The 144,179-nt window shown below is 40.0% G+C and overlaps 4 protein-coding genes across 7 annotated transcripts in view; 3 read left to right on the top strand and 1 right to left on the bottom strand.

The window, feature by feature from the left end:
* LOC106539221 (cytochrome P450 2K1-like) overlaps positions 1-13,707 on the top strand; it is a 14,050-nt gene extending 343 nt beyond the window's left edge. The window contains exons 2-11 of one of the 3 annotated variants that reach the window (XM_087716775.1): positions 994-1,005; positions 1,484-1,585; positions 3,383-3,545; positions 4,615-4,764; positions 6,022-6,182; positions 6,443-6,616; positions 9,358-9,502; positions 11,377-11,561; positions 12,289-12,430; positions 13,523-13,707. In XM_087716775.1, the coding sequence (XP_087572901.1) occupies positions 994-1,005; positions 1,484-1,585; positions 3,383-3,545; positions 4,615-4,764; positions 6,022-6,182; positions 6,443-6,616; positions 9,358-9,502; positions 11,377-11,561; positions 12,289-12,430; positions 13,523-13,707 (1,419 nt within the window). Of the gene's footprint in view, positions 1-993; positions 1,006-1,402; positions 1,627-3,348; positions 3,546-4,614; positions 4,765-6,021; positions 6,183-6,442; positions 6,617-9,357; positions 9,503-11,376; positions 11,562-12,288; positions 12,431-13,522 lie in introns of those variants that run through there. The other 2 variants (XM_087716777.1, XM_087716776.1) reach the window with 2 other exon arrangements.
* A 12,212-nt stretch (positions 13,708-25,919) lies between these two features.
* Positions 25,920-40,962, top strand: LOC148045618 (cytochrome P450 2K1-like). The gene is made up of 9 exons (XM_087716752.1): positions 25,920-26,206; positions 28,006-28,168; positions 29,964-30,113; positions 30,910-31,070; positions 31,341-31,514; positions 34,443-34,587; positions 37,383-37,567; positions 39,831-39,972; positions 40,162-40,962. The coding sequence occupies exons 1-9, from the start codon at positions 26,024-26,026 to the stop codon at positions 40,344-40,346; spliced, it is 1,488 nt and encodes a 495-aa protein (XP_087572878.1). The 5' UTR covers positions 25,920-26,023; the 3' UTR covers positions 40,347-40,962.
* A 22,415-nt stretch (positions 40,963-63,377) lies between these two features.
* Positions 63,378-143,685, bottom strand: LOC148045616 (cytochrome P450 2K1-like). 2 transcript variants are annotated; one of them, XM_087716779.1, is made up of 11 exons: positions 143,635-143,685; positions 133,100-133,113; positions 91,787-91,886; positions 90,308-90,470; positions 87,670-87,819; positions 78,864-79,024; positions 78,119-78,292; positions 71,012-71,156; positions 70,301-70,485; positions 64,911-65,052; positions 63,378-63,594 (listed from the first exon to the last, which is right to left on the bottom strand). In XM_087716779.1, the coding sequence occupies exons 1-11, from the start codon at positions 143,668-143,670 to the stop codon at positions 63,410-63,412; spliced, it is 1,455 nt and encodes a 484-aa protein (XP_087572905.1). In that variant the 5' UTR covers positions 143,671-143,685; the 3' UTR covers positions 63,378-63,409. The 2 variants fall into 2 exon arrangements, with proteins under 2 accessions (XP_087572905.1, XP_087572904.1); XM_087716778.1 differs by lacking the exons at positions 133,100-133,113; positions 143,635-143,685 and having other exon boundaries at positions 91,787-91,969.
* Positions 97,213-107,377, top strand: LOC148045617 (cytochrome P450 2K1-like). Its single transcript, XM_087715253.1, has 7 exons — positions 97,213-97,258; positions 98,571-98,731; positions 99,002-99,175; positions 101,917-102,061; positions 103,953-104,137; positions 106,404-106,545; positions 106,730-107,377. The coding sequence occupies exons 1-7, from the start codon at positions 97,213-97,215 to the stop codon at positions 106,912-106,914; spliced, it is 1,038 nt and encodes a 345-aa protein (XP_087571379.1). The 3' UTR covers positions 106,915-107,377.
* Positions 143,686-144,179: the final 494 nt, after the last annotated feature.

Genomic DNA, 144,179 nt, shown 5'->3' with positions numbered 1-144,179 from the left:
ATTAACTTGATGTTTGCATTTGTTATATATACTGGAAGGATTATACAAACAAAATATTTGTTAATAGGATTTACAGTTTTCTAATTATTTATCTGAAACTTGAACAGGAGGTTAAAATTGCTATAATTATGTAGAGGAAGGAAAATGTAAAAATCTTACATTGATATCTATATTAATATAATAATCTGTAGGTTAACATATTTTAATAAAGTATAATCTTAGTGAAATGCTCATTGTTCAAAAACTTCCAATATATTTCCTGCTCCAGAGAATTTGTCCAAAACAGCTGAATGAAAAAGAATTTTGAGCCTTACTCACAGGAATTTAACAGCTTAAATATGACAAGATTCACAGTATTAAAAGATTGGAAATATCCCCCCTCCCCCTGCCAAGGATTTGCAGCCTGCATTAAAATTTTGAAGTTTTACAAAAGTGTATGAAATATTTGTAAAAAGTAAATAAATAACAACTGTCAGTGTTTTTAAAATACTGTAACTGCGTGAGTTTTTGCACTAGATTCCTTTAAATTATGATATATTCTATCATTTATAAAATAAATTAAAAGCTATTGTATTTATATAGAAGCAGATAAGGTTGTCGCTATTATGCACATTAATCTATCACATTTTAGACTGGTAAAATGAGAGAATATGTGATAAATGTTGTCATCACAGAGTGCATTAAAAAATCCTTTGTCCATTGATAATATCAGTTCATTACTGAACATGTAAAGAAGTCTAAAGTTCCCATTTCTATAGCATAAGACATTTGTAAATAGAATTGCAGGGAAAGAATGTGTAGGAAACATAATGTTTCAAGACAGAAGCAAATATATTGATAAAGTACTCCATGTCTTTTTTAATTAAGTCCCTGTTTTTGTTGTACGCAAGTAGCTAATTCTTCCAAACCATTTTGATTGGGAGATCTGTCCTGTCCTTTAGAATTAAACAAATACGCTAGGAATCTTCAGTATGAATGAAAGATAGGAGAGAGGGTTCTGCAGCAGCTGAGGAAAAAAACATGCCACATCAAGTCCAGCATAAATGATTAATAATGTAATGAAAATGTGGTACTTGAAGAACAACTCTGTAGCTTGGAAGTCAGACTTTCCCTGATGTCACCCCGGAGGTGATGGTATCAGTCTCTTCCTGTCACCTTAGGAAAGATTACAAAGCACCACCCACAATGTACGGTAAACTATGAAATATATAACCAATTCCTAGGGAGGAGATAGTAAACCAAAGCAAGGTTCAAAGTGATTTACCATAAGGGACAGTTTGATGATTTTGTAGAAACAGTAGCTGAGTTTCTGCTTAGTGCAATAGTTTAAAATTCATGTTTGTATCATTTCAGTTTGCAGATTTCATTCTAATTGTTAGGTAAAAACTGCTTCTGAAAGGAAATGGTTTGGATTTTACTTATTTTATATTTATTAGTATTCATTCTTGCAGTTTTATTCCTTTTCAAAATGGGTACTTTCCAGAAAAACAGCTCCCCAACCCTTCCACCTGGACCCAGGACTATACCCATTTTGGGAAATCTGCACATAATGGATTTCAAGAGGCCTTATAAGACAATGATAAAGGTAAACCTGACGATTAACAACTATGGATGTTCTTTGCCAAAGTGTATTAATGCTGATATAAATGTTTAATGTTTATTTATCAGGTTAAGCAGTTAACTGGAATAAGCTTGATATGCTCCTTGTTGGCTCTAAGGAGTCTATGGAAGTCTATAAAAATCACATTAACTTGATGTTTGCATTTGTTATATATACTGGAAGGATTATACAAAAAATATTTGTTAATAGAATGTACATTTTTCTAATTATTTATCTGGAACTTGAACAGGTAGTTAAAATTGCCTATGACTATGTAGAGGAAGGAAAATGTAAAAATCTTACATTGACATCTGTATTAATATAATAATCTGTAGGTTAATATATTTTAATAAAATATAATTTTAGTGAAATGCCCATTGTTCAAAAACTTCCAATTTATTTCCTACTCCAGAGAATTTGTCCAAAACAGCTGAATGAAAAAAATATAATTTTGAACCTTACTCAAAGGATTTTAATTCCAGTTTAAATATGACAAGGTTCAAAGAATTAAAAGATTGGAAATATCTACCCTCCCCCTGCAAAGGATTTGCAGCCTGCATTAAAATGTTGAAGTTTTTACAAAAGTGCATGAAATATTTGTAAAAAATAAATAACAACTGTCAATATTTTTAAAATACTGTAAGTGCGTGAGCTTTTGCACTAGATTCCTTCAAATTCTGATATATTATATTGTTTATAAAATCAGTTGAAAGCTGTTGCATTTCTATAGAGGCAGATAAGGTTGTCGCTATTATGCACATTAATATATTACATTTTAGACTGGTAAAATGAGAGAATATGTGATAAATGGTGTCATCACAGAGTGCATTAAAAAATCCTTTGTCCATTAATAATATCAATTCATTACTGAACATGTAAAGAAGTCTAAAGTTCCATTTCTACAGCATAAACAGAGACATTTGTAAATAGGATTAGAGGAAAGGAATGTGTAGGAAACATAACGTTTCAAGACAGAAGCAAATATATTGATAAAGTACTCCATGTCTTTTTTAATTAAGTCCCTGTTTTTGTTGTACGCAAGTAGCTAATTCTTCCAAACCATTCTGATTGGGAGAACCCTATCAGATCTGTCTCGTCCTTTAGAATTAAACCAATACGCTAGCAACCTTCAGTATCAAAGAAAGATAGCAGAGAGGGTTCTGCAGTAGCTGAGAAAAATAACATGCCACATCAAGTCCAGCATAAATGATTAATAATGTAATGAAAATGTGGTACTTGAAGAACAACTCTGTAGCTTGGAAGTCAGACTTTCCCTGATGTCACCCCGGAGGTGATGGTATCAGTCTCTTCCTGTCACCTTAGGAAAGATTACAAAGCACTGGAAATTCCTGATTTAGACTCAGGATGGATTTGGGAATAACTGCTGGCATTTTATTTTCTAGGCATTTCTTAAAACTGTTTCATTTTCTTGAGGGGTTAGTGCTTGTGCACTGCTGAGAGTTCAACGTGCCATGTTGTGTGTGGTAGATCTAGAATGGTGCTGCATGGAGGGTTAGAAATTAATATATCAGAAATTGTTACCATCCTGCATAGCTAACTTCTTTAAAATTTCCAAAATGTGACCAAATTCTGTCATGAGTATCCAATGGACAGTAGTATTTGTATGCTTGTTAAAAATAGTATAATAACTTATACCACAAAAGAAAGAAAGAAATTACTTTAACCTTGAATTTTTGAGACATGATTTGTAGCATAATTTTCCTTACATGAGACTAATTGTTGATCAGAACTGTCATTCATTTTTCGTCTGCTGAATTCCAGTTGTCAAAAGAATATGGTCCCATTTTCCGTCTTCAAATGGGATGCCAGGAAATGGTGGTGCTGACTGGCTATGAGACAGTCAAAGAGGCTTTAGTCAACCAGGCAAAGGCATTTGCAGAGAGAGCTGTTGTCCCCATTTTTGAGGACTATGCAAAGGGGTTTGGTAAGTTGTTTATTCTGGATTTCAATTGACACTCCTAGCAAAACTTTAATCAATATTATCTACAACTCACTCAGAAATATGATGAAAATATGATGGTAATAAGTGGTAGTAAACAATAGTATAAAAAACCAGTGCATGCACTGAAATTTCTTCCATGAAACTAAAAGTAATGCCCAAGAGAGCCTTATCTTAATGAGATGACAGCAACTAGTGGTGTTTGATCTTTGCAGCTGTCCCCCCCACCTCTCTCCTTCCCTCTCTCTAACTCCCTGTGTGTCTCGTGGTTTGTTTAACAACCATGTCACATAGCAACCTTTTCACCACAACTATTTGCAGTTGCAAAACAAGGATTACATGTAGAATGTTTCACCTGAAGTTTTCATAGAGGGTAACATCAGAGAACTTGGACAGCTTCTGGAAATCACAACAGATTGACTTGACTTAACCCCTCAGCGCGAACAGAGGCATACAGAAAACAAAAGATATGGCAATTTTTTATTTATTAAATGCAATGGCCACCCATCTTACTACAGAATAACTCTGTGAGGAGTAATTGTACTAATCCAATCCAAGAATCCAATCCTTGAACATGTTTGTTTTACTTGTTTGCAAATTTGGGGTGCAGGAAACCCTAGTATCGTGCATTTATGGCTCTTCATTTGCCCCAAATTAGGGTACTGAGAATTTGTACAGTCACATCAGTAGTAAATGTTGGAATTAGCTGGTCCACTGTCTAAGGAAGGAAGTGGAGCAGGGGAATGTTCTCCCAGAGTTCCATTTGGATTTTCTCTTATTTCTCCATGCAAGAGACACCAGGTGTATTTTTAGATGCTGAACTGCAATCCTTACTCATGATAGGCAGCTTAAACTCTAAACTTCACACTTAGGCAACCACGTGATGAGAGCATGAATATTGCATTTGCTGTGCTAGAAGAAATAAATGCTTTCCATACCCCTCAACTTTTATACTCTTCAGACATATGCATTATAATGGTGGAATTTTCCTGGTTCAAACTGATCTTCGACATGAACTCTTATTTCTAATTTGACCTCTTCTTTACCTCTCCAGGTGTTATTTTTGCTCATGGTGAGAACTGGAGACAGATGCGGCAATTTTCAATAGCTGCATTGCGGGATTATGGGATGGGTAAGAGGATTGTTGAAGACAAAATCAGTGAAGAGTGCAGTGTCTTGATAAAAACATATGCGACTTATGAAGGTGAGTTGATATTCTATCCTACAGACTTACCTGTTATCTTTCAAGGCAATCTATGTATAGAAGATGTAGAGGAACCTTTTCAGAAAAATATGCCAATAACTTTTATTTATGAGGAATTGTTATACTAAATTAACTATTAAAGTTTACAGAAGGATACATTCTTTTCAATATGAGCACTGCTTTTGTATATAAAAAGGTGTTAGGAATTGGACTTACTTGTTCCTTCAGGCTTTTAGTCAGTGATATTCATGTTACCCAATTAAGCAGAATAAGTTAAAAACTTAAGTCATGGGTCCTCAAACTATGGTCCATGGGCCACATGCGGCCTGCCAAAGCCATTAATCTGGCATGCGTAGGACCATGAGGCTGCCCCACCCACCCTTTGGCCGAGCGCAAGACTTACCTTTGGGAGCCCCGTGGGCTGGAACTGAAAGGTAAGACCAACAATTTTGGCCTGCAGAGACATTCTGGGGGTTGGGGGTGAAAAACAGGGTGCACAGGAGCCCCAGAATTCATTAAATTCACCAAAACCATTTTGGAGTCAGCAATATTTCCATATGTTGTTTGGAAATATATGATCATCATCTACTTTAGGAATTAGGTAGTGGAAACTGCATTAAGAAAGAGTGACAAAATAGTGGATGCAAAATCTGAGAGGTATATCAAAGTTAACCTATCAAAATTCCTGTACATCCTTTATAAGTCTAGTGTCTATTAGTTCTGTTGACAATTTCAACTTATTCTTATGGCCCAGCATTCTCTGTTTCGGATTACAGGGCTCTCTGTTAACACACTTTTGTAATGATGGGTGGGAAGTTAGGTCCTTAAAACATCTTATTGTAACAGTTTACATTTTTTTCAAGTAACAGCAGAAACAAATTGTAGATAAAAGTTAGATTCCTCTCAAATGGGAAGAACTGAGATTGAACACAGGGACTAGAATGCTGTTGCCCCATTTTACCTGTCATCAGAAATGTAACTGCTTCTCACTCCAAATGATGCTTGACTCTAGTACTACATTAGTGTGTAATTACTTCTGGTTTTTAAAGGATGGTTCACAGAATTATTCTTTGACTTTGCTGACAGTAAATTTTAGCTCATAAACCCGTGTTTTCTTGCTATCCTTCTATGCAGAGTGTAGTTTCTATGATAAATGCTATTTATAAGCAATTTTATCCCCAATCTTAAGGTCATGAAGAACAGGTTTAATTCTGGGATTCTTTCACAATTCTGTTTTAATTTATTGCTCATGACCAGGAAAACCATTTGACCCAGCAAGAATTTTGAAAGCTGCAGTTGCCAATATCATAGTTTCTTTTTTACTTGGCAAGAGATTTGAATATGAAGATGCTACACTGCTAAGATTACTGGAATTAGTTGAAGAAAATTTACACGTTTTGGGAACCCCTTCGGTGTTGGTAATGTAATCTTTCATATGAAATAAATTTCAACCCTATAGTTTATTAAGGTTTAATTTGTGAGATTTGGTTCTTAATTAATTAGAAAACTTGATTTATCATACCACATATTTCATAGTTGTTGATAATGATGATGATTTTGAAGACTATGGAACAAACCTATTTGGATAAAAATACTTTGAGATGTCTACCATAAAATATATTCATAGTATTCCACTCTGTTAATTTGCTACTTCTCTTATTATTCTATACTGTTTCAGATATATAATGTGTTTCCCAAGTTGGGATTCCTTTTGGATGGTCCTAAAAAAATAATGAAAAACCGAAAAGAGTATCATGAGTTCATACAGGCCACATTCCTTGAAAATCTCAAAGAGTTTGATGAAAATAATCAGAGGACATTTATTGATGCATTTCTTGTTCGGCAGAAAAAGGTAATAAAGCATTTCAAGTATGCAAGGAATTGTAGCGGATGTTTTTTCTTTCACATGTTTTAAAAATATTCTGGCTGGTACAACAATACATGCAGCTGGGGAAAATCCTTGCTTTAGAAATGTCCAGGAAAACAGTTTCCTGGAGTGAAAGCAAGGCTTGAGTATAGTTTGGAATTTGTGTAATCTCATTCTCAGGTTCTGTAGGGATATAAACTTGAAACAAAAATAATAAAAATTAATAACCTACACCAACCAAGACACTATTAAACAGCTAAGGCTGGTTAAAAAGGTGATCATGTTTTAAAAAAATTGAAACAACATTAAAGACCCCCTCCAAGATATAAGATTTCTCATTCTTTGGTAGCTCCACCTCTTCCTGAATTCTTGAAAGGTTTCTCTTAGCAAGACTTCTTGCAGCATTCTTGATGGCCAACAGATTCATTCCTTGTGTTATATCTTTATTCCTTGCATAACTGTTAAAGCTACTACAATAACTAGAATTTTCCCCTGTAAAAAGTAACACTTTTGTTGTTTTTTTAGCAGTTGAGTGAAGCTATCACATCCGGGTCTCGCTTAACAGCCACTTTTCTCAATGTCTAATTATGGTCATTAGTCAAGGATTACCTTTAGTACGAAAATCCATGGAAAAGTGAAGGTGAGCTCTGAAATCTGAAATGTTTCTTCTTCATGTGACTTAAAATTAGATCACTCTTCATGAAAGAAAGCATTGACTAAGCATTGAGAAGAAGTGATAGAGAGAGGTGGGGAAAGTTAATCACAATTTTTCTCCATACTCATTCCTGGTTCTTCCAATTGTCACCATTCACTGAAAATCAACGTGCAACAGTTACTCAGTCTATGCGCTTCCATACACAGCCATGGTAGAAGGATGTCCTGAGTTCATGTATTCTGATATATATTTCTGCTCTTTCTGTGGCAATTAATCCTAATTTTAATACCCCTGCATACATTGATAAATGCCAATCTACAAGATCAAGCTGTCTTCATTTAGATCAAGTTCCTTTCCCATTTTCTCTTAAATTCCAAAACAGGAAACATTTAAATTTTTCTTTATTTCAATTCATTTAGTAATTCATAGTCTTTACCATATGTTTCTCATTATCACAAGTTTTAAGAAATGCCTACAAAATAAAAATGCCATAAACAGATGTGTCCATAAACCCTAGTATCCATCATCTTTTTGGTCTATCAAGATCTTGGCATAATTCTTTCTGGCAGGATATAAGTGTTAAGGCTCCCTGCTAATCATAGAACACAAAACCTGCCATTCATTTTAGCCAGCATGCCCCAAACACAACCAAAGGTCAGTTTTGCTGCATACAGGATCTAAAAATATAATCTCCGATTTAAAATTTACTTTGCAAGCCACTCCACTATAGTCTGCAACTCAATACAGATAATCCTAGATTTATGACAACAATTCAGCCTGGAATTTCTGTTAACGAGCAATGGTTGTAAAGCACAACCGAATTGCTTAGTGATGGAAATCCATGCATTTCCAATTGCCATTGTTAACTGAACTGCAATGGTTGTTAGTAGAGGACTTCTTCACAACTGCCTAGGGCTTCCTACAACCAAAACCAGGGGAGAAACCAACAGGAAGTTGCCATCCCAGGAGTGATTGCTGCCAGATGGGGAGAGACTGAGGGTGTCCATGGGATTGTGAGGTGCTCAAGGTTGCAAGGGAGGGGGCAGTCGAGGCTTGGGAAGGAGTGTGGTGTTGTGCAGAGGGGCAAGTGGAGAGACTTACCCCAGAAAATCCCTGCTGCCCCCCCTATCTTTATGGAGGAAACAGCAAGGAAGTTTGCAAAAGGCACACACGTAATCACAGTCACTGAACTATAGTAAGTGCTAGATGGCTGCCAACACCCAAAGCAGGATCATGTAATTGTGGGAACTCCAAGAATTGGTTGCAACACAATTTGATTCCTATCATTTTAACTTGAAATGCTGTTGCAAGGAATGGTCATAAGTTAAAGGCTATTTGAAGAAGGTATATACGTGACATATTCAGGATGCTTATATTTCGCTTTTGTTTGTTTAATAAGGCTTTCTATAAGCAGAAATCTCGAGTCTAGATTTAATCATGCTCAATAAATTGCTGTAAATATATTGATAGCATTTCCCCCCTCATTATAAATAATAATCCTTACAAATAAGCAACACACTGTCCTCCAGTTTTTGTGAAATAAAACTCTCACAGTCATCTGACAAGAGGTGATATTCAGCCAGTTCGCACCAGTTTGCCTGAAGCTGTGGCAGACATTTTGCACAGTCTGGCAAATTGATAACAATGGCCATCTGGGCACACCCCCAAACCAGTCTCCCTGCCGCTGGTCACTCCGCTCGCCCAGTCTCCGCTGGCTTGTGCCACCTCTTTGCATACTGGCTCTCAAAGAGGCTGGCAGCTGGCCGCAGGCCACTGAAAAGTCCTCCAACTGGTGAAAAAGCAGCTGCCCTCACAACCATCTTCTTCTCGCATTCCCGTCCCATTGCCTTGCAAGACTTGGTCACTATTAATATATAGTTTGATAGCCCACTGTAGATATTCATCCTAATATTTATTACAGATAAGCTAAACACAGTTCCAGTTTTTGTGAACTACAACTCTTGCAATCTCCTGATACTGGAAATTTGGAGGCCACTGTAACATCTGTTCATGTATGTAGATTATAGGCATACATTGAATGTCCTTGATATCTTTTCTTTATACTCTTCAGGAGAATAAGAAGTCAACAAATAGCTATTTCCATAAGGATAATCTTATAAGTGTTGTGGATAACCTATTTATTGCCGGCATGGATACAACTTCAAACACTTTGTACTGGACCTTACTCCTAATGATGAAGTATCCAGAGGTTCAAAGTAAGCAGTTTTTATTTGATTGATTTTCAATACAAGTATAAAATTACCTGCCAAATAACATGGGGGATGAGATGTGGTGGCTCAGTAGCTAAGACTCTGAGCTTGTCAATCAGAAACGTCGGCAGTTGAGTGGTTCAAATTCCGATCACCCCGCAATGGAGTGAGCTCCGGTTACTTGTCCCAGCTTCTGCCAACCCAGCAGTCTGAAAGCATGTAAAAATACCAGTAGAAAAATAGGAACCACCTTTGGTGGGAAGGTAACAGTGTCCCGTGCATCTTTGGTGTTTAGTTATGCTGGCCACATGACAATGGAGATGTCTTCAGAGAGCGCCGGCTCTTCGACTTTGAAGCAGAGATGAGCACCTCCCCCTAGAGTCAGAAACAACTAGCACACATGTGCAGGGGGAACCTTTACCTTTCTAACATGGGGGGGGGGGCAGAATAAGAAGCAAGAATGAGTTGCCCCATCTATTTATATTTGATGGAGAGTGATTATAAGATGTCACCATATGAAGGGTTCACACATATACTTTCAGGGATTTCTGGAAGATGTATCAGTCACAGAATGTGTGTCATGCTCCTATCACCTCTCATTATTGCTGAATATGAGCTAAGACTGAAGAGAGCTAAGACTTCAATATTTAAAAAACGACTTAGATGAGGGACTACAAGAGGAACTTACCAAATTTGCAGACAATGCTAAGCTGGCCAGAATAGCGAACATCCTAGAAGATAGGCTCAAGCTCCAGATGGATCTTGAACACTGGGCCCTATCTAACAATATGAAATTCAATGTAGAGGAAAGTAAAGTCCTACACTTAGGTAAGAAAAATCAAAATATACGCATATAAACTTGCTGAAACCAGGCTTAATTGCAGTCACTGTGAAAGAGATCTTGCAATGTTTGTGGACAATGAGCTAAATATGAGCCAGCAGTGTGCAGTGGCAGCCAAAAAGTCAAATCTATCCTAAATTAACAGAAGGATACAATCAAGATCAAGTGAGGGACTAATACCACTCTATAAAACCTAGTAAGATCAAACCTAGAGTACTGCATCCAGTTTTGGACACCACGCTATAAAAAAGATGTTGAGACTCTAGAAAAAGTGCAGAGGAGAGAAATCAGGATGATTTCTCATATGACTAAAACATATGAAGAACGGTTACGGGAACTGGGCATGGCTAGTCTAGTGAAGAGAAGGACCAGGGGAAACATGACAGCAGTCTTCCAATATTTGAGGGGCTGACACAGAGAGAGGAGAGGGTCCAGCTATATTTCAAAGCACCTGAAGGCCAGACAATGAATAGTGGATGGAAACTGACCAAGGAGAGATTCAACCTAGAAATAAGGGGGAACTTTCTGACAGTGAGAACAATCAACCAATGGAACAGCTTACCTTCGGAAGTCATGGGAGCTTCATCACTTGAGACTTTCAAGAAGAGATTGGTCTACCATTTGTCAGAAATTGTGTAGACTCTCCTGTTTGATCAGGGGGTTGGACTAGATGACCTATAAGGTCCCTTCCAACTCTGTTTATCTGTAATCAGAGTTTTCTGCTAAGATTTATACATTTCAAGAAGGACAAAATTCCCTTAATTGATTCCTTATATCTCAATAATCATTTCATAATCTCTATACCTTAAAATATAAATAATTAATATAAATAAGTGTTTTTCTGCACAGGCATAATCATAGAATAAGATATATGGTGAATAAAAGGGAAAAAAGTACCGAAATAAAAATTACAAGCATAGATCACAAATGATTATCTTCAGATCTGTACTATAAATGTACTTTGGAATTTTTGCATAAATTCCCATTTAAAGCAAAATTTAAATTATGGAATCATCATGATGTGATTCTATTCTCCCAGGGAAGGTCCAAGAAGAAATTGCAAAAGAGATCGGGATTCGTCAGCCAAGGACAGAAGACCGATTCAAAATGCCTTACACCAATGCTGTAATTCATGAAGTTCAAAGGTTTGCTGACATTGCTCCATCCAATGTGCCACATGCAACAACCATGGACGTAACTTTCAAAGGCTTCTTCATCCCCAAGGTGGTCAATCTAAAATCACTGCATTGTACAAGATCGAATCTATCATGCATGATGTGGTAAAAGAGTCAGTCCTTAAATGAATGGAATGGGCTGAAACAAGTTGATCTACAGTATAGAACTATAAGGCCACATAGAGCGTTCTCCCTTTAGAAAAACACTCATACATGCATCTCTCAAAGTTCCAATGGCAAATGTCTTCCTTTGGCATCTGGAATTCTAAACTGCCCCCACTCTTGATTTATGAAAGATGCTTTCTTCTCTTGTTTTATTCTTTTATTTCTACCTCATCTTGGTTTATTGCTTGCTTTATTCCCTCCTTGTCTACCTGCATATAAGCAAACAGGAACCAACCTGAAATCCATAATCTATGGGAATGATATTACATGATCTGTTGTTTAGTCTCGTTAGTCCTCTTTTTCAGCATGATAAAATACAGCTTAAGAGGTATTTAGAATTGGTTCAATGGACAATCTATTAATTTGCTTCATGTTTCAATTTTTTGAACCTGTCTGTTTTTCATGCCCAGTAATTAATTCAGTATGCATCTTTGCAATACCATTTTTAAATCATAATTGTATTTGGGCGGGGAGGGAGGGATTGGATGTTGCTCCAGGCCAAATATCTACTTCTCAATAAACAATTTACAAAACAACTGTAATAATTTCTATAGCCATGTATTAAATTTACATACTCATTTTCATATAGTTCTTTTTTTTTTAATTTTTAGGGAACATACATATTTCCATTGCTGGGCTCTGTGCTCCATGATGAATCCCAGTGGGAGAAACCTCATGAATTCTATCCTGAGCATTTTCTTGACTCTGAAGGAAATTTTGTGAAGAGAGATGCTTTCATGCCTTTCTCTGCAGGTGAGATTCTCTGATGTCATAGATTATGTTCCATAAAGGCAACTTTTAACACCTTGTTTGAAAAGAAAACAACTGATAAAAGCTTGATCTCAGAGACCTTATTTTGACAAAGTTTGCTCCTCGTGGACAACATGTGTGGCCAGGCTCATTGGGGATCTAATATATTGATTCCAGAATCTGCCTGGGAAATCATCAACCCTATGCATGAGTTACTGCTACACTGACCTCATCATCTCTGCTTTTTGCAGTCTAGGATGAATCTTGTCTTTCAGCCTTCATGGCTGACAGGGCCTTCAGATGGACACAGATTTGGGGTATTTTTAGCTTTACCCCTTTATTAACTTTTCTTAAGCTTTTATTGTTATAGCAAGGTCGCAGAGCATAAAATACAATAAAGGAAAATAAAAAAATATGATAAAAAGAGTGTTAGAGAAAAGGAAATTGGATTAAAATCCAACTAGGGCTACAATTAAACCAGGAATGTCAAATTCAAGGCCCACAGGCAGGATCTGGCCCATGGGGTCCCTAGATGTAGCATGTGGAGCTGGCCTGGAAACAGCAAAGGACCTGCCCGCAGTGCTTCTCCTACTGAAAATGGAGCTTGTGTTGTGCGTGCATGCAGCCCTCACCCCACCCCATTTGTGCCAGCAAAACAGAGCTCAGGGGTATGCATGTACTACAATGAAATCTTCATTCGCATCCTTTTCAAGAAGTCTTTCTCTAGTGTTTCTCAGTCCAAGAAATAAATTATTTCCAAAGAGAAGAGAATTAGATAAGCAGGTGGGATGTTCACGAGGAACTAATGAAATGTGATACTGAGATACTTAAAAGAGGCCATTGCTCCATTTGTTGTGATTTATTTTCCTTCTTTTTTGACATTATTTTCACATTCAGAACATCTGCTGTCATCTAGTACTCAGTCCATCTCTATTCCATTATTGAATTTTAACTTCTTTCCATCTCTATGAACATTGTTTTTCAGTGCGCTGATCTCTCCATAGCCATAGGACATTGGAAAAACACGTGAAATAGTTTTTTTTTTTTAAAAAAACCAATAAACTCTTTGTTTTTGCCATCTATGCTTTCTTCCAGGTCGAAGAATGTGTGCAGGTGAGAACCTGGCCAAAATGGTGCTCTTCCTCTTCTTTACCAGCTTCCTGCAAAGATTTACCTTCCATCCACCCCCAGGAACATCTAAAGAGGGCCTGGATCTCACCCCCATTTTTGGACTTACTGCCTCTCCCATGCCTTTCAAAACCTGTGCTATTTTGCGTTGATCTGAGAGAAACAATAATAACAAGCTGTTGTTTTTTATGCTTTGAAATGGCCTTTTTTTTTTTTTTTTTTGACATAGAGGCAATATCTGGCAATCTGATGCCATATGGTCCAGTTTTTAGAAGTTGTTTAATGGCTAAATTCAGTAGTGGGATTTAAAATTTTTTTACCACCATTTCTGTGGGTGTGGCTTGGTGGGCATGGCAGGGGAAGGATGCTGTAAAAACTCCATTTCCACCCCACTCCAGGGGAAGGATACTGTAAAATCTCCATTCTCTCCCCACTTCAGGGGAAGGATACTGTAAAATCTTCATTCCCTCCCCACTCCAGGGGAAATGTCAGCCTCTGTTTTGCTGCTTGCTTTTTGGCTGCCATTGAAACGGGGAGGGAGGGCATGGTATTTGGGCGAGGGAAATAATCTGTACAGGAGTATTGTTAATTGGGAGTTGTTCTCACCATCGTCTGCGCATGTGGCAAGGAGGGGAGTTTCCCGCCAAGGCCAACTGTCCAGCATACCAACCTGATGATGATTTTTGAAGATGTCTCCCACCTGACAGCTGTGGAGATATTGGATTGGACTATGGACTGGAGTTACCAGGGGGAGGGGAATGGATCATGTATTGATATCTAATGCTTTTGCGTGCTTTTGCTCAGATCCAGCTTTGCTTAGCTTCTATTTACTTATAATCAGTAAAAGTACTCTTAATTCTGCAAAATGGAGTTGAGTGGTTTCTTTCTTGATTACTAAGTGAAGCAACAACTGACAGGAAGGTTACTGCAAAATCCACATTTCCTTCTGATAAGCTGGGATTCGGGAGGCAGAGAATAGATGGAGGAGGGCCAGTCAGAAGTGGCATTTACCAGTTCTCCAGAACTGGTCAGAATCTGCTGAATAACACCTCTGGCTAAATTGTATAAAAGAAAAGAAATGTATTAAAAATTTATCTTGCTGAAATCAATTAAATAAACCGTGTTATTTTTTTATTTTGTTAATTAAAAAGTGTTGATAGGGGATATATATATAACCAGGCCAATATTTTTATTGTTGCCTTTATTAAAATGCTACATACATACATACATACATACATACTTATTTATTTATTTAGTGTCACAACCCCTGGCATGCCCCAATTATGGGAGGAAGCTAATTGCTTCCATTATCTGTCAATCGGCTCATCACAAGAGTCCATCACGACAGAAACCCAATATTTTTACTGTTGCCTTTGTTATATTTGTGTTATATTTGTGCTGATAAATAAATAAAGGGAGACTAGTATAGATCTATTTCAAGCTATTTAGCTCTCATCAGCTAGCCATACCCTTACTGGGATTCGAACCTGTGCTGTATTGCATCTCGTCTGCCTAAGATGCAATACAGCACAGGTTCGAATCCCAGGAAGGGTATGGCTAGCTGACGAGAGCTAAATAGCTTGAAATAGATCTATACTAGTCTCCCTTTATTTATTTATCAGCACAAATATAACGTATGTATGTATGTATGTATGTATGTATGTATGTATGTATGTATGTATGTAATGTTCAAGGAGGGGAAGACAATAAGCTTGTTTAGAACTGCTGTAAAGAGGATTGGAATTTGCTTGTTTTTTCTAATTTCTGCTTTTCTTTCCTGCACTTTTTCTTTCATATTTTAAATTTTGTTTAACTTTCTGTTTTTGTATTTTATCAATAAGCGGTCTCTCAAATACCTAGGATTTACAGTATGCCATGTAAGGTTTATAGGTCACAACCAGCCCCTGAAATCACAAGCATAAACAAACTGGTAACCAGTTCTACTGGTGGAGGAATGATGTCACATAGGCATATGAATGCATGTCCGACACTGCCCACATTGCCACATTCTGAACCAGTTAATAGTTCCAAGTTGCTTTCAAAAGCAATCATTTGCAAAGCATAGGGCATTGGAAGACTAGAGAAAGAATGGTATCAATTTTCTTTCAAGGATGCAAAGTACCTACAAAAACCCAAACAGCTAAGATCTTTGTAAATAGACTTTTATGACCGAAATGACCAAAAAAAGAAAAGGAGGTGGTCCCTTCTACACACTTTCTTGGAATACTGTTCTTCCTAGCATTTTTCCTGCAGGGAAGGAAGAGAGGGAAAAGGGGAAGGGCGGGAGGGAGGGAGGGCGGAAGGAATGAAGGAAAAGTTTTTCCTTAGCATGTATAAAGGGAACAAAAAGAACCCAATTGTAGCTGTGTATAGAAATGTACATACAGTAAATAACCTCTACTTTTGTGTCAACCCTATCCAAATGCCAAGGTAGGAACCAATTTAGATGAGGAATTTCAATTGTATGCCAGTTCTTATCCACAGTACGTATATCAGCTCTCCCATACAGATAGTCCTTCAGTGCCACAAGAAGAAACAAAGTTTGTCTCAGAAATCTTTGTGGCCCAAATAAAATATTGTGCAGAAAACGTAAAATATTCCTCTTTTCCTGCTCAAAAAGACATGAAAAATCTTTGTCACTATGTGAAAACATTGGCTAAATAATTATTTATATAATGACTCAAGAAGGCAGATCTCTTTTCTTCTTTGGATCTGATCTTGATTAGTTCAATTCTATTTGCAGAATTACTTAACTGAATGATGAAACGTTTACCATCAAGGCTCTCTAAAATATTCATACCATCTGTCGGAAAAAATTAATTGTTGAAAAATTCAAATAAGTTTAAACTTGTTTGCAAAGGCTTTGCAGATCCTGCCCATACATAGGCAAATTCAGGTCAAATTAATGGGGAGGAGAGAAAAAACAAGGGAAAAGAGGGAGGTCCCCTCTTATATAGGACATGCTGATGATTTGGTAGAAAGAATAGATGGGCTATGACTGATTCAGAGATTTTAATTTTATTACTATTTCTTTTTGCAATTATATTTCTTTTGAAAAAGGGCAGCCCCTGGATGTCTATGGAAATTCTTAGTCATTCAGGTCATGATTGTCCCAAAGGTGCTTTTTCAAGAGGCAACTGGACTTTCTGGTAAAGTTAACCAGAAAGTTAACAGTTACCTCTTGAAAAAGCACCTTTGGGATGAAAGTTTCTGGAGTAACAGCTCCCACAACGTCCCTCCATGACCCAGGATTACACCCATTTTAGGAAATCTAGACATGATGGATCTGAAGAAGCCTTACAGAACAATGATAGAGGTAAAGCCTGGTGGTTAAGAAGGATGAATATTATGTGCCAAAATTGGTTGGGATGAGACAAAATGTTAGTAACTTGGTCAGGAAAGTTTCATGTGTTCCTTGATGGTTTTTCAATGTCTATGGACATATTTAAAAAGTGAGATTTACCAGATATCTAAATATATTCTTCTTGAGTAGGGGGAGATTATATATATATATCCTGGATGCATTATGCCCAGAAAATCTTATTTGCTAATACGGTATGAACAATTGCATGAACAATTTTATAATTGTTCATGCAGATTTGCAGAGCTGGTTCAAAATCCTAATAAGTCTATGTGGATATATAAATACTGTTAAGCTGATTGACTTTATATATGTGTTCAGAGACACTCTTATATTAAAACAATTTCTGCAGGGAACAACATTCTATAAAAGGTTTGCTTACAGCTCTTTAAAGAAGTAGACTAATTTTCCTGATTTTCAGATTCATTTATAAGAATACATTTTAATTTCTTTCCTTAAGGAATTCCCATGATTGCCTTCATAAATTGCAAGAGGCATAATAGGAATGTTTCTGTGTGATCCTTTCCACAACTGGGCAGAGTCTTTTATGGCTAAAATTCAACTGTACATCTGGCACTAAAAGCTGCAAGACAGCATTGCAAAATGCTGGAATATAATTATATCTCTTGTGCAAAAATAGCAGTGTCGTAATATGCCATAAAGAAAGAAGAAGAAGAAGAAGAAGAAGAAGAAGAAGAAGAAGAAGAAGAAGAAGAAGAAGAAGAAGAAGAAGAAGAGGAGGAGGAGGAGGAGGAGGAGGAGGAGGAGGAGGAGGAGGAGGAGGAGGAGGAGGAGGGGAGGAGGGGGAGAAGAAGAAGAAGAAGAAGAAACATGATCTCAAACTTGCAAAAATTAGATGTGATAGTTTAAATAAAATTCTGCACATGATCCATTATTAATTATTGATCCAAATAGTCTGTGGTTTTTTATCTGCTGAATTCCAGTGGTCAAAAGAATAGGTTCTCATTTTCTACATCAAACTGAGATTCCAGGAAATGGTGGTGCTGACTGGCTATGAGACAGTCAAAGAGGCTCTAGTGAATCAGTCTGAAACATTTGCAGAGAGAGCCTTTTAGAGGAATTTGCAAAGGGCGTTGGTGAGTCATTTTATCTGGATCAGGGTAACAAATATTTCAGATTTGTGATCAGTATTATACAGGACATGAAATTTTCATCTGAAATTTTCCTGGGCAATAACATCAGAGGACTGAGAGAGCTTCTGCCAATCCAAACAGGACAGAGAAACAATATCTGTTGTGTTACTTTGAGTTGATCTGATTACCTACGAATTTCTCCGTATTCTTCTCCTCAATTGAACCTAAAAGTTCAACCGGACGTTCTCCAGCTGGACAGATGAGGGGGCTGTGAGCTCTGAACTCTGACTGACAAACCAATTCCGAGATCCTTTTTGGATCAGAACCCCCCGGGGGGGTTAAGAAGGGGCAGCATTTCATCAGACCCAGAGGGAGGTCCATTGTGGGTCAGAGATTTGTTCTCTGAATCAGAGTTGGGGCAGCAGCATGGCAACTTGGCTGCACAAGAAGCTGGCTTCCAGCCAAAGCAACTGAGCAGGAGTGTGCAGGACGAGATGAAAGCCTGGTAAGAAGATCTAATTAACACACAGTCATAAATCAGAACTTGGAAAAGGCAAAGAACCTTGAGAGTATAAATAATATAGTATATTTATTTATATACTAAATATATAAATTAATGGACAGATCTGGATTTTGGCAAAAAAAAAAGAAAGAAAGAAAGAAAGAAGGGGGGAAATGGAGGGTTGATTCACTAGCCAATAAGAGCCGCTTGATTGAAACAATTCGGGCAGAAAAGGAGAAAGTAGAGAAGTGACAAACCCACTCAAATACAAACTCTACATTTGTTCTGGATTTGGAAAGATTGTGTTTTTTAAAAGAGACTAGGAGGTTGAAATCGAAACCAAAACATATCAAGGAGATTTGCTCCATTCAAATTTCTTCTAACTAACATATCTTAAGCAACTCCAATTAATGAGAGGTGAATGTAATAAAGGAAAAAATCAAGAAAAAAGCACTATTTTTCTCACTGATAACCTAATCTTGCCTGTGTGGCGGATGGAATGTGAAACTTTGAGCAGGAAGATTTAATTAACCAACTGCCATAAATCAGAACTTGTAAAAGCAAGAGGCAAAGAGAAACATACCTGAGTTTGTCTGTATACAAGTTTGTTCCAATTAATGTACTTTGAACAACTATAACCAACGAGAGGTGGAGGTAACAAGGGAAAAATATAATAAAATCTAGAACTGGGAAAAAGAAGGGGTTTTTTTCTTTGTAAAAGATCAAGATGGCTCCCACCTTTCTTCCTCTCCACACAGCTAAACTAGCTAAATTTAAGGTGGACCAGAACTCTGAAATAACTAACTAACTGTATAACTAACTGTAACTTTGGAACTGGACATTATGGAAAAGTGGGAATTTGAAAAACTACGTGAAATTATAAAAAAATATGCATAAATCATTAAAATTATAGAATTTTGAACTCAGAGAAGCAGGAACTGAAGGAAGAACTAAAGGAAGAAGGGGGGATAATGAAGGGGTAGACATGGTGGAAAATAAAAAGCAGACAAAAACACTTCATTGAGTTTGACAGTGGTATAGGGAAAATTGAAAAGTGGGGATGTGTCTCAACAAAAGGAAATAAAAAGCAGACAAAATATCTTACTGAGGTTGATGTTGACAGTGGCATAGGGAAACTGAAGAGGGGGGTTATGTCCCAACAAAGGAAAATACAAAAGATTTCACTGGGTTTGACAGTGGCTTGGGGAAAATAGAAGAAGTCATGGACACGTATAGAACTCCTAAGATGATGAACAAAGTGAGATGTGTACCACTTGTTATTCTATATAGTAGATTAAGGGAGTTGTAATGGACATTGAACAGTAAGGATTGTTATTGAAAGACAATTAAGGGTAACCTAAGCCAAGATATGGAAACTGATAATTTGCACAGCCTGTTCTTAGTCTCCACAGCAAGTGGCTGGTCTGTGTAAGGAAGCATGGGTTGTTTTCTCCCAAAGCCCCATTTAGATCATCTCTTGGCAAGAGGCACCTGGGTATTTTTGTTAGGTTGATTGTTTGTTTTTCATATTTGAACTGCTGACCTCCTATGAGGAAGGACAGTGTACAACAAAAATGTAAGTATAAAACAGCATATAAAAAATTAGGAAATGTAGAATTTAAAAGGAGGCAAGGGAAATTACAATATGTTAAAAATAGTTAAAAGGCAAAAGGAGAGTTCTCAGTTTGCCAACCAACTTTACATATTTGACTGCAATTCTTCTTCATCATAAGCCTCATTTGTTTATCTTTTCTTAGCTGCCAGTTTTAATTAACTTTCAGTTCTTATTAAGCAGTTGCTCAGGGCATATCCACTGGTTTTTCAGTTCTCTTGGAAAGAGATGAATAAATGTTCATCACACATCACATAAAAACAAACTACTTTCCACAACTTTTGTTTGTAATTGTCTATGAATTCTGGAAATAACTTCAAAAGAGGTTTATGCACTATAATGGTGGAAGTTTTGTGATACAAACTTGACTTCTTGTTTTTACCCCTTTATTTCAGATTTTATTTTTGCTCATGGTAAAAACTGGAAAGTGATAATTCACATTATCCACATTAACGGACTATGGAATGGGCAAGAGGACTATTGAAGACAAAACTATTGAGGAGTGCAGTGTCTTGACAAAAACAGTTAAGACTTATGCAGGTGAGTTGTCATTTCCTCCTAATGTTCTACTGGATATTTTTCAGAACAAATGTAGAATGTGAAATAACTTTAACAGATTATTTCAAATGAATACGGAGTGCTTCTCTTCAACAATCTTAAACTCATCAACTTTTTTTCCCTACAAATCTGTCCACTATATACTGAACAGCATCTTTCCTGATTTATTTATTTGTATCATGCTTTTCATATTTTTACAAACAACTCCACTTATAAAATATACCTCCCTCCTCCTATTTTCAGCACAACAGCCTGTGAGATGAGTTGGGCTGAGAAAGGGTGACTGGCTCAAGGTCAGGCAGTTGGCTTTCATGGTTAAGACCGGACTTGAACTCATGGTCTCCTGCTTTCTAGTCTATGTCTAAACCACCAGACCAAATTGGCTCAATATATGTGGTTCATTGCATAGTCAACCAGATGTTGAGACTGGGTTTGGCTTTTTTATCCACCTATTACCGTATATACTCGAGTATAGGCCGACCCGAATATAAGCCGAGGCACCTAATTTTACCACAAAAAACTGGAAAAGTTATTGACTCAAGTGTAAGCCTAGGGTGGAAAATGCAGCAGCTACCGGTAAATTTCAAAAATAAAAATAGATACCAATAATGTTTTTGAATATTTATTTCAAAGAAAAACAGTAAACTAGCGGTGTATTCAATGAAATACTTCACTCACCTCATGATGCTGATGTCCCGCTGTGATGATGATGTCCCGTGCAGCCGCGGGTGCGATGTCCCGCCTCCTATGACACACAGCACAGTGATTCCTATCATTGGATCACTGTACCAGAGGAGGTGGGACATCGCTATGTGGCTGCTTGCCATAACAAGGAGGAGGTGGGACATCGTTGCAGAGCGGCAGGAGGGGGAGGAAGGGGAATCGTAAGACAGCCCTGCATTACATTAGAACGTGAGGAGGGGGGATGGTGCGGTGCGCGCTGCGCGGCAAACTGACACAGAGGGAGGGGAAACTCACAGGGGCACCGGGCCATTCACGAGTGTCACCCAGCGGCATGGCCCCGCCCCTTTTTCTCCTCCATTTCGGGCAAATTTTTCACTGACTCGAGTATAAGCCGAGGCGGCTTTTTTCAGCCCAAAAAGTGGGCTGAAAAACTAGGCTTATACTTGAGTATATACAGTAAGTCATTTCCAAACACCTGGGGTAGGCAGATGTTGATGTTTGTTTGTGCTAGAAGTATTGTCACAGGATATAAGCTGTTCCAATTATAATTTATTATGTCTTACTAATCTAGGTGAAACATTAATATATTTTGCTAGTCCATGTGTCATATGCTAAATAAATGAATAAAAAGCTGCTTGGGTAAAGTTACCTTTTGCAACTGACTAATGGTGAATTTATCAATGCTGATGGTGTTCTAGTGGTGCGCCAATTATTTTGCGATTGCACCCAAGGTACCTACCATTATTGGTACTACTCAGGGGTGGGTTTCAACCGGTTCGCGGCGGTCCCTGCAAACCGGTTGGTCGGCGAACCCGGAAGTAAGTAACTTCCGGGAATGGCGGAGGGCCCGCCCGCCCGCCCGCAGTCCTTACCCGGTTTTGATGAGTTCTGCGCTTCCACACATGCGCAGGACGCATACAGCGCCTGTGCGACCCTCCAGGAGAAGCTGGAGCGTCGCCCAGACGCTAGTACGCATGCGTGCACCGCGCGCGTGCACGAGGACGCCGCCGGCCCCGTTCCAACCGAACTGGTTGGAACGGGGCGAGAAACCCACCCCTGGTACTACTGGTACCTTCGCTTTCTTTTACCATACTCGTTCTTTTCCTATTTGCAGGTCTTTGTATTTTGTTATCTTCTCTAGTTCCTTCTAATCTGCTAACCTCAGGTGCTGCCACATCCACTATGCACACTTTTTTGTCTTTCTTATCAACCATTGTTAAGCCTGGCATGTTGGGCAGCTGGTACTGTCTGTTTGAATTCTAAAGTTGCAGAGCACTTTAGTTCCTTTATTTTCTATTATTTTCTCTATTTTTATGGTCCCCACCAGTTCTTGCTTGCAAGCAAATAGTATTTCTTGAGAATCTTCCAATGCACTGTTGTTGCTTAAGGGCCATTTATGATTATCCACAATGCATCACCACTCTTTAGTGGCCATCTCTATGCAAATGGCCAATAAGCCACTAATTCAGATACTGGGGGTTTTGTTTGAGTAGCAGAACATCTTAGAAAATTTACTTTATGTCAGAGTGATACAAACAAAAAGGAATTACATCTCAGAAAATTGTGTGACAGAAGTAACACATCAAGCAAAAAATGGGGGGAAATTCTATACTTCTTTCTCAGATGATTGGACAAAAATGGAAAATTATCTAAAATTGTGTGAAAATATCAGCTGAATAATTATTCAAGGAGGTAGGTCACTGTTGCTCTTTGGATCCAGTGTACCAATCAATCAATCAATCAATTAATCAGAATAGAGCTGGAGGTCTTCTAGTCCAACCTCCTGCTCAAGCAGGGGATCTGATACCATTTCAAACAACTGGCTGATAATGAAGTACCTACAACTTCTGAAGGCAAGCTGTTCCACTGGTTAATTGTTCTCACTATTAGAAGTTTGTCTTTAATTCCAGGCTGCTTCTCTCCTTGATCAGTTTATATCCATTCTTTCTTGTTCTGCCTTCTGATGCTTTTGAAAATAAGTCCCACCCCCTCTTATTTTGTGGCAGCCCTTCAAGTAGTGATAGCACTACTGGAACAATGCTATCATATTACCCCTAGTCCTTCTTTTCTCTAGACTGGCCATACCCAATTCCTGCAACTGTTTTATATGTTTTTCTTTCCAGGCCCTTAATCATCTTAGTTGCTCTTTGCACTTTTTTCAAAGTCTGAACAACTTTTTTGTAAAAACCAGGGATGGTTTTTACTTACCTTCCCTACCAGTTTGCAAATGTGCACACACACAGGCTCACTTTGTTCGACGCCTCCCCCCAATCCACTCATGCACCCAGCCTTCTGTGCATTCACTTTGTTCAAAAAATGTCCCTAAATAGGATGACATAGAGCCAGGGCAGGTGGGCAAGTCCATCCGCAAACTGGTCCAAACTGGCTGAATACCACCTCTGGTGATGATCAAAACAGGATGCAGTATTCCAGTTATGATCTTACTAAGGATTTATGAAGTGGTACTAATACTTCATGTGATTTTGATTCTATGCCTCTGTTTATACAACCAAGGATTATACAACCAAGATTGCGATGTTTCATTCATTGTGTGTTACCCTCAATGCTTCCTTCATCACATCTGTTAGGCTTCACATTTGAAGACTCTTGAAACGGATTATTTCAAAAGGAACCTTTAATCAAGCAGGATGGAAACCATTAGAGGCAAAGCAGCATCTGAAACCCTTTAGGCAATGCAAGTGGGATTAAACTGATAATGACCCCTCCTCTTTGTCCGAATGCAGATTCTGACCAATACACAAGTGTGAAGATGTTTCCTTAACTCTTCTGCCCTGAAATTTGAATAAAATACACGTTCCCATGGCTATCTCTAGTTAGACATTAAAGTAAGATATCCCACATGGCTACCATAAACATCCCTCCAGAGATGTTGGGACCTTTAATCTCCTGATGACAGGAAACCAGTTGTAAAGTCATAAAACTCAGTTGTTACAGGTACAGCTAGTGATCTAACTCCAAGGCCCCCCTCCTCCCAATTGAATGGCAGTATCACTTTTAGGGATCTGACACTCAGCGGGAAAGCTTGGTTTTCTAAATAATTCAACCCCCAATTTGTTACCTCAATCTGAGTTGGCAGAAGACTCCCTAACATCACCTGGCTACATTCAAATTTTCATTGCAGATAAAAATGAAGCTTCACAAAAAAAAATGCTATGCAGTGGAATCAGAAAGTATTCCAAACTTTACATTTGTGGAGGGGAGCAAATGTGCTCCCCTTTCCATTTGTTTTTATCTGTAAGATGGCTAGAATATATTTTTGATAGACAGACTATTACCTTCAATCAATTAGATTAGCTTTAAAATGAAAATAATGCCTCTTTTAGCAATAGAATAGCACTTAGACTTATCTACCACTTCTTATGCTTTTACAGCCCCCTCTAAGCGATTTACAGAGTCAACATATTCCCCGCAACAATCTGGGTCCTCATTATGCCCACCTCGGAAGGATGGAAGGATGAGTCAACCTTGAACCTGGTGAGATTTGATCTGCGAACTGCTGGCAGACAGTGATCAGCAGAAGTAGACTGCTGTACTGCATTCTATCCCATAGTACTAGAAAAGAAAGTTAGAAATCCAAGTTATTCCTAAGGGGCAGCAAAACCAACCTGTTAGATCGGCAGTATGAAGAAACAGAGGCGTCTGAGGTAACAGTAACCATTTATTGTAACAAGAACGTATAGCAACAGTAACCGTAAGTAGACCGGATAGCCTCCGGAGTTGTGCAGCCTTTTATACTCGGCTGTCAAACTGTTTGACCAATCGCCTCGCGTATGACAGCCCGGCAACCGGCAGGCGCGTCTGATTGGCTGAGACGCGCCTGGCGGCTGCCGAGATCTCATTCATAAGTGTGAGGACTTACGAGGCTATTCAACACAACCCACATAATTGACCCCCATCTAGAATATTTTCTGAGGCTTACTGAAGATATAGATAAGATGGACACAAGGAGTTATATTGCTTCTATGTGCATGCTTGAATAATTTAATTCTCTAGAAGGGCTATTTATGATAATGCACAAGAAACAGCAGAACATCTAAGAAAACCCCATTATATCAGAGTAATCCAGCAAATGAAATTCCATCGCAGAAGACTGTGTGACAGAAGTAATGAATCAAGCAGAAAATAGAAAAAAGTCCCCACTTCCTTCTCAGTTGATTGGGCAGAAATGGGAAATTATCTATAATTGTGTGAAAATACCAGCCGAATAATTACTCAAGGAGATAAGTCATTGTTGCTCTTTGGATCTAGCACATTAATGGACTAAATGATTCCATTTTTTGGTTCCTAATCTGAAATGTTGTTGACAAACAAAAGGATTTCATAATCCAATCTTTAAAAAGTGTTTCAAGTATTGGATTGCTGTGCATTTCAAATAAGCTTAAATCTGTTTTGCAATTAAAAATAAGCACCACCCACACTGTATGGTAAAACAATCAAATGTATATCAAATTTCTAGGGAGGAGTTAGAAAACCAAGTCAAAGTTCAAAGTGATTTATCATAAAGAGGCAGTTTCATGATTCTGTAGAAACAGTAGCTGAGTTTCTGCTTAGTGCAATGTTTTAAAATACATGTTTGTATCATTTCAGTTTACAGATTTCATTCTACTTGTTACATGAAAACGGCTTCTGAAAGGAAATGGCTTGGGTTTTACTTATTTTATTATTAGTAGTATTCATTCTTGCAGTTTTATTCCTTTTCAAAATGGGTACTTTCCAGAAAAACAGCTCCCCAACCCTTCCACCTGGACCCAGGACTATACCCATTTTGGGAAATCTGCACATAATGGATTTCAAGAGGCCTTATAAGACAATGATAAAGGTAAACCTGACGATTAACAACTATGGATGTTCTTTGCCAAAGTGTATTAATGCCGATATAAATGTTTAATGTTTATTTATCAGGTTAAGCAGTTAACTGGAATAAGCTTGATATGTTCCTTGTTGGCTCTAAGGAATCTATGGAAGTCTATAAAAATCACATTAACTTGATGTTTGCATTTGTTATATATACTGGAAGGATTATACAAAAAAATTTGTTAATAGAATGTACATTTTTCTAATTATTTATCTGAAACTTGAACAGGTAGTTAAAATTGCCTATGACTATGTAGAGGAAGGAAAATGTATAAATCTTACATTGACATCTGTATTAATATAATAATCTGTAGGTTAATATATTTTAATAAAATATAATTTTAGTGAAATGCCCATTGTTCAAAAACTTCCAATTTATTTCCTACTCCAGAGAATTTGTCCAAAACAGCTGAATGAAAAAATATAATTTTGAACCTTACTCAAAGGATTTTAATTCCAGTTTAAATATGACAAGGTTCAAAGAATTAAAAGATTGGAAATATCTACCCTCCCCCTGCAAAGGATTTGCAGCCTGCATTAAAATGTTGAAGTTTTTATAAAAGTGTATGAAATATTTGTAAAAAATAAATAACAACTGTCAGTATTTTTAAAATACTGTAAGTGTGTGAGCTTTTGCACTAGATTCCTTCAAATTCTGATATATTATATTGTTTATAAAATCAGTTGAAAGCTGTTGCATTTCTATAGAGGCAGATAAGGTTGTCGCTATTATGCACATTAATATATCACATTTTAGACTGGTAAAATGAGAGAATATGTGATAAATGGTGTCATCACAGAGTGCATTAAAAAAATCCTTTGTCCATTGATAATATCAATTCATTACTGAACATGTAAAGAAGTCTAAAGTTCCCATTTCTACAGCATAAACAGAGACATTTGTAAATAGGATTAGAGGAAAGGAATGTGTAGGAAACATAACGTTTCAAGACAGAAGCAAATATATTGATAAAGTACTCCATGTCTTTTTTAATTAAGTCCCTGTTTTTGTTGTACGCAAGTAGCTAATTCTTCCAAACCATTCTGATTGGGAGAACTCTATCCGATCTGTCTCGTCCTTTAGAATTAAACAAATACGCTAGCAACCTTCAGTATCAAAGAAAGATAGCAGAGAGGGTTCTGCAGTAGCTGAGAAAAATAACATGCCACATCAAGTCCAGCATAAACGATTAATAATGTAGTGATAATGTGATACTTGAAGAGCAACTGTAGCTTGGAAGTCAGACATTCCCTGCTTTTGGAGGTGATGGTGTCAGTCTCTTCCTGTCATCTTAGGAAACATTACAAAGCACTGGAAATTGCTGATTTAGACTCAGGATGGATTTGGGAATAACTGCTTGCATTTTATTTTCTAGGCATTTCTTAAAACTGTTTCATTTTCTTGAGGGGTTAGTGCTTGTGCACTGCTGAGAATTCAATGTGCCATGTTGTGTGTGGTAGATCTAGAATGGTGCTGCATGGAGGGTTAGAAATTAATACATCAGAAATTGTTACCATTAAAAATGTTCTTCCTGCATAGCTAACTTCTTTCCAAAACGTGACCATATTCTGTCATGAGTATCCAACGGACAGTAGTACTTTTCTGCATGTTAAAAAAAATAGTATAATAACTTCTACCACAAAAGAAAGAAAGAAATTACTTCAACCTTGAATTTTTGAGACATGATTTGTAACAGAATTTTCCTTACATGAGACTAATTGTTGATCAGAACTGTCATTCGTTTTTCATCTGCTGAATTCCAGTTGTCAAAAGAATATGGTCCCATTTTCCGTCTTCAAATGGGATGCCAGGAAATGGTGGTGCTGACTGGCTATGAGATGGTCAAAGAGGCTTTGGTGAACCAGGCAAAGGCATTTGCAGAGAGGCCCATTGTCCCCATTTTTGAGGATTATACAAAGGGCTTTGGTAAGTTATTTCATTCTGGATTGTAGTTGACCATCCTTGCAAAAATCTAATCAATATTATGTATATGTGATCCTCATTTAGCAATTGCCTCAGATAGTGGCTATTTGCTAATGTAACGATAATAAATAGTAGGTAATAAGTGGTAGTAAACAGTAGTATAAAAATCCATTTTCAACCAGTGCATGCACCCAAATTTCTTCCACCAAACTAAGAGTAATTCCCAAGATAACTATAACCAGTTGTGTTTGATCTTTGCAGCTCTCCCTCCCTCCATTCTCTCCTTCTCCCTCTCTCACTCCCTGTATGTCTCATGTTTGTTTATCAACCATATCACATAACAACTTGTGGATTACATGTGGAATGTTTCACCTAAAGTTTTCATAGAGGGTAACATCAGAGAACTTGGACAGCTTCTGGAAATCACAATAGATTGACTTGACTTAATCCCTCAGTGCGAACAGAGGCATCCAGAGAACAAAAGACATGGCATTTTTTATTTATTAAATGTAATGGCCACCCAACTTACTACAGGATAACTCCATAAGGAATAATTGTACTAATCCAAGAATCCAATCCTTGAACATATTTGTTTTACTTGTTTGCAAATTTGGGGTACAGGAAATCCTAGTATTGTGCATCCATTATTCTTCATTAGCCCCAAATTATGGTACCTGACAATTTGCACAGCCAAGTCAGTAGTAATTGTTGGAATTAGCCGGTCCACTGTCTAAGGAAGGAAGTGGAGGGGGGAGTGTTCTCCCAGAGTTCCATTTGTATTTCCTCCTATTTCTCCTTGCAAGAGACACCAGATATATTTTTATATGCTGAACTGCAATCCTTACTCATGATAGGCAGCTTAAACTTTAAACTTCACACTTAGGCAACCATGTGATGAGAGCATGAATACTGCATTTGCTGTGCTAGAAGTAAATAAATGCTTTACATACCCCTCAATTTTTATACTCTTCAGACATATGCATTATAATGGTGGAATTTTCCTGGTTCAAATTGATCTTCAACTTGAACTCTTATATCTAATTTTATCTTTGCAGCTCTCTCTCTCCTCCATCCACTCTCCTTCTCCCTCTTTCACTCCCTGTATGTCTCATGTTTGTTTATCAACTATGTCACATAGCAACCTTTTCACAACAACTATTTGCAGTTGGTAAACAAGGATTACATGTAGAATGTTTCACCTGAGGTTTTCATAGAGGGTAACATCAGAGAACTTGGACAGCCTCTGGAAATCACAACAGATTGTACTTGATTTAATCCCTCAGTGTGAACAGAGGCATTTAGAGAAAAAAAGATAATGAATTTTTTTGTGTATTAAATGTAATGGCCACCCATCTTACTACAGGATACCTCTGTAAGGAATAATTGTACTAATCCAAAAGTCCAAACCTTGAACATGTTTGTTTTACTTGTTTTCAAATTTGGGGTGCAGGAAATCCCAGTATCGTGCATTTATGGTTCTTCATTTGCCCCAAATTAGGGTACGAGAATTTGCACAGCCAAATCAGTAGTAGATGTCGGAATTAGCTGGTCCACTCTCGAAGGAAGGCACAGCAATCCTTACTCATCATAGGCAGCTTAAACTTTAAACTTCACACGTAGGCAACTACCTGGTGAGAGCATGAACTCTCATCTGCTATACTAGAAATAAATGCTTTCCATAACCCTCAATTTTTATACTCTTCAGACATATGCATTATAATGGTGGAATTTTCCTGGTTCAAACTGATCTTCGACATGAACTCTTATTTCTAATTTGACCACTTCATTACCTCTCCAGGTGTTATTTTTGCTCATGGTGAGAACTGGAGACAGATGCGGCAATTTTCAATAGCTGCATTGCGGGATTATGGGATGGGTAAGAGGATTGTTGAAGATAAAATCAGTGAAGAGTGCAGTGTCTTGATAAAAACATATGAGGTTTATGAAGGTGAGTTGGTATTCCATCCTACAGATTTACCTGTTATCTTTCAAGGCAATCTATGTATAGAAGTTGTAGAGGAACCTTTTCAGAAAAATATGCCAATAACTTTTATTTATGAGGAATTGTTATACTAAATTAACAATTGAAGTTTACAGAAGGATACATTCTTTTCAATATGAGCACTGCTTTTGAAAATGAAAAAGTGTTGGAATTGGACTTACTTGTTCCTTCAGGCTTTTAGTCAGTGATATTCATGTGTCTATTAGTTCTGTTGACAATTTCAACTTATTCTTATGGCCCAGCATTCTCTGTTTTGGATTACAGGACTCTCTGTTAACTCACTTTTGTAATGATGGGTGGGAAGTTAGGTCCTTAAAACATCTTATTGTAACAATTTAAATTTTTTCAAGGAATACAATCATTTTAAATAAAAGCAGAAACAAATTGTAGATAAAAGTTAGATTCCTCTCAAATGGGAAGAGCTGGGATTGAACACAGGGACTAGAATGCTGCTGCTCCATTTTACCTGTCATCAGAAATGCTTCTCACTCCAAATGATGCTTGTCTCTAGTACTACATTAATGTGTAATTACTTCTGGTTTTTAAAGGATGGATCACAGAATTATTCTTTGACTTTGCTGACAGTAAATTTTAGCTCATAAACCTGTGTTCTCTTGCTATCTTCTATGCAGAGTGTAGTTTCTATGATAAGCAATTTTATCCCCAATCTTAAGGTCATGAAGAACAGGTTTAATTCTGGGATTCTTTCACAATTCTGTTTTAATTTATTGCTCATGACCAGGAAAACCATTTGACCCAGCAAGAATTTTGAAAGCTGCAGCTGCCAATATCATAGTTTCTTTTTTACTTGGCAAGAGATTTGAATATGAAGATGCTACACTGCTAAGACTACTGGAATTAGTTGAAGAAAGTTTACACCTTGTAGGAACCCCTTCGGTGTTGGTAATGTAATCTTTCATATGAAATAAACTTCAACCCTACAGTTTATTAAGGTTTAATTTGTGAGATTTGGTTCTTAATTAATTAGAAAACTTGATTTATCATATATTTAGCACCCACATATTTCATAGTTGTTGATAATGATGATGATTTTGAAGACTATGGAACAAACCTATTTGGATAAAAATGCTTTGAGATGTCTACCATAAAATATATTCATAGTATTCCACTCTGTTAATTTGCTATCTCTCTTATTATTCTGTACTGTTTCAGATATATAATGTGTTTCCCAAGTTGGGATTCCTTTTGGATGGTCCCAAAAAAATAATGAAAAACCGAAAAGAGTTCCATGAGTTCATACAGGCCACATTCCTTGAAAATCTCAAGGAGTTTGATGAAAATAATCAGAGGACATTTATTGATGCATTTCTTGTTCGGCAGAAAAAGGTAATAAAGCATTTCAAGTATGCAAGGAATTGTAGCGGATGTTTTTTCTTTCACATGTTTTAAAAATATTCTGGCTGGTACAACAATACATGAAAATCCTTGCTTTAGAAATGTCCAGGAAAACAGTTCCCTGGAGTGAAAGCAAGGCTTGAGTATAGTTTGGAATTTGTGTAATCTCATTCTCAGGTTCTGTGGGGATATAAACTTGAAACAAAAATAATAAAAATTGATAACCTCCACCAACCAAGATACTATTAAACAGCTAAGGCTGGTTAAAAAAGTGATCATGTTTAAAACTTTATGAAACAACATTCAAGAGCTCCTCCAAGATATAAGATTTTGCATTATTTGACAGCTCCACCTCTTTCTGAATTCTTGAGAGGTGGCTCTCAGCAAGAATTCTTGCAGCATCCTTGATTGCCAACAGTGTTGGCCATCAAGCATTGTGTTATATATTTATTCCTTGCATAACTATTAAAGTTACTACAATGCAATTCTAACTGGAATTTTTCCCTGTAAAAAGCAATACTTTTGTTGTTTTTTTAGCAGTTGAGTGAAGCAGTCACATGTGGGTTTTACTAAACAATCACTTTCTCAATGTCCAATTGTGGTCATTCGTTGAGGATTACCCATAGTACCACGTCTACTGTCTCTCATGGAGGGATAACTCCAGTAGGGAAACGGTCAGGTGGGCCCTTGGGAAGCAACCCTTTTATCTTTATTTATAAACATTGGAATATTAATTATTGTGATATGGGTTGGGATATGTGGTGAATGCTCTTCCTATTGGTCCAGAAACTCATCAGTGCAGGAGAAGAGGAAAGCATTCTCCCTTTTTTTAGAAATTGCAGTCTAAGGAAATCCATGGAAAAGTGAAGATAAGCTCTGAAATCTGAAGTCTTTCTTCTTCGTGTTAGCTAAAATAAAATCAGTCTTCATGAAAGAAAGCATTGACCAAGCATGTATTGAGAAGAATTGACAGAGAGAGGTGGGGAAAGTTAATCACAATTTTTCTCCATACTCATTCCTGGTTCTTCCATTGTCGCCATTCACTGAAAATCAACGTGCAACAGTCACTCAGCCTATGTACTTCCACACACAGCCAAAGCAGAAGGATGTCCTGACTTCATGTATTCTGACATACATTTCTGCAATTTCTGTCTTCATTTAAATCGAGTTCCTTTCCCATTTTCTCTTAAATTCCAAAACAGGAAACATTTTAATTTTTCTTTATTTCAATTCATTTAGTAATTCATGGTCTTTACCATATGTTTCTCATTAACACGAGTTTTAAGAAATGCCTAGAAAATAAAATGCCATAAACAGATGTGTCCATAAACTCTAATATCCATCATCTTTTTGGTCAATCAAGATCTTGGCATAATTCTTTCTGGCAGGATATGAGTGTTAAGGCTCCCTGCTAATCATAGAACACAAAACCTGCCATTCATTTTAGCCAGCATGCCACAAACACAACCAAAGGTCAGTTTTGCTCCATACAGGATCTAAAAATATAATCTCCGATTTAAAGTTTACTTTGCGAGCCACTCCACTATAGTCTGCAACTCAATACAGATAATCCTTGATTTATGACAACAATTCAGCCTGGAATTTCTGTTACTGAGCAATGGTTGTAAAGCACAACCGAATTGCTTAGTGATGGAAATCCCTGTATTGCCAACTGCCATTGTTAACTGAATTGCAAAGGTTGTTAGTAGAGGACTTCTTCACAACTGCCTAGGGCTTCCCACAACCAAACCCAGGGGAGAAACCAACAGGAAGTTGCAATCCCAAGAGTGATTGCTGCCAGATGGGGAGAGACTGAGGGTGTGCGTGGGATTTTGAGGTGCTCAAGGTTGCAAGGGAGGGGGCAGTCGAGGCTTGGGAAGGAGTGTGGTGTTGGGCAGAGAGGCAAGTGGAGAGACTTACCCCAGAAAATCCCTGCTGGCTCCCCCTTATCTTTATGGAGGAAACAGCAAGGAAGATTGCAAAAGGCACACACGTAATCACAGTCACTGAACTACAGTAAGTGCTAGATAGCTGCCAAGCACTCAAAGCAGGATCATGTAATTGTGGGAACTCCAAGAATTAGTTGCAAAGAGGTTGCACAATTTGTTTCCTATCATTTGCTGTTGCAAGGAATGGTCATGAGTTAAAGGCTATTTGTGGGAGGTACATGCATGACATATTCAGGATGCTTATATTTCGCTTTTGTTTGTTTAATAAGGCTTTCTATAAGCAAAAATCTCAAGTCTAGATTTAATCTTGCTCAATAAATTGCTGTAAATATATTGATAGCCTTTCCCCCCTCATTATAAATAATAATCCTTACAAATAAGCAACACACTGTCCTCCAGTTTTTGTGAAATAAAACTCTCACAGTCTTCTGACAAGAGGTGATATTCAGCCAGTTTCCACCAGTTCCCCTGAACCGGTGGCAGACATTTTGCACAGTCTGGTGAATTGGTAACAATGGCCAGCTGGACACACCCCCAAACCAGTCTTCCTGTCACTGGTCACCCTGCCTGCCCAGTCTCCGCTGGTTTGCGCCACCTCTTTGCATACTGGCTCTCAAAGAGGCTGGCGGCTGGCTGCAGGCCACTGAAAAGTCCTCCAGTCAGCGAAAAAGGGTCTGCCGTCACCACCATCTGGTGGTGGAATTCGCATCCCATTGCCTTGCAAGTCCAAGCGGACTTATTATTCTGCTTGGACCTGGTCACTATTAATATATAGTTTGATAGCCCACTGTAGATATTAACCTTAATATTTATTACAGATAAGCAAAACACAGTTCTCCAGTTTTTGTGAACTACAACTCTTGCAATCTCCCGACACTGGAAATTTGGAGGCCACTGTAACATCTGTTCATGTATGTAGATTATAGGCATACATTGAATGTCCTTGATATCTTTTCTTTATACTCTTCAGGAGAATAAGAAGTCAACAAATAGCTATTTCCATAATGATAATCTTATAGGTGTTGTGGATAACCTATTTATTGCTGGCATGGATACAACTTCAAACACTTTGTACTGGACTTTACTCCTAATGATGAAGTATCCAGAGGTTCAGAGTAAGCAGTTTTTATTTGACTGATTTTCAATACAAGTATAAAATTACCTGCCAAATAACATGGGGGATGGGATGTGGTGGCTCAGTAGCTAAGACGCTGAGCTTGTCAATCAGAAAGGTCAGCTGTTCAGTGATTCAAATTCCTATTGCCCCACAATGGAATGAGCTCCTGTTACTTGCCCCAGATTCTGCCAACCCAGCAGTTTGAAAGCATGTAAAAATGCAAGTAGAAAAATAGGAACCACATTTGGTGGGAAGGTAACAGTGTTCCACGTGCCTTCGGTGTTTAGTTATGCTGGCCACATGACCAGGGAGACATCTTCAGACAGCACTGGCTCTTCGACTTTGAAACAGAGACAAGCACCTCCCCCTAGAGTTGGGAACAACTAGCACACATGTGCAAGGGGAACCTTTACCTTTCAGGGATTTCTGGAAGATGTATCAGTCATAGAATGTGTGTTATGCTCCTATCACCTCTCATTACTGCTGAATATTAGCTAAAACTGAAGAGAGCTAAGACTTCAATATCTTCAAAAACGACTTAGATGCGGGAATACAAGGGGAACTTACCAAATTTGCAGATGATACTAAGCTGGCAGGAATAGCCAACACTCTAGAAGATAGGCTCAAGATCCAGATGGATCTTGACAGACTTGAACACTGGGCCCTATCAGTGATGTGTGGTGAAGTTTATGGCTGGTGAGGCAGTCCTCTCCCCCGACACCCCACTGTCTAAAGCACTTTCTCTCTTTCTCCCGCCTGAGCTCTGACAGGTGGGCGAAAGAAAGCGGCAGCCCTCCAGGTCAGGCGGGAGAGCTGGCGGGCTGCCGCTTTCTTTTGCCTGGCTACCACTTTCTTTTGCCCACCTCTGTGTCCGCAGCTGCCGCGGACATAGGGGCAGGCAAAAGAAAGCAGCAGCCCACTGGCCCACCTGAGCTGCCCGTCTCTGGGCAAAAGAAAGTGGCAGCCCGCCAGCAGAGGTGGGTAAAAGACTCGCCTCTGCTGGTGGGCTTCCGTGGACACAGAGAAAGAAAGCTGGTGGGCTGCCCTCCCTGCCTCTCTTACCCCCTTCCCTCTCTTCACATCCCTCTCTTGTTTGTGAAGAAACAAACACACACACACACACACACACACACACACACACAAAGTTGCACCAGGAGGATTAATTTTGAATTCCTCTCTCTCCCTCCAACCCACATACCTTTTCCAGCTGTTTCACAGAAGATTTCAATTCTGCTCTTGCCTGCCATCATGAAAATGTAAAAATGTAAAAGGAAAAAGGCAAGAGCAGCTGAGGTTAGGCTGGGCTAGTTGCTGCCAGAGTCACCAATGGATGACTCTGCTTAACTGTTTAAAAAAGCCTCTAAAAACGCCCTCTACAGGAGGAGGCAAGAGAACCAAGTGCCTCATCTACATAAGGATTTTTTTGGCTTTTAACCCTTGCTTAACTCTGCTTGAGTGATCATAAAGTCAGACTAGATGAGGTACGTGGTTCTCCTGCCTCCTCCTGTAGAGGGCACTTTTTTAGAGGCTTTTTTAAACAGTTAAGCACTAAGCAGAGTCATCCACTGTGACTCTGGCAGCAACTAGCTCAGCCTTTTTCCTTTTACATTTTTTTTTCTTTTCATGATGACAGTGGTGAGGCTCTGCCTCCCCTGCCTCCCCTGACTGCATGTCACTAGGTCCTATCTAACAAAATGAAATTCAATGTAGAGGAAAGTAAAGTCCTACACTTAGGTAAGAAAAATCAAAATATACGCATATAAACTGGGTGAAAGCAGGCTTAATAGCAGTGACTGTGAAAGAGTTCTTGCAATGTTTCTGGACAAGGAGCTAAATATGAGCCAGCAGTGTGCAGTGGCAGCCAATAAGTCAAATCTATCCTAAATTGCATTAACAGAAGGATACAATCAAGATCAAGTGAGGGACTAATACTACTCTATAAACCCTAGTAAGATCAAACCTAGAGTACTGCATCCAGTTTTGGTCACCACACTATAAAAAAGATGTTGACACCCTAGAAAAAGTACAGGGGAGAGAAACCAGGATGATTTCTCATATGACTAAAACATATGAAGAACGGTTACAGGAACTGGGCATGACTAGTCTAGTGAAGAAAAGGACCAGGGGAGACATGACAGCCATCTTCCAATATTTGTGGGGCTGCCACATAGAGAGGAGGGGGTCCAGCTATATTTCAAAGCACCTGAAGGCCAGACAATGAATAGTGGATGGAAACTGACCAAGGAGAGAGAGATTCAACCTAGAAATAAGGAGGAACTTTCTGACAGTGAGAACAATCAACCAATGGAACAGCTTACCTTCGGAAGTCATGGGAGCTTCATCACTTGAGACTTTCAAGAAGAGATTGGTCTACCATTTGTCAGAAATTGTGTAGGCTCTCCTGTTTGATCAGGGGGTTGGACTAGATGACCTATAAGGTTTCTTCCAACTCTGTTTATCTGTAATCAGTTTTTTCTGCTAAGATTTATACATTCCAAGCACAATATTCCCTTAATTGATTTCTTATATCTCAATAATCATTTCATAATCTCTATACCTTAAAATATAAATAATCAATATAAATAAGACTTTTTCTGCACGGGCATAGTCATACAATAAGATATATGGTGAATAAAAGGGAAAAATAGTACCGAAAGAAAAATTACAAGCATAGATCACAAATGATTATCTTCAGATCTGTACTATAAATGTACTTTGTAATTTTTGCATAAACTCCCATTTAAAGCAAAATGGAAATTATGGAATCATCGTGATGTGATTCTACTTTCCCAGGGAAGGTCCAAGAAGAAATCACAAAAGAGATTGGGGTTCGTCAGCCAAGGACAGAAGACCGATTCAAAATGCCTTACACCAATGCTGTAATTCACGAAGTTCAAAGGTTTGCTGATATTGTTCCAACCAATTTGCCCCATGCAACCACCATGGACATAACTTTCAAAGGCTTCTTCATCCCCAAGGTGATTGCTGTGAAATAATCCCATCGTTAATGTTTCAATCTTAATTTATGACCTTAATTGAGCTCAAAATTTCAATCATAAATCATGATGGATATAAAGTGGGTCACCATGTGCCCACTTTATATACCCAATATTATGAACTTTTTTGTGGCACTCATTAAGCAAACATTGGGATCATAAAGTGAACACTGTGGTCATTAAGTGAGCCCTGTATTCACTGTAGCACTTTTTAGCCAGCAACAAAAAGTAAATATTGGTTTCTAGCAAAAACATAAATTGCAGTCATATGATATGGGAGGCTGCAAACAACAATAAATGTGGGCTGATTTCCAAAATATAGCTATGTGATCATACTGACCATACTGGGTAGGAAGTCCAGGACATTGGAACTTCACATCTATTGTTTTTCAGGATCTGTTGTAGGTAGCTGATAATCTATTTGCTTGTTTTTTTCCTTAAACCTTCTTGAACTAGTATTTCTCCATCATTCAATCAGAATTGAAGAAGTTTTGTAGCAAAACAAGAAAGTTCAGTTGCTTTTCAAAAGAAAGCACCTTCGGGACTCTGTCAAAGCAATTAACCTAATCAGGGCAAATTATCATTGCTTTTATTTGATAGAAGAATTTGGCACTGAAAGATTCTTGCAGACAAAAGAATGGAAATTCAAGAGGATATACTCTCTTTCACAAAGACATAAATCCTTTTCAAGATTTCATCTCATATGAATTTCCAAGGGCCAAAAAGATAGATTATGTGGACCTTTTCTATTAATTCAACAGTTAAAACAAAAGCATTTTTTTAGATGGAGACTAATTGAAGCAATACTTCAAAACAAATAGATTGGGGAGTACCATAAAAAACCCCGAAATGAGGCTTTTGGATAAAAAATATGGAGGTGAAGATTGTTACAACAGCAAGGGTATAGCTGGGGGTATTTTGTTCACTACAATTCACAAGAAAAATGCACAGTAGATTAGAAGAAAAATGTTAAAAGGATGAATTACAGAAAACCCCAACAGACTCCATTACCGGTATTTTACATCAAATTAAGTTTTTATAACAACTATCTATGTTCAACTGTGAGAGAAATAGCAACTAAATAAAAATATGTGAAGCAGAAAAATTCTGAGTTTTCTAAAAAGTCAGAAAACTGTTGGTTTATAAAAAGAAAGCAGAAAGAAAACTCTATTAAGGATACAGGATGACAACACAACTTTGATAGATAAGGTTAGCATAAATAAATGCTTTCATGATTTTATTTACACTTACATGAAAGGCAAGAAGAATTATTGGCAAATATTGATGAATACCTAAAGAAATAGGATTTACAAAAACTCACATAAGCTCAGAAACAAATAATGAACAGTCCCATAATAATAACCTTCCAAGCATTGGAGGCTATAAAGAAAATTTAAAAAGTCCAGGCACCAGAGCCAAAAGGACTATGGTATTTCTATCACAATTTATGTTTTGAAGATCAATTCTTATTGCCATTAAAGAATTTGATGAATTTGCCTTATTACCAAAGGAAGAATAAGATTTAACTTCAGATCTTATGGCATTTTATTCATGATGATATATGTGGATTCCTACATAGAGGACAACTAAGGGACAATATAAGAACTGTTTGGATATAACGGAGTATGCCTAATACCAAATAAGAAACAAGTAGCTGTGATCCTTTTGGATGCTGAGAAAGCCTTTGATAATTTGAACTGGGATTTTATCTTCAGAGTTGTGGAAGATATGGCCTTTCGGGATAATTCTCTTGGAGGGATTAAATCTATTTATACATGCCAGAAAGCACATATTACTAGTTTTGATAATACAGGAATACCAGAATAGTACAGAACATCTAATGAAGAAACTGAAGCATTTGGGCATATTAGCTGGTTTTAAAATTAATCAAAAGAAGACAAAGATGTTCACAATAAAATAGAATAAAGGATAAAAAAGGAGAGACTAAGATTAAATATCTAGGGGTCACACTGATCAATAGGAATTGCATGTTGTTTTAGAAAATATATTAAAATATGGAATGATGTTACAAAAGACAGTGAGAGGGAATAAATTACTGTCATTATTGGGTAGACTTTTGATTATTCAGATGAATGTCTTTTTCAGGATGTTATTTTTATTTGAGACTATAATGTTGTTGTCAATTGTTTTACCTTTAAAACAATGGCATAAATTTCATTGTAATAATTTCTACATTAATGTGTTCAATGAAAAATTCTCCTCTTTATATAATTTCAATGTTTAGGGCATGTACATTGTTCCATTGCTGACCTCTGTGCTCCATGATGAATCCCAGTGGGAGAAACCTCATGAATTCTATCCTGAGCATTTTCTTGACTCTGAAGGAAAATTTGTGAAGAGGGATGCATTCATGCCTTTCTCTGCAGGTAACATCACTCTGTATATGTGAAAAGCTGGAAAGAATTTCAGTGGAACAGAATAGTTAGGAAGATTTTTTTTTTAAGATTATAATCATTCCTTTGAGGCAATGCAACTATGGAAAGCCATGTAAAATAATTTAAGAAGCCAAAAAAAAAAAAAAAACAACCCTTTTTGCCATCGATGCTTTCTTCCAGGTCAGAGATTATGTGCTGGTGAGGACCTTGCCAAAATGGAGCTCTTCCTTTTCTTTACCAACCTCCTCCAGAGATTTACCTTCCAGCCGCCTTCAGGAACATCTAAAGATGATCTGGACCTGACTCCTGTTCTTGGACTTACGACCCCTCCCGTGCCTTACAAGACCTGTGCTGTTTTATCCTGATCTGACAGAAAAAAACCTCATAATAAGCTGTTTTCTCAGGTTTTAAATAGCTTTACTATGACAGAAAATCAAAATCTGACAACCTGATGCCATATTACATTATATTCGTTACATTTATTTTATTGGAATTCCACCTGTATTATTTTTGCAAATAAGGAAGTTGTCCTACCTTTATTTTCCCAAAGCTCTTTGGGTTAAGAAGGGAGACTGACAAGCTAGAACTCTCAGTCTCCTGGTGATTAGCCCAAAGTCACACAGCTGGAATTCATTGCTAAAGTTGGACCTGAATTCACAATCTCCTGTTTTCTGGGCTGGTGTCTTAACCACTGGACCAAGCTATCTATTGTTTAGGTTTCACGTGTTGCCCAAAAGATGAATAGCAATAATTTATAGACATATGCAATATTGGTTCTGATAGGGAAGAACAGCGGGAAATCATGAAAAGCAAAGTGCTTTGAATCATTATTACTGATTTTTTCTTTTGGGGCCATTTGTTTCCTTTGGCTTTTACTATTTTCTCTCCTTTCTGTTTCTGTTTAGAAATTTTTGTTTCTTTTACTTTGAGTATTTTAATTAGTTTTTTAAACAGCAATCTCATTTTTTTGTTTTTTTGCAATAGTCCTAATTGTAAATTTATATATTTGCTTTATAACCTATTTGTCATTTCTACTATTTCTTCAACAACCAATAAAATAATATTTTACATCAGCCATGGGGCCTTCAGCAACAGCTCTGTCAGATTCCAACTAATGCATCCATCACAAATTGAATTCTGAGGAAATCAGGGTATGGTGGGGGAGGGGCTCTTCCCAAAATCAATGACACAGTGCGGAATGCAGCATGAACTAACATCTCTTTGCCCAACAGGGCATGCAGAGTACAACTAAAATTGCTCTGTCCATGCGCAGAAGCAAAAAACAAGATGGCAGCTCCTGTGGCGCTGCTGTGAGAGCTGGTTTGGGGTGTGACAGGCCTGGGTTGCTGCTGGTTCCAGCAACCCAGGCCGCCAAGTGACTACTGGTTCGCGAAGACGTCTTAGCCATTAAGCCACAGGCTCTGATCCGTTATCAGCTGAGCCAGGGAGAAAGGTATATATTTAAATTACAACCCCTGGTATGCCGCAATTATGGGAGGAAGCTAACTGCTTCCATTTTCTGTCAATTGGCTCGTCACAAGAATCCATCATGGACTCTTAATGGCTAAGACGTCTATCTAATATGTAATATAGCCCAGGTTCAAATCCCAGTAAGGGTATGGCTAGCTGATGACAGCTAAATAGCTTGAAATAGATCTATACTAGTCTCCCTTTATTTATTTATCAGCACAAATAAAAAAACACAAATATAACAAAGGCAACAGTAAAAATATTGGGTTTCTGTCGTGATGGACTCTTGTGACGAGCCGATTGACAGAGAATGGAAGCAGTTAGCTTCCTCCCATAATTGAGGCGTACCAGGGGTTGTGGCTTTATATATATATATATATATATATATATATATATGTATGTGTGTGTGTGTGTGTGTGTGTGTGTGTGTGTGTGTGTGTGTGTGTGTGTGTGTTGTGTGTTGTGTGTGTATGTGTGTGCCTGTGTGTGCCTGTGTCTATGTGTGTGTCTGTGTGTGCATATGTGTGCGCGTGCGCGCATGTGTCAGTGACGTGCGGTGAGGATTATGGTTGGTGAGGCAAGGGCGCAGCAGCAGCAAGAAGCAACGTCCTGTGTCCAACAGGCCAGGTGTCTTGCATTTATGGCAGACATAAACATGAGACGCCTGTCAGACACAGTGGTGAGAACGTCCCTGCCGCTGCTGCGCTCCGCTGCCTCGCCCCCCCGGCCTTCTCCGACCCCACCGCTATGTACGACAGGCCAGGCGTCTCGCGTTTATGGCGGACATAAATGTGAGATGCCTGGCCTGTTGGACACAGTGGCGAGAATGTCACTGCCACTGCCATGCTCCACCGCCTCGCCCCCCCCTCCTCCGACCCCATCACTGTGTCCGACAGGCCAGGCATCTCGTGTTTATGGCGGACATAAATGTGAGATGCCTGGCCTGTTGGACACAGTGGCGAGAATGTCACTGCCACTGCCACGCTCCACCGCCTCGGCCCCCCCTCCTCCGACCCCATCACTGTGTCCGACAGGCCAGGCATCTCGCGTTTATGGCAGACATAAATGCGAGATGCCTGGCCTGTCAGACACAGCGGCGAGAACATCCCTGCCACTGCTGCGCTCTGCTGCCTCAACCCCCCACCTCCTCTGACCCCAACGCTGTGTCCGACAGGCCAGGCACCTCGCATTTATGTGTGTGTGTGTGTGTGTATGCGTGTGTTTCTTCACAGCAGTGGGGTTAGTGAGGCGGCGGACAAGGTGGCAGAGCGCGGCAGCAGCAGGGACATTCTCGCAGCTGTGTCCAACAGGCCAGGCATCTCGCGTTTATGTCTGCCATAAACACGAGACACCTGGCCTGTTGGACACAGCGGTGGGGAGAGAGGAGGCGGGGGGCGTGGCAGCAGCTGGCAAAGAAAGGGGAGAGGAGGAGGAGGAGGAAAGGGAGAGGGGAGCAGGACAAGGCTCCCAGTGGGGGAGAGAGAGCTGCCCCTCTCTTCTCAAACTCTCTCTCAAATTGAGAGAGAGTTTGTTTGAGTGAAGTGAAGAAAGAAACACATGCACACACACACGCACACACACAAACACACAAATTCCTCACAATAAAAAATTACAAATTAAATTACAATAATTTTGAATTCCCCCCCCCCTCCGTCCAATCCACATACCTTTTCCAGCTGTGGATTTCAACTCTCTTCTTGTCCGCCCGCCATGATGAAAATGTAAAAAATTAAATAAAAAGGCAACTTAGGCACGATTTGCTGCTGCCAGATCAGGAGGCAGAGAACCACGTACCTCCTATGCATAAGGAATTTTTTGCCTTTTAACCCTTGCTTAACTCTGAGCAAGGGTTAAAAGACGAAAATTCCTTATGCAAAGGAGGCCTGTAGTTCTCTCGCCTCCCCCTGCAGTTAGCACTAAGCAGACTCAGAGTCATCCACTGTGACTCTGGAGTCTGGCAGCAACTACCTTAGCCTTTTTCCTTTTAATTATTCTTTTCTTTTCCTCATGACACTGGTGAGGCCCCACCTCCCCTGCCTCCCCTGACTGCACGTCCCTGGTATGTGTATGTGTTTGTGTGTGTGTGTGGGGGGGGGGGGCTTAAGTCTATCTCCACTTTCCTGAGCAAAACTGGTGGGGTATCTAAACATGGTGTTATGACTCTAGTTAGTGCAATCTTGCAATTCAGATGTGTCTCATTGCCTTCTTTACAGCCATGGGTTGTGACTACCTTGCCCTCATCCAAACTAGAAGATATTTTGCTTTTTAACATTTATATTACTCCTCTTAATAAGAACAATCTGGTAAAGAGTATTTTGGAGCACATAAAAAGAATGATCCGTAGTGGTTTGACAAACATTCCACAGCTGCAATTATAATCTGTGGGGATTTAAATACTAGGATGGGACCAAATGATTCTACATTATTTCACCAATTTAAGATCCATTATGAGGAGAGTATATTAGAGGAACCCTTGTGCTTTAGACAATTTAAAGACCTAAAAGCTAACTGAACTTGTCTATATGCAAGACAGGTGACTGCACATCTGAACCCATGTATCCTTAACGGTTCCCTAGTTACAGTTAGGTTATTTGCATTATCCAGTATTTGTAAAGTTGAAAACGTAGGCTGATAATTTTATACACCCAATTGTGTCTCTTGTTTTATTTTAATATCCTCTGTGTAATTAGTATATTTTGACTTACTAAATGATGATTCTTCTTTAATGATTGGTCAAGAATCTCTTTAATAACAGATACTAGCTCAGAATTACGTATCCTCATAGCGCCCTCTAGTAGTCAGACTATTATTTATTTATTTATTTATTTATTTATTTATTTATTTATTTATTTATTTATTTATTCCTGGCCAATCAGAGTCCTTAAAATCAGCAGATTTCAACCACCCACAACAATATATTAAAGAGCAGCTAATTATTTTAAAAGTAGTAGATTAAAGCCACAAATTTATCCTTATATTTCAAAAGAAAGAATGTTCCATGTTTCCTTATTTTGACTACCTGTAGCAATCTTCTCCCTGTGGTTTAATAGTAGAGAAGAAGTCTCAGAAATGGCATGCCAAGCTTCAAAAAAGAGTAGTAATCTGTAACTATGGAGAGCCTCTTTTAGCTTGTAAAGGTAATAGTCTCATAAATTGTTTAAGAAATGAAGGTCATGGCTTATTATTCATTTGAAAAATAAATTCAAAAATGGCTTTTTTAGCCAACAATGACATGATTTCGAGCCCTCCCAGCTTCAGCCCACCAGTTGTTCTGGAAGCTCATCTTCTAAAACTGTTTGCAGGCTGTTGCTGTTATCCGAGGATATTTGAGGGATGATTCTGGGACTTTCCTTAACTTCAGAGAGACAAGAAGACAAAACGAAGCATGTTCCTTTTGTTGTTGTGTTGAAAAAAACATCCAGAGAGAGGAGATTCTCTGGGTGTGTGAGACTGTCATGGTAGCCAATGATGGGAGTGGCAACCAGAGCTGGAAGAGCTTGAGGACAAGGAGAATCTGACCATGCTGACCTGCTGATGAAGCAAATGATGACATTTGAACCCCATGCCGTGGCTGCCACCTGCGAGTCCTGGCGGACCCCAGATCAGGAACATGGAGGATGGGTGTCAGCACTGGAAATATAATGATTATTACAACTATAATCAATCACAGAAAGGAAACAACTGAAATCTGGCTAAGAACAGAGTAAATTACTGAATGATTTTTACTCTCCCCTTTGTTGAAGACACCACTATTGGTTGGCTTCACAGAAGCCAAACAAAACACCGTATGGCCAAATGCGATATATGAACCACTTTGTTGGTTTGCAGATCTTCCCTTGCATACTAATAAAATTAAACTCCTAGTTTATTAATGTATAAAATTATACCTCCAATTTCAATTTCTCCATCAAAATACCAATTGCTTTATCTGAGTTGTTTCACAAGTTAAATGGTAGGCAATTATTTTCCTATTCTATCACATTAATGACTGTTTTTAAATAAATTACGACTCCTCCCAGGAAAGGACATAAAAGGGGGGAGAGGAAAGTCCTGTACCTTCTTGGACATGGAAATATAATCAGCTGGTAACAGAAGCTGCTGACATGACTATGGGTGCTCTGATTGAAATTATGGGAGAATTTCAGTGCCAGCCATCCAACGTAACCAGGCCAAAGCCGTCTACATGTCCCAATTCTGCTTGCTAAACAAGGGCTGTAACCAATTGGAAATATATAGTCTATTGCTGTCTGAATGAGCTCACATGAACTTGTAAGCTTCCCTCCTCTTAGAGCTAGAAAGGAAATTTTAAGTTTCTGTTCTAAAACATGGTGGACTATTGAAAATTAATTCATTAATAGGTCAAAATAATATATTTGCCCTTCCTTACCAATTGAGAAAATTGCAAGGAAGCCTTTAATTTCCTCTCAAATGGAAACAGACATACTTGAAAGCAAAATTTCTGTTGATTCATTCATGTAACAATCCATAATTCTCCTTATATGTTCTCCTTAATCCATAATTCTCCAGATTATATGTTTTCTTTTTTCTGGGCAGCTGAACACATTTTTACAACAAAGCACTGGAAGACACTTACTTTTTCCCCAAGGAAAATAATGGGGCTAAAAGAAGCTCTGTCTGGGTGGGGATCAGTGATATTTATCCAAATTTTCATGTTCCCATCCGCAGCCAGGCCCAATTGCAGAGGTCAGGGTGCGCCAGACAGCATTGGTACTGGGTCCGGCAGAGGCCAAAAAGAGGGAGTGGGGGAGGGTCAGATATATACCAGGAGAATGAGTCCAGCCTGAAATTCCTAGGGTGGCTCCAGTACAGTTGTTGGTGGAAGTAGTCATATGGTTCAGATGCTGAAAAGGAAAAGGAAAGGCTGAATGGCGCAGGGCCAGAGAAAGGGAGCGAGTGAGCCTCCCTGCTTCCACTCCCTCCCCTTGGGTGATATCGGGGTGCAAAGCTGCTCTAAAAAGTTTGGGTGAACCACCCTGTGAGGAAAGCCTGGGCGAGGTGAGATGGGGCTGTGGAATGGAAGGGGTGAGGCTTCAGCTGGTTCATTGAACCGAAGAAAACATTAGCTACCAGTTCTACTGAACTGGTGCAAACCAGCTGAATCCCACCACTGCATATGGCACATATACATAGAATTAAATAGTGTATTTTGGATGTACAGTAGTAGTAAATAAATAGAGAGTGAAATTGTATCTTGTTGAGGCCTTTGAGGCAATGGGCCAGGCGAAGTGAGCTGCCTGGCAATGCCGGGTATGGCCAGAAGTGATCAGGTGGGGTGTGGCCAGGCATGGCAAGGAGAAGAGAGGCATCCCTTGACATGAGAGACATCATGTTGGCCATGTCCAGACACATTACCACACAGCCACACCTACCTAGCCCATCCTTATGGCAGAGAACCGGTTGTTAAATTTTTTGAATCTCACCACTGCTTAAGTTATACATCTTTCATAAGCTACAGTATATGGTACTCTACATTATAGAAAACTACAACTTATTATATTGAATCCCATATTTACTTACTGTATTACCTTGTTAGGTCAAACTTTGGTAACTCTTTATGCCTTTATTCTGATAATAATAACTTTAAAACATCCCCTACAAATCCACCCTTTCTCTATATTTTCAAATTATTATTGCCACATTTATCTTGAATTAATACTTTGGTAACCATTTAAATATTTCAAGACTATTTCAATGTTTTGTGTTTTCTCTTTCTTCAAATCTGGTACCATACATTACGTCACCATTTGCTGTCCAGTTTTTGATCACTGCATTTTTTCTATTGTAATCAGTTGGACAATTAAGGTGAGCAAGGAAGGTGCCATTAGTAATCCTATTATTGCCAGAAGTAATATTGTTCCCCATTTATTCCATCCCCCACTAATCAGTTGCCCCCACCAGATATTATCCATTACTCATGTCCATGTTTGCACTGGAACATAAACCATCTTCCTTGTTCTATCAGTTATCTCTTCTATAGCTTTTCCTTGATCATCTATTTGCAAATAACAATTTGTGAGATTAACTTTTCCACATACACCTCCTTCTTTTGCTAACAAATAATCTAAAACAAGTCTATTCTGATATATTGCTCTTTGAAGATGGATTTTTTTGTTTAGCTATTAAATTTAAAGCAATAGTGGTTTCATTAGTTATTATTTCAAGCACTGCCTGTAACTTTATAATTCTATTCAGCATATAAATAGGATTTCTATAACCATACACTCCATCTTTCTCCCAGGTTATTGGTCCATATACTTGAATTATTCTTTTGGAAGGCCATTCATTATCCTTCTATTGTCCTATTTTCAACTCTCTCTTAGATCTGTGACCTACTTCCTCATAAACAGATACACCCAGGCTTTCACTTTGGTGTATGGGCAGTAGAAGGGATTATGATATCACTATCTCCTGGGACTATGTTCAAGTCAGGTTGATCTGATTCAATGCCCCAATTCTCCAGTGTTAAAATTATCTTCTAGAGGAAAAGAGTAGGAGAGAGGGAAGGTGTGGAAAGAGAGGAGAGGAGAGGGAGAGAGCTAGGGTAATTAGATAAGAGAGAGAGGGTAGAAGGAAGAAAGAAAGTAGGGAGAAGAGAAGGAGAGGGGAGCTGAAGTTGAAATAGACTATAATATGGTGTATGGAAAGCAGAAGAGCAAATAAAAATTGAAGAGGCTTAACGGCAAAAGGAATTGATATATTATAATTAAGTATTCGAAAAATGCTTTTTAAGATGTACTGGTATACTTTAGATTATATTATATGTATCATAAAAAATAAAAAACGAAGAGAAACAGGAGAACTTAAAGCAGATGTTTTCAGAGGCTTTTGACTGTCTGGTGGGAAGACCGGGATCCAATTTTGATTGGCAGATCGACAAAATTTATCGCGTTAATTCTTGGGCGGCAAAACAGAAGCAACTCCCCCGAGATGTGGTAATATACTTTGTTACAAGAGAGTTCAGAAACATGATACTACAAGAGTCCTATAATACCAGGCTTCAAATTGGCGGACAGGATTTGATTGTCTTGAAAGAAATACCACCTCAAATGCTAAGAGCCAGAAGAGATTATGCTTTTTTGGTGGAAGAGCTCAGAAAGCGTCAGATACAGTATAGATGGGATGTCCCATTCGATATCATAGTCACATTTGACAAGCAAAGATATCGTCTTAACTCTGTATGGAAAGCTCGAGATTTCTATCATAAGATTCTGAAGGTGGGACACCCTGAATCATCGGGATATGGAGAAAGACCACGAGAAGGACAAGATAAACAGCAAACCACACAACTACCAGACAAAACGTACCATCTCCCCCTCCTGGAAGGGCAAGGGGTCAGGGAACAAAGACCTAACCGTACGACTACCAGACAAATGGAAAAACAAGCTACAACGCAACAATCTCAACAATCACTGGCCATTGATCAAGGAGTCACAGCAACAAGCTCAGAAGCCGTGGGAGGAGCCAGACCAAAGGTTAGACAGGCCATGCAGGAGGCTCTAAAAAAGCTTCAGGCAACCAAAAATGACAACTAAGATTTTGACATGGAATGTTAATGGACTGAACTCTCCACAGAAGAGAAAGAAAATATTTCATTATCTCAAACAGTTTAAGAATGATATAATTTGTTTGCAAGAAACTCATATTAAATCAACTGATCAAAAATATTTGTTTAACCCCAAACTTGGTCAACATTTTGTGACCTCTGCTACGGAAAAGAAAAATGGCATAGTTGTATACTTAAGAAAAGACATTAAAGCCGAGCTAATTGAAGCAGATCCCTTTGGAAGATATATCGCACTAGACTTAATCTTAGAAGGGAAAAAGACATTACTTTTGGGAATTTATGCTCCTAATCAACAACAAGATGGATTTTATAGAAATCTCCATGCTAAATTAGTACAGTGGGACTTTAAGTCTTGTATACTATTGGGTGACTGGAATGGCGTGATTGACACTAAAAGAGATAAGAAGACATCTCGCCCGAACACTAAATTCCGAGCTAAGTTACCCAAATCTTTTTTTGACATGATGGACGATTTCGAATTGCGAGATGTTTGGCGTGAAAGGAATGCAGAGGAATATGACTTCACCTTTTTTTCTGATAGACATCAATCTCTTTCAAGGATTGATTTTATACTAATTACTAATGATTTACTTTCTAGGGTGAAGAAGACAAAGATTGCAGCGAGAGTTCTTTCAGATCATAACCCAGTTTGGATGGAACTGGGAAGGGTAGTGCAGGCAAGAAGGTCTTGGAGGTTGAATAAAAATTTATTTAGATATGAAAAGTACATTAATGATTGTAAAAAATTGTTATCTGAATACTTTGTTCTCAACATGAATAAGGGTACATCTATGGAATATGTATGGGATGCAAGCAAAGCGTATATGAGAGGAGTACTGATGAATATAAACAAAATACATAGACACAAACAAGGGCAAAAATGAAAAGAATTGGAAGAGGAAATTAAAGGGAAAGAGTTGGAATGAACACTGAATCCAGGCGATATAAAGGCTAAGGAAGCAATCTCCATATTAAAATTCCAATTTGATATGCTGATCTCTGACCAGGTAGCCACCAGTTTATTATATGCAAAACACAATACTTTCTGCAATGCAAATAAACCCGGCAGGTGGTTGGCTTATCAGATTAGGAAAAAAAGAAAAACTCGAAATGTATCCAAATTGCGTTATAGAGGGAAGGAGGTGTTTCAACAGGAGGAGATCCAAAAGGCATTTTGGGAATTTTTTACAGAACTGTACAAAGGGGACAAAATTAGGGGTTTAGACATAGATAAATACTTAGATAAAGAGAAAATCCCCCTAGTTAGAGAAGAATACAGGCAAAAGTTGAACCAACCAATAACCTCTGGGGAAATCCTGCAGGTAATCAAACAATTAAAGTTAGGGAAAGCACCAGGTACAGATGGCCTAACAGCGGTTTATTATAAAAACTTACAGTTAGAAATGGTAGAACCTCTTAGAGAATTATTTAATAAAATTCAATCGGAAGGTAAAGTGCCCCCATCATGGAAGACAGCGTTTATATCGTTGATACCCAAAGAAGATCAAGATATTACTCAGCCAAAAAATTATAGACCTATTTCATTACTTAATGTAGTTTATAAAATTTGTACTAAAATATTAGCAAATAGGTTAATGGTGGTTATTCAACAATTGATACATACCGACCAAACAGGTTTTATACAGGGGAGACAGATGAAGAGCAATGTTAGATTAATCATTAATGCTTTAGAATATTTGGGAAAGAACAATCAAATCCCTGCCGCATTTATATTTCTGGATGCTGAGAAGGCCTTTGATCGAGTTAATTGGAAATTCCTGTTGAAGATATTGCAAAAAATGCAGATAGGAGATGGTTTTTTATGGTCAATTGGTGCAATATATCAGCAGCAAACAGCCCAAATCATAGTCAATGGAAGTTTAACAGACTCCTTTCAAATCGAAAAAAGTACAAGACAGGGCTGTCCTTTGTCCCCACTATTGTTCATTATAACTTTGGAAGTATTGTTGAATAAGATACGGGGCTTGGATGGTCTAACAGGGATCAAGATTAGACAACAAGAATATAGAGTCCGCGCTTTTGCGGATGATTTGGTCATAATATTGGAACAACCGCAGGAATCCAGTACGGTCTTAATGAATACGATTAATCAATATGGTCAAGTCTCTGGCTTTAAAATAAATTTAGGAAAAACTAAAATATTAGCTATAAATATGAATACTAAACAAAAGGAAGAATTAGGAGTGATGTTAGGATGTGAGGTAGTTAAAAAAGTCAAATATCTTGGAGTTAATATTTTAACTTCAAATGGGAAATTATATAAGCATAATTATGAACCACTTTGGTATAGTATAGACGGAGATGAAAAGGTGGGAGAAATTGCATTTATCTCTGCTGGGTAGGATAGCGGCAGTGAAAATGAACATCTTACCAAAATTTTTATTTCTTTTTCAAATGTTACCAATACTTAAAAGAGATGCGAATTTTTTAGAATGGCAGAAGGGTATCAACAAATTTGTATGGGCAGGAAAGAAGCCGAGGGTAAAGATGAAAATAATGCAAGATGTACGTGAAAGAGGAGGATTGAAATTACCTAACGTAAAATTATATTATGATGCAGTGGCATTATCTGCAATTAGTGACTGGACCCATTTAACCAATGATAGAATATTGAATATCGAGGGACATGATTTGGTATATGGTTGGCATGCTTATTTGTTATTTAACAAAAAATTGGATAAGAATTTTAAAAATCATATTTTAAGAAATGCTTTATTGCGGGTCTGGAAAAAATATCAATACAAACTAAACGATAAGTTGCCCATGTGGGCAATTCTTAGACATGCAATTCAAAATATGAATATAGAACAAAAACACGATAGAACCACTTACAGACAACTTCTTACTTCAGAAAGGGGGGTGTTACAATTAAAATCTTTAGAGGTACTTAAAGAGGAGAAGGTAGTTCAAACGTGGTTTCAGTATGGCCAATTGCAGGCTAGGTGGAAAATAGATTAAAAAACTGGCTTTGTAAAAGCTGAGGATAATTTGTTTAAACAAATAAGAGATCAAAGCTTAATGCATATAAAGAGGATATATAATGTACTAATACAGATGGATTCCGAAACGGAACTGATTAAAGACTGTATGATAAAATGGGCTCAGAATATTGAGGAACCAATAATGCTGGACACATGGGAAAGAATATGGGTAAGAAATGTGAAATTTACACAAGCACAAAATCTGAGAGAAAATTTTTGTAAGATGTTTTATAGATGGCATTTAGATCCCAAAAAGCTTGCTTCTATGTATCCGAATGTACAGCCTAAATGTTGGAGATGTGGTTCTCTTGACGCTACATATTTTCATATATGGTGGACATGTTGTAAGGTTAAGGCATTTTGGATAAAAATATGGTGGATCCTGCAAAATATCTTCAAAAGAAGGATAAAATTCACCCCTCAGTTTTACTAGGTATATGTACTGACTTTACAGCGGTAGAGATTAACTTGTTTCTGTACTTAATAACGGCAGCAAGACTGTTGGTGGCGCAATACTGGAAGAAGAAAGACGTGCCTACAACTCAAGAATGGACTTTGAAAGTTATAAACTTAGCCGAAATGGCAAAAATTTCAGCATATCTTAAAGAACATTCAAACGAGAGATATAAACGAGACTGGAAAAAATGGATTGATTATACACAAAGCAAATATGGGACTAAGAAACTCCAGATAGGCTATGCTTAAGATTAGCAATAACTTAAACTGTTTAAAGTTTGGGTAACAGTAAGAAGCTGAGTTCAACGTAGAGATCTTATCGACCTTTTTTTTTCTGCTTTGTTTTAAGACATTTTAGACTGTGTTTGCTAAAAAGTTATACCGTGTATGGGCTCTGGGAAGTTGGGGGGAGGGAAGGGAGGTGGAGTTCTAGGGGGAGGGGGAGGGGGGAAATATAATATGTGTTAGATCTTAAAGCACATGATTGCACTTGTATACTGTGGCTTTTTAATGTTAGTGTAAAAATAGGACAAGCTGAACATATTGGTAGACAATAGAGGTACACCGAAGGGAGGAGTAGAGCGAAAGAAGAAGGAGGGGTGGAGAGGGTGGGAGAGAGGATTGGAGGCAGGAGGAGAAGGAAGGGAGGGAATGTATTGGGAGAGAGGAGTGATAGAGGGGGAGGGGAAGTAGGAAGTAGAGGGGTATGTTGGAAGGAAGAATGAAAGTTGGAGGGAGGTGAAAGAGGGTGTATGGTGGGTCAAGGTGGTATATTGGGTTTGTATTTTGGGGGGTATTGTCTATAAAAGCGAGGGCTGTGTTTATTATTCAATGTTATATGCCCCGGTTATGCACAGTATACATGTGATTGTATGGAATGAAATGGAAATGGAAATAAACGTATTTTCAAACCAAAAAATAAAAAATGTTTGATAAAAAAATTATCTTCTAGCATCAAACATTTGCACATTTAATTTACCCAGTCTTCCACTATTACTATATCACAAGGTTCTTCACAAGCACAAGCTTGTCCACAATCACATCAATCGTAACAACATTCAGTGATATAGTTACAATTACAGAACCCACACATCTTGTAGAGTGTGACGTTCCACAGCTTTTTTTAGGACCTTCAGATGGAATAACGTAGGCCTTTCACTCAGGCCAGGAAAACCAAAAAGCTGCTATTCTTTTAATCAGAAAAAGCACAAACAAAATGCATTCATACCACAATGACCATACCAGTTTCTGGTAATTTTTATTCTCAGCAGGTCTTCTCCAGGAACCACTTTCCACTCCCTTTGTTCATCCACTGGTACTTTCACTCAGCTTTAATGCATCCACCCAATCACCAGGCTGGAACTCATGGACAGCACATTTGAGAAGTGGGGTTTGAGCTAGCAATCGTTTGTTCCTGAGGTAAGACAAAGAAGATAGCCAAAGTATTCAATTCTTTACAAACATCTCCTTAGTTTCATATTGTGAAATCTCCCCCATTCTGCCCACCTATGACAATCCAAACATCATTTCATAAGGTGAAATACCAGTGTCCCTTTATGGGGGGGGGTTCGAATTTTGAGCAAGGCCAAGGGTAAACATTTGGTCCATGGCATAGACTCATTTGCATTCCATGGAACATGGCATTCCCACTGAATTCCCACTGCTTCCATGATTGATTGAAGCACTTTTACAGTAAAATGAGACATTTAGTCACTATCTACAGCTTCTGTTATTCCCTATCTAGTCATTAACTGTTCCAATATAATTTTGGTGACTTTTGCTACAGGGACCCTCGTGGCTAGATAAGCTTCAACCATCCAGTCAAGTGATCCACTCTCACCAATAAATATTTAGGTATCCCCACTTGAGGTAATGCAGTAAAATTAACTTGAATGCATTGAAATGGTCTCATACTAACGTCTCCATCCCCTTTCTTTATGTTGTAGAACTTATTTATTAAATCTTTTATGTACCATACATTTGTCACATATTTGTTTAGCTACTGTATACAATCCATAGCATCGTGTCAGGTTTTAAAATAAATCTAGCTATAAATATGAATACTAAACAAAAGGAAGAACTAGGAAGAATGATAGAATGTGAAACAGTTAAGAAGGTCAAATATTTAGGAGTTAATATTTCAACCTCAAATGGGAAATTATATAAGTATAATTATGAACCACTTTGGCATAGTATACAGACAGAGATAAAAAAATGGGACAAGTTACAGTTATCTTTGCCGGGAAGAATAGCAGCAGTGAAAATGAATATTTTACCTAAATTTTTATTTCTTTGCCAAATGCTACCTATACTTAAAAAAGATGTGAACCTGCTAGAATGGCAGAAGGGTATTAATAAATTTGTATGGGCAGGAAAGAAGCCGAGAGTAAAGCTAAAAATAATGCAAGATGTGCCTGAGAGGGGAGGTTTGAAATTACTCAACCTAAAATTATATTATGATGCAGTAGCATTATCTGTAATTAGTGATTGGATTGATTTAACTAATGATAGGATACTTAATATCGAGGGGTATGATCTGGTATAAGGCTGGCATGCTTACCTGTTATAAAACAAAAAAGTGGACAAAAATTTTAAAAGTCATATTTTAAGGAATGCTTTACTGCGGGTTTGGAAAAAATATCAATATAAATTAAATGATAAGATACCCATGTGGGAAATTCCTAGACATGCAATAGAAAATAGCACAAAAACAGGATATAATTACTTACAGACAGCTTCTTACCCTAGAAAGGGGTGTATTACAACTAAAATCCTTAGATGTATTAAAAGAGGAAAAGGTAATTCAAACATGGTTCCAGTATGGACAGCTACAGGCCAGGTGGAAAACAGATCAAAAAATTGCTTTCATGCAAGTCGAGGATAATTTATTTAAACAAATAAGAGATCAAAGTTTAATGCATATAAAGAGGATATACAATGTATTAATACAGATGGATTCCGAAACAGAACTAGTTAAAGACTGTATGATAAAGTGGGCTCAAAATATTGAGGAACCAATAATGTTGGATACATGGGAAAGAATTTGGGTAAGAAATGTAAAATTTACACAAGCCCAAAACCTAAGAGAAAATTTTTATAAGATGTTTTATAGATGGCATTTGGATCCTAAAAAGTTGGCTTTTATGTATCCGAATTTACAACCCAAATGCTGGAGATGTGGCTCTTTCGATGCTACATATTTTCATATATGATGGACTTGCAAAAAGGTTAAGGCATTTTGGATAAAAATATGGTGGATTATGCAAAATGTTCTTTAAAAAAGGATAAAGTTTACTCCACAGTTATTTTTGTTAGGTACAATTACTGACTGTACAGCTGTAGAGATTAATTTGATTTTGCACTTAATAACTGCAGCAAGACTGTTGGTATATATCAGGTTTGATGAGACGTGTTAGATTTTAATGTAATTTGACTCCACATGTATACTGTCTTCTCTTATATTTTCATTATTATTAATATTATTATTATTATTATTATTATTATTATTATTATTATTATTATTATTGTACAATTGTATCACAGCGGCCAGTTGTTTCGCCGGATTTGGCATTGGTTACTAGTCGGGACCCACCCAGGGGCCTAGGACGTCGTAACGTATTTTCTTAATATGCGTGCAGATCCAAGCAGTGCGGCTTTTTGCATTTGACTGATGGTGATTTTGTCAATTTTTAACTGTTTTAAATGTAATTCCAGTGCTTTTGGAATAGCACCCAGTGTGCCAATTACCACTGGAATTACCACTGCTGGTTTGTGCCATAGTCGTTGAATTTCGATTTTTAAGTCCTGGTATCTTGCGATTTTTTCATGTTGCTTCTCGGCGACCCTGCTATCACCTGGTATTGCAATGTCTATGATTGTGACCTTGTTTTTCTCAACCAGTGTGATGTCTGGTGTATTATGCGCCAGTATTTTGTCGGTTTGTATACGGAAATCCCACAAGATCTTGACCATCTGATTTTCTGTGACTTTTTCAGGCTGATGTTCCCACCAGTTTGTTGCTGTTTTAATATTATAATTTTTGCACAAATTCCAATAGATCATTTGTGCTACTGAATTGTGCCGCAATTTATAATCAGTCTGCGCGATTTTTTTACAGCAGCTGAGTATGTGATCAACAGTTTCGTCAGCTTCTTTGCAAAGTCTGCATTTGGCATCATCAGAGGATTTTTCGATTTTGGCCTTAATGGCATTTGTGCGGATAGCTTGTTCTTGCGCAGCCAGGATTAGTGACTCTGTTTCTTTCTTTAATGTACCTGTTTTTAACCATAACCAAGTTTGTTCACTGTCCACTTTATCTTTTATTTTTTCCAGAAATTGACCATGCAGTGCTTTGTTCTGCCAACTCTCCATTCTTGATTTTATCACATCTTTTCTGTATTCTTGTTTTGTCTGTTGGGCCTTCAGTAGATTTTTGTTCTTTACTTCGATTAATAGATGTTCTTGACTTTCTTTTAAATAATCAGCCAGTGCATGTTTTTCTTCTTCAACTGTTTGCTTCACTTGTAATAATCCTCTGCCACCTGATTTTCGGGGCAGATATAGTCTATCAGTATCACCACGTGGATGTAAACTGTAGTGCATTGTCATTAGTTTCCTGGTTTTTCGGTCCAAAAGGTCCAAATCAGCTTGTGTCCAGTTAACTATGCCAGCTGTGTATCTTATAACTGGTATTGCCCAGGTATTTATGGCTTTGATTGTATTTCCACCATTCAATTTAGATTTCAAAATTTTCCTAACTCTGTTGGTGTACTCTCGTCTGACAATAGTTTTTACTTCTCCATGCTTGATATTATCCAACTGCAGAATGCCTAAGTATTTGTAGGCTTCATTTTCTTTGCATTTAATTAGTTGGCCATTGGGCATTTCAACTCCCTCAGATGCAGTGATTTTGCCCCTTTTTATGGATACAGTGGCGCATTTTTCCATGCCAAACTGCATTGAAATATCGGTGCTGAATACTCGGACTGTGTTTGTCAGTGATTGGATTTCTTTTTCTGACTTTCCATAGAGTTTCAAATCATCCATATATAGTAAATGCGAAATTTTTTCAGCTTTTTTGGCTGTTTGGTAGCCTAATTTCATTTTTTTTAAGATTACTGATAGTGGGATCATTGCGATTATGAAGAGAAGAGGTGAAAGTGAATCGCCCTGGAAAATTCCTCGCTTGATATTAACCATTCCGTAGCTCTCATTCCCTACTGCCAACTCAGTTCTCCATTGTTTCATTGCCTTTTCAGTAAAGGATGTAATATTTTTGCTAATGCCAGTTGTTTCTAAGCATTTTATGATCCAACTATGTGGCAGTGAGTCAAATGCCTTTTTGTAATCAATCCAGACCATATTCAAGTTCGTTTTTCTGTTCTTACAATTTTCTAATATCATTTTATCAATTAGAAGCTGATCTTTTGTGCCCCTGCTCCTTCTTTTGTTGCCTTTTTGCTCTACTGGCAAGATGTTGTTTGTTTCCAAATAATCCATCATGTTATCTGCAATAATGCCTGTGAGTAATTTGAAGGTTGTTGGCAAGCATGTTATTGGTCTGTAGTTTTCAGGTGTTGTTCCTTTAGTTGCATCTTTCTGAATCAAGTATGTTTTTCCAGTTGTCAACCATTCATCAATTTGGCCCTTTTGTAAAATTTCATTCAGTTGCCTGGCCAATATTGCATGTAAACTGGTCAGATATTTGAGCCAGAAACCATGTAATTGGTCCTTTCCAGGTGATGTCCAATTCTTTACCTTTTTAACTCGATTTTTGACCATCTCAGTTGTTATTTCTAATACTTGCATTTGTTTGTTGCCAATGCTTTTCTCAAACTCATGTATCCACTTTGCTTCCTTGTTGTAGTCCTTTGCATTTTCCCACAATTCTTTCCAGAATTCAACTGTGGCCTGCTTTTCTGGTTTTTCACTTTTGGTGTCACCATTTACATTAAGACTTTGATAAAAACGCCGTTGGTCTGATCGAAATTGCTGATTTTGTTTATATTGGATGATTCGTGCCTCATATCTTTCAATTTTTCTAGCTGTTGCTGTTATCTGCTGTTTTACAATCTCTACAGCTTCATTGATGTTTCTTGTATCCAATCTATATCTTCTGATTAGCCGATCTATGATTTTGTTGTTTTTAAGTCGTTGCTCATGCATGTTCTTTAAGTTACTAGCATCTGCCCTTAATTTTTTGATTTTTTGTTCTAAATGGATTTTCCACTTTGGCTTTGGTGCTTTTTCTGTTGTGTGACTAGGTACTTTAATTTTAATGCCTAGTTCATTAGTGACTATTACAGCTGCGCTGTACATTAACTGGTTTGTTTCCAAGATGGTTCCCGGTTCAATTGTTGAAAACACTGCATTAACCATTTTCATGATAGGGGCCAAAATTTTCTTAGGCACAGTTTTTAGTGATGGTAAACGTTGCCTTTCCTCATTAAGCAGAAAATGTTCCATGATCTTATCCTTCAATTCTTTTTGTTTTTGAGTTAGTTCATCAGTTGGTTCAATGATAACTGGTTCTAGTGGTGGTGATGTTATTTCCTCCCCGAGAGCTTCTTCTGGGAGTTCTACTATAGTGTCTTTAGTTGTGTCTTGAATATCAGTTATTTCCGCTTGTGATATTGTTTTTTGGGTTTTGCAATTTGCCTGAATTTCCTCGTGTTCAACTTCACTAAACACTTTATTCCGTATAATAAATCGCCTTTGATCTGCTAGTCGTTGTTCACTAACATTTGAATCTGGATATTGTTGTTTCCATAATTCATACATTCGCTTTAAATATCCTCTTTTTTCTGGCTCTGAGTTGTAGTAACAGGCCATTATGGCACGGTTTTCATCTGCACTATATTTTTGTCGTTTTGTTGGCTGGTCCACTTGTAGCCCACTTGTCGACGGATGTCCAGGGACCCCAACATCCGCCGCGGCCCTTGTTAACCCGCGCGACGACCGATGCGGTATGGAATTCTTATTTGTTTTTTTCACCATATTGTATGGGTTGGCGGGGTTTTTTTTTTACGGGACCAGATGCCAACCTGATCCCAACCTTCCTCCTTTCTCATCCGGGCTTGGGACCGGCAACGGCGGAGTTATTATTATTATTATTATTATTATTATTATTATTATTATTATTATTATTATTATACAATTGTATCACAGCGGCCAGTTGTTTCGCCGGATTTGGCATTGGTTACTAGTCGGGCCCCACCCAGGGGCCTAGGACGTCGTAACGTATTTTCGTAATATGCGTGCAGATCCAAGCAGTGCGGCTTTTTGTATTTGACTGATGGTGATTTTGTCAATTTTTAACTGTTTTAAATGTAATTCCAGTGCTTTTGGAATAGCACCCAATGTGCCAATTACCACTGGAATTACCACTGCTGGTTTGTGCCATAGTCGTTGAATTTCAATTTTTAAGTCCTGATATTTTGCGATTTTTTCATGTTCCTTCTCGGCGACTCTGCTATCCCCTGGTATTGCGATGTCTATGATTGTGACCTTATTTTTCTCAACCAGTGTGATGTCTGGTGTATTATGCGCCAGTATTTTGTCGGTTTGTATACAGAAATCCCACAAGATCTTGACCATCTGATTTTCGGTGACTTTTTCAGGCTGATTATTATTATTATTATTATTATTATTATTATTATTATTATTATTATTATTATTATTATTATTATACAATTGTATCACAGTTGTTTCGCCGGATTTGGCATTGGTTACTAGTCGGGCCCCACCCAGGGGCCTAGGACGTCGTAACGTATTTTCGTAATATGCGTGCAGATCCAAGCAGTGTGGCTTTTTGCATTTGACTGATGGTGATTTTGTCAATTTTTAACTGTTTTAAATGTAATTCCAGTGCTTTTGGAATAGCACCCAGTGTGCCAATTACCACTGGAATTACCACTGCTGGTTTGTGCCATAGTCATTGAATTTCGATTTTTAAGTCCTGGTATTTTGCGATTTTTTTCATGTTCCTTCTCGGCGACCCTGCTATCACCTGGTATTGCAATGTCTATGATTGTAACCTTGTTTTTCTCAACCAGTGTGATGTCTGGTGTATTATGCGCCAGTATTTTGTCCGTTTGTATACGGAAATCCCACAAGATCTTGACCATCTGATTTTCGGTGACTTTTTCAGGCTGATGTTCCCACCAGTTTGTTGCTGTTTTAATATTATAATTTTTGCACAAATTCCAATGGATCATTACAGGAGCTGAGAATGTGATCAACAGTTTCATCAGCTTCTTTGCAAAGTCTGCATTTGGCATCATCAGAGGATTTTTCGATTTTGGCCTTAATGGCATTTGTGCTGATAGCTTGTTCTTGCGCAGCCAGGATTAGTGACTCTGTTTCTTTCTTTAATGTACCTGTTGTTAACCATAACCAAGTTTGTTCACTGTCCACTTTATCTTTTATTTTTTCCAGAAATTGGCCGTGCAGTGCTTTGTTCTGCCAACTCTCCATTCTTGATTTTATCACATCTTTTCTGTATTCTTGTTTCGTCTGTTGGGCCTTCAGTAGATTTTTGTTCTTTACTTTGATTAATAGATGTTCTTGAATTTCTTTTAAATAATCAGCCAGTGCATGTTTTTCTTCTTCAACTGTTTGCTTCACTTGTAATAATCCTCTGCCACCTGATTTTCGGGGCAGGTATAATCTATCAGTATCACCAGGTGGATGTAAACTGTAGTGCATTGTCATTAGTTTCCTGGTTTTTCGGTCCAAAATGTCCAAATCAGCTTGTGTCCAGTTAACTATACCAGCTGTGTATCTTATAACTGGTATTGCCCAGGTATTTATGGCCGTGATTGTATTTTCACCATTCAATTTAGATCTCAAAATTTTCCTAACTCTGTTGGTATACTCTCGCCTGACAATAGTTTTTACTTCTCCATGCTGGATGTTATCCAACTGCAGAATGCCTAAGTATTTGTAGGCTTCACTGGCTGCCAGCAGTTCGGCAGATCAAATCTCACCAGGTTCATTTTCTCCTACACATACGCCGATGTTCACGGAGAAGGCATGGGCTTGGAAGTTCCTTTGTAAACACAAACTCCCATAGTGGATTGTATTGAAAGCCAAACAGGAAGTCAGGGTGGTTGGAATGGCCTTGGGCAGCTTCCAGTGGTCAGATTCCCCTCCCATCAGTTAAAACAAGTGGAGGTGGGAGTGAAAAAGTGACTTTCTGTTGGAAGGGCTTGTGAGCAGAGGGAGACATGCTGCGAGTCAATTTTGCATTTACAAGGGCTTTCCTGGGGGCAAGGTACATTTCAGATGGGCATTGTTCCTCTGATAGTGACCCCACAGGAATACCAGGCTCCTGATATCGTTTGATGCACACGGAGGCTGACCCTATAATTTCTACACCAACTGCTATGGGGCCAATAATGGGGAGATGGATCATCCCCAGTCTTTTAAGTGTGTCATACAGATCGCCAAGTAGCTGGGCTTTTGCCATTTTAGTTCCCCATCTACCTCCCTTGTCAAAGACTATCATAGTTCTGGTCTTTTCCCAAAGATCTGACTCAACTGAAACAGCATGATAAGGTGAAGGTCCAGCAGACAAACACAACCAGTATTTTTGACACAGGGCAGGATCAGACTGATTAAGCTTTGACCTAACTCCAGCACTCTTAACATATAGTTCTCTTTTCTCAATTGTTGCAGGGGCCCGTTTTTCCTATGCTTTGCCCTTTTTCTTACAGGGTTTGTCAGATAGTTGACTTTAGGTGTTGGTATTGGCTTACGGTTCCGTCCCCAAGCATAAATAATGCGCTGTTGACGGGAGCGGACCTGTTCCACATCCTGTAACTTGATTCCACCCTGTTCCCCGGGATTTTTGACATCCCTGGATCTTTCTTCAAGAGCAAGGGGGGTTGCTCGGGTATTTTCGCAACATTGGGAACTACTATTCAAGATGTCATCACTTAGCAAGCCCATTGTCAATAACAGCCAGAGCTACAAAAGTCTCATAATTGTCCCTCACACAAAACTTCTCCTAACACAATTCTTTTAGCCTAAGGAAACAAATGGCCCTAAAAGAAAAATTCAGTAATAATGATACAAAGCACTTTTTTATAATTTCCAGCTGTTCTTCCCTATATTTTATGTGTCTATACATTATTGCTATTCAGCTTTTACGCAACATATGAAACCTGAACAATAGATAGCTTGGTCCAGGGATTAAGAAACCAGCCCAGAAAACAGGAGATTGGGAATTCAGGTTGCACTTTAGCAATGAAATCCAGCTGGGTGACTTTGGGCTAATCACCAGGAGACTGTGAGTTCTAGCCGGCGTAACTTTGGCCAGTCTCCCTTCTTTTAGGATTTAGGATTTTTAGGATTTTATTGAAAATTTATATGCCGCCCTTTTCCCTGAGGGGACTCAGGGCGGCTTACAACAGTGAAGGGAAGGGAGTGCAAGACAAGACTAAAAAGAAAAGAATCGTGATTAAAAGAAAATTGATCATAAAAACACAACATTCACTCAACATTCGGGCGGGGTGAGAGTAATCCTATCCCCAGGCCTGACGGGATAGCCAGTTCTTAAGGGCTGTGCGGAAGGCCTGGACTGTGGTGAGGGTACGGATCTCCACGGGGAGGGTGTTCCATAATGTCGGAGCAGCAACTGAGAAGGCTCTCCTCCGCGTAGTCGCCAGTCGGCACTGACTGGCGGATGGAATTCGGAGGAGGCCTACTCTTCTTAACCCAAAGAGCTTTGGGAAAATAAGGGTAGGATAACTTCCTTGAGTTATTTGTAAAAATAATAAAGGTGGAATTCCAATAAAATAAAGGTAATGAATATAATGTAATATGTAATCAGGTTGTCAGATTTTGACTTTCTGTCAAAGTAAAGGTATTTAAAAGCTGAGAAAATAGCTTATTATGAGTTTTTTCTGTCAGATCAGGATAACACAGCACAGGTCTTGTAAGGCATGGGAGGGGTCGTAAGTCCAAGAGCAGGAATCAGGTCCAGATCATCTTTAGATGTTCCTGAAGGCAGCTGGAAGGTAAATCTCTGGAGGAGGTTGGTAAAGAAAAGAAAGAGCTCCATTTTGGCAAGGTCCTCACCAGCACATACTCTCTGACCTGGAAAAAAGATGGCAAAAAGATGGGTTTTTTTTTTGGCTTATTAAACAATTTTACCTGGCTTTCCATAGTTGCATTGCCTCAAAGAATAATTATAATCTTAAAGAAATAATGAATCTTCCTAACTATTCTGTTGCACTGAAACTCTTTCCAGGGCAGCTTTTCACATACAAAGAGTGATGTTACCTGCAGAAAATGGTAATATTTAAAAAAAATTATATGGCTTTCCAAAGTTGCATTGCCTCAAAGGAATGCCATATTTTTCAGAGTATAAGACGCTCTGAAGTAAAAGACGCACCTAGTTTGGGGGAGTAAAATAAGGGGGGGGGAAATCTGCCTCTGACCGTATCCAAATTTTAAAAGAGTACTGCGAAAGACAGGTGCAAAAGTTATTACATTGAACTAAGCCAGACTTTTTGAAATAAAATAAAATCACAATCTCACGCACACTAATCCAGAATGTATTATTGCTATTTTGGTTTATAGATATATGATTTGCATGCTGTTAGGTGTGTGGGCTACTACCTTAGTCTGACTCCCCCCTTGTAGCCAGCAGCCCCAATCACCAGCCTCAGGAAAGTTCAAATGAAATGGAGTTAAAAGGCCACTACCTTAGTCCTCTTTGTCTCTTTGACTCCCCCCTTGTAGCCAGCATTTCAGACTATACTTGTACAGATGCTGTTAAAATTGATGTGGCTTTCTGGAAGTATACATTATTCTCTGCTATTTAAAAGAAGATACAATAGCACTGGGCCTCTTCAGATCAAGCATTTATTTTAAAAAGCTTCTTTATTTTGTTAAGTTGTCTAGAACAATAATAAAGCAGTCTTTATAAAATAAGTCTAATAATTTGAACATTCTAAAGGCATTTATAATTATTGACTTACCTCCTTGCAGCAAACAGCCTGTATTAGTTTACCCTAATTAGAAGGAAAAAAATCTGCCTCTGCCTCCCAGCAATTTGCCTCATTCCAGCAAACAGCAAGTTTTACTTTCAATTTCATTTTAAGCACTGGGCTCCCAATCATCAGCTGTTTCAGGCTGCAGGGATTTCCATAGCCTTTTCCAGCCTCTGCAAGCCCCATTTTCTCCTTTTGCTGCAAGGAGATAAATTACTGGGAGCCAGAGGCCAAAGGGTGGGGGGCCTACATTCAGTGTATAAGACACAACCACATTTTCACCCTCTTTTAGGTGGGAAAAGTGTGTTTTATACGCCGAAAAATCAGGTAATTATAATCTTAAAACAATATATCTTCCTAACTATTCTGTTGCACTGAAACTCTTTCCAACTTTTCACATATACAGAGTGATGTTACCTGCAGAGAAAGCCATGAACGCATCCCTCTTCACAAATTTTCCTTCAGAGTCAAGAAAATGCTCAGGATAGAATTCATGAGGTTTCTCCCACTGGGATTCATCATGGAGCACAGAGGTCAGCAATGGAATGATGTACATGCCCTAAACATTGAAATTATATAAAGAGGAGTATTGTCAGCCTCTGCTTTGCTGCTTGCTTTTTGGATGCCATTGAAACGGGGAGGGGGGGCATGGTAAATGGGTGAGGGAAGTATTCTGTGCAGGAGAGACTGTAATAAGGGAGTTGTTCTCACCATCTACTGCGCATGTGGCAGAGAGGGGTTGCCGCCAAGGCCAACTGTCATACCAACCTGATGATGATTTTTGAAGTTGTCTCCCACATCACACCTATGGGGTGTTTGGATTGGACTATGGGATGGGGTTACCAAGGGGAGGGGGTTGGGTCACATATTGATATCTATGATTACGTGCGCTTTTGCCTCAGATCTTGCTTTGCCTAGCTACTATCTACTCATGACCAGTAAAAGTACTCTTAATTCTGCAAAATGGAGTTGAGTGGTTTCTTTCTTGGTTACTGAGCAAAGCAGCCCCGACAGTATTTTCCATTTAACACATTATTGTAGAAATTATTACAATGAAATTTATGCCATTGTTTTAAAGGTAAAACAATTGACAACATTATTATAGTCTAAAATAAAAATAACATCCTGAAAAAGACATCCATTTGAATAACCAAAAGTACCCAATAACGACAGTAATTTGTTCCATCTCGCTATGTCTTTTGTAATATCATTCCATATTTTAACATATTTTCTAAAACAACATGCAATTCATACTGGTCAGTGTGACCCCTAGATATTTAATCTTAGTCTCTTTTTTTAAATCCTTTTTTCCATTTTATTGTGAACATCTTTCTCTTCCTTTGATTAATTTTAAAACCAGCTAATGTGCCCTAATGCTTCAGTTTCTTCATTAGATGTTCTATACTATTCTGGTATTTCTGTGCTATCAAAACTAGTAATATGTGCTTTCTGGCATGTATAAATAGATTTAATCCCTCCAAGAGAATTATCCCAAAAGGCCATATCTTCCACAACTCTGAAGATAAAATCCCAGTTCAAATTATCAAAGGCTTTCTCAGCATCCAAAAGGATCACAGCTACTGTCAGCCTCTGCTTCGCTATCGCTTCGGCTGCCATGAAACGGGGAGGGGGGGCATGGTATTTGGGAGGGGTTACTCATTGTGCTGGAGGAAGGTTCTGGAGTTCACCGGCTGATCGGACTACGCATGCGTGGGTGTTTCCGCCAGGACTAACGGCACCGACATTCCACCTTTGTGATGTCTTTTGAAGTTATCTCACACCTGACACTTGGAAGAATTATGATTGGACTGGAACTGTGATGCCTAGGGGTGGGGAATGGGCTATTCTATATATCAATAGCTTTCGCGCCTAAATAATCAGACTTCGCTTCGCTATGCCTTTAATCATTCTTAATTAGTAAAAGTACACTTGATTTCCACACATGGAGTCTTGTGGTCTTTCTTTCCTAATTAATTAATGGAGAGGTGCTGACAGCTACTTGTTTCTTATTTGTATTAGGCATACTCCATTATATCCAAACAGTTCTTATATTGTCCCTTAGTTGTCCTCTATATACGAATCCACATATATCATCTATATAAATAAAAATATAATGGTTGTTTGTTCAAAATCGCTAATCTCCTAAAGTTCTTCACTGATTGCTTTGAAATTTTGATACAACGTTGCATTTGAATATGCTAATGTTTTTATATATGTATATTATATAGATGTCACACCTGTGACAGGTAAAAACATGATTTTTTGTAAAAACATGCTTTTTTGAAAACCAGCACCATCTGGTGGACGTAAAAGCAACAAACACTATATTAAAAATTTCATGATTCCATTTCAATGTGTCCGATTGCATTGTTATATTGAATTTTGTTATATTGAATATATTGAAGAGCCGAGGTGGCGCAGTGGTTAGGGTGCAGTACTGCAGGCCACTTCAGCTGACTGTTATCTGCAGTTCAGCGGTTCAAATCTCACCGGCTCAAGGTTGACTCAGCCTTCCATCCTTCCGAGGTGGGTGAAATGAGGACCCAGACTGTGGGGGCAATATGCTGACTCTGTAAACCGCTTAGAGAGGGCAGAAAGCTCTATGAAGCGGTATATAAGTCTAACTGCTATTGCTATTGCTAATTTTCATAGATTTTGATTTATTTTCATTTTGATTTAATTATTTTGTATGACATTGCATTGGAATTGAGCTGTGTCATTTACCATAGTGTTCATTTAGTGAGTATAATATATTCAGAACAGTTCGGCCTCTCTCCAGCTTTGTCCCAACAGTCCCTTTATATGTGTGGCTGGGCTGCGGCCTCACTCTTTCCACTTTCTGCCCCTCCTCTGATGAGCTTTGGCCATTTCCGCCTATTTCTTCAGGTATTCATCAACATTTGCCAATAACCTTTCACGTAAGAATAAATAAAATCATGAAAGCATTTCTTTATGTTGTTATATCTATCAATGTTGTATTGGCACCCTCTATCCTTAATATAATTTTCTTTCTGCTTTCTTTTTATAAGCCAACAGTTTTCCTGACTTTTTAGAAAACTCAAAATTTTTCTGCTTCACATATTTTAATTTAGTTTCTATTTCTCTCACAGCTAATATAGATAGTTGTTATAAAAACTTAATTTTATGTAAAATACCAGTAGTGGAGTCTGTTGGGGTTTTCTGTAATTCATCCTTTTAACATTTTTCTTCTAATCTACGGTGCATTTTTTCGTGTGAATTGTAGTGAACAAAATACCCTCAGCTATAACCTTGCTGTTGTAACAGTCTTTACCTCCATATTTTTATCCAAAAACTCAATTTCATTTTTTATGGTACTCCCCAATCCATTTTTTGAAGTATTGCTTCAATTAGTCTCCATCTTAAAAAAATGCTTTTGTTTTAACTGTTGAATTAATTGGATTCCAGTCAAAAAAGGTATTTGGTAAAATGCCCAACTAATCTCTCTTATTGGCCCTTTGAAATCCATATGAGATTTCACATACTAGTTCAAAAAAGTTTAAGAAAAAAACAAGGAAATAGATTATCATCTGCATTCAGGGTTCAACAGGATTTAAAACTGCATATTACTTACAGGGAATCCTTGACTTAAAATCGGTCACTTAGCAACAAGTTGCACTTATAAGAGACCCTGAAACACAATAGATTTGAAGTTCCAATGTCCTGGGCTTTCCATCTAGTATGGTCACGTAGCTACCGTGTTTCCCCGAAAATACGACGGGGTCTTATTTTCTTTTTACCTACAAAATATGGCTTGGGCTTTATTATGGGGGGAGGGTTTATTGTTTTGGGGTCGCCGGGCAGCTGCTCTCTTGCAAGCTGGCTCCCAAAGAGCCAGGCACAGCCTCATGGATGAATGGCTGTGTTGCGCTGTCACAGCAGCGCAACACAACAGGCATGAAGCGAGTATGCTCACGAGCAGCCACCCGGCAAACCCTCTTTGCAGCCAGGAGCAGCGCCATTCACTGACCTACGGGTATTGCCAAGCCGCATGAGTGCCTGTTCGCCAACGCCTGGCTCCCGTGGATTGATGCTTTCCAAATGCTAGTGAATGGCGCTCTGCATGGATGGAGAGGGGGGTTGTGTGAGTGGCTGTTCCGCTCTCACTCACCTACCTCCCAGACTCACCATGCATGGCCCAGCTCTCATTACGGAGCCAGGGCACCTACACCGCCATCCCAGCCTGGCTTTTTCTGTGGCTTCCAACCCGTGTCTTGCGGCAGTGGCCGCTCTGGGCGCACGCTCTATGGTTGTGGGCCAGCTGCCTGCAGAGTGTATAACCATAGAGCGTGTGCCCAGGGCGGCACTGCTGAAAGATTCGGGTTGGAAGCCATGGAAAAAGCCAGGCTGGCATGGGGGCGGCGGCGGAGGTGCCCTAACTCTGTAATGAGAGCTGGGCCACGCATCGTGAGTCTGGGAGGTGGGTGAGTGACAGCGGAACAGCCGCTCATGCAACCCCCCTCTCCAGCCATGCAAAGCGCCATTCACTGGCATTTGGAAGGCACCAAGCCACGGGAGCCGGGCGGTGGTGATCAGGCACTCACACGGCTTGGCGATACCCCTAGGTCAGTGAATGGTGTTGTGCCCGGCTGCAAAGGGGGTTTGCCGGTTGGCTGCTCATGAGCGTGGTCACTGTTATGTTGCACTGCTGCAACAGTGCAACACAGCCATTCGCCCATGAGGCTGTGCCCGGCTGTTTGGGAGCCCGCTCGCAAGAGAATAGCCGCCCGGCAACCCCCCTCTTCAGCTGGGCACAGCGCTGCTCACCAACCTAGTGGTATCCTGAGGGACCAAACAACATGATCACCTTTGCCTACCCCCAGCTTCCTGTGGCTTGGCACCTTTGGGATACTGCTAGGTTGGTGAGTGGCACTCTGCCTGGTCGGAGGTGAGGGGTTGTCCAGGAGGCTTATATGTGCGGGGGGTGGGGAGCTTATATTTTTGCCCACCAGAAAAATATGGCATGGCTGTATTATGAGGACATGTCGTATCTTTGGGGAAACACGGTATATTTTGGGTACTTGGCAACCATCTGTCATTTATGGTTGTTTGCCAAATCCCATGATCGTATGTCTGCAATTTATGTTTTTGCTAGAAACCAATATTTACTTTCAGTTTCTGGCCAAAAACATGCTACAGTGAATACTGGGTTCACTTAATGACCACAGCATTCATTTTATGACCCCAATGTTTGCTTAATGAGTGCCACAAAAAAGGTCATAACATTGGGCATGGTCACATGGTGATGCATTTTAAGTCTATCATGACTGATGATTAAAATTGTGGGCTCAATTATAGTCATGAATTGTTTATACCAGTGTTGGCAAACCTTTTATGCACCAAGTGCTGAAATGGGAGTGCGTATGTGTGTGCGTACTGGAAACCGGAAGAGCATCCACCTGGTACACATGCACGTGCCGGGTGGCTGATCTTCCGCTTTCCGGTGCATGCATGTGCACTAGCCAGCTGGTCTTCCAGTTTCTGGAGCACATACATGTGTGAAGACCAGCTGGCCAGTGCATATGTGTGCACCAGAAACAGGAAGAGCAGCCGCCCACCACGTAAATGCACACTGGGAGGCTGCTCTTCCAGTTTCTTTTGCTCCCACATAGGTGAAGCCCTTCTGGCAGGCACACCAGAACCCGGAATAGCAACGGGTGACGGCTTGAATGCCCAGAGAGGTGGATCTGCGTGCCACTTCCAGCACATGTGCCATAGGTTCATCACGGATTTATACTGTACAAAGAAAGGTTGGAACATTAACAATGGGATTATTTCACAGTCCTCACCTTGGGAATGAAGAATCCTTTGAAAGTTATGTCCATGGTGGTTGCATGGGGCAAATTGGTTGGAACAATATCAGCAAACCTTTGAATTTCGTGAATTACAGCATTGGTGTAAGGCATTTTGAATCGGTCTTCTGTCCTTGGCTGACGAACCCCAATCTCTTTTGCAATTTCTTCTTGGACCTTCCCTGGGAGAATAGAATCACATCAAGATGATACCATAATTTGAATTTTGTTTTAAATGAGAGTTTATGCAAAAATTCCAAGTAGAGTAGAGAAAGTCTAATTCATAGTAGAGATCTGAAGATAACCGATTGTGATCTATGCTTGTAATCCCCCTCCCATTTTTATCACTATACCTCTTATTTTATGAAATGCTTAGTGAAGTAGAAAAAATCAGTTAAGGTAACATTATGATTGGAATATATCATTCTTAGCAAAAAGCTGTTTTGGTCTTATCTCATTCAACAGTAATGGGAGGCGATAGGTGCATAACACATTATGGTGCAATTCCCCAAAATTTCTGAAAGTATACAGTATGTGTGAACTCTTCACATAGCGACATCTTATATTGACTCTCACTTCATGTTAATTCATTCAAATATACAGTAATCGGAAGGGCAACTTATTCTTGCTTCTTATTCTCCCTCCCCTTATTATTTGTCAGATAATTATATATTTTTATTGAAATTCAATCAAAAGAAAACTGCTTACTTTGAACCTCTGGATACTTCATCATTAGGAGTATGGCCCAGCACAATGTGTTTGAGGTTGTATCCATGCCAGCACCAAATAGGTTATCCACAAGAGCTTTAAGATTATCATTATGGAAATAGCTATGTGTTGACTTCTTATTCTCCTGAAGAATGTAAAGAAAAGGAAATTCAGTGTATTTCTTTAATCTACATACCTGAAAGTTGTTACCATGGCCTCCAAATTTCCAGTGTCAGGATACTGTGAGAGTTGTAATTCACAAGAACTGGAATGCACTGTTTTGCTTATTGATACTAAATCTTAGGAATATTATTTATAAATGGGGAAAAGGTTATCATTCTATTTACAGTGTTTATGAGCATGATTAACTCTAGACTGTAGATTTCTGCTTATATAAATCCTTATTAAAGAAACTAAAGCAAAATATAAGCATCCGGAATATGTCACGTATGTATCGCCTACAAATAATTTTTAACCTATGGCCATTCTTATGGCCATTCATTCCAGGAGCGTTTCAAGTTAAAATGATAGTAAACAAATGGTGGTTGTAACCAATTCTTGCAGTTCCAACCATCTGAGCAGTCCCACAATTACATGATCCGGCTTTGGTACTTGGTAACCATCTAGCACTTACTATAGTTCAGTAGCTGTGATTATATGCCTGCCTTTTGCAATCTTCCTTGCTGTTTCCTCCATAAAGACAATGGGGAGCCAGCAGGGATTTTCTGGGGTAAGTCTCTCCACTTATGCACAGGGATTCCCATCACTAAGCAATCCGGTTGTGCTCCACAACCATCGCTCAGTAACAGAAATTCCAGGCTGAATTGCTTTCATAATTCAAGGATTATATGTATTGTGTTGCAAACTATAGTAGAGTGGCTTGCAAAGTAGACTTTAATTTAGCGATCACGTTTTTTTTTCTTATCAAAAGGGCTTTAACCAAAATTTGAGGGGGGAGGGAGGCCAATTTTCATGACCTTTAGAACCTAGTTCCAAACCAAAACCATGAGATAACCAATCAAATAAGGAGGTAGGGAGTAAAGAGAAAGAGAAAGAAAAATAAAAAGTTAATAAAGTAGAGAGTGATGGAAAGGATGGAAAACCCAGTTACAAAGTAGGAGATATAAGAAACATACCCAAGACTCATAAAGGATTCAAATGATATACACTAATGCTTCATTCTGAGGGAGCAAACAGAGTAAACTTGAAATATTAATACATGAAGGCAGATATGATATAGTTGCCATTACTGAAACTTGATGGGATGAAACTCATAACTGGAATGTACTGATGGAAAGATACATTCAAAAGAAACAGACCAAACAAAAGAGGAGGTGGAGTTTCATTATATATAAAAGATCACTACATCTCTACAGAAATACACAAAACCAAGGATGAAAACCTCCATGAATCCATATGGGTCAATATAAAAGGGGGGGGGGAGGACATTGCTATAGATGTATACTACAGGCCACCTCACTAAGCAGAAGAAATAGATGAACTCTTTGCTAATCAATGAACATATGTATATAGGAAACCTACCATAGTAGTAATGGGAGACTTTAACTTATCTGATATCGAATGAAAGACAAACTCTGCAGCAAGTGGGAGATCAAACAGGTCCCTAACCAACTTAGCTGAGAACTTTGTCATCCAAAAGATAGAGAAAGGAGTTATAGGAAAAACTATACTGGACCCAATTCTTGCTAATAGAGAAGAAGTTATAGAGGGAGTTGAAGTTGCCGGAACTTTGGGTGAGAGTAATCATTTTATATTGGAACTCAATATAATGCAAACACAAGGAATAGAATATAATCTAACCAGTGTCTTAAATTTTAAAAGAGCCGATTTTAAAAAACTGAAAGAGAACCCAAGAAAAATTCCATGGATTAAAATTCTAAAGGGAAAATCAACTCAAGGAGCATGTGAAACTCTGAAAAATATGATTAAAAAGTCCAGTCCAACACAATACCACTGAAAAATAAAAAGAAATTCAGGAAGAAACCAACATGGTTGCACAAAAATCCCTCTATAAACTGAAAGACAAAAAGGACAAATACAAAAAATGGAAAGAGGGACTCATAAATAAAGCAGAAAATCATCAGATAGCCAAAAATCTGCAAAAATGAAATGAGAAAAGCAAATGAATAAGCACTTGCAACAAAAGTGAAAGGTAATAAAAAAGGTTTCTTTCAACACATAAATAACAAGAAAAAAGTCAAGGAAACAGTCAATCCACTAGAGGGAGAAGATGTCAAGGAGGTAAATGGCAGTAGAGAGAAAGCAGAGCTGTTTAATTCATTTTTTGCATAAGTCTTCATAGAAAAAGAACCCATAGACCAACGTCCCAAAAACATAACTGTAAAAGACAGACTAGAAATAAAAATTAAAATAAGCAAAAGAATGGTAAGAGAAGGCCTGTCTGACTTGATAAATATAAATCATTGGATGGATTACATCCTATAGTTCTGAAGGGGCTGGCAAATGTTATCTCAGAACCATTGTGCCATATCTTTTAAAATCCTGGTGTACTGGGAAACCACCAGAGGATTAGAAAAGAGCTGATGTGGTTCCCATCTTCAAAAAAGGAAAAGAACCAGGACCCAGGAAACTATAGACCAATCAGCCTTACATCAATACCTGGAAAGATACTAGAAAAAGTAATAAAAACAGATCTGTGAATATCTAGAAACAAATAAAGTTATAATAAAACCAGCACAGGTTTAAAAGCAGATCATACCAAACCAATCTTATTTCATTGTTTGAGAAAGTGACTAAATTAGTAGAGCAGTGAAATACTGTGGACATAGTATTCTTAGACTTCAGCAAGGAATTGAAAAGAGTAGACCACAATCTAGTTGTTCTAAACTAGAAAATGTGAATTAGACTGCATTATCACCAGATGGATTTGTAACTGGCTAATAAACAATACTCAACAAGTAATCCTTAAAGGTGCTACATCTACATGGAGGGAAGTAAGCAATGTGGTACCATAAGGTTCTGTCTTAGGTCCAGTACTCTTCAATATCTTTATAAATGACTTAGATGAGTGAATAGAAGGGAGCTCATCAAATTTGCAGATGTCACTAAATTGTCAGGAATAGCCAACACCCCAGAAGGCAAGCTTAGAATCCAAAAGACCTCGACAGACTTAAACAATGGGCCCTATCCAGTAACATAAAATTTAATGTGGAGAAAAGCAAGGTTTTACACCTAGGCAGGAAAAAACTAAAGATACAGGTACAGTTTATGTGAAACCTGGCTCAAAAACAGTAACTGTGAGAGGGGTCTTGGAGTCCTAGTGGACGATCACTGAAATATGTGCCAGCAGTGTGCAGCCACTGCCAAAAAACCCTAATATAAACAGAAGCATAGAATCAAAAATATAAGAAGCATTAGTACCACCTTATAAATCCTTAGTAAGACTATACCTGTAATACTTCACCCTGTTTTGGTCACCACATTACAAAAAATGATGTTCAGACCTTGGAAAAAGTACAAAGAAAAGCAACTAAGATGATTAAGGCCTGGAGACAAAAACATGAAGAACGGTTGCAGGAATAGGGTACGGCCAGTCTAGAGAAAAGAAGGACTAGGAATGACGTGATAGCAGTATTCAAGTATTTGATGAGCTGCCACAAAGAAGAGGGGGTCAACTTATTTTTCAAATCACCAGAGGCCAGGACAAATAATCAAGCAGAAAAGCAGCCTGGAATTAAGGAGAAACTTCCTTACAATAAAAATAATTAACCAGTGGAACAGCTTGCCTTCAGAAATTTGGTGCTTATCACTGGAGGTTTTTAAGAAAAGGCTGGACAGTCACTTGTCTGAAATAATATAGGTTTTTTTTGCTTGAGCAGGAGGTTGGACTAGAAGACCTCCAAGGTCCCTTTCAGCTCTATTCTGATTGATCCTAAATGTAGCAAAGCTGATTTTGGTTGTGTTTGTGGCATGCTGGCTAAAATGTGTCCACAGTGGCAGGTTTTGTGTTCTATGGTTAGCAGGGAGCCCTAACACTCATAATCCTGCCACAAAGAATTATGTCAAGGTCTTGATTGACCAAAAAGATAATGAATACTAGGGTTAATGGGCTCATCTGTTTATGGTCAGGGCTAAAGAAGATTGTGATTTGTAATAATGAGAAACATATGGTAAAGACCATGAATTACTGAATGAATTGAAATAAAGAAAAATTAAAATCTTTTCTCTTTTGGAATTTAAGAGAAAATGGGAAAGGAACTTGATCTAAATGAAGACAGCTTGATCTTGTAGATTGGCATTTATCAATGTATGCAGGGGAATTAAAATTAGGATTAATTGCCACAGAAAGGGCAGAAATATATGTTAGAATACATGAAGTCAGGACATCCTTCTGCTGTGGCTGTGTATGGAAGTGCATAGGCCGAGTGACTGTTGCATGTTATGTTCCAGTGAACTTTCCCCACCTCTCTGCCATTTCTTCTCAATAAACACTGTTTAGGATAACCCGCTCCCTCTTAAATAAGAGGGATACGGGGGACCCCTTGCAGGGTAGGGCTGAGGATTATGCCCAGTTCTTGGCGGACAAAGTTGCTCGGTTTCGGTCGGATTTGGACTCCACCTTTGCAGAGCCAGCCGAGGCACGAGAGGACGATTTGGTTGACCATTGCTGGGTTGAGTTTCAGGATGTTACTTCCGGGGACGTGGACAAGGCCATGAGGGCTGTGAGTGCCTCCACCTGTGTACTGGACCCGTGTCCCTCCTGGCTGGTTGCTAACAGCAGGGAGGTGACACGGGGCTGGATCCAAGCGGTTATTACCGCCTCGCTTCGGGAGGGGCACTTCCCCGCCGCACTTAAAACGGCGGTGGTGAGACCCCTCCTGAAGAAACCATCTTTGGATCCAGCCGTACTCAACAACTATCGTCCAGTCTCCAACCTCCCCTTTATTGGGAAGGTTGTTGAGAAGGTGGTGGCCTACCAGCTCCAGCGGTCCTTGGAGGAAGCCGATTACCTGGACCCCTTCCAGTCCGGCTTCAGACCTGTTTACAGCACAGAAACCGCTTTGGTCGCATTGACCGATGATCTCTGGAGAGCCAGGGATGGAGGCTACGCCTCCATCTTGGTTCTCCTTGACCTCTCAGCGGCTTTCGATACCATCGACCATGGTATCCTTCTGCGACGACTGCGGGAGGTGGGGGTGGGAGGCACTGTTTTACAGTGGTTCTCCTCCTACCTCTCGGACAGGTCGCAGTCGGTGTTGGTCGGGGGTCAGAGATCGACCACGAGGCCCCTATCATATGGGGTGCCGCAGGGGTCGGTCCTGTCCCCCGTACTATTTAACATCTACATGAAACCGCTGGGCGAGATCATTCGGAGGCACGGGATAAGATACCACCAATATGCGGACGATACGCAGCTGTATCTGTCCGCCCCGTGCCAACTCAATGAAGCGGTGGACGTGAGGAGCCGGGGTCTTGAAGCCGTTAGGGACTGGATGCGGGCTAACAAGCTTGTACTCAACCCAGAAAAGACCGAGTGGCTGTTGTGTTTCCCTCCCAAAAATTTGGTTAGTGTTCCAACGCTCAGGCTGGGGGGTCAAAATTTACACCCCTCAGACAGGGTTCGCAACTTGGGAGTCCTCCTGGATCCACAGCTGACCTTTGATCACCACCTGTCGGCTGTGACCAGGGGGGCATTTGCCCAGGTTCGCCTGGTGCGCCAGTTGCGACCCTACCTGAATCGGGAGGCTCTCACAACAGTCACTCGCGCCCTCGTGACCTCTAGGCTGGAATACTGCAATGTGCTCTACATGGGGCTGCCCTTGAAGAGCATCTGGCGGCTTCAGCTAGTCCAGAATGCGGCCGCGCGAGTGATCGTGGGTGCACCTCGGTTCGCCCACATAACACCTATCCTCCGCGAGCTGCACTGGCTACCTGTTGACCTCCATGTGCGCTTCAAGGTGCTTCTTACTACCTATAAAGCCCTTCATGGTAGTGGATCTGCGTACTTGGGAGACCGCCTTCTGCCAATTACCTCCTCTCGACCCATAAGATCCCACAGATTAGGCCTCCTCCGAGTGCCATCTGCCAGCCAGTGCCGGCTGGCAACTACGCGGAGGAGAGCCTTTTCTGTAGCAGCTCCGACCCTCTGGAACGATCTCCCCGTGGAGATTCGTACCCTCACCACCCTTCAGACCTTCCGCACAGCCCTCAAGATCTGGCTATCCCGCCAGGCCTGGGGGTAAAGACCATAGTTTGCCCCCGCCCGAATGTTGAATGAATGTTGTTTGATCTTAACTACATACTGTATTTTTATGTTATTGTACATCTTCCCCTCCCATAAGTTGTTAGCCGCCCTGAGTCCCCTCAGGGAAAAGGGCGGCCTATAAATAAACGCAACTACAACTACAACTACAACTACATGCTTGGTGAATGCTTTCTTTCATGAAGAGTAATTTAATTTTAACTCACATGAAGAAGAAAGACTTCAGGTTTCAGAGCTCACCTCTACTTTTCCATGGATTTCCTTAGACTGCAATTTCTTAAAAAAAGGGAGAATGGCTTTCCTCTTCTCCTGCACTGATGAGTTTCTGGACCAATAGGAAGATCACATATCCCAACCCATATCACAATAATTAATATCCTAATGTTTAAAAATAAAGATAAAAGGGTTGCTTCCCAAGGACCCACCTGACCATCTCCCTACTGGAGTCATCCCTCCATAAGAGACAGTAGAAGTGGTACTACAGGTAATCCTCGACTTATGACCATAATTGGACATTAAGAAAAATTGTTGTTAAGCGAGACTCCCATACGACTGCTTCACTCGATGGCTACAAAAAACTAATGTTGCTTTTTACAGGGAAAAATTCCAGTCAGAGTTGTACAAGCAACGTAGTAGCTTTAGTAAATATGCGAGGAATAAAGACATGACATGAACAGTGAATCTGTTAGCCATTCACATATTCACTCCTTGCTTTCACTCCAGGAAATTGTGTTCCCTGACATTTCTAAAGGAAATTTTTCTCCTAGCTACAATTATTGTGGCACCAGCAAGAATATTTGTAAAACATAAGAAAGAAAAAAAAATCACCCATAATTTCTGTCATACATAAAGTGCTTTATTACCTGTTTCTGACGAACAAGAAATGCATCAATAAAAGTCCTCGGGTTATTTTCGTCAAACTCTTTGATATCTTTGAGGAATGTGGACTCTATGAAATCATGGTACTTTTTCCGGTTATTCATTACTGTCCTACGAGCACCCAGAAGGAATCCCAACTTGGGAAACACATTATACACCTGAAACAGTATAGAATAATAAGAGAGGCAGCATTATTAAGAGAGCTGAATACTATGAATATATTCTCTGGTAGATATCCCAAAGCATTTTATCCATTTGTTTCATAGTCTACAACACAGGTGTTAAACTCACGATATCATGTTGCCATCACATGACATATCACAACTTTTCTCCCCTTTATGGACCTGGAGTGGGCGTGGTCTGCATGTGACGCATTTGATCTACAGGCCACCAGTTTGACACCCCTGGTCTACAAAATCATCATCATTATCATCAGCTATGAAATACGTGGGTGCTAAAGAGATGATAAATCACTTTTTCAAATTAATTAAGATCCAAATATCACAAATTAAACGTTAATAAACTGTAGGAATGAACTTTTTCTTCAAATAACCAATTTTGTTATATTTAAGTACAATGACAATAAAGATTATACTTATACTTATATGAAAAATTACATTACCAATAGACCTTAATAAACTGTAGGAATGAACTTTTTCTTCATATAACCAATTTCGTTATATTTAAGTACAATGACAATAAATATTATACTTATACTTTATACATTACCAATATAGCAGGGGTTGTTGCAAGACGTATATTTTCTTCAACTAATTCCAGTATTCTTAGAAGTGTAGCATCTTCATATTCAAACCTCTTGCCAAGTAAAAAGAAAACTATGATATTGGCAGCTGCAGCTTTCAAAATTTTTGCTGGATCAAATGGCTTTCCTGGTTATGAGCAATAAATTAAAACAGAACTGTGAAAGAAGCCCAGAATTAAACCTGTTCTTCAACACCTTAAATATTGAGTCTCAGATTGCTTATACATAGCATTTATCATAGAAACCAGCTTGCACTCTGCATAGAAGATAGCAGGAGAATGCTTGTTTCTGAACTAAAATTTACTGACAGTAACACAAAGAATAATTCTGTAACCCATCCTTTTAAAACAGAAATAGTTACACATTAATGTAGTCAGTGATGGGATTCAAATAATTTAACAACCAGTTATTTGCCCTAATGACCAGCTGAGTAGGCATGGCTGGGTGGTCATGTGACTGGATGGGCATGGTCAATTTGGCATCACTCACATTGATGGGCATCTCGCCCGGCCTCTCTTCACCACATACGGCCCCACCTCACCCCTCCTCTTCCAGCCACTCTTTGTCACACCTGGCCGCTCATCTCACTGGACTAGGTAGTTTTCAAATAAAAAGAATGCTCGCCTTGTGCAAATAAATAACAAACATCTTGACTTCAGGTTTGATGCATCTTGTAAAGTATTACTGCTCATTCTAGTCTCCGTTCCTACTAGCAGGTCCATGTCAGATTGTAATTTGCTACAACCTCTCTTGTTTTTTGCATGATTCTATGGGAGATATTTCTGAAATGTTATCTGTGATGTTTGCAGCTTTACCAAGTTTGTTTCCTCCAACATTGTTTTTGTATGCAATTCTTATAAGTTATTTTGATATTCCTTCCTCCTTTTTTAAACAAAGTAGTGGTTAAGGTGCTGGCCTAGAAACCAAGAGAGTTGAGTTCTAGTCTCATTTTAGGCTTGAAAAAATGTCTGAGTGATCAATCACTCTCTGCCAGCCCAAACCACTTCTTAGATTGTGGTGTGGGGAAAGTAAGAGGAGGAAGTAATATTAGATAAGTTCACCGTGTTGAGTTCCTCATAAAGTAATAAAGATAGGATAAACATCTAACAAAATAAATAAATCATTTGTGAGAATGATGTCCTTCTAAAGGAGAAGGGGTGCTGATTGCCTTGTCACATGCCATACACTACTGCATTTATTTCATTTTTATCCACTTTATTTTTCTCTATTTTTTGGTTTATTCTTCAGTGATGGAATAGCCTGTGAAATTCTTACCTGTCTCACATGCCAGGTTTATGTGGGAAAACATCAGGTAAACACATCCATGTGACTGACAGGCAATGGCAGCAGAAATCACTAAGCAGCTACATTAAGACAGAAAGATGGAAGCACCAGTATGCACAAAGCAGAGGATCTCAGGGTGAAGAGAGCTGAGACATCCACCTTTCATCAAACTGGCATATTACGGAACTACAGAAAGGTAGGAGAGTCATCCATGCCCTTTTTATGTCTTCTTGCCATTGGAAATTGCCCCGGATCTACAATACTGGTGTTCTTTTTAATGATCTTTCACTTTTAATCTAGAGAAGTGCTGACAGGATTTAAAAAGCAAATTCAACTATGCTCTTTTTTCCATTTAATCAATTTTTGCCAAACATCTCCCCAAATGACAATAAAATAGCATTCACATCTCACAATAAAATGGCACAATAAAATAGCACTGTTCCAATGTTTGAGGGGCTTCTAAAAAATGAGAGGGTCAATCTATTTTCCAAAGCATCAAAAGGCACAAGAAACAATGGATGGAATCTAACCAAATAGAGGAGCAACCTAGGACTAAGGAGAAATTTCCTAAGGGTGAGACCAATCAACCAATGGAATAGCTTGCCTTGATAAGTTGTGGGTGCTCCATCACTAGAGCCTTTAAAAAAGAGACGGGACAATTATTTTTCTGAAATTATACAGGGTCTTCTGCTCTAGCAGGGAGTTGGACTAGAAGACCTCTGAGGTCCCTTCCAACTCTATCAGTCTATGTTCTCTGTGTTCTAAATTGGGTGTTTCACAGCAGAAGCAATACAGGCCCTGAATCATCCTGTATCTTTTTCCCCAGAAAAACACAAGTAGTAGCCAACACTGTAGCAGGGCTTGGGGAACTCCAGGGAGTATCAGCTGATCACAGAAGGGTTACTTAATACCCTTATAATGAAAATGTTTGTAATCTTCTCCTTCTTCCTGAAGGCAATAGTGATAGCAATAGCATTTAGACTTATATGCCGCTTCACAGTGCTTTTCTGTGGTTTACAGGATCAGCCAATCTGGGTCCTCATTTTACCGACCTTGGAAGAATGGAAGGCTGAATTAACCTTCAGCCTGGCGAGATTCAAACTGTCAAACATCTGGCAGCTGGCAGTCAGCAGAAATAGCCTACAATACTGCGTTCTAACTACTGTACCACCACAGCTCATAAGAGGTTAATTCTGTTATATACGGATGGACGTAGCTGGAATTGTCATGTCCCCGTGGATTGTTTTGTCAAGGCATAGGAAAGTTAAACTGCTGTCATTGGTCGGCAGGCTTGCCGGAGCTGAATAAATGGAGAGCTCCAGCAGCCTGCCAGCAGATCGCATTGCAACACATAGGGAAAATAAAGTGTTGAACGTTTCATGAGCCTGCCATCTCTTCTTTGCCCATGGCCTTCTAACACTGGAGATGAAGGACAAAGGAATCTGACCACCCACCTCCTGGCATCCCTGGCTATCTTAGAGCAAGGACACCTTGTATCGGCCAGCATCAGGATGGCATCGCAGACATCCCCCGCACCAGCAAACTTCGACCCACACATATAGCAATAGCAATAGCAATAGCAGTAGACTTATATACCGCTTCATAGGCCTTTCAGGCCTCTCTAAGCGGTTTACAGAGAGTCAGCATATTGCCCCCAACAATCTGGGTCCTCATTTTACCCACCTCGGAAGGATGGAAGGCTGAGTCAACCCTGAGCCGGTGAGATTTGAACCGCTGACCTGCTGATCTAGCAGTAGCCTGCAGTGCTGCATTTAACCACTGCGCCACCTTGGCTCCACACATGGAAGACGGGCACATATATATGGGGAGATTTTGGATGTTCCTGGAAGCAAACAATTTCCAGGATTTGCCAGACAACTGCAATAGCAATAGCAATAGCAATAGCAGTAGACTTATATACCGCTTCATAGGCCTATCAGGCCTCTCTAAGCGGTTTACAGAGAGTCAGCATATTGCCCCCAACAATCTGGGTCCTCATTTTACCCACCTCGGAAGGATGGAAGGCTGAGTCAACCCTGAGCCGGTGAGATTTGAACCGCTGACCTGCTGATCTAGCAGTAGCCTGCAGTGCTGCATTTAACCACTGCGCCACCTTGGCTCTTCACCCTATTCCTCACCTACTATGGAACAAAGACCTACAAGATGCAAAGACACTCATCACCCCCGCAAATGTGGAATCCATCTCCTGGACGACCCTGCAAAATGCCTTGGAGGACCACTACACTCCCATCTGCCACCCCCATAGTAAGCTGAAATGAATTCTACCACCAGCGCCAGTGCGTGGGGACTTTGTAGCCAGCCTTAGGGAAATCGCCACAAAATGTGAATTTATGAATCTGAAACAGATGATGAGGGCCAGATTATTCTGGGGATGAGAGACCAGACCTACAAAAGAAACTTTTGGTCCATAGAGTGGTCACTTTCAAGGATGTGGTAGAGGAGGCGAGAGCTGCAGAGTCCTCAGACAACTTCACGGCAGATATCAGGAAGGCAAGTGGAGTCCATCTCACACAGAGGGAGCCTGATTGGGCCATGGAGTTTCCGGAGAATGAGAATGAGTGGGAAGATGGGGGTGGAATCCATCGCATCTACCTGGAGTGGCAACCAAACCCCAGGGACTATAATAATAAGCAGCTGCACTGTTCAGGCTGCATGGGATTTCATGTCCGCTCAGCTTGCCATTTTAAAAAGACAGTCTGCCGCCGCTGCCAATGGAAGGGCCACATAGCCAAAGCTTGCAGAGCCACACAGCCCAAACTGTTCCAACCCAAGCTCAAAGGGAACCCGGGGAGATCGAGGCACCCCAAACCAGGCCAACAGAAAAATAAACACTGGGACGATCAAGATCCTGGGACTTGGCATCACGGGACTCAACCACATCTCCAGAACTGAACTAGACCAGCTGGTGGTGGTGGAATTCAGGGACATGTTCTATGGGGGGCTAGTTTAATATACGGGGAAACCCATTACATTTAACCTAGACCCCAGGGTAACCCCTATATAAGGTTCAAGCCCCAAAGAGTCCCCCTCACTCTACGGCTCAGGGTGGACAAGCAACTGGACAAACTCATTGCTAAAAGAATCCTGGTGCCGATTGACCATGCCGCCTGGGAGACCCCGATAGTCACCCCTGTGAAGCCTGATGGCTCTGTCCGCTTATGCACTGATTACAAATGCACACTGAACGGAGCCCTTCAACAGAGTGCATATCTGGTGCCAGCATCTGCTCCATTCCCTGGGAAGCGGGAAGGTATTCGCCAAGTTGGACTTAGCACAGGCATACCAACAGCTTCCCATGGATGATACCACAGAAGCCCAGATGATAGTAACACACAGGGGGGCTTTCAAATGCACAAGGCTACAATTCGGGGTCAGTGTTGCCCCGGGGCTATTTCAGAGTTTGATGGAATGCTTGTTGCAAGGAATTCCAGGGGTGGTGCCATATTTTGATGACGTCCTTATTTCAGGAAAATTCATGGCACAGCTCATGGTCAGGCTATGGCAGGCATTGGACAGGTTCCAACAAAAAGGGCTTAAAGTCAACCAGGACAAGTGCAAGGTGGGAGTGGAGCAAATTGAGTTCTTGGGATATCTGATAGATGGGTCGGGCATCCATCCCACAGGTGCCAAAGTAAAAGCCATCAAGGAGGCCCCCACCCCAACCAACAAGAAAGAACTGCAGGCATTCCTGGGGCTGCTGAACTTTTATAGTATTTTTTTGAAACAGAAAGCAACTGTTGCTGAGCCCCTGCAGAAACTCCTGGGGAAGATGATGCCATTTGTCTTGGGACAGAGAGAGGATAAAACATTTCCCTCTATAAAAGAATTCCTATCATCAGACAGTGTCCTCATCCAATACCACCAGACCTTGTCACTGCTGATCACCTGCAATGCATCCCCCTTTGGAGTAGGAGTCATCCTCAGTCACTGCCTACCAGATGGATAGGAGGCTCCAATAGCATTCTATTCCAAAAAGCTGTCACCGGCGGAAAGGAATTATAGCCAAATTTTCAAGGAAGCTCTGGCTGCAATAGCAAGGATCAAACGTTTCCATGAGCATGTTTATGGAAGGAGTTTTGAGCTGATTACGAACCATAAACTGCTGCTGGGTCTCATTGCTGCTGACCAGCAGACCCCAATGTACATGTCTCCCAGAATGATTCAATGATCCAAGTTCCTGGCAGGGTATAATTACAAACTCACCCACCGGCCCAGGAAGAGCATAGCAATGCAGATGCACTCAGCCGTTGCCCGTTACCAGAACTAGTTAAGGATCCAGCACCCACCTCCCAGATGATGCTCATCGATATCGACTCATCCAGCCCAGTCACATCAAATGACATCGCAGAACACACCCGAAGAGACAAGGTACTGCAAAAAGTTTTGAACTGGGTGTTGAGGGGGTGGCCACAAGAGAGACTGGGGGAGGAATTTAAAAACTTTCCTAAAAAACAATCAGAATTGTCCACCCTCAAAGGATGCATACTATGGGGGAAAAGAATAATCATACCCCATAAGTTAAGGAAGCAGGTGCTGGAACCATTGCATACTGGCCATCCAGGAATTGTATGCACGAAAGTGTTAGCCCGAAGCTACATTTGGTTGCTGAACATGGATAAAGACATTGTGGAGTGGTTGGCAACCTGTCAACTTGCCAGGAAGCGGGACCAGAACTGCCGACAACACAAGTGCAGGAATGGGAGGTGCCCAAGGGTCCATGGTCAAGGATCAACATAGACTTTGCAGGACCAGTGGGGGGCCAGGTTTTCCAGGTCATCGTCAATGCCTATTTCAAGTGACTAGAAGTGGTGACCATGCCATCCACCACTAAGGAGGCCACCATACAAGCGCTATGACGGCTGTTCACCACTCACGGACTACCGGATGTCTTAGTGTCGGACAATGGTTCCTAGCTGACCGCGAAAGCTATGGAATCATTCCTGGCAGAGCAGGGCATCTGGCATGCATTGATTGCTCCATTCAAGCCAGCCAGCCAGCAACAGACAAGCTCAGCTGATGGTGAGGCTGACCAAGGAAGCCCTCACCCGAATGGAGCCCAGCAACTGGCAGGAAAAATTGACCAGTTCCTACTAGCCCAGTACATCACACCCAGTGTGACCACACACAAGAACCCAGCTGAGCTGTTGACGGGCCAGAGGCTGATGTCCCAGTTGGACCGGCTGCACCCAGATTACCATCTGGAAACACCCCTGGAACCAGCCAAGTCAACCAGGGCACTCAGCATTAATGACCTTATTTTCACACAGAACTAGGCCGGGTACCCAATCTGGGTAAGGGCCAGGGCCATCACCGGCCCTAAATCATACCGGGTGGAACTGGATTCTGGCAGACCTGGAGAAGGCACATCAACCAGCTCAGACACCAGTTGAGAGACATCGAATTAAGGCACTAAGACAACTGGTCTACCCCTGCTGCCAAGAGGCTCGATGTTGAATAACCAGAGTCTTTGCCCCACAGACCATACACAACTGTCTACCGGGAGCACCACAGCCAGGAGCCAGCCCTCGCTAGCAACAAGCCAGGCAACCTGTTCTCAATGCCGATGCCAGAGCACGAGGCCTTATCTGTAGTTGCCAGCATCCAGCGACACGGCGCAAGGAGTTCCAGCAGGTTCCGTTCCAGGAAGCTGGAGAGACAACAACCTTAACTGCATTGGCTGGGGACCCACCAACAACTGAACTGCGCAGGTCCAGTAGAGACTTGAAACATCCCACCTGCTTGTGTGACTACGTTACTTACACCGGCAGGGATTGGACAATATGCCAACTAGGGGGGGAGGGGTGTTACATATGGATGTAGATAGCTGGAATTTGCATGTCCCTGCATATTGGTTTGCCAAGCCACGGGAAATTTAAACTGCTGTCATTGGTCGGCAGGCTTGCTGAATAAATGGAGAACCCTGGCAGCCTGCCAGCAAATCGCATTGGAATAAATAGGGAAAATAAAGTGCTGAACCTTTCGTGAGCCTGCTACCTCTTCTTTGCCCGTGATCATCTAACAAATCCCACCCCTAGATGGCCATTGATGGGTTTCCTGGGTATTTCCTGCCCTAATCCTGTCAGTTTATTCTGTCAGTGAATAAAATTGAAGGTGTGTGACAGTTTCATTTCTGCTGTTTTGTTATCACAACTAAGTTTTGCCTGTTAAGTGGTTCTTGACTGTCTGCCCGGAGCTATTATTTAATTGGGGGGCGGACCACTTTTGCACTTTATTTTCACCTGGTTCACTGAACTGCACAAAAAGTAGCTACTGGTTCGGCTAAACTGGTGCAAACTGGCTGTATCCCATTGTAATACTAGAGCTATGTATCTTTTGGAGTGAGAAGCAGTTACATTTCTGATGACAGGTAAAATGGAGCAGCAGCATTCTAGTCCCTGTGTTCAATGTGGAAGTAGAAGAACAGACCATGTTGCTGGCAGCATGAAAAATAAAATGAGTAACACAAAAACTTTTAGATTAACAAATACATCTAAGGCTTCAGAGGACACAGTTCCTCTCTCTATAGTCAAGAGCAGAGCCTCAGCTATTCACATCAGAGAAGAAGCTGTCACACTTTTATCTACAAGATGTTTCTGCAGTTATTCAGAATGAATGCATTCCTTGCAAAGTGTTAAAAGTTTTTAAGGATATAACTCTCCAACCATGATTTCAGGACTGAGTTAACAGAGAGTCATATCATCTAGGTCAGAGAGTGTCAACAGAGCTAATAGACACAAGACTTATAAAAGGATGTACAGGCATTTTTATATTTAAACTTTGAAATATTTCTAGGAGGATTTTGCATCCACTATTTTGTCTCTCTTTCTAAATAAAATTTATACAGTGCATGGGCATTGCCATAATAATTTCAATAAATACACATAAGGGTTTTGATAACTTTTATGGACCATAATCATTCTTCATATTTTGAAATGTGGCATGTCTGATCACAAGCAGGAATTTAGATATGGTAATAAATGCATATTATACTCCAGGGATTAAAGTTAATTAAACTCTGAGCTGTGGATCTAAGGGGAAATTGTGCAACAATCTTCATATGATATTGTGATGATAAAGAGAATTTTACATGACAGGAATGCATGGTTGGGAATCAATGAGAGATACAGAAAAAGTGATCGGATCATTTGTAGAATATATATGAATGGTATTGGTTTATTGTTTAGGTTTTTTAAAAACTTATTAACTGATTCCAGTTAATTGGATAATATGAATATCACTGACTCAATGCCTAGAGGTGTAGTAAACTTAATTCTTAACACATTTTCATGTACAGAAATAATGCTCATATTGGAAACTGCATCATTCTGTACTCTTCAATAGCTAATTTAGTAGAGCAAATTATAGTAAAACCTCACAAATAACAGTTCTTGGCGTATTTTTCTGAAAAGGTTCCTCTAGATGCTGAAAGATACAATGGTAAATTTGCAGGAAGAAATATCAACTCACCTTCATAAATCTCAAATGCCTTTATCAAGATACTGCACTCTTCACTGATTTTGTCTTCAATAATCTTCTTGCCCATTCCATAATCCCGTAATGCAGAGATTGAAAACTGCCGGATCTGTCTCCAGTTCTCACCATGAGAAAAAGTAATGCCTGAAGTGGAGTGGTAAAGATAAGAAGAAAAATTAGAAATGAGAGGTTAATTTGAAGATTTTGGCAGGAAAATTCCACCATTATAAAACATACGTTTTATAATCTACCATAGTTAGAGTATCAAAAATGAAGGAAAAGTTTGTTTGGAGGTTCTAACAGGGAGTGCATCTATCATATACCCTTGACTGAAGATCAGTACACTCTTCTATCTGAGATGGTCATCTTCTTCCACTGAGTGTGTGGCTTTGAGAAGGATGCACCTGGAATAGTTAGGAAGGAAGTGGACACCTGCCTAGCCAGCCAAATCAGCCAAATCAACCCTGGTTATCAATAGGGTGATAGATGTCGCAGCCACATTGCCCTCACATCTAGCAACTAGATCAGCAAAATCCATTTATAAGAAGTGAACTATGAAAACATTTGTGTAATAATTTTAATGCCATTACAGATGTAAAACTTGACTATAGACTTAGGTAATAACCTAAGCAAAAAAGTAAAAAAAATTATGTTACACCCCTTTTAGGCGGCCTGCATTGGTTGTCGGTTGTTTTCCGGGTGGGATTCAAGGTACTAATTATGACCTTTAAAGGGATCCATGGCTTAGGCCCAGGGTATCTGCGAGACCACCTACTGCCACCAGTCGCCTCCCACTGCCCAGTGTGATCCCACAGAGTTGGCCTCCTCAAGGTGCAATCGGCCAGACAGTGTCGGCTAGCGACCCCCAGGGGGAGAGCCTTCTCTGTGTGAGCGCCTTCCTTCTGGAATGAGCTGTCCCTGGAGCTTCATATAATCCCCGACCTCCAGTCCCTCCGACGCGCCCTAAAAAGTTGGCTTTTCCAGCAAGCCGGCCTGACCTGAACAGAATAAAATAAATGATGAATTTAATTGTTAATTTTAATCTAATTTTTAAAATTGTATTGTTAATATTAATTGGGTTTGTTTTGGGTTACTTTATTTAATTTCCTTTTTAACTTTTGTAATAGGTGTTTTTTTTAATGTTGTACACCGCCCTGAGTCCTTTGGGAGAAGGGCAACATATAAGTCCAATAAACAAGCAAACAAATAAACAAACATCAAGTAATGGAAACAAAGTTAGTGTGGGCTAAAAACTTTGGTTATTCTATAGAATCGGATAAATGGCAAAAGTTGTGGGATTGAAATTATAAATTAACAATGTGTACTGAATTCAAAGAAAATTTATATAAAATGTTTTACAGATTGCACTTCCCACTAGCAAGACTAGCCAATATGTTTAAAGATATGTCAGCTAAATGTTGGAAGTGTAATCAGACTCCAGGCTCGTACTACCACTTGTGGTGGATGTGCCGAAAAGCAAAAACATACTGGACAAAAATACATACTTGGATAGAAAAAAATGATAAAGGAACATATAGATTTAAAACCAGAAATATTTCTGTTCTGTATCATACCAGAAAAATATAATAAATAAATATATATTTAACATTACAGCGGCCAGAATTGTTTTTGCACAACATTGAAAAGGTGTGGAAATCCCTACAGAAGAGAAGATAATTTTTAAAAATGCCAGAATGTGCAGAAATGGATAGATTAACACTTGAAATTAAAGAGATGGAAGATACGGAATATTTTGAAACATGGGATTTGTTTTATCAATGGTTAAATAACAATAACAAAAGTTAGAACATTTAAAGTTATAAGAGAAGGATTAATTTTACCATAAGGGTTTATTATGATATGTTTATTATTAATATGATTTAATGTTAACAATTAAGTATTAATATTATGTTGAGAAACTATTGTTATTATATGATCACTACTAATGAACATTATGATGATGATGAAGACGATGACGACGATGGCTATTGCTCACATTAACTATAACCAGACAACACATTGTTTATATAGTCATTGACACTATTGCTCTTAAAAAATATTTTAAAATAAAATGAAGGAAAAGCAAACATTTATTTACTTTAGCATAGCCAATGCCATAGGTATTGGTTGATACCAATACCAATTGATACCAATTGGTTGATCAATTGGTTGCTTAAGTGTGAATGTTAGCAAGAGAAGTTTTAAAGTATAAGCTGCCTATGATGAATAATGATTGCAGTCCAGCATGTAAAATATCCTGGTGTCTCTTGCAAAGAGAAGTAGTAGGAGATCATCTAAATGAGGCTCTGGAGAACAGCCCCCATTTCTTTCCTTAGACATTGGACCAGCCAATTCCAACACTACAAAGATCGAACATCACTGGTTGCTGCCATGTCATTTAGGTAAAGTTCTCTGGGGCAGCAACACCAGCATTACTGTTACTCCGGTGAACAGAAATGTTGGTGCAAGTGTGTGTATTGGTTGAAAAATGTTTCTTTTTACTACATTTGCTATTATTACATTAGCAAATAGCCATTATCTGCGGCAGTTGCTAAATGAGAATCACATATACATAATATTGATTAGATTTTTGCAAGGATTGTCAACTACAATCCAGAATGAAATAATTTACCAAAGCCCTTTGCATAATCCTCAAAAATGGGCACGATGGGCCTCTCTGCAAATGCCTTTGCCTGGTTCACCAAAGCCTCTTTGACCGTCTCATAGCCAGTCAGCACCACCATTTCCTGGGATCCCATTTGAAGACGGAAAACGGGACCATATTCTTTTGACAACTGGAATTCAGCAAATGAAAAATGAGAGACAATTTTGATCAACAATTAAACTCACATAAGGACACACACACACTACACTACACTACACACACACACAAACACGGCATTGCAGTGTGGTTAAAACACTTGAAAAAAGCTTACCAAATTTTTTATTACACCTTTAACAAAAATACAAATATTATTGCCCATTGGATATTCATGACAAAAGTTCACCAAGGTTTTTGTAAATTTTAGATGAATCAGCTGTGCAGGACTGATTTGAAGATACAGCCACAAAAAATCGACTTTTATATCTTTTATTGTGGGAGAACATTTTCAATAATAATAATTTCAATGTTTTTATTTCTATTCCTTCATATGCAGCACCATTCTTGATCCATCATACGCAACACTGCCTAAAAACTATAGATTAACTCATTTCTAATTTTTATTACAAATATTTCACATTCTTTTGTAAAAACTTTAGAATTTCATAGCAGAAATCTAGAATAAATCCCTGGAAGTGGGAAACATTTCCAATCATATAATGCTTTAGCTAAAGGTAAAGGTTCCACTCATACATATGTGCTAGTCATTCCTGGCTCTAGGGGGTGGTGCTCATCTCCATTTCAAAGCCGACCAGTCAGATTTGTCCAAAACCGTCTCCGTGATCATGTGGCCAGGATGACTAAATGACGAAGGCACACGGAATGCTGTTACCCTCCCACCAAAGGTAGTCCCTATTTTTCTACTTGCATTTTTATATGTTCTCGAACTGCTAGGTTGGCAGAAGCTGGGACAAGTAACAGGAGCTTACACAGCACTAGGGATTCGAACCGCTGAACTGCTCGCCTTTCTGATCGACAAGCTCAGTGTCTTAGCCACTGAGCCATCGTGTCCCTTTTAATGTTTTAAATTCTGTTATATTTAAAGTAAATGTAATGTAAATAAGATTCAAAATTAAGTTTTTCATTCAGCATTTTGGAAAAATACTCTGGAGCAGATAATATGGAAGAAAGCTTTAAACATGGGCCATTTTGCTAAAAAATATATCTTCTTAAAATATGTTAGAAACCCTTTTAGTACATGTAAAGGATTTTTACATTTTCCTTTCCATCAGGGATGTTTTTTGCTTGTATAATCCTTGTGCATATATAAACAAATGCAACACCAAGTTAATGTCATTTTTATACATTTTCAAAGACTCCTTAGAACCAACCGGGAGCATAGCAATCTTTTTCTAGTTAACTGGATAACCTGATAAATTGTTAAACTTTTATATCAGCATCAATACACTTTGGCAAAGAACATTCATAATTGTTAATCATAAGGTTTACCTTTATCATTGTTTTATAAGGCCTCTTGAAATCCATTATGTGCAGATTTCCCAAAATAGGTATGGTCCTGGGTCCAGGTGGAAGGTTTTGGGAGCTGTTACTCTGGGAACTACCCATTTTGAAAAGGAATAAAGCTGTTAGAATGAATACCAATAATAATAAAAGAAGTCCAGTCCAAGCCATTTCCTTTCAGAAGCAGTTTTCAGCAACAATTGGAATGAAATCTGCAAACAGAAATGATACAAACATGTATTTCAAACTATTGCACTAAGCAGAAACTCAGCTAGCATTTCTACTGAATCCTCATACTGCCCCTTACACTAAATCACTTGCCTTTATATTCTACCTTCTCCATAGGAATTTGATTTATATTTGGTTGTTTATCATTCATTCTCTTACTCTGTGGGCAGTACTTAATGAAGGCATTGCAAAACAGATTTAAACTTATTTGAACTGCACAGCAATCCATTATTGGGAACACTGGAATGTACATTGGATTATGAAATCCTTTAGCTTATTAAGAGTTCAGATAAGGAATCAAGCAAATGGAACCATTTAGTCCACAGGTGTCAAACACGTGGAGTCACATTTGTCAGCGTTCCATCTACCTGCTCAACCCGAATGGGGCAGGCTAGAAGTCTTGTGCGTATGCCTAGTTGCTTGACAATTGACATGCTGATTAAGCACCAAGTTCAACCCGTGTCCACGACTGCTTCAACTTTAAGGTGACCAGATTTTCAGATTGGTAAAGAGGGACACCATTGACCGGGGGGGGGGGGGGGCTTGATTAAAAATTTTATATTTTTGTTCCGGGGGGAGGGGCTTGCCGTCGCCGGTAGCTCAACGGAGCTACCCTCAGAGTTCTGGTTCGTATATCTATTTAGATCTATAGATATCTCTTTTTTCAGGCAAGAAAGAAGCAGGGAGGGACTCAGTCGTTAGAATCCTCTTTGTAGTTCACAGCTCTCTTTTTTTTTGGCTGTGAACGGAGAAGAAGGTTCAACAAAAGCTGAGTCATTCACTCAGGCCAGATCTTCTCAGCTGTCTTTTTTCAGCTCAAGGCAAGTTACCCCCCCCCCCTCAGGACAAATTTTTGAAACTAAGTTATTTAAAATCAATCCGAGCAGTGACCATTCCTGAGAACCCTTTTATTATTATTATTATTATTATTATTATTATTATTATTATTATTATTATTATTATTATTATTATTCAAAATACCAGCTTCAATTTTATAAAAAACTCCTTTGTTTAATTGTTTTTTAAAATGGCGATTTTATAGCTTCCGCATTTGTTATACGATATATTTCCACCTTCCTGGCACAGAATCAAGGGAATAACTTCTCACAAATTAATTAGCCCTGTTTCCTTGAAGACTTCTTTTTATCAATTGCCAAAAGTTTATTGAAAGTATCTTATCTTAAACCAACGTGAGCAGAGACTCTGTTTGTTTCCTTTTTATAATGGCTCCAAAATCAAAGCAGCCCAGACGTTTTTTTAACAACACATCCCAAGTAATTGCTACAAAGCCGCAGCTCTTGCCTTCTACGCCCTCTACTGGAGATTTGTTAACGAAAGAATTTCTTTTTGAAACTCTTAAAGAATTTAGAGAGGAATGAAGCAACTTATTTCGGACTTATGTGACAAGCTTGATGCCAAGATTGATCAAACAAAGGAGGATATGATAGGAGTCATAACTGTAATGACAGATTATATTGCTGGAATGGAAGATAAGCTGGAACTCTTGGAGGAAGCTAATTCTAACCTGACATCTAAAATTGAAGTGCAACAGGAAGTTGAAAATGAAGAAAAACAACTTGTTATGACAAATTATAAAAAGACGGCGCTTGCAATAAGAGTTAGGGGATTGCGTGAAAATGAACAGGAAAATTTGAAACAGACTTTTTCTGAGGCTTTCAGTTGTTTGGTGGGAAGTCCGGGACTCAACTTTGATTGGCAGATCCAAAAAATTTACCGCCATAATTCGTGGGCAGCAAAACAGAGACAGCTTCTGAGAGATATAATTATATATTTTGCTACAAGAGAATCCAGAAATGCGATATTACAAGAGTTTTATAATAACAGGCTGTGAATTGATGGACAGGACTTGATCGTTTTCAAAGAAATACCACCTCAAATGTTAAGAGCCAGGAGAGACTATGCTTTTCTAACTAAAGAACTCAGAAATTGTCGGTTACAGTACAGATGGGATGTGCCATTTGGTATTATAGTTACATTTGATGACCAAAAATATCGTCTCAACTCTGTTTGGGAAGCCCGAGATTTTTATTATAAGATCCTAAAGGCGGGACATCCTGAATCACCCGGACTTGGAGAAAGACAAGGAGAAGTAGAAGAGAAACAACAAAACACACAACTACAAGGCAGGAGGTATCGCTTTCCCCCTCCGGAAGGGCAGAAGAGCAGAGAACAAGGACTTAGTCGTGCTTCCAAAACATTTGCTTAATTCTTAATTTGAACAATAATCTGTGACTTCTGTCTTGCATAAAATGGTATAGTTGTATATCAATGAAGAGACATTAAGGCTGAAAGAACTAATGCTGATTTCCTCGGAAAATATATTGTATGGGACTTAAAAAAGACTTGATGGATAACTCTGAACTTTTATATAAATTGCTCATGATTTATTTTCTAGGGTGAGGAGGGCGGAGATCGTGGTGTTCCTGGATCGTGGTTCAGGTTGAATGGAGTTGGGAAGTGTGGTGTAGATGGGAGGGTAGTGAAGGTTGAATTAGAGCTTATTTTGAGCCAGAAAGTAAGTTGATTTTTGTATAAACTGTTACTTGAATATAATGTTTGGAAGGATATACCCAGGGAGTTTGCAGGAAGGCGGAGCAAATATGAGAGGAGTACAGATGAAAATAAAATATATATATGGACATGGGTAGAGGCAGGACGAGAAGAGTTGGAAAAGGAAACCGAGAGAAGAATTTGAGATGTGTTTAAATTGCTTTATAGAGAAGGAGGTATAAAAGGGACAAATTAAAGGTTTGGAAATAGACAGATACTTAGATAAAGAGATAAGGCCCCTAGCTAGAGTACAATTTTATTTGATTAACTTATTTGGTTTCAATATAGTTTGAAATCCTGCAAGCAATTAATTAATTGAGATCAGAAATGATGTACATTGTTTAAGTTCTAATAATGATGGGAAGCTGAGCTCAAGGTAGAGAGTTTATTGATTTTTCCCTTTTTTGTTTTTTTTTATTCCTTTCTTTTTTCCTTTCTCTTTTATCTTTTAATTTTTAATCTATTTGGTTCTAATATACTCTAGACTGTGTTTGATAAAAAGCTATGCCGGGTATGGGATCTGGGAAGTCGGAAGGGGGGTAGGGAGGGGGGCTTACAGGGGGGAGGGGGGAGGGGGGAAATATAGTTTCAATTTCCAAAACAACAAGAACGCACTTGTATACTGTTGCTCCTTTTTCTTTTTTTTCTTTTCCTTTTCTTTTCTTTTTTTTCTTTTCTTTCAATTTTAGTATAAAATACAAATTGAATAGATTAATAGTAGAAGTACACCGAAGTGAGGAGTAGAGGGAAAGAAGAGGGAGGAGTAGAGAGGGAGTGAGAGGGGAATGTAAGGAGGGTGAGATGGAGGGAAGGGGAGAAAGGAATGTTTGAGGGGGAGGGGAAGTAGAAGAGGGGAATGTTGGAGGGGAGAAATGAAAGTTGGAGGGGGAGAAGAAAGGGTGTATGGAAGGTTGAAGTGTTATGTTGGTTCTCTATGGTGGAATCTTAATTGCACAGTATATAAGTGATTGTATAAAATGAAAATGAAAACGAAATAAAACAGTCTTCAAAGACAAAAATTTTATATTTTTAATATAAAACGGCCCGGGACGCGGGAAAAATTATGAAAAGGCATGCCTGTCCTGCCAGATGCGGGACATCTGGTCACCCTATTCAACTTCCCCTTCCAACCCCGTTTCGGGTACTTGGAGGTTGGCTTGGAAGGCAAAGGGATGGATGGGTGCACTCACCATTGGGTCATCTTTGGCATTTTCCTCCTCCAAGGCCTCCCCATTGGTGGGACTCTTCATCACCTTAGGTTGGGGCTCCTCTTTCTGAGGCTGTTGGCCCAGATGACTCCTTTCTGACCTGCTGATGAAACAAATGATGACATTTGAACCCCATGCTGTGGCTGCCACCTGCAAGTCCTGGCAGACCCAGATCAGGAACATGGAGGATGGGTGTCAGCACTGGACATATAATGATTATTACAACTATAATCAATCACAGAAAGGAAGCAACTGAAATCTAGCTAAGAACAGAGTAAATTACTGAATGATTTTTACTCTCCCCTTTGTTGAAGACACCACTATTGGTTGGCTTCCCAGAAGCCAAACAAAACACCGTATGGCCAAATGTGATATATGAACCACTTGGTTGATTTGCAGATCTGCCCTTGCATACCAATAAAATTAAACTCCTGGTTTATCAATGTATAAAATTATACCTCCAATTTCAATTTCTCCATCAATTAGGAAACCAGTTGCTTTATCTGAGTTGTTTCACAAGTTAAATGGTAAGCAATTATTTTCCTATTCTATCACATTAATGACAGCTTTTAAGTAAATTATGACTCCTCCTAGGAAAGGACAGGTGAGGCAGGTGTCTGTAGTTGTTTTGGAAGACCTGGTGGAGACAGGATGTGAACTTGTTGAATCAGTTGGTGAAAAATTGCACATTTGGTCTTACATGCCATCTTGCCACCTGCTGAGAGAGTGTACAGCCGACTTGTCCACTCTTGCTGCAGTTCTGGGCTCTGAAGCTATGACTAGTAGTTCACATTAATGTCAAAGACAGGAAAATCACAGGTCAGAGCCCTTCGAGTAAATATAAAGGTTTATCGAAAACATAGGTTTTCTTCAAGAATCTGAATTATTAATGGTGAAGGCAAATTGGCAATAGACAATTGGCAATAGACAAGACTCAATGGAATTCAAGGTGCACTGGACTTTTGTGGCCACAAAGGTACTCTAGACTGATGACACATCTGACCCACCTTTTGAGCCCTGTCTGGCTCCTTCCACAAGAATGATAATAATATTAAAAAAGCAAGATTAAAGTTTCAAAATCCTCTGTTAACAAACTTTTATTGTAATCAACTTGTAGAAAATTTACCACGGCTTCTTACCTATTCCAAATCATTCCAACAGTTAGCATTGATTCATCCTAGATCAAATATCCATTTTTCCTTCTTAATACCACCTCTTATCAATAATTGTCTGGATAAATATAATGTTCAATATCCAAAGTTGATCTATCTTCCCCCAAAAATCCAGATGAAATTGGTTTCCAGTTAAATGTGATAAATCCATTCCTCAATCTTCTTCAATCCTCTCAAGGAAGACTAATTTATCTATTTATCCACTCAGTTTTCTGCTCTTGTAGGCTTGAACATCATGGAGGCAGTCAACTCAGAGAGTTCTAAGTCTGTAGGGTCCATAAGTAGGTGGTTGACTGATCCCTCCTTCCCCCTCCCCACTTTGCCCCCCCTCCCCATATGTTCTTGGTTTTAATGTCTAATTTTAACTGTTTATGTTTTAACTCTGTATGTCCCTGTAAGCTGCCTAGAGTTACCCTATGACCATGATGGTGAACCTATGACACGCATGCCAGAGATAGTATGCCAAGCCTTCTCTGTGGGCATGCACACCATCACCCCAGTTCAGCCAGCTGGCCATTAGGCTTCCAACATGAGCATGTGCTCTGGCCAACTGGTCATCATGTTTCCAAGGCATGCATGCATGCTGGCCAGCTGGTCATTGGGTTTCCAGGGCTCTGGTGCACGATCACATGTCTTCCGGTTTGGGCACTTTGTCCTATGTAATTTAGCAATGGTAGATAAGAGAATTCTTTAAACACAGGAAACATGCACAAAATTAATATCCATCGGAATAAGAAAATAGAGAAGCAGAGAAAGTATTTTCTGGATATTTTGATCCAAAATTAAAAGAAAGATTAAAAAACAAGCTCCACACTTTTTGCAAAGTAATAAAATACAAAATCCCTGTAATGAATGTCCAATAAAAATGTAAATCAAGTGAAAACATTTTCATTATCCAGGAACACACTGTGATTTTCTTATGGAAAATGAAAGTTATTCAGAGCTAGAAAATAGATCAAAGGAAAGAGACAAGCAAACCAGGGTAAAGTCTATCAGGAAGTTACAATAAATCAGCCTTCAATCAGCCGATCAACTTAGTTCTATTAGTCTATTAGTTCCGTTGACAATTTCAGCTTATTCTTATGACCCAGCATTCTCTGTTTCGGATTACAGGGCTCTCTGTTAACACACTTTTGTAATGATGGGTGGGAAGTTAGGTCCTTAAAACATCTTATTGTAACAGTTTAATTTTTTTTCAAGTAACAGTAGAAACAAATTGTAGATAAAAGTTAGATTCCTCTCAAATGTGAAGAACTGGGATTGAACACAGGGACTAGAATGCTGCTGCCCCATTTTACCTGTCATAAGAAATGTAACTGCTTCTCACTCCAAATGATGCTTGACTCTAGTACTACATTGATGTGTAATTACTTCTGGTTTTTAAAGGATGGTTCACAGAATTATTCTTTGACTTTGCTGACAGTAAATTTTAGCTCATAAACCTGTGTTCTCTTGCTATCTTCTATGCAGAGTGTAGTTTCTATGATAAATGCTATTTATAAGCAATTTTATCCCCAATCTTAAGGTCATGAAGAACAGGTTTAATTCGGGGATTCTTTCACAATTCTGTTTTAATTTATTGCTCATGACCAGGAAAACCATTTGACCCAGCAAGAATTTTGAAAGCTGCAGCTGCCAATATCATAGTTTCTTTTTTACTTGGCAAGAGATTTGAATATGAAGATGCAACACTGCTAAGGCTACTGGAATTAATTGAAGAAAGTTTACACCTTGTAGGAACCCCTTCGGTGTTGGTAATGTAATCTTTCATATGAAATAAACTTCAACCCTACAGTTTATTAAGATTTAATTTGTGAGATTTGGTTCTTAATTAATTAGAAAACTTGATTTATCATATATTTAGCACCCACATATTTCATAATTGTTGATAATGATGATGATTTTGAAGACTATGGAACAAACCTATTTGGATAAAAATGCTTTGAGATGTCTACCATAAAATATATTCATAGTATTCCACTCTGTTAATTTGCTACCTCTCTTATTATTCTATACTGTTTCAGATATATAATGTGTTTCCCAAGTTGGGATTCCTTTTGGATGGTCCCAAAAAAATAATGAAAAACCGAAAAGAGTATCATGAGTTCATACAGGCCACATTCCTTGAAAATCTCAAACAGTTTGATGAAAATAATCAGAGGACATTTATTGATGCATTTCTTGTTCGGCAGAAAAAGGTAATAAAGCATTTCAAGTATGCAAGGAATTGTAGCTGATGTTTTTTCTTTCACATGTTTTAAAAATATTCTGGCTGGTACAACAATACATGCAGCTGGGGAAAATCCTTGCTTTAGAAATGTCCAGGAAAACAGTTTCCTGGAGTGAAAGCAAGGCTTGAGTATAGTTTGGAATTTGTGTAATCTCATTCTCAGGTTCTGTAGGGATATAAACTTGAAACAAAAATAATAAAAATTAATAACCTACACCAACCAAGACACTATTAAACAGCTAAGGCTGGTTAAAAAGGTGATCATGTTTAAAAAAAAAATGAAACAACATTAAAGACCCCCTCCAAGATATAAGATTTCTCATTCTTTGGTAGCTCCACCTCTTCCTGAATTCTTGAAAGGTTTCTCTTAGCAAGATTTCTTGCAGCATTCTTGATGGCCAACAGATTCATTCCTTGTGTTATGTCTTTATTCCTTGCATAACTGTTAAAGCTACTACAATAACTAGAATTTTTCCCTGTAAAAAGTAACACTTTTGTTTTTTTTTTAGCAGTTGAGTGAAGCTATCACATCCGGGTCTCGCTTAACAGCCACTTTTCTCAATGTCTAATTATGGTCATTAGTCAAGGATTACCTTTAGTACGAAAATCCATGGAAAAGTGAAGGTGAGCTCTGAAATCTGAAATGTTTCTTCTTCATGTGACTTAAAATTAGATCACTCTTCATGAAAGAAAGCATTGACTAAGCATTGAGAAGAAGTGATAGAGAGAGGTGGGGAAAGTTAATCACAATTTTTCTCCATACTCATTCCTGGTTCTTCCATTGTCACCATTCACTGAAAATCAACGTGCAACAGTTACTCAGTCTATGCGCTTCCATACACAGCCATGGTAGAAGGATGTCCTGAGTTCATGTATTCTGATATATATTTCTGCTCGTTCTGTGGCAATTAATCCTAATTTTAATACCCCTGCATACATTGATAAATGCCAATCTACAAGATCAAGCTGTCTTCATTTAGATCAAGTTCCTTTCCCATTTTCTCTTAAATTCCAAAACAGGAAACATTTAAATTTTTATTTATTTCAATTCATTTAGTAATTCATAGTCTTTACCATATGTTTCTCATTATCACAAGTTTTAAGAAATGCCTACAAAATAAAAATGCCATAAACAGATGTGTCCATAAACCCTAGTATCCATCATCTTTTTGGTCAATCAAGATCTTGGCATAATTCTTTCTGGCAGGATATAAGTGTTAAGGCTCCCTGCTAATCATAGAACACAAAACCTGCCATTCATTTTAGCCAGCATGCCCCAAACACAACCAAAGGTCAGTTTTGCTGCATACAGGATCTAAAAATATAATCTCCGATTTAAAATTTACTTTGCAAGCCACTCCACTATAGTCTGCAACTCAATACAGATAATCCTTGATTTATGACAACAATTCAGCCTGGAATTTCTGTTAACGAGCAATGGTTGTAAAGCACAACCGAATTGCTTAGTGATGGAAATCCATGCATTTCCAATTGCCATTGTTAACTGAACTGCAATGGTTGTTAGTAGAGGACTTCTTCACAACTGCCTAGGGCTTCCTACAGCCAAAACCAGGGGAGAAACCAACAGGAAGTTGCCATCCCAGGAGTGATTGCTGCCAGATGGGGAGAGACTGAGGGTGTCCATGGGATTGTGAGGTGCTCAAGGTTGCAAGGGAGGGGGCAGTCGAGGCTTGGGAAGGAGTGTGGTGTTGTGCAGAGGGGCAAGTGGAGAGACTTACCCCAGAAAATCTCTGCTGCCCCCCCTATCTTTATGGAGGAAACAGCAAGGAAGATTGCAAAAGGCACACACGTAATCACAGTCACTGAACTATAGTAAGTGCTAGATGGCTGCCAACACCCAAAGCAGGATCATGTAATTGTGGGAACTCCAAGAATTGGTTGCAACACAATTTGATTCCTATCATTTTAACTTGAAATGCTGTTGCAAGGAATGGTCATAAGTTAAAGGCTATTTGAAGAAGGTATATACGTGACATATTCAGGATGCTTATATTTCGCTTTTGTTTGTTTAATAAGGCTTTCTATAAGCAGAAATCTCGAGTCTAGATTTAATCATGCTCAATAAATTGCTGTAAATATATTGATAGCATTTCCCCCCTCATTATAAATAATAATCCTTACAAATAAGCAATACACTGTCCTCCAGTTTTTGTGAAATAAAACTCTCACAGTCATCTGACAAGAGGTGATATTCAGCCAGTTCGCACCAGTTTGCCTGAAGCTGTGGCAGACATTTTGCACAGTCTGGCAAATTGATAACAATGGCCATCTGGGCACACCCCCAAACCAGTCTCCCTGCCGCTGGTCACTCCGCCCTCCCAGTCTCCGCTGGCTTGTGCCACCTCTTTGCATACTGGCTCTCAAAGAGGCTGGCAGCTGGCCGCAGGCCACTGAAAAGTCCTCCAACTGGTGAAAAAGCAGCTGCCCTCACAACCATCTTCTTCTCGCATTCCCATCCCATTGCCTTGCAAGACTTGGTCACTATTAATATATAGTTTGATAGCCCACTGTAGATATTCATCCTAATATTTATTACAGATAAGCTAAACACAGTTCCAGTTTTTGTGAACTACAACTCTTGCAATCTCCTGATACTGGAAATTTGGAGGCCACTGTAACATCTGTTCATGTATGTAGATTATAGGCATACATTGAATGTCCTTGATATCTTTTCTTTATACTCTTCAGGAGAATAAGAAGTCAACAAATAGCTATTTCCATAAGGATAATCTTATAAGTGTTGTGGATAACCTATTTATTGCCGGCATGGATACAACTTCAAACACTTTGTACTGGACCTTACTCCTAATGATGAAGTATCCAGAGGTTCAAAGTAAGCAGTTTTTATTTGATTGATTTTCAATACAAGTATAAAATTACCTGCCAAATAACATGGGGGATGAGATGTGGTGGCTCAGTAGCTAAGACGCTGAGCTTGTCAATCAGAAACGTCGGCAGTTGAGTGGTTCAAATTCCGATCACCCCGCAATGGAGTGAGCTCCGGTTACTTGTCCCAGCTTCTGCCAACCCAGCAGTCTGAAAGCATGTAAAAATACCAGTAGAAAAATAGGAACCACCTTTGGTGGGAAGGTAACAGTGTCCCGTGCATCTTTGGTGTTTAGTTATGCTGGCCACATGACAATGGAGATGTCTTCAGAGAGCGCCGGCTCTTCGACTTTGAAACAGAGATGAGCACCTCCCCCTAGAGTCAGAAACAACTAGCACACATGTGCAGGGGGAACCTTTACCTTTCTAACATGGGGGGGGGCAGAATAAGAAGCAAGAATGAGTTGCCCCATCTATTTATATTTGAAGGAATTAATGTGATGGAGAGTGATTATAAGATGTCACCATATGAAGGGTTCACACATGTACTTTCAGGGATTTCTGGAAGATGTATCAGTCACAGAATGTGTGTCATGCTCCTATCACCTCTCATTATTGCTGAATATGAGCTAAGACTGAAGAGAGCTAAGACTTCAATATTTAAAAAACGACTTAGATGAGGGACTACAAGAGGAACTTACCAAATTTGCAGACAATGCTAAGCTGGCCAGAATAGCGAACATCCTAGAAGATAGGCTCAAGATCCAGATGGATCTTGAACACTGGGCCCTATCTAACAATATGAAATTCAATGTAGAGGAAAGTAAAGTCCTACACTTAGGTAAGAAAAATCAAAATATACGCATATAAACTTGCTGAAACCAGGCTTAATTGCAGTCACTGTGAAAGAGATCTTGCAATGTTTGTGGACAATGAGCTAAATATGAGCCAGCAGTGTGCAGTGGCAGCCAAAAAGTCAAATCTATCCTAAATTAACAGAAGGATACAATCAAGATCAAGTGAGGGACTAATACCACTCTATAAAACCTAGTAAGATCAAACCTAGAGTACTGCATCCAGTTTTGGACACCACGCTATAAAAAAGATGTTGAGACTCTAGAAAAAGTGCAGAGGAGAGAAACCAGGATGATTTCTCATATGACTAAAACATATGAAGAACGGTTACAGGAACTGGGCATGGCTAGTCTAGTGAAGAGAAGGACCGGGGGAAACATGACAGCAGTCTTCCAATATTTGAGGGGCTGACACAGAGAGAGGAGAGGGTCCAGCTATATTTCAAAGCACCTGAAGGCCAGACAATGAATAGTGGATGGAAACTGACCAAGGAGAGAGAGATTCAACCTAGAAATAAGGAGGAACTTTCTGACAGTGAGAACAATCAACCAATGGAACAGCTTACCTTCGAAAGTCATGGGAGCTTCATCACTTGAGACTTTCAAGAAGAGATTGGTCTACCATTTGTCAGAAATTGTGTAGGCTCTCCTGTTTGATTAGGGGGTTGGACTAGATGACCTATAAGGTCCCTTCCAACTCTGTTTATCTGTAATCAGTTTTTTCTGCTAAGATTTATACATTTCAAGAAGGACAAAATTCCCTTAATTGATTTCTTATATCTCAATAATCATTTCATAATCTCTATACCTTAAAATATAAATAATCAATATAAATAAGACTTTTTCTGCACAGGCATAGTCATAGAATAAGATATATGGTGAATAAAAGGGAAAAATAGTACCGAAAGAAAAATTACAAGCATAGATCACAAATGATTATCTTCAGATCTGTACTATAAATGTACTTTGGAATTTTTGCATAAACTCCCATTTAAAGCAAAATGGAAATTATGGAATCATCGTGATGTGATTCTACTTTCCCAGGGAAGGTCCAAGAAGAAATCGCAAAAGAGATTGGGGTTCGTCAGCCAAGGACAGAAGACCGATTCAAAATGCCTTACACCAATGCTGTAATTCACGAAGTTCAAAGGTTTGCTGACATTGTTCCAACCAATTTGCCCCATGCAACAACCATGGACGTAACTATCAAAGGCTTCTTCATCCCCAAGGTGATTGCTGTGAAATAATCCCATTGTTAATGTTCCAATCTTAATTTATGACCATAATTGAGCTCAAAATTTCAATCATAAATCATGATGGATATAAAGTGGGTCACCATGTGCCCACTTTATATGCCCAATATTATGAACTTTTTTGTGGCACTCATTAAGCAAACATTGGGATCATAAAGTGAACACTGTGGTCATTAAGTGAGCCTAGTATTCACTGTATCACTTTTTAGCCAGCAACAAAAAGTAAATATTGGTTTCTAGCAAAAACATAAATTGCAGTCATATGATATGGGAGGCTGCAAACAACAATAAATGTGGGCTGGTTGCCAAAATATAGCTATGTGATCATACTGACCATACTGGGTAGGAAGTCCAGGACATTGGAACTTCATATTTATTGTTTTTCAGACTCTGTTGTAGGTAGCTGATAATCTATTTGCTGTTTTTTTTTCCTTAAACCTTCTTGAACTAGTATTTCTCCACCATTCAATCAGAATTGAAGAAGTTTTGTAGCAAAACAAGAAAGTTCAGTTGCTTTTCAAAAGAAAGCACCTTCGGGACTCTGTCAAAGCAATTAACCTAATCAGGGCAAATTATCATTGCTTTTATTTGATAGAAGAATTTGGCACTGAAAGATTCTTGCAGACAAAAGAATGGAAATTCAAGAGGATATACTCTCTTTCACAAAGACATAAATCCTTTTCAAGATTTCATCTCATATGGATTTCCAAGGGCCAAAAAGATAGATTATGTGGATCTTTTCTATTAATTCAACAGTTAAAACAAAAGCATTTTTTTTAGATGGAGACTAATTGAAGCAATACTTCAAAACAAATGGATTGGGGAGTACCATAAAAAAAACCCGAAATGAGGTTTTTGGATAAAAAATATGGAGGTGAAGATTGTTACAACAGCAAGGGTATAGCTGAGGGTATTTTGTTCACTACAATTCACAAGAAAAATGCACAGTAGATTAGAAGAAAAATGTTAAAAGGATGAATTACAGAAAACCCCAACAGACTCCATTACCGGTATTTTACATCAAATTAAGTTTTTATAACAACTATCTATGTTCAACTGTGAGAGGAATAGCAACTAAATAAAAATATGTGAAGCAGAAAAATTCTGAGTTTTCTAAAAAGTCAGAAAACTGTTGGTTTATAAAAAGAAAGCAGAAAGAAAACTCTATTAAGGATACAGGATGACAACACAACTTTGATAGATAAGGTTAGCATAAATAAATGCTTTCATGATTTTATTTACACTTACATGAAAGGCAAGAAGAATTATTGGCAAATATTGATGAATACCTAAAGAAATAGGATTTACAAAAACTCACATAAGCTCAGAAACAAATAATGAACAGTCCCATAATAATAACCTTCCAAGCATTGGAGGCTATAAAGAAAATTTAAAAAGTCCAGGCACCAGAGCCAAAAGGACTATGGTATTTCTATCACAATTTATGTTTTGAAGATCAATTCTTATTGCCATTAAAGAATTTGATGAATTTGCCTTATTACCAAAGGAAGAATAAGATTTAACTTCAGATCTTATGGCATTTTATTCATGATGATATATGTGGATTCCTACATAGAGGACAACTAAGGGACAATATAAGAACTGTTTGGATATAACGGAGTATGCCTAATACCAAATAAGAAACAAGTAGCTGTGATCCTTTTGGATGCTGAGAAAGCCTTTGATAATTTGAACTGGGATTTTATCTTCAGAGTTGTGGAAGATATGGCCTTTCGGGATAATTCTCTTGGAGGGATTAAATCTATTTATACATGCCAGAAAGCACATATTACTAGTTTTGATAATACAGGAATACCAGAATAGTACAGAACATCTAATGAAGAAACTGAAGCATTTGGGCATATTAGCTGGTTTTAAAATTAATCAAAAGAAGACAAAGATGTTCACAATAAAATAGAATAAAGGATAAAAAAGGAGAGACTAAGATTAAATATCTAGGGGTCACACTGATCAATAGGAATTGCATGTTGTTTTAGAAAATATATTAAAATATGGAATGATGTTACAAAAGACAGTGAGAGGGAATAAATTACTGTCATTATTGGGTAGACTTTTGATTATTCAGATGAATGTCTTTTTCAGGATGTTATTTTTATTTGAGACTATAATGTTGTTGTCAATTGTTTTACCTTTAAAACAATGGCATAAATTTCATTGTAATAATTTCTACATTAATGTGTTAAATGAAAAATTCTCTTCTTTATATAATTTCAATGTTTAGGGCATGTACATTGTTCCATTGCTGACCTCTGTGCTCCATGATGAATCCCAGTGGGAGAAACCTCATGAATTCTATCCTGAGCATTTTCTTGACTCTGAAGGAAAATTTGTGAAGAGGGATGCATTCATGCCTTTCTCTGCAGGTAACATCACTCTGTATATGTGAAAAGCTGGAAAGAATTTCAGTGCAACAGAATAGTTAGGAAGATTTTTTTTTAAGATTATAATCATTCCTTTGAGGCAATGCAACTATGGAAAGCCATGTAAAATAATTTAAGAAGCCAAAAAAAAAAAAAAACCCTTTTTGCCATCGATGCTTTCTTCCAGGTCAGAGAGTATGTGCTGGTGAGGACCTTGCCAAAATGGAGCTCTTCCTTTTCTTTACCAACCTCCTCCAGAGATTTACCTTCCAGCCGCCTTCAGGAACATCTAAAGATGATCTGGACCTGACTCCTGTTCTTGGACTTACGACCCCTCCCGTGCCTTACAAGACCTGTGCTGTGTTATCCTGATCTGACAGAAAAAAACTCATAATAAGCTGTTTTCTCAGGTTTTAAATAGCTTTACTATGACAGAAAATCAAAATCTGACAACCTGATGCTATATTACATTATATTCGTTACATTTATTTTATTGGAATTCCACCTTTATTATTTTTACAAATAAGGAAGTTGTCCTACCTTTATTTTCCCAAAGCTCTTTGGGTTAAGAAGGGAGACTGACAAGCTAGAACTCTCAGTCTCCTGGTGATTAGCCCAAAGTCACCCAGCTGGAATTCATTGCTAAAGTTGGACCTGAATTCACAATCTCCTGTTTTCTGGGCTGGTGTCTTAACCACTGGACCAAGCTATCTATTGTTTAGGTTTCACGTGTTGCCCAAAAGATGAATAGCAATAATTTATAGACATGTGCAATATAGGTTCTGATAGGGAAGAACAGTGGGAAATCATGAAAAGCAAAGTGCTTTGAATCATTATTACTGAATTTTTCTTTTGGGGCCATTTGTTTCCTTTGGCTTTTACTCTCCTTTCTGTTTCTGTTTAGAAATGTTTGTTTCTTTTACTTTGAGTATTTTAATTACTTTTTAAAAAAGCAATCTCATTTTTTTGTTTTTTTGCAATAGTCCTAATTGTAAATTTATATATTTGCTTTATAACCTATTTGTCATTTCTATTATTTCTTCAACAACCAATAAAATAATATTTTACATCAGCCATGGGGCCTTCAGCAACAGCTCTGTCAGGTTCCAACTAATGCATCCATCACAAATTGAATTCTGAGGAAATCAGGGTATGGTGGGGGAGGGGCTCTTCCCAAAACCAATGACACAGTGCGGAATGCAGCATGAACTAACATCTCTTTGCCCAACAGGGCATGCACAGTACAACTAAAATTGCTCTGTGCATGCGCAGAAGCAAAAAACAAGATGGCAGCTCCTGTGGCGCTGCTGTGAGAGCTGGTTTTGGGGTATGACAGGCCTGGGTTGCTGCTGGTTCCAGCAACCCGGGCCGCCAAGTGACTACTTGTTCGGCCAAACCGGTACGAAATGGTAGGAACCCACCTACCCATTCTGAACAAGAACCCCATACCCCATAGCTGATGCAGGAGTTATATGATGCAAACCCTCTTCAGAGGAGACTATAATTTCTGATGATGATCTCCCAGCCCAAAATAATAACCTCATAGCTTCCTCTTGTCAAAAACATGCCTCCTGAAGGGCCTCAAACAACTCTCCCCTTTCATTTCTAATCTGGAATATTGACAGCTGGTCTTCCAATCAAAAGACTATATAGAGATTTTTTTTTTAGAGATTTTATTAATATTTGTAGGCCGCCCTTTTCCCTGAGGGGACTCAGGGCGGCTCACATAAAATCAGGGAGGGGGAATACAGACATTGACATAGAAACATATAATAAAATAGTAAGCAACATACATTCATCATTCGGGAGGGGCGGCTATCCTTGTCCCCAGGCCTGATGGGCTAGCCAGTTCTTAAGGGCTGTGCAGAAGGCCTGGACGGTGGAGAGGGTACGAATCTCCACGGGGAGCTCGTTCCAAAGGGTCGGGGCTACTACTGAGAAGGCCCTCCTCCTTGTAGTTGCCAGCCGGCACTGGTTGGCCGATGGAATACGGAGGAGGCCTAATCTATGAGATCTTATTGGTCGCAGGGAGGGAATTGGCAGAAGGCGGTCTCTCAAGTATCCAGATCCACTACCATGCAGGGCTTTATGGGTGACTAATAACACCTTGAAGCGCATCCGGAGATCGACAGGTAGCCAGCGCAGCTCGCGGAGGATAGGTGTTATGTGGGTGAACCGAGGTGCACCCACAATCACTCGCGCGGCCGCGTTCTGTACTAGCTGAAGTCGCCGGATGCTCTTCAAGGGCAGCCCCATGTAGAGCACATTGCAGTATTCCAGCCTAGAGGTCACAAGGGCCCGAGTGACTGTTGTGAGAGCCTCCCGATTCAGGTAGGGTCGCAACTGGCGCACCAGGCGAACCTGGGCGAATGCCCCCCTGGTCACAGCCGTCAAGTGGTGGTCAAACGATAGCTGTGGATCCAGGAGGACTCCCAAGTTGCGAACCCTCTCTGAGGGGTATAGAATTTGACCCCCCAGCCTGAGTGATGGAATATTGATCGAATCTTTGGGAGGGAAGGACAACAGCCACTCGGTCTTTTCTGGGTTGAGCACAAGCTTGTTAACCCTCATCCAGTCCATAACGGCTTCAAGGCCTCGGTTCATCACGTCTGCCGCTTCATTGAGTTGGCACGGGGCGGACAGATACAGCTGGGTATCGTCCGCATATTGATGGTATCTGATCCCGTGCCTGCGGATGATCTCTCCCAGCGGTTTCATGTAGATGTTGAATAGTAGGGGGGATAAGACCGAGCCCTGAGGCACCCCATATGTTAGGGGCCTAGGGGACGATCTCTGCCCCCCCACTAACACCGACTGCGACCTGTCCGAGAGGTAGGAGGAGAACCACCGCAACACGGTGCCTCCCACTCCCACCTCCCGCAGTCGTCGCAGAAGGATACCATGGTCGATGGTATCGAAAGCCGCTGAGAGGTCAAGGAGGACCAGGATGGAGGAATGTCCTCCATCTCTGGCTCTCCAGAGATCATCGGTCAATGCGACCAAAGCGGTTTCTGTGCTGTAACCGGGTCTGAAGCCTGACTGGAAGGGGTCGAGATAGTTTGCTTCCTCCAAGGACCGTTGGAGCTGGAAGGCCACCACCTTCTCAACAACCTTCCCAAGGAAGGGAAGGTTGGAGACTGGGCGATAGTTATTAAGAACAGCTGGATCCAGAGATGGTTTCTTTAGGAGGGGTCTCACCACTGCCGCTTTCAGTGCGGCGGGGAAGTTCCCCTCCCGAAGAGAGGCGGTAACAACCGCCTGGATCCAGCCTCGTGTCACCTCACTGCTGTTAGTAACCAGCCATGAGGGACACGGGTCCAGTACACAGGTGGAGGCACTTACAGCCCTCATGGCCTTGTCCACATCCCCGGGGGTAACATCCTGAAACTCAACCCAGAGATGTTCTACTTGATCCTCCTGTGCCTCGGCTGGAACTGCGGGGATGGAGTCCAAGTCCGACCGAAACCGAGCAATTTTGTCCGCTAAGAATTGGGCATAGTCCTCAGCTCTGCCCTGCAAGGGTTCCCCCGCTTCCCTTTTATTCAATAGGGGGCGGGTTATCCTAAACAGGGCGGCTGGGCGGGACTCAGCGGACGCAACCAAGGTGGCTATGTGAGATCTTTTCGCTGCCCTAAGTGCCCTGATGTATTCCTTGGTGCAGGTGGTTACCATTGCTCGGCTCGATTCGGACTTATCGGACCTCCATCGGTGCTCTAGGCATCTCCTCCGGCGCTTCATCTCCCGGAGTTCCTCGGTGAACCAAGGAGGTCTCCGGGATCCGCCGCCTCAGAGGGGCCGTAGTGGCACAATCCGGTCGAGGGCCTCCGATGCTGCCGAGTGCCAAGCAGCAACCAGAGTCTCTACCGGACTGTGGGCGAAAATATCAGGAATAACCCCAAGCTCCGTCTGGAACCTTAACGGTTCCATAAGTCACCTGGGGCGGAACCACCTGGTCGGTTCCTCCTCCCTACAGTGGGGGTTTGGTCTCCGGAAGTCGAGCCTCAGTAGGCAGTGGTCTGACCACGACAGGGGTATGATGTCGTTACCCCTCAGACCAAGATCACAAATCCACTGCTCCGAGAGAAATACGAGGTCGAGCATGTGCCCCGCCGAATGGGTTGGGCCCCGAATTACTTGGGTCAAGCCCATGGCTGTCATGGAAGCCATGAACTCCTGCGCCCCATCAGAGTTTTCACCGAGCGACGGCAAATTAAAGTCCCCCAGGACCATCAACCTAGGGAACTCAATTGCCAGCTCGGCTACCGACTCGAGGAGCGAGGGGAGGGCTGCTGCAACGCTGTTGGGAGGCAGGTACGTTAACAGCAGACCCACTTGACCCTTGAGGTCCAACTTTATCAGCAGAGACTCACACCCGACAAGCTCCGGAGCAGGGACCCTACGAGGAACTAACGACTCCCGGATAACAATGGCCACACCCCCACCCCTTCCCTGGGCTCTCGGCTGGTGTAGCACCTGAAATCCTTCTGGGCACAGCTCTACAAGGGGGACTCCTCCCTCTGGGCCCAGCCAGGTTTCAGTAATACATGCCAGGTCTGCCCTCTCGTCTAAAATTAAGTCCCGGACGAGAGGAGCTTTGTGTACAACAGACCTGGCATTTAGCGACAACAGCCTGAGACCAGGGTCCTGATTACTTGCGCCATCTGGTCTCGGAGTGGGACTCATAGGGCCGGAAGGGTAGCGAACCCTCCTTCCCTGGTAATGGCCTGCCCTAAAGTCCCCGCCGTATCTGCCCCTCCCTGTTACGACCGTAATACCCCGACCCTCTCCCGTGTCTCTGGTCCCCTCAACCACCCCCATGGCCCCCGCATCTCCCGGCAGGTCCTCCGAATCATACATACCCATGCACTCCCCCAAACAGTCCCCACGTAAGAGTTAAAAACACAAAAATTTACAACAATATGATAATAAAAAGTGGGACATTCATTCATCTCATACGTATCTCATGCATATCCCATACAAAGAAGGAAGAGAAAGATGAAAGAAAAGAAGGAAACTAAAAAAATAGTTGCGCAGTTGTTTAAAATTTCAGGTGCGAGTTCAGATGGCAAAATTGGCTCTTAATATTCGAAGTTAAAGTAGCTAGGGACCAGTTATAGTTCAGATGGAATATGCGGGGGAGTGTCTTGTTGCCCCTCTCTTCTTTTGCAAATTTGCTGGTCAAAAGGTCCTGCGGGGGTTCAGTGTGAACACACAATACTGCCGTCGTCTGTCCACCCGCAGCCCAGGTCCAAGATTTCTTTCTGGGGGTAAAACCAGTATAATAGTGATGGTAACAGTCAGGGCTAAGAAAGACAGGATCACAGGCCCTAAATATATGGGTGAGGGAAGTCAAACAGTCAAAGTCCAGAGTGGCAGGAAACCAATGTTGGTAAAAAAGGTAGCGTTGAAACCAATGTTGATGGAAAAGGCAGCGTTGGAGAAGAGGGCAGCGTTGGTAAAAGAAACAGTGCTGGTGGGAGGGGCTATATTGCTGAAAAATGCAGCGATAATAACAAAGGCAGCGTTGGTAAAGAAGACAGCGTTGGTGCAAGAAACAGCTCTGTTGAAAAAAATAGCATCGATGGAGGAGCTGAGCCAGATATAGAGGGGGGGGGGCATCCGGAAAAGGCTCCGGCCACGGCGCACACAGCCAGCCGCCCGGTTCGCCTAATCCGAAAAGAAGCCCTGTTTGAATTCCCCAGTTCTAAAAGATGGCAATAGTTGGTCAATACAGTCACTGTAAGCTCACCAAGTTGTAACGATTGTAAGAAAAGGGTTGAGAAACCCCACAGCTGCTGAAGCCGCCGCAAAGCGCTTTCAATCGCCTCCGCCGCCACCATAGAGCCGCCACTCCCGTCGCCGAGAACGCCAAGCCACGCCGGAGAATCCGAAGCCCCAGACCAACGGAAGGCATCGGCTCCCCTCAACATATATATATATATGTTTTCTGAGGTTTTCGCGGGTGTTAGTATGTAGGTCTCTAGTTGTTCGGGTTTTCTCCCGCGTATAATTGGAGATGTCTTGGCGACGTTTCGACGAAGTCACATTCGTCATCTTCAGGCTGCTGCTGACTACTTCAGGTTTGGTGTTTCCAGGAGTAGTAACTCCTGGAAGTAGTAGTCCAGGAAACACCAAACCTGAAGTAGTCAGCAGCAGCCTGAAGATGACGAATGTGACTTCGTCGAAACGTCGCCAAGACATCTCCAATTCTACGCGGGAGAAAACCCGAACAACTAGAGACCTACATATATATATATATATATATATATATATATATATATATATATATATATATATATATATATATATATATATATATATATATATATATATATATATATATATATATATATATATATATATATATATATATATATATATACATACACACACACACACACACACACACACACACACACATATATATATATATATATATATATATATATATATATACACATACATACATACATACATACATACACACATACACACATACATATACACATACACATACACATATATACATACATACATACATACATACATACATACATATACATACATATACATACATACATACATATACATACACATACATACACATACATACACATATACACACATACACACATACACACACACACACACACACACACACACACACACACACACACACACACACACATATATATCTAAAGTCACAACCCCTGGTATGCCCAAATATGGGAAGAATATGGAATAAATATGATATTTATTTATCAGCATAAATATAACAAATATAACAAAAAGGCAACAGTAAAAAATATTGGGTTTCTGTCTGGATGGTCTCTTCTGACGAGCCGAAGACAGAGAGTGGAAGTGTGACCTTCCTCCCATATTTGGGCATACCAGGGGTTGTGACTTTAAATATATACCTCTCACCCTGGCTGGCTGATAAGGAGTCGAGCTCTGTAGCTCAATGGTTAACACATCTGCCTAAGAGGCAATAGAGCACAGGTTCGATTCCCATAATATTGGGTTTCTGTCTGGATGGTTTTTTTTTTTTTTTAATAATGGTGTGGGCAGGTATTTTAGCCATTAAGCCACAGGATCTGATCCGTTATCAGCTGAGCCAGGGAGAAAGGTATATATTTAAAGTCACAACACCTGGTATGCCCCAATTATGGGAGGAAGCTAACTGCTTCCATTTTCTGTCAATTGGCTCGTCACAAGAGTCCATCATGGACTCTTAATGGCTAAGACGTCTGCCTAATATGTAATATAGCCCAGGTTCGAATCCCAGTAAGGGTATGGCTAGCTGATGAGAGCTAAATAGCTTGAAATAGATCTATACTAGTTTCCCTTTATATATTTATCAGCACAAATAAAAAAAAACAAATATAACAAAGGCAACAGTAAAAATATTGGGTTTCTGTCGTGATGGACTCTTGTGACAAGCCGATTGACAGAGAATGGAAGCAGTTAGCTTCCTCCCATAATTGGGGCATACCAGGGGTTGTGACTTTATATATATATGTGTGTGTGTGTGTGTGTGTGTGTATTTCGATTTTCGATTTTATTGTATTTCTATGCCGCCCTATTCCCAGAGGGACTCAGGGCGGCTCACAAACCAAGTCAGGGGGGGATACAAACAAGAAAAAAAGACACGGACAAAACAATATCACAATTTAAAAACAATCAACAGCCACACCATTCGAGCGGGGACAAGAACTCATCAGCCCCAGGCCTGTTGGAACAGCCAGGTTTTAAGGGCTTTGCGGAAAGCCTGGAGGGTGGTGAGGGTCCGAATCTCCATGGGGAGCTCGTTCCAGAGGGCCGGAGCAGCCACAGAGAAGGCCCTCCTCCGGGTGGTAGCCAATCGGCTTTGGCCAGTGGATGGAATTCGGAGGAGGCCTAATCTGTGGGATCTAATCGGTCTGTTGGAGGTAATTGGCAGCAGGCGGTCTCTCAAGTACCCAGGTCCAATACCATGAAGGGCTTTATAAGTGATGACTAGCACCTTGAAGCGTATCAGAAGACCAATAGGCAGCCAGTGCAGCTCGCGGAGGATAGATGTGACGTGGGTGTACCGAGGTGCACCCACAATCGCTTGTGCAGCTGCATTCTGGACAAGCTGAAGTCTCCGAATGCTCTTCAAGGGCTGCCCCATGTAGAGCACGTTGCAGTAGTCCATTCTTGAGGTCACAAGGGCATGAGTGATGTTTTGAGGGCCTCCCAGTTCAGGTAGGGATGCAATTGGTGCACCAGGCGAACCTGGGGCAAATGCCCCCCTGGTCACAGCCAACAAATGATGTTCAAAAGTCAGCTGTGGGTCCAGGAGGACTCCCAAAATGCGAACCCTGTCTGAGGGGCGTACTGTTTGACCCCACAGCCTGAGAGATGGAATACTTGGCCAATTAATGGGAAGGAAACACACCAGCCACTTGGTCTTATCCGGATTGAGTGCAAGCTTGTTAACCCCCATCCAGACCCTAACAGCCTCGAGGCACTGACACATCACGTCAACCGCTTCACTGAGATGGCACGGGGTGGACAGATACAATTGTGTATCGTCCACATACTGATGATATTTTATCCCGTGCCATCGAATGATCTCACCCAGCGGCTTCATGTTGATGTTGAACAGGAGGGGGACAGGACCGAACCCTGTGGCACCCCATAATTCAGGGGCCTGGGGGTTGATCTCTGCCCTCCAACCAACACCGACTGTGACCTGTCTGAGAGGTAAGAGGAGAACCACCATAGGACAGTGCCTCCCACTCCCACCTCCCGCCTTCATCGCAGAAGGATACCATGGTCGATGGTATCGAAGGCCGCTGAGAGGTCAAGGAGCACTAGGACGGAGGCATGACCCCCATCCCTGGCTCTCCAGAGATCATCGGTCAGTGCGACCAAAGCGATTTCCGTGCTGTAGCCAGGCCTGAATCCTGACTGATAGGGATCTAGATAATCGGTTTCATCCAAGGACCGCCAGAGCTGAGAGGCCACCACTTTCTCAACAACCTTCCCCACAAAGGGGAGGTTGGAGACTGGACGATAGTTATTTAAGACGGCACATGTGTGTGTGTGTGTGTGTGTGTGTGTGTGTGTGTGTCAGTGATGTGCGGTGGGGATTATGGTTGGTGAGGCAAGGGTGCGGCAGCAGCAAGAAGCAACGTCCCCACCGTTGTGTCCAACAGGCCAGGTGTCTCACATTTATGGCGGACATAAACATGAGATGCCTGTCAGACACAGTGGCGAGAACGTCCCTGCCATTGCTGCGCTCTGCTGCCTCGCCCCCCCGGCCTCCTCCAACCCCATCACTGTGTTCGACAGGCCAGGCATCTCGTGTTTATGGCAGACATAAACGCGAGATGTCTGGCCTGTCAGACACAGCGGCGAGAATGTCCCTGCCGCTGCCACGCTCTGCTGCCTCACCCCCCACCTCCTCTGACCCCAACGCTGTGTCCGACAGGCCAGGCACCTCACGTTTATGTGTGTGTGTGTGTGTGCGCGCGCGCGTGTGTTTCTTCACAGCAGTGGGGTCAGTGAGGCGGGGGACAAGGTGGTGGAGCGTGGCAGCAGCAGGGACATTCTCACAGCTGTGTCCGACAGGCCAGGCATCTCGCGTTTATGTATGCCATAAACGCGAGACACCTGGCCTGTTGGACACAGTGGTGGGGACAGAGAAGGTGGGGGGCGTGGCAGCAGCCTGCAAACAAAGGGGAGAGTGGGAGGAGGAGGAAAGGGAGAGAGGAGCAGGACGAGGCTCCCAGTGGAAGGGAGAGGGCTGCCCCTCTCTTCTCAAACAAACTCTCTCTCAAATTGAGAGAGAATTTGTTTGAGTGAAGTGAAGAAAGAAACACATGCACACACACACGCACACACACAAATTCCTCACAATAAAAAATTACAAATTAAATTACAATAATTTTGAATTCCGCCCCCCCCTCCATCCGATCCACATACCTTTTCCAGCTATGGATTTCAACTCTCCTCTTGTCCGCTCGCCATGACGAAAATGTAAAAAATTAAATAAAAAGGCAACGTAGGCATGATTTGCTGCTGCCAGATCAGGAGGCAGAGAACCACGTACCTCCATTGCATAAGGAATTTTTTGCCTTTTAACCCTTGCTTAACTCTGAGCAAGGGTTAAAAGGCAAAAAATTCCTTATGCAAAGGAGGCTCTTAGTTCTCTCGCCTCCCCCTGCAGTTAGCACTAAGCAGACTCAGAGTCATCCACTGTGACTCTGGAGTCTGGCAGCAACTACCTTAGCCTTTTTCCTTTTAATTATTCTTTTGTTTTCCCCATGACACTGGTGAGGCCCCACCTCCCCTTACTGCACGTCCCTGGTGTGTGTGTGTGTGTGTGTGTGTGTGTGTCTTAAGTCTATCTCCACTTTCCTGAGCAAAACAGGTGGGGTATCTAAACATGGTGTTATGACTCTAGTTAGTGCAATCTTGCAGTTCAGATGTGTCTCATTGCCTTCTTTACAGCCATGGGTTGTGACTACCTTGCCCTCATCCAAACTAGAAGATATTTTGCTTTATAACATTTATATTACTCCTCTTAATAAGAACAATCTGGTAAAGAGTATTTTGGAGCACATAAAAAGAATGATCCGTAGTGGTTTGACAAACATTCCACAGCTGCAATTATAATATGTGGGGATTTAAATACTAGGATGGGACCAAATGATACTACATTATTTCACCAATTTAAGATCCATTATGTGGAGAGTATATTAGAGGAACCCTTGTGCTTTAGACAATTTAAAAACCTAAAAGCTAACTGAACTTGTCTATATGCAAGACAGGTGACTGCACATCTGAACCCGTGCATCCTTAACGGTTCCCTAGTTACAGTTAGGTTATTTGCATTATCCAGTATTTGTAAAGTTGACAACGTAGATTGATAATTTTATACACCCCATTGTGTCTCTTGTTTTATTTTAATATCCTCTGTGTAATTAGTATATTTTGACTTACTAAATGATGATTCTTCTTTAATGATTGATCAAGAATCTCTTTAATAACAGATACTAGCTCAGAATTAGGCATCCTCATAGCGCCCTCTAGTAGTCAGACTATTATTTATTTATTTATTTATTTATTTATTTATTTATTTATTCCTGGCCAATCAGAGTCCTTAAAATCAGCAGATTTCAACCACCCACAACAAAATATTAAAGAGCAGCTAATTATTTTAAAAGTAGTAGATTAAAGCCACAAATTTATCCTTATATTTCAAAAGAAAGAATGTTCCATGTTTCCTTATTTTGACTACCTGTAGCAATCTTCTCCCTGTGGTTTAATAGTAAAGAAGAAATCTCAGAAATGGCATGCCAAGCTTCAAAAAAGAGTAGTAATCTGTAACTATGGAGAGCCTCTTTTAGCTTGTAAAGGTAATAGTCTCATACATTGTTTAAGAAATGAAGGTAATGGCTTATTATTCATTTGAAAAATAAATTCAAAAATGGCTATTTTAGCCAACAATGACGTGATTTCGAGCCCTCCCAGTTTCAGCCCACCAGTTGTTCTGGAAGCTCATCTTATAAAACTCTTTGCAGGCTGTTGCTGTTATCAGAGGATATTTGAGGGATGATTCTGGGACTTTCCTCAGAGAGACAAGAAGACAAAACGAAGCATGTTCCTTTTGTTGTTGTGTTGAAAAAAACATCCAGAGAGAGGAGATTCTCTGGGTGTGTGAGACTGTCATGGTAGCCAATGATGGGAGTGGCAACCAGAGCTGGAAGAGCTTGAGGACAAGGAGAATCTGACCATGCTGACCCGCTGATGAAGCAAATGATGACATTTGAAGCCCATGCCATGGCTGCCACCTGCGAATCCTGGCAGACCCCAGATCAGGAACATGGAGGATGGGTGTCAGCACTGGAAATATAATGATTATTACAACTATAATCAATCACAGAAAGGAAACAACTGAAATCTGGCTAAGAACAGGGTAAATTACTGAATGATTTTTACTCTCCCCTTTGTTGAAGACACCACTATTGGTTGGCTTCACAGAAGCCAAACAAAACACCGTATGGCCAAATGTGATATATGAACCACTTGGTTGATTTGCAGATCTGCCCTTGCATACTTGTGAAGTTTCCGCTGTTCGCCCATGAAGCCAATGTTGAGAAAAGACAGGAGACAAATTTTCTCGGGATGGAGCGACCCAGATTGGAACCTGAGAGCCCCTTTTATTGAGACAGGACAAAGGCAGGAGGAGCAATAACATGTGATAAAAAAACAGCCTGTAAAAGTACAATTTCTAATCTACTGCTTCAGGAAAGTTCTCTCTATATATGGTCAAATCCTGGACGTCATTGGTAGGGCACATCTCAGAATGTTATGTTATTCACTATCAGGTTGTTATGGCTTTCTAGGAGTTTGTTTTCTCCTGTGTGATTCAGCGTGACTCTGCAGGCTCTAGTATGAACTAGGCCATGGAGGACACACACCTGCACAAGGAACTATATTACAACATCTCCTACTTTTTTATTTTCTTTTTGTCAAAAAGACTCTCCCTCTTCATCTCCCAGGGTTGTCAACCCTGGGAGATGTTGTTTTGTTGCTGCATATCAAGGCTTGTTAATGCCATGTTGATACTCCTTTTCTGCACCATGCCCTCCACTGTGGACTGGATTATACTTTGGATGACAGGGATAAAACAAGGTAGTAGTAGGAGGCCTAGGAAGATGCTGCCTGCCATAAAGGCGGCTTGCTTCCAGTTTCGGAAGATGCCCCCCAAGAACCCCGCATCATCCATAATCCCTGTCCACGTTTGTACGGGCACGTGCACTAATCTTCTCAAGTCAGCAGTGAGATCAGCTACCACTTTGCCGGTTTCATCAATCTGTAGGCAGCAATTTGTCAGGTTAAACTTCCCACATACCCCTCCCTCTTTTGCAAGTAGATAGTCCAAAGCTAAGCGGTTTTGATAAACTGCAGTGCGCAGCTTATCCTGTGCTGTGGCAATGGCGTTAAGCACCCTATCAATATGATTACCAGCTAATTCTAGCACTGCTTGCAGCCTAATTATTCTATTAAGCATGTAAATCGGGGTTCGGTAACCCCACGACCCATCTTCTGCCCATGTCGCGGGGTCATAATAAGCAATAATGCGTTCGGGGGGCCAATCATCATCCTTCCAATTCCCAACCTGCACCCCCCCAAAACCCTCCCCCTTGTCTAGGGCCCTTTTCCTTCTCCAAACATCATACACGGAGATTCCCAGGTGTTGTCTAGCAGTGAGGGGTAGCAAGAAAAAGGAGGGTTTAATCCATGCTAAAATGCAGGTGCCTCCCCAATTGTGAGGGAGGTACTCATAAGCAAAATTTCCACACACCCAATACATCCCCACCGGGGCAGTCCAGTTTCGTGTTGAGGAGGAAAAGTAGGAAAAAACCGTGGTGTTCAACTGCTCCGGTTTGGAGATGTTGGCAGCTGAGGTCCATGAGGAGTTGACCCACTGGCCTTTGCAGAAGAGGGTGCCCACTGCAAAGGGACCATTGCGGAAGTAACAGTGGGTACCCACAATGTTAGTAGTCAATGTCCAGGTGGTATCAGAAGCGCGGGGCCGTATTGTGAGATTCCCAGCCCGGGAAAGGTTATTTAGTAACACTGGGTCAGCTTCTAGGGCTTCCCAGGGCCATTGTTCACCCATGTTTGTGCCCCCACATACAAAGCAATTTGTTACCCCCAGGGTTTGGGCAATTTCGGTGGCAAATTCCAGGAACAGGTTGCGAGCTTTGTCAGAGATGATTGGTTTTGCGTTGGTTCCAAGTCTTTCGATGGTGTCATAAACGGACCATTGTATGCCTCTGGACTCTTTGAGACTGTCAATCGTGATTGTAATATAGGTAAGTGGATCACTGCCTGTTCCATCAATTCCCAGGCCGTAGACTTCAATTTTAGGATGGTCTTTTGAGAGGGTGAAAGAGACCCTGTTACTGTTCGGTATCCGACGGAAGGATTCAATAGTCTGCTTTGCTGCGTTCAAAGGGTTGTAGCATCCTCGGTAGCCGCCACCAGTGTGATCACAAACTCCGCGCCAAACGGTCTTTTGCGGGTCTCCCCATGATGCGCAGGGGTGAAGAAAGTATTCAGGGGGGTTTGGCTTGTTACGGGTGCAAAGGTATTTATGGTCGTGTTTGTAGGTTTCTCGCCAGGCGTGGGAGCCACACGAGCGGAAGGCTTTTTTGTCCATGGCCAGACAGACATCAATGTCAATAGTCCATTGTTCTGCTTTTGAGCGAATGGTGTGGTTAAGGTATGCAAGATAGGCTGCTCCTGCGTTCCCAGCAACAATGCCAAGACCGGCCCATATGGTGATGTTGTATTTGGTAAGTATTTCTGGGCTGTGGCATGTCACTGTAGTGCCTTGTTGACAGACACTGTATTCAGTCTTGTTAAGAATGCACTTAGGGAGATCCTGAGTACATCCCTCGGGAGGGATATTGGAGTAGATCAGCGTGCTGATGGTTGCCGACCCTTTGGATACTTTGATGATGCATTGGCTACAGTTGAAGTTGCTTGTAGGGAGGGTGTTTCTGTGGGACACATGGTGTGGAGTGGAGACGTTGGTGGTACGGTGACTTAACAGGAACAGGAGGATGAAGACAGCAAACACGAGGATCAAAATGATGCCAAAGTTAGGGCGTGAGGTTGTTGGTTTTTTGTAGCACTGGATCCAGCGGGATGGCAGGTGGTCTGACGGGGGTGTGTCCGACAGCAGGTGGGTGGTACGGGCGGACACCTCGTCCAGGAACCCAGAGGATGGTGTCGTCATGCTGAACAGCAGCGTAGCCTCTCCCCCAGGCAAGTAGTTTCGCGGGGCCTTTCCAAGTCGGATCGGGAGGCTGACGGAAGTAGACGAGAGGTTTAGCTGGGTTGGTGTCTGGAGGCGCGTAATGTCGTTCTGCTGCTGTTGCTGGAGGTTGGCCTGAGACGTTGAGGAAGTTAAGTGTGTGAAGGCAAAGATTAAGGATGTTTTGAATGGCCGGTAAATTAGGGGGAGTTATTTTGCCTTCCCCAGCCGTGTAGCGTGCTAGGGCATCTTTTAAGGTCTGATTAGCCCTTTCTACCATTGCCTGGCCTTGGCTGTTATATGGAATGCCAAATTTATGAATAATGTTCCATTTTGATAGGAACGAGGCAAATGCCGAACTTGTATAAGCGGGTCCATTGTCAGTTTTTAGTTCTTTTGGAGAGCCAAGCACCGAAAAGGTTCGCAGGCAATGGTTAATAAAATGTTTTGTGGTTTCTCCCCTCTGGGGGGTAGCCATTATGAAGCCAGAATAGGTGTCAATAGTGACATGGAGGTACGACCAGGGCTTAAAGGGAAGATATCTGGTGATATCCATCTGCCAAATTTGGCACGCACCCGTCCCCCTGGGGTTAACCCCAATGGGGAGGTTGTGTGCTTGTTTGCTGCAAGTGGGACACTGTTGGAGAATTGCAGCGGCTTCCGCTATTGAGATGCCAAATTGCTTAACCAAAGCTTTTTTGTTTTGATGGAAATATGCATGGCTTTCCCAGGGGGTGCATGATGCTTTTTGGGTGAGAAATTCCAAATTGGTTGCCGCAGTTGCGGCTGCGTCAGCGCGATCATTCCCTTCCTGTAAAGGGCCAGGAAAGGGCTGATGGCTGCGAATATGAGCAGCAAAGAAAGGATAGGCACGCGTAGCAATAGCCTTTTGCAAGGCTAGAAAGAGAGACATAAGCGGGGCTTCCGTGGCAGGTGAAAGATAGGCGCCATGGACAGTCCTGATGATCTGAGTGACATACAGGCTGTCCAGGATGAGATTGAAGGGGGTATGCGAAAACCTGTCGAAAGCCAAGATGGCGGCAGCAAGTTCAGCCCTCTGCGCGCTGGATTGTGGGCCTGTGGTTTGTGTAAGCCACACCCCTTTTTCCATCCAGGCACAGGCGCCGTGCGTCTTGCTGCCATCGGCAAAAACAGTCGGAGCGCCACCAATAGGTGCAGTGGCAGAAAGTGAAGAAAAAGACATAGGAATTTGTGAAATAAGTTTAAAGTGAAAGTCAAAGGGGGGGTGGCAGGAGACCGTCCCATTCCACCCGGCAACGGCTCCCTGCAAAGACTCTGAGTGGATCATGTACTGCTCCCAAGCATGTAGCGGCATGGGAACATACAAAGTGGTTGGTTCAAGGCCCATCAATGCTTTGGTGCGAAGTCGCCCCTTGACAACCAGCTGGGCAATTTGCTCTATTTTTTGTACAATTGTATTTTTTGGAGTATGTGCCAAATGTAACCATTCCAGAATTAAAGTGCGATCTTGCGGTTTTTGGATGATCGCACCAGTGGGGAGGGATGGTGTATTGAGTATCACTATGCACAAGGGGGCGCTCGTCGCACATCGGTCCACCCAAACCATCCCTAGAGCCTGTTGGACTGTTTGCAATGATTGCATTTGTGCATCGTTGAGCGCTATGGAATCGGCAGGGTGCTTGCCTGCGCTAAGAGCCGAGAACAGGGGGGTCAATTGAGCAGTCGAAAGGCCCATGTAGGGGCGCGTCCAATTAACAGAGCCAAGATATTGTTGTAACTGCACTAGCGTGGTTCGTCGGGGGAGGGTTAAGGAAGGAAGAACAGGAGTGGAGAAAGAGCATGACAGTTTATGACCCAAGTACGAAAAAGGAGGAAACATTTGTATTTTTTCAGGAGAAATATGCAAACCAGCTTGTGTTAGCAGATCTCTGAGAATTGGGAACTCCTTCAAGACTGTCCCCCTGGGCCCAGGGGCTGCCACTAAAATGTCATCCATGTAATGGAACAATCTGAAATGAGGATAAAGTGCCCTGAATGGTTGTAAAATCTGGTGCACGAAATATTGGCACATGGTAGGGCTATTCAACATGCCTTGTGGCAAGACTTTCCACTGGAACCTGCGATTAGGATGTGCATTATTGTATTCTAAGATAGTGAAAGCAAAAAGTTGCCGGTCCTCTGCATGCAGGGGAATGGAGAAAAAGCAGTCCTTTAAATCAAGTACTATCAGATCATAGTCCAGAGGGATAAGATTGGGATTCGGGAGGCCACATTGCAATGGGCCCATGGGCTGAATAATTTTGTTAATGGCCCTTAGATCTTGGAGGAGGCGCCACTTTCCAGTTTTCTTTTGTAGCACAAACACCGGAGTGTTATAAGGGCTAAAAGAGATTTCCAGGTGGCCTTTGTCTAATTGCTCCTGGACTATCATTTTTAATGCTGAAGATTTGTGCTCAGGCATGGGCCATTGGTCAACCCATACGGGAATCGTGGTGGTCAAAGTGAGGCGGATAGGGGGAGGAATCATTCAATCGTTAGTGTGGTAGTCAACCGAGACAAAAGGTCCCGTCCCCATAAGTTGACATGAAGTGGTAGAACAATAGGTTTGATGAAGACAGTAGTAGAAAGCTTAGGAGAGGAAACAGAAAGCCAGTTTTTTTTTTTTTTTAATGTATATTTTATTATGTTTTCATTCTATACAATCACATATTCACTGTGCTTGATCAGGGCATATAACATTGAATAATAAACACGGCCCTCACTTATATAGAAAATGCCCTCTACAATACAAACCCAGTATACCACCTTGGCCTGCCATACACCCTCTTTCAACCCCCTCCAACTTTCATTCTTCCTTCTCACACACCCCTCTACGCCTACTTCCCCTCCCCTTCTTTCTAACCCTATCACTCCCTCTCCATTCCCTCCCTCCCTTCTCCTCCTCCTCTCTCTCACCCTCTCCACCCTCCTTCTTCTTTCACTCGACTCTTTCCTTCGGTATCTATTACCTTCCAGTATATTCGGTTTGTACTATTTTCGCACTAACATTGAAAAGCCACAGTATACAAATACAATCATGGAATTTAACACATATTGTATTTCCCCCCTCCCCCCTCCCCCTAAATCCCCACCTCCCTTCCCTCCCCCCGACTTCCCAAAGACCATACGTGGTATAATTTTTGAACAATCACAGTCTGAAATATCTCTACATTGAACTCAGCTTCTTACTGTTACCCAAATTTTAAACAATTTAAATTATTACTGATACTAAGCATAAGCTATCTGGAGTTTTTTAGTCCCATATTTACTTTTTATGTAATCAATCCACTTTTTCCAGTCTCTTTTGTATCTCTCGTTTGAATGTTCTTTGAGATATGCTGAGATTTTGGCCATTTCGGCTAAGTTCATAACTTTCAAAGTCCATTCTTGAATTGTGGGTAAATCTTTCTTCTTCCAATACTGCGCCACCAAGAGTCTTGCTGCCGTTATTAAATACAGGATCAAATTAGTCTCTGCTACTGTAAAATCAATGCATATACCCAGTAAAAACAGCTGGGGGGTAAATTTTATCCTTCTTTTAAAGATGTTTTGCAGGATCCACCATATTTTTATCCAAAATGCCTTAACATTACGACATGTCCACCATATATGAAAATATGTAGCATCACAAGAACCACATCTCCAACATTTAGGTTGAACATTTGGATACATAGAGGCAAGCTTTTTAGGATCTAGGTGCCATCTATAAAACATCTTATAAAAATTTTCTCTCAAGTTTTGTGCTTGTGTAAATTTCACATTTCTTACCCAGATTCTTTCCCATGTTTCAAGCATTATTGGTTCCTCGACATTCTGAGCCCATTTTATCATACAATCCTTAATCAGTTCCGTTTCAGAATCCATCTGTACTAATACATTATATATCCTCTTTATATGCATTGAGCTTTGATCTCTTATTTGTTTAAACAAATTATCCTCAACTTTTACAAAGCCAGTTTTTTGATCTGTTTTCCACCTAGCTTGTAGTTGACCATACTGAAACCACGTTTGAACTACCTTCTCTTCTTTAAGTACCTCTAAAGATTTTAGTTCCATCACCCCTCTTTCTGAGATAAGAAGTTGTCTATAGGTGGTTCTATCGTGTTTTTGTTCTACATTCATATTTTCAATTGCATGTCTAGGAATTGCCCACATGGGCACTTTATCATTTAGTTTATGTTGATATTTTTTCCAAACCCGCAATAAAGCATTTCTTAAGATGTGATTTTTAAATTTCTTATCCGTTTTTTTGTTAAATAACAGGTAAGCATGCCAACCATATAACAAATCATATCCCTCGATATTCAAAATTCTGTCATTAGTTAGATGAATCCAATCACTAATTGCAGATAATGCCACTGCGTCATAGTATAATTTTAAGTTAGGTAATTTCAATCCTCCTCTTTCACGTGCATCTTGCATTATTTTCATCTTTACCCTCGGCTTCTTCCCTGCCCACACAAATTTGTTGATACCCTTCTGCCATTCTAAAAGATTCGCATCTCTTTTAAGTATTGGTAACATTTGAAAAAGAAATAAAAATTTTGGTAAAATGTTCATTTTTACTGCCGCTATTCTACCCAGCAAGGACAAATGCAGTTTTTCCCACCTTTTCAACTCCAACTGTGTACTATGCCATAGTGATTCATAATTATACTTGTATAATTTCCCATTTGAGATTGAGATAGTAACTCCAAGATATTTAACTTTTTTAACTACCTCACATCTTAGCGTCGCCCCCAGTTCTTCCTTCTGTTTGATAGTCATATTTATAGCTATTATTTTGGTTTTTCCTAGATTTATTTTAAATCCCGAGACTTGACCATATTGATTGATCGTATTCAATAATACCCTACTAGATTCCTGCGGTTGTTCCAATATTATAACCAGATCATCCGCAAATGCACGAACTCTATATTCTTGCTGTCTAATTTTGATCCCTTTTAGACCGCCCAGGCCCCGTATCTTATTCAACAGTATTTCCAAAGTTATAATAAACAATAATGGGGACAGAGGACAGCCCTGTCTTGTACCTTTTTCAATTTGAAAGGAGTCTGTCAGACTTCCATTGACAATGATCTGGGCTGTTTGCTGCTGATATATTGCACCAATTGACCGTAAAAAGCCATCTCCTATCTGCATTTTTTGCAATGTCTTCAGCAGGAATTGCCAATTAACTCGATCAAAGGCTTTCTCCGCATCCAAAAATATGAATGCGGCCGGGATTTGATTGTTCTTTCCCAGGTATTCTAAAGCGTTGATAATTAATCTAACGTTATCCTTCATCTGTCTGCCCTGTATAAAACCAGTTTGATCGGTATGTATCAGTTGCTGAGTTACCCCCATTAGCCTATTTGCTAATATTTTAGTAAAAATTTTATAATCTACATTAAGTAATGAAATAGGTCTGTAATTTTTTGGTTGGGTAAGGTCTTGATCTTCTTTGGGTATCAACGATATGAACGCAGTCTTCCACGAGGGAGGCACTTTCCCTCCCGATTGAATTTTATTGAATAGTTCTCTGAGGGGTTCTACCATTTCTAACTGTAGATATTTATAATAAACCGCTGTTAAACCATCTGTGCCTGGTGCTTTCCCTAACTTTAATTGTTTAATTGCCTGCAAAATTTCCCCAGAGGTTATAGGTTGGTTCAGCTTATGCCTATGTTCTTCTCTGACTAGGGGGATTTTCTCTTTATCTAGGTATTTGTCTATATCTCCGTCCTTAATTTTATCCCCTTTATACAACTCTGTAAAAAATTCCCGAAATACCTTTTGAATCTCTTCCTGTTGAAACACTTCCTTCCCTCTGTGACACAATTTGGATACATTTCGAGCTTTCCTTTTTTTTCTAATCTGATAAGCCAACCACCTACCGGGTTTATTTGCATTGCAGAAAGTATTATGTTTAGCATATAATAAACTAGTAGCTACCTGGTCAGAGATCAGCATATCAAACTGAGATTTTAATATAGCAATTGTTTCCCTAATCTTTGTATCTCCTGGATTCAATGTTAATTCTGACTCTTTCCCTTTAATTTCCTCTTCCAATTCTTTTCGTTTTTGCCCTTGTTTGTATCTATGTATTTTATTTATATTCATTAATACTCCTCTCATATACGCTTTGCTTGCATCCCATACATATTCCAAAGATGTACCCTTGTTCATATTGAAGACAAAATATTCCGATAGCAATTTTTTACAATCATTAACATACTTTTCATATCTAAATAAGTTTTCATTCAACCTCCAGGACCTTCTTGCCTGGGCTACCCTTCCCAATTCCATCCAGACTGGATTATGGTCTGAAAGAACTCTCGCCATAATCTTTGTCTTCTTCACCCTACAAAGTAAATCATTTGTAATTAGTATAAAATCAATCCTTGAAAGAGATTGATGTCTATTGGAAAAAAAAGGTAAAGTCATATTCTTCTGCGTGCCTCTCGCGCCAAGCGTCTCGCAATTCAAAATCGTCCAGCATGTCAAAAAAGGGTTTGGGTAACTTAGCTCGAAATTTGGTGTTCGGGCGAGCTGTCTTCTTATCTCTTTTGGTGTCGATCACGCCATTCCAGTCACCCATTAATATACAAGACTCAAAATCCCACTGTACTAATTTAGCATGGAGATTTCTATAAAATCCATCTTGTTGTTGATTAGGCGCATAAATTCCCAAAAGTAACGTCTTTTTCCCTTCTAAGATTAAATCTAATGCAATATATCTTCCAAAGGGATCTGCTTCAATTAGCTCAGCTTTAATGTCTTTTCTTAAATATACTACTATGCCATTTTTCTTTTCCATGGCTGAGGTCGCAAAATGTTGGCCCAGTTTGGGGTTAAACAAATATTTTTGATCGGTTGATTTGATATGAGTTTCTTGCAAGCAAATTATGTCATTCTTAAACTGTTTAAGATAATGAAATATTTTCTTTCTTTTCTGTGGAGAGTTCAATCCGTTAACATTTCATGTCAAAATCTTAGTTGTCATTTTTGGTTGCCTGAAGCTTTTTTAGAGCCTCCCGCAAGGCCTGTCTCACCTTTGGTTTGGCTCCTCCCACAGCTTCTGAGCTTGTTGCAGTAGCTCCTTGGTCAGTGGCCAATGATTGTTGAGATTGTTGCATAGTAGCTTGTTTATCCGTTTGTCTGGTGGTCTTGCGGTTGGATCTTTTTTCCTTGACTCCTTGCCCTTCCGGAAGAGGGAGATGATACATTTTATCTGATGGTTGTGTGGTTTGCTGTTTATCTTGTTCGTCTCGTGGTTTTTCACCATATCCCGAAGGTTCAGGATATCCCATCTTCAGAATCTTATGATAGAAATCACGAGCTTTCCATACAGAGCTGAGACGATATCTTTGTTTGTCCATTGTAACTATAATACCGAATGGGGCATCCCATCTGTACTGTATCTGGCGCCTTCTGAGCTCTTCCACCAGAAAAGCATAATCTCTTCTGGCTCTTAGCATCTGAGGCGGTATTTCTTTCAGAACAATCAGGTCCTGTCCACCAATTTGAAGCTTAGTATTGTAGGACTCTTGTAGTATCATATTTCTAGATTCTCTTGTAACAAAGTATATTACCACGTCTCGGGGAAGTTGCCTTTGTTTTGCCGCCCATGAGTTAACACGAAAAATCCTGTCAATCTGCCAATCAAAATTGGATCCCGGTTTTCCCACCAGATGGTCAAAAGCTTCAGAAAACATTTGCTTTAAGTTCTCCTGCTTTTCTTCACGCAGCCCCCTCACTCTTAATGCAAGCTCCATCTGCTTATACTGTATCATAATAATTTGTTTTTCAGCATTATCAATTTTTTGTTCCACCACTTCAGTTTTGGATATCAGGTTAGTTTTAGCTTCATTGAGAGTTTCTAAATTATCTTCCATTCCAGAAATATATTCTGTTATCACATTTACAATTCCCATCATATTATCATTCATTTTAGTGACCCTGGTATCGAATTTGTCATATAGAACTTCCATCTCATTCCTTATTTCATCTTTGAAATCTTTAATCATTTCTAGATTCTGTTCTCTGAATTCTTTAAACATTTAAAAAAAAAAATAATTTAAAAAAAAAAAAAAAAGAAAGCCACTGACGACTGACCCTTGCAGACTGGGAACCGCCCACCCCACGAACTGAGGGGGAAGCGTCCGTCTCCCAGTCCGGGGGCCACTCATCAGTACGAATCACTGTGACATCCGCCCCAGTGTCAAGCAACCCAGCAAAGGAGCGGCCGTTAAGATTGAAAGAAGCCATCGGGCGGGTTGCTTGTACAGACTGTTCCAAGGCAAGAGCAAAAGGTGCGAAGGAGGAAACAGGCATAGGAGAAGAAGCAGAATAAATAGCAGGCGACAATGGAATGGCAGTAGCGACAGGGTCACCTGCCGTTACCATAAGAGGGATGTTGCAAGAGAAAATAAATCCTAAGGAGGAAAGATCCTCAGCATCCCTCAGAAATGGGGATGTCAATACACCTCGGGAAACAAAGTCCTGGAGTGGAAAAACTAAAAGAGGAAACGGAGGCAGGGGATGGTCTGGTTGCAATGGCAGAAAATAATTGTTAGTAGGAAGAGGAGCGGTGATAGTCTCTGCTGCATATAGAAGAAATTGAATCGGCAGCTTGACTGACTCAGCCTTTGGGGCGGGGCTGGCTGAAGGCCCCTGCTCTAGTTTCCCTGCTCTGAAGGAGGAGGGGGAGGAGGGGGAGGATTAGAGCGGCACTGATTAGCCCAGTGAAAACCTTTTTTGCATCGCGGGCAAACAGTGCGAGGCTTGGCCCCAGGCTGACGAGGGGGAGGATTAACAGAGTTTTGCCATGGGGCTTTGCACTGAGTCCAGAAATGACCTGGCTTCCCGCAATTATAACAATTTCCAGTTTTACCAGCAGTTGTTTGGTGGAGAGCAGCCGCGAGGCTTTCCACCTTAAAAACTTGGGTTCCCACCACCCTGCAAGCCCTCAGGAAATCAGCTACAGTGGAGGAGGGATTGGCTGCCACAGGCTGCAGGACTTTCTGACAGTCCGCATTAGCATTTTCCCAAGCCAATTTCCGCACCAATTCAATCTGAGCGTCCTCATTGTCAATCTGACGGACCACTGCCTTTTGCAGGCGATCAATGAAATCTGAGTAGGGTTCGCTAGGACCCTGCATAGTTTTTGCAAAGGACCGCCGGGCGGTGCCATCCATAAGATCATCCACCTTTTCCAAGGCTTTAACAGCTGCCCGTCCCACTATATCAAGGGCTTCCCGGGGGGTCGTAGCCTGCAGAGCCCCCGTCTCAAACCCAGCCCCTCCCTGTAACTGAGGAGCGGTAACATTGTTGGGCAGACCTCTGACAATTTCCTTGTTAATCTCTTTAAGGTATTCGGAGGCCCAAATGGCATATTGAGAGGGGGTAAGAAGCATGCCGAGGAGAAGTTTCCAATCCTCCAGCACGTAGGGATCCCCTGTCAAAAGGTTTCGGAACAGTCCTTTGCAATACGGGGATTGCACCCCATAGGCAGAAACTGCTTGCTTAAGATCTTTAAGAGCTCTATAGGGGATTGAGATATAATTAGGCACAACCACCCCAGCCGCATTGGTTTGAAAGGTTACAGGGAAACAATCCTCTGCCAATTCCATGTCCCCTTGATTGTAAGCATCGCGCAGAGCGTCTTGGAGAGCGCTACGCCACACTGGCGGGGCGGGGGAAGGGGCGGAAGGGAGAGGAGAAACCTTCTCTTCCGGAGGGGCCGGGGGAGTTGGAGGGGTCTCGGAGAGGGCCATCGCCTGGCAGGCAGGAGAGGCGATCTCCTCATAGCGCGGAGGAGATAATTCCGAGGGCTTAAAAGCAGCCCCCTGCATACCTTCCTCATGAATTTGAAGGCATCTTACAAGAAGTCTCCAAGTAGTGAGAACTTCTGGCGGGGCTCGAGGTTCCTTATGAAAATAAACACCCAATTGAAGCCATAAGGAAACTTTAAGAGAGCCCTTCTCTGGGTAAATGGGACAATTCTCATAGATGTAAGCCAATAGAGAGAGGAAATGTTTTTTCGGGGGAATGGGAAGCGGATGGCCTGTCGCTTGAGAGATTGCAACAGACGATTTAACGATTTCCCGAAGCTCCTGCAGGTGTGCAGTCTGAGCCTTCGAGAAACCTGAGCCCATACTCACGATTGGGAGGGTGCTCCGTTCGCTAACGGCAGGCCCTGGTTGCGAGACTTTGCCAAGTCGGGGATGCGTGAAAGGCTGGTGACACAGGTTATCACGTCGGGGTCACCAAATGTGAAGTTTCCGCTGTTCGCCCATGAAGCCAATGTTGAGAAAAGACAGGAGACAAATTTTCTCGGGATGGAGCGACCCAGATTGGAACCTGAGAGCCCCTTTTATTGAGACAGGACAAAGGCAGGAGGAGCAATAACATGTGATAAAAAAACAGCCTGTAAAAGTACAATTTCTAATCTACTGCTTCAGGAAAGTTCTCTCTATATATGGTCAAATCCTGGACGTCATTGGTAGGGCACATCTCAGAATGTTATGTTATTCACTATCAGGTTGTTATGGCTTTCTAGGAGTTTGTTTTCTCCTGTGTGATTCAGCGTGACTCTGCAGGCTCTAGTATGAACTAGGCCATGGAGGACACACACCTGCACAAGGAACTATATTACAACACATACTAATAAAATTAAACTCCTAGTTTATTAATGTATAAAATTATACCTCCAATTTCAATTTCTCCATCAAAATACCAGTTGCTTTATCTGAGTTGTTTCACAAGTTAAATGATAGGCAATTATTTTCCTATTCTATCACATTAATGACTGTTTTTAAATAAATTACGACTCCTCCCAGGAAAGGACATAAAAGGGGGGGAGAGGGAAGTCCTGTACCTTCTTGGACATGGAAATATAATCAGCTGGTAACAGAAGCTGCTGACATGACTGTGGGTGCTCTGATTGAAATTATGGGAGAATTTCAGTGCCAGCCATCCAAGGTAACCAGGCCAAAGCCGTCTACATGTCCCAATTCTGCTTGCTAAACAAGGACTGCAACCAATTGGAAATATATAGTCTATTGCTGTCTGAATGAGCTCACATGAACTTGTAAGCTTCCCGCCTCTTAGAGCTAGAAAGGAAATTTTAAGTTTCTGTTCTAAGACATGGTGGACTATTGAAAATTAATTCATTAATAGGTCAAAATAATGTATTTGCCCTTCCTTACCAATTGAGAAAATTGCAAGGAAGCCTTTAATTTCCTCTCAAATGGAAACATACTTGAAAGCAAAATTTCTGTTGATTCATTCATGTAACAATCCATAATTCTCCTTATATGTTCTCCTTAATCCATAATTCTCCAGATTATATGTTTTCTTTTTTCTGGGCAGCTGAACACATTTTTACAACAAAGCACTGGAAGACACTTACTTTTTTCCCAAGGAAAATAATGGGGCTAAAAGAAGCTCTGTCTGGGTGGGGATCAGTGATATTCATCCAAATTTTCATGTTCCCATCCGCAGCCAGGCCCAATTGCAGAGGTCAGGGTGCACCAGACAGCATTGGTACTGGGTCCAGCAGAGGCCAAAAAGAGGGAGTCGGGGAGGGTCGGATATATACCAGGAGAATGAGTCCAGCCTGAAATTCCTAGGGTGGCTCCAGTACAGTTGTTGGTGGCCCATGGAAGTAGTCATATGGCTCAGATGCTGAAAAGGAAAAGGAAAGGCTGAATGGCGCAGGGCCAGAGAAAGGGAGCGAGTGAGCCTCCCTGCTTCCACTCCCTCCCCTTGGGTGATATCGGGGTGCAAAGCTGCTCTAAAAAGTTTGGGTGAACCACCCTGTGAGGAAAGCCTGGGCGAGGTGAGATGGGGCTGTGGAATGGAAGGGGTGAGGCTTCAGCTGGTTCATTGAACCGAAGAAAACATTAGCTACCAGTTCTACTGAACTGGTGCAAACCGGCTGAATCCCACCACTGCATATGGCACATATACATAAAATTAAATAGTGTATTTTGGATGTACAGTAGTAGAAAATAAATAGAGAGTGAAATTGTATCTTGTTGAGGCCTTTGAGGCAATGGGCCAGGTGAAGTGAGCTGCCTGGCAATGCCGGGTATGGCCAGAAGTGATCAGGTGGGGTGTGGCCATGCATGGCAAGGAGAAGAGAGGCATCCCTTGACATGAGAGACATCATGTTGGCCATGTCCAGTCACATTACCACACAGCCACACCTACCTAGCCCATCCTTATGGCAGAGAACCGGTTGTTAAATTTTTTGAATCTCACCACTGCTTAAGTTATACATATTTCATAAGCTACAGTATATGGTACTCTACATTATAGAAAACTACAACTTATTATATTGAATCCCATATTTACTTACTGTATTACCTTGTTAGGTCAAACTTTGGTAACTCTTTATGCCTTTATTTAAATAACTTTAAAACATCCCCTACAAATCCACCCTTTCTCTATATTCTCAAATTATTATTGCCACATTTATCTTGAATTAATACTTTGGTAACCATTTAAATATTTCAAGACTATTTCAATGTTTTGTGTTTTCTCTTTCTTCAAATCTGGTAGCATACATTACGTCACCATTTGCTGTCCAGTTTTTGATCACTGCATTTTTTCTATTGTAATCAGTTGGACAATTAGGGAGAGCAAGGAAGGTGCCATTAGTAATCCTATTATTGCCAGAAGTAATATTGTTCCCCATTTATTCCATCCCCCACTAATCAGTTGCCCCCACCAGATATTATCCATTACTCATGTCCATGTTTGCACTGGAACATAAACCATCTTCCTTGTTCTATCAGTTATCTCTTCTATAGCTTTTCCTTGATCATCTATCTGCAAATAACAATTTGTGAGATTAACTTTTCCACATACACCTCCTTCTTTTGCTAACAAATAATCTAAAACAAGTCTATTCTGATATATTGCTCTTTGAAAATGGATTTTTTTTGTTTAGCTGTTAAATTTAAAGCAATAGTGGTTTCATTAGTTATTATTTCAAGCACTGCCTGTAACTTTATAATTCTATTCAGCATATAAATAGGATTTCTATAACCATACACTCCATCTTTCTCCCAGGTTATTGGTCCATATACTTGAATTATTCTTTTGGTGAAACAGCATGGGGGTCTACAATTGAACCCCCAAATACTTAATCAGGCTAATTATCTTAATTCTGAATTATAATGCTTAGATTTGGAACTCTGCACATGCCCTTTCGCCTAAAAGAAAAGATAAGTTCCTTATTTTCTGCTTCTCTAAAAAAGAGGAACTTAGTGTGTACGCTTATAAGGCAATTAGGAAACTGGGTGGACAGCTAACCACAGAATATTAATCATAGGCGCACGCGACACAGTGACAGTTTAAGATAACCAAAGTTCAACTTGTAAACAGGCGATATTTTAGCAATACTTTAGCAATCTTCCTTAGCTACATGAGTAACCAAGATTCACTTCCCTATTAGCTTCACTTCACTTCCCTATTATGTTTTGGGGACCTTATGGGAATCATGTATTGTAACTTTCTTGAAATATTTGTAACCTTCCCGAAATGTCCTGTACTGACCTAGGTACTGACCTAGGTAAGAAGTTATGACCTGAAAATGTATACGCCTATATGACGTCTGTATGATTTGTAATAATCATTTTGAAGGTATAAAAACTCTGCCAAAAAATATGGAAGGCGGATCAGTTTGATGCAAATCAACTGACCTCTTGAACGCGTTCAATAAATTCTCTCTTCTCTGGGAAAGCTTGGTGGTCAGCTCCTATTCTTTACGTAAGTAAAAGGCAGATCTTAATTTTGCCATAACATTGGAAGGCCATTCATTCTATTCTCCTATTTTCAACTCTCTCTTAGATCTGTGACCTACTTCCTCATAAACAGATACACCCAGGCTTTCACTTTGGTGTATGGGCAGTAGAAGGGATTATGATATCACTATCTCCTGGGACTATGTTCAAGTCAGGTTGATCTGATTCAATGCCCCAATTCTCCAGTGTTAAAATTATCTTCTAGAGGAAAAGAGTAGGAGAGAGGGAAGGTGTGGAAAGAGAGGTGAGGAGAGGGAGAGAGCTAGGGTAATTAGATAAGAGAGAGAGGGTAGAAGGAAGAAAGAAGGTAGGGAGGAGAAGAGAAGTCAAATTATACGCCCCTCAGACAGGGTTTGCAACTTGGGAGTCCTCCTGGACCCACAGCTGACCTTCGAACATCATTTGTTAGCTGTGACCAGGGGGGCATTTGCCCAGGTTCACCTGGTACACCAGTTGCGTCCCTACCTGAACCGGGAGGCCCTCACAACAGTCACTCGTGCCCTTGTGACCTCTAGGCTGGAATACTGCAATGTGCTCTACATGGGGCTGCCCTTGAAGAGCATTCGGCGACTTCAGCTAGTCCAGAATGCGGCCGTGTGAGCGATTGTGGGTGCACCTCGCTTCACCCACGTTACACCTATCCTCCGCGAGCTGCACTGGCTGCCTGTCGATCTCCGGGTGCGCTTCAAGGTGCTACTTATCACCTATAAAGCCCTTCATGGTAGTGGTCCTGGGTATTTGAGAGACCGCCTACTGCCAATTACCTCCACTAGACCGATACGATCGCATCGATTAGGCCTCCTCCGAATTCCATCTACTAGCCAGTGCAAACTGGCAACTACCTGGAGGAGAACCTTCTCGGTGGCTGCTCCAACCCTCTGGAACGAACTCCCCATGGAGATTCGGACCCTCACCACCCTCCAATCCTTCCACGCCGCTTTGAATATCTGGCTGTCCCGGCTGGCCTGGGGTTAAGATTCCAACCCCACCCGAATTGTGTGACTGTTGTGCTCTCTTTTAATATGTTGTATTGTTTCCATATTGGAATACTGTTTGTCTTCCCCCCCCTCCCTTTTTGAATTGTGAGCCGCCCTGAGTCCCCCCAGGGAAAAGGGTGGCATACAAATAAAGGAAATGAAAAATGAATGAGAAGGAGAGGGGAGCTGAAGATGAAATAGACTATAATATGGTGTATGGAAAGCAGAAGAGCAAATAAAAATTGAAGAGGCTTAACCGCAAAAGGAATTGATATATTATAATTGAGTATTCGAAAAATGCTTTTTAAGATGTACTGGTATACTTTAGATTATATTATATGTATCATAAAAAATAGAAAACGTTTGATAAAAAAATTCTCTTCTAGCATCAAACATTTACACATTTAATTTACCCAGTCTTCTACTATTACTATATCACAAGGTTCTTCACAAGCACAAACTTGTCCACAATCACATCAATCGTAACAACATTCAGTGATATAGTTACAATTACAGAACCCACACATCTTGTAGAGTGTGACGTTCCACAGCTTTTTTTAGGACCTTCTGATGGAATAACGTAGGCCTTTCACTCAGGCCAGGAAAACCAAAAAGCTGCTATTCTTTTAATCAGAAAAAACACAAACAAAATGCATTCATACCACAATGACCATATCAGTTTCTGGTAATTTTTATTCTCAGCAGGTCTTCTCCAGGAACCACTTTCCACTCCCTTTGTTCATCCACTGGTACTTTCACTCAGCTTTAATGCATCCATCCAATCACCAGGCTGGAACTCATGGACAGCACATTTGAGAAGTGGGGTTTGAGCTAGCAATCATTTGTTCCTGAGGTAAGACAAAGAAGATAGCCCAAGTATTCAATTCTTTACAAACATCTCCTTAGTTTCATATTGTGAAATCTCCCTCATTCTGCCCACCTATGACAATCCAAACATCATTTCATAAGGTGAAATACCAGTATCCCTTTATGGGGGGTTCAAATTTTGAGCAAGGCCAATGGTAAACATTTGGTCCATGGCATAGACTCATTTGCATTCCATGGAACATGGCATTCCACTGAATTCCCACTGCTTCCATGATTGATTGAAGCACTTTTACAGTAAAATGAGTCATTTAGTCACTATCTACAGCTTCTGTTATTCCATATTTAGTCATTAACTGTTCCAATATAATTTTGGTGACTTTTGCTACAGTGACTCTAATGGCTAGATAAGCTTCAACCATCCAGTCAAGTCATCCACTCTCACCAATAAATATTTAGGTATCCCCACTTGAGGTAATGCAGTAAAATTAACTTGAATGCATTGAAATGGTCTCATACTAAACGTCTCCATCCCCTTTCTTTATGTTGTAGAACTTATTTATTAAATCTTTTATGTACCATACATTTGTCACATATTTGTTTAGCTACTGTATACAATCCATAACATCGTGTCAGGTTTTAAAATAAATCTAGGGAAAACAAAAATACTAGCTATAAATATGAATACTAAACAAAAGGAAGAACTAGGAAGAATGATAGGATGTGAAACAGTTAAGAAGGTCAAATATTTTGGAGTTAATATTTCAACCTCAAATGGGAAATTATATAAGTATAATTATGAACCACTTTGGCATAGTATACAGACAGAGATGAAAAAATGGGACAAGTTACAGTTATCTTTGCCGGGAAGAATAGCAGCAGTGAAAATGAATATTTTACCTAAATTTTTATTTCTTTGCCAAATGCTACCTATACTTAAAAAGGATGTGAACCTGCTAGAATGGCAGAAGGGTATTAATAAATTTGTATGGGCAGGAAAGAAGCCGAGAGTAAAGCTAAAAATAATGCAAGATGTGCGTGAGAGGGGAGGTTTGAAATTACCCAACCTAAAATTATATTATGATGCAGTAGCATTATCTGTAATTAGTGATTGGATTGATTTAACTAATGATAGGATACTTAATATCAAGGGGTATGATCTGGTATATGGCTGGCATGCTTACCAGTTATACAACAAAAAAGTGGACAAAAATTTTAAAAGTCATATTTTAAGGAATGCTTTACTGCGGGTTTGGAAAAATATCAATATAAATTAAATGATAAGATACCCATGTGGGAAATTCCTAGACATGCAATAGAAAATAGCACAAAAACAGGATATAATTACTTACAGACAGCTTCTTACCCTAGAAAGGGGTGTATTACAACTAAAATCCTTAGATGTATTAAAAGAGGAAAAGGTAATTCAAACATGGTTCCAGTATGGACAGCTACAGGCCAGGTGGAAAACAGATCAAAAAATTGCTTTCATGCAAGTCGAGGATAATTTATTTAAACAAATAAGAGATCAAAGTTCAATGGATATAAAGAGGATATACAATGTATTAGTACAGATGGATTCCGAAACAGAACTAGTTAAAGACTGTATGATAAAGTGGGCTCAAAATATTGAGGAACCAATAATGTTGGATACATGGGAAAGAATTTGAGTAAGAAATGTAAAATTTACACAAGCCCAAAACCTGAGAGAAAATTTTTATAAGACGTTTTATAGATAGCATTTGGATCCTAAAAAGTTGGCCTTTATGTATCCGAATTTACAACCCAAATGCTGGAGATGTGGCTCTTTCGATGCTACATATTTTCATATATGGTGGACTTGCCAAAAGGTTAAGGCATTTTGGATAAAAATATGGTGGATTATGCAAAATGTTCTTAAAAAAAGGATAAAGTTTACTCCTCAGTTATTTTTCTTAGGTACAATTACTGACTGTACAGCTGTAGAGATTAATTTTATTTTGCACTTAATAACTGCAGCAAGACTGTTGGTGGCGCAACACTGGAAGAAGGAACATTTGCCTACAATTCAAGAATGGACTTTGAAAGTCACAAATTTAGCCGAGATGGCTAAAATATCTGCATATTTTAAGGACCACTCAAACGAGAGATATAAACGAGACTGGAAAAAATGGATTGATTATATACAAAATAAATAAGGGACTAAGAAATTCCAGATAGCTTATGATTAAGATCAGGAATGATTTAAATTGTATAAAGTTGGCTTAGCAAGGAGGAGCTAAGTTCAATGTAAAGATATTATCAATTTTTTATTCTTTTTTCCAATATATTTTAGACTGTTTTTGTTAAAAATCTATACCGTGTATGGGTTCTGGGAAGTCGGGGGAGGGAAGGCGGGGGGGGGGGTTGGGTGGGAGGGTGGGAGGGAGGGATATATATCAGGTTTGATGAGACGTGTTAGATTTTAATGTAATTTGACTCCACATGTATACTGTCTTCTCTTATATTTTCATTACTATTATTATACAATTGTATCACAGCGGCTAGTTGTTTCGCTGGATTTAGCATTGGTTACTAGTGGGGCCCCACCCAAGGGCCTAGGACGTTGTAACGTATTTTCGTAATATGCGTGCAGATCCAAGCAGTAGGGCTTTTTGCATTTGACTGATGGTGATTTTGTCAATTTTTAACTGTTTTAAATGTAATTCCAGTGCTTTTGGAATAGCACCCAGTGTGCCAATTACCACTGGAATTACCACTGCTGGTTTGTGCCATAGTCGTTGAATTTCAATTTTTAAGTCCTGGTATTTTGCAATTTTTTCATGTTCCTTCTCAGCGACCCTGCTATCACCTGGTATTGCGATGTCTATGATTGTGACCTTATTTTTGTCAACCAATGTGATGTCTGGTGTATTATGCGCCAGTATTTTGTCTGTTTGTATGCGAAAATCCAACAAGATCTTGACCATCTGATTTTTGGTGACTTTTTCAGGCTGATGTTCCCACCAGTTTGTTGCTGTTTTAATATTATAATTTTTGCACAAATTCCAATGGATCATTTGTACTACTGAATTGTGCCGCAATTTATAATCAGTCTGCGCAATTTTTTTACAGCAGCTGAGTATGTGATCAACAGTTTCATCAGCTTCTTTGCAAAGTCTGCATTTGGCATCATCAGAGGATTTTTCGATTTTGGCCTTAATGGCATTTGTGCAGATAGCTTGTTCTTGCGCAGCCAGGATTAGTGACTCTGTTTCTTTCTTTAATGTACCTGTTGTTAACCATAACCAAGTTTGTTCACTGTCCACTTTATTTTTTATTTTTTCCAGAAATTGGCCATGCAGTGCTTTGTTCTGCCAACTCTCCATTCTTGATTTTATCACATCTTTTCTGTATTCTTGTTTCGTCTGTTGGGCCTTCAGTAGATTTTTGTTCTTTGCTTCGATTAATAGATGTTCTTGACTTTCTTTTAAATAATCAGCCAGTGCATATTTTTCTTCTTCAACTGTTTGCTTCACTTGTAATAATCCTCTGCCACCTGATTTTCGGGGCAGGTATGATCTATCAGTATCACCAGGTGGATGTAAACTGTATTGCATTGTCATTAGTTTCCTGGTTTTTCGGTCCAAAATGTCCAAATCAGCTTGTGTCCAGTTAACTATACCAGCTGTGTATCTTATAACTGGTATTGCCCAGGTATTTATGGCCTTGATTGTATTTCCACCATTCAATTTAGATCTCAAAATTTTCCTAACTCTGTTGGTGTACTCTCGCCTGACAATAGTTTTTACTTCTCCATGCTGGATGTTATCCAACTGCAGAATGCCTAAGTATTTGTAGGCTTCATTTTCGTTGCATTTAATTAGTTGGCCATTGGGCATTTCAATTCCCTCACATGCAGTGATTTTGCCCCTTTTTATGGATACAGTGGAGCATTTTTCCATGCCAAACTGCATTGAAATATCAGTGCTGAATACTCGGACTGTGTTTGTCAATGATTGGATTTCTATTTCTGACCTTCCATAGAGTTTCAAATCATCCATAATAGTAAATGTGAAACTTCTTCAGCTTCTGTGGCTGTTTGGTAGCCTAATTTCATTTTTTTTAATATTACTGAAGTGGGATCATTGCAACGATGAAGAGAAGAGGTGAAAGTGAATCACCCTGGAAAATTCCTCGCTTGATATTAACCATTCCGTAGATCTCATTCCCTACTGCCAACTCAGTTCTCCATTGTTTCATCGCCTTTTCAGTAAAGGATGTAATATTTTTGCTAATGCCAGTTGTTTCTAAGCATTTTATGATCCAACTATGTGGCAGTGAGTCAAATGCCTTTTTGTAATCAATCCAGACCATATTCAAGTTCGTTTTTCTGTTCTTACAATTTTCTAATATCATTTTATCAATTAGGAGCTGATCTTTTGTGCCCCTGCTCCTTCTTTTGTTGCCTTTTTGCTCTACTGGCAAGATGTTGTTTGTTTCCAAATAATCCATCATGTTATCTGCAATAATGCCTGTGAGTAATTTGAAGGTTGTTGGCAAGCATGTTATTGGTCTGTAGTTTTCAGGTGTTGTTCCTTTAGTTGCATCTTTCTGAATCAAGTATGTTTTTCCAGTTGTCAACCATTCATCAATTTGGCCCTTTTGTAAAATTTTATTCAGTTGCCTGGCCAATATTGCATGTAAACTGGTCAGATATTTGAGCCAGAAACCATGTAATTGGTCCTTTCCAGGTGATGTCCAATTCTTTGCCTTTCTTACTCGATTTTTTACCATTTCAGTTGTTATTTCTAATACTTGCATTTCTAATACAGCAGAGCATCAAAAAACATTAAGGTTAACATTGCAGATGTTAAATAGAAAGATAAAACCACAACACATGCAATCAATGCAAGAATGTTTAATGCATTACAACAATATTTCCCACCCCTTGTAGGCCCCCCCAAATTTTAAATTATTAATTCTATTTGCAAGTTATTAATCTATATACTATATTAATAACAAAATAGCTAATGGGAAGAGCTGTTAAACATGGGAAAAACAGAAGTTTATGCAATTCAAATAAATATAAAGGTTTATTGAAAGCTTATGTTCCACGGAATGAAATAAAATTCTGAGCCATGAGTTTAAGAGGAAATTGTGAAATGATCTCAAGGTGATCTTGTGGTGATAGGGAGAGTGTTAAAGGACAGGAATGTCTGGGTGGGAATGAATGAGAGGGTACGGGAAAGTGGATCAGTTGGAGAGCCAAGGAGAGGATGGGTGGGGGGAGGGAGAGCCGTAAAGATCAAACACCAGTGGTTGCTGCCATCTCATTTAGATAAAGTTCTCTTGGCCAGCAACACCAGCATTAGTCTTAGTTTGGTGCAAGAAATTTGGGTGTAAATGCATGCATTGGTTGATATATGTTTTTTTACTACTGTTTACTACCACTTATTACCATTGTATTTTAATATTATTTCTTAGTGAGTTGTACATAATATAGATTAGAGTTTTGCAAAGAGTGTCAACTGAAATCCAGAACAAACAACTCACCAAACCCCTTTGCGTAGTCCTCAAAAATGGGGACAACAGCTCTCTCTGCAAATGGCTTTGCCTGGTTCACCAAAGCCTCTTTGACCGTCTCATAGCCAGTCAGCACCACCATTTCCTGGCATCCCATTTGAAGATGGAAAATGGGACCATATTCTTTTGACAACTGGAATTCAGCAGACGAAAAACGAATGACAGTTCTGATCAACAATTAGTCTCATGTAAGGAAAATTCTGTTACAAATCATGTCTCACAAATCCAAGATTGAAGTAATTTCTTTCTTTTGTGGTAGAAGTTATTATACTATTTTTTTAACAAGCATACAAATACTACTGTCCATTGGATACTCATGACAGAATTTGGTCACGTTTTGGAAATTTTAAAGAAGTTAGCTATGCAGGAAGAACATTTTCAATGGTAATAATTTCTGATATATTAATTTCTAACCTTCCATGCAGCGTCATTATACATCCACCACACACAACATGGCACGTTGAACTCTCAGCAGTGCATAAGCACTAACCCCTCAAGAAAATGAAACAGTTTTAAGAAATGCCTAGAAAATAAAATGCCAGCAGTTATTCCTAAATCCATCCTGAGTCTAAATCAGGAACTTCCGGTGCTTTGTAATGTTTCCTAAGATGACAGGAAGAGACTGACACCATCACATCCTAAAGCAGGGAAAGTCTGGCTTCCAAGCTATAGAGTTGTTCTTCAAGTACCACATTTTCCTTACATTGTTAATCATTTATGCTGGACTTGATGTGGCATGTTATTTTCCTCAGCTGCTGCAGAACCCGCTCTCCTATCTTTCATTCATACTGAAGGTTGCTAGTGTATCTGTTTAATTCTAAAGGACGAGACAGATCTGATAGGGCTCTCCCAATCAAAATGGTTTGGAAGAATTAGCTACTTAAAACAAAAACAGGGATTTACTTAAAAATGACATGGAGTACTTTATCAATACATTTGCTTCTGTCTTGAAACATTATGTTTCCTACTCATTCTTTCCTGGTAATCCTGTTTACAAATGTCTACGGTTATGCTGTAGAAATTGGAATTTTAGATTACCTCTGGATAACCTGATCAATTGTTAAACTTTTATATCAGCATCAATATATTTTGGCAAAGAACATTCATAGTTGTTAATCATCAGGTTTACCTTTATCATTGTCTTATAAGACCTCTTGAATTCCATTATGTGCAGATTTCCCAAAACAGGTATGGTTCTGGATCCAGGTGGAAGGTTTTGGGAGCTGTTACTCTGGGAACTACCCATTTTGAAAAGGAATAAAGCTGTAAGAATGAATAATAATAAATAAAATAACAACAACAACAACAACAACAACAATAATAATAATAATAGTAATGAATTGGGATCCATCTTGGAAACAAACCAGTTAATGTACAGCGCAGCTGTAATAGTCACTAATGAACTAGGCATTAAAATCAAAGTACCTAGTCACACAACAGAAAAAGCATCAAAGCCAAAGTGGAAAATCCGATTAGAAAAAAACGTCAAAAAATTAAGGGCAGATGCTAGTAACTTAAAGAACATGCATGAGCAACGGCTTAAAAACAATAAAATCATAGATCGGCTAATCAGAAGATATAGATTGGATACAAGAAACTTCAATGAAGCTGTAGAGATTGTAAAACAGCAGATAACAGCAACAGCTAGAAAAATTGAAAGATATGAGGCACGAA

Source organism: Thamnophis sirtalis, unplaced genomic scaffold, assembly GCF_051295495.1.
Source record: "Thamnophis sirtalis isolate CommonGarterSnake01/CBP01778 unplaced genomic scaffold, rThaSir2_p1.2 scaffold_5, whole genome shotgun sequence".
Taxonomy (NCBI): Eukaryota; Metazoa; Chordata; class Lepidosauria; order Squamata; family Natricidae; genus Thamnophis; species Thamnophis sirtalis.
This window is presented reverse-complemented; position numbering and strand designations above follow the sequence as displayed.

Excerpts from the sequence above, each read along its gene's own strand:
- LOC148045618 (XM_087716752.1), top strand. The coding sequence starts at position 26,024 with ATGGCTTGGGTTTTACTTATTTTATTATTAGTAGTATTCATTCTTGCA. Across the intron at positions 31,515-34,442 it reads TTCTTGTTCGGCAGAAAAAG|GAGAATAAGAAGTCAACAAA; the intron begins GTAATAAAGCAT and ends TATACTCTTCAG. Across the intron at positions 34,588-37,382 it reads GAAGTATCCAGAGGTTCAGA|GGAAGGTCCAAGAAGAAATC; the intron begins GTAAGCAGTTTT and ends CTACTTTCCCAG.
- LOC148045616 (XM_087716778.1), bottom strand. The coding sequence starts at position 91,969 with ATGGCTTGGACTGGACTTCTTTTATTATTATTGGTATTCATTCTAACA. Across the intron at positions 90,471-91,786 it reads CTTATAAAACAATGATAAAG|TTGTCAAAAGAATATGGTCC; the intron begins GTAAACCTTATG and ends GCTGAATTCCAG. Across the intron at positions 63,595-64,910 it reads GTTCATGGCTTTCTCTGCAG|GTCAGAGAGTATGTGCTGGT; the intron begins GTAACATCACTC and ends TCTTTTTTCCAG.
- LOC148045617 (XM_087715253.1), top strand. The coding sequence starts at position 97,213 with ATGGAGGCAGTCAACTCAGAGAGTTCTAAGTCTGTAGGGTCCATAA. Across the intron at positions 99,176-101,916 it reads TTCTTGTTCGGCAGAAAAAG|GAGAATAAGAAGTCAACAAA; the intron begins GTAATAAAGCAT and ends TATACTCTTCAG. Across the intron at positions 106,546-106,729 it reads ATTCATGCCTTTCTCTGCAG|GTCAGAGAGTATGTGCTGGT; the intron begins GTAACATCACTC and ends GCTTTCTTCCAG.